The sequence below is a fragment of the Perna viridis genome, chromosome 3, assembly GCF_037379345.1.
Source record: "Perna viridis isolate PV_CMFRI_1.1 ecotype Kerala chromosome 3, ASM3737934v1, whole genome shotgun sequence".
NCBI lineage: Eukaryota > Metazoa > Mollusca > Bivalvia > Mytilida > Mytilidae > Perna > Perna viridis.
Window position 1 is genome coordinate 21,003,525 of NC_142447.1, and position 143,436 is coordinate 21,146,960.

At 32.6% G+C, this 143,436-nt stretch overlaps 3 protein-coding genes and 1 pseudogene across 19 annotated transcripts; all 4 read right to left on the reverse strand.

Annotated features, from left to right (window-relative positions):
* Positions 1-25,088: 25,088 nt before the first annotated feature.
* LOC148621401 (uncharacterized) lies at positions 25,089-48,460 on the reverse strand. Of its 2 annotated transcripts, XM_088575727.1 has the most exons (4): positions 44,665-48,460; positions 43,533-43,650; positions 39,472-40,983; positions 25,089-26,606 (listed from the first exon to the last, which is right to left on the reverse strand). In XM_088575727.1, exons 2-4 carry the CDS (start codon positions 43,569-43,571, stop codon positions 26,208-26,210), a joined length of 1,950 nt encoding a protein of 649 aa, XP_088431853.1. In that variant the 5' UTR covers positions 43,572-43,650; positions 44,665-48,460; the 3' UTR covers positions 25,089-26,207. The 2 variants fall into 2 exon arrangements, with proteins under 2 accessions (XP_088431853.1, XP_088431854.1); XM_088575728.1 differs by lacking the exons at positions 43,533-43,650; positions 44,665-48,460 and adding an exon at positions 41,871-41,983.
* A 3,275-nt stretch (positions 48,461-51,735) lies between these two features.
* LOC148621402 (uncharacterized) lies at positions 51,736-64,648 on the reverse strand. The gene is made up of 3 exons (XM_088575733.1): positions 64,522-64,648; positions 55,075-56,583; positions 51,736-53,911 (listed from the first exon to the last, which is right to left on the reverse strand). The coding sequence occupies exons 2-3, from the start codon at positions 56,581-56,583 to the stop codon at positions 53,531-53,533; spliced, it is 1,890 nt and encodes a 629-aa protein (XP_088431859.1). The 5' UTR covers positions 64,522-64,648; the 3' UTR covers positions 51,736-53,530.
* Positions 64,649-75,366: 10,718 nt separating this feature from the next.
* LOC148621403 (uncharacterized) lies at positions 75,367-81,709 on the reverse strand (annotated as a pseudogene). The gene is made up of 2 exons (XR_015921180.1): positions 81,620-81,709; positions 75,367-77,622 (listed from the first exon to the last, which is right to left on the reverse strand). The product of XR_015921180.1 is annotated as an uncharacterized LOC148621403 (transcript).
* Positions 81,710-87,725: 6,016 nt separating this feature from the next.
* On the reverse strand, positions 87,726-115,733 carry LOC148621404 (uncharacterized). Of its 15 annotated transcripts, none has more exons than XM_088575735.1 (14): positions 115,155-115,727; positions 104,719-104,770; positions 104,060-104,086; positions 101,383-101,472; positions 100,120-100,200; positions 98,169-98,249; positions 96,708-96,890; positions 96,342-96,413; positions 94,874-94,900; positions 94,111-94,200; positions 93,679-93,732; positions 92,863-92,892; positions 92,404-92,496; positions 87,726-90,832 (listed from the first exon to the last, which is right to left on the reverse strand). In XM_088575735.1, the coding sequence occupies exons 1-14, from the start codon at positions 115,401-115,403 to the stop codon at positions 90,054-90,056; spliced, it is 1,908 nt and encodes a 635-aa protein (XP_088431861.1). In that variant the 5' UTR covers positions 115,404-115,727; the 3' UTR covers positions 87,726-90,053. The 15 variants fall into 15 exon arrangements, with proteins under 15 accessions (XP_088431861.1, XP_088431865.1, XP_088431864.1 ...); XM_088575739.1 differs by lacking the exon at positions 115,155-115,727 and adding an exon at positions 112,710-112,948; XM_088575744.1 differs by lacking the exon at positions 92,404-92,496 and adding an exon at positions 91,594-91,709 and having other exon boundaries at positions 90,680-90,832; positions 93,679-93,747; positions 115,155-115,732.
* Positions 115,734-143,436: the final 27,703 nt, after the last annotated feature.

A 143,436-nucleotide genomic window follows, 5' to 3' on the forward strand; every position in this document is an offset into this window, starting at 1 on the left:
ATTTCGGGAAACAGGTCAGTCCCGAACAAAGAGGGGCACACACCCCGAGCAGTCGATATTAAGTACCAACGTACAAAGTCCATCTTCAGATAATATTATGAACAATATAAATAGTAGCATTAAGACTGAAATATGTCTTCAGGATTTGTTCGGATGAGTATAGACAAAATAAACAGCTTTCAATAATGCTTTGGCTCATACAAATTTCTTCGATTGCCATATGGGACCGACAATCTCGCCTTCATCATTCCAGTAACTTATGAACAAATTGTAAGGGCCTAACATTCAAAACCTCTCTGTGTTACCTGAAAGACGTGATTGTGTCCTCTGAGACATTCCAATCTCATATGGAAGATTAACAGGGTAAGTGTGATAGATTTTCTTCTGCCGGACTGACACATCATCCTTACAAGTGTGCTCAGAATTCATGTACGTATTTAGGTCACCGATTCTTCAAGAAAGGTATAGCGCATCCACTAGATCGTGTTAAGGCCATAGAGGACTACCCGATTCCGTCTGATGCGCAAAAACTACGCCGCACTTTTTGACTTTTCAACTGGTTTAGGAAATTTATTCCCAAGTTTAGTGTTAAGGCGGAACATCTATACAAGTTACTGAAAAAGGGCATATTTTTTCATTGGACCTCGCAGCAACATAATGCTTTCAATAAATTGAAAAATCTCCTGTTCCAATCAGAAATACTTGCATTTCTACGTTTTGAACGAACATTTACGTTATCAGTTGATATATGTTCAAGAGGAATAGGTTACATGCTGTACCAAAATCATCCAGTTACCGGCATTAGAGTAGTAAGATTTGGTTCTTATTCATTAAACAAGTGGCAACATTCATATGGCCCTACCAAAGTAGAATTAATAAGATAAGTGTCTAGCATTATTGATTGTTCGTCGTATCTGCGAATTAACCACTTTATAGAAGAATGTGACTACCAAGCACTTCGTCCTCTGTATCAAGAACAGTTTCATGGAGCAATATATGAACGGTGGCTCGCTATCTTGCAGCAGTACAATTTTGATATTCGCTACAAACATTGGAGTCAATTGGTGCGCGGTCTAGGTGTGAAGCTGGAGTTGCGGACGAAAACGATAGTCCAGATGAAAATGATTCCCATTTTCTTTACATTGTGAAGCAAAGTTGGAATATCAAGTTACCCGACGGAAAACAATTACATGAAATAATAGGTCAAAGGTCAGATCAGTCGCGTAAAAATTATGTTGAGAATTAGATACAGCATTAGAAATGTGTGATGCTGGTTATCTTGGTGATTCAGAGGATTGTTCTGATACAACCTTCGTAAATGGAGCGAAAGGTATTTCCAATAAAACGATACGTGAAAATGTGAATAAAGTTTAAACTGAAATGGAAATTGATAGAAGTTCTCAAACTACTGATCATGTTAGTTTGGTGAACCAGTTTCCGGAAAAGGGAAAAAAAAGACAATTAAGATTAGCGATCAAAATAAATGTAATCAAAATATCACCTTTCACTTTAAAACTATGATAATGTTTCAATACTACATAAATATATGTTATGTACTACTAATAAATCAAAATTAATAATGTGACGGCAAACAAATGCAAAATGTTGCAGGAAATAAATTGCGTTTTTGTCAGTTTGTACAGGACAATTTTCCTGAAGATGTCTTGAAGAAAGACACCCGATGTTTATAGTCAACGCCATTTGATATTTGCAACAGAAAAGACAGATGGGCCTTCTTGTCACACTAAAGACTTGGTATATTGATGCAACATTTAAAGTAGTTCACAGACCTTTTCCGACGCGTCGGTATAGTTTCGTGTTTAATTCTTTGCTCTTAAAGACGCTCTTCCATGAAAACGCAAGTCTCCTGTTTCCCGATTGACCAAATACTGATAACTTAATTACGTGCGAAATAAATGTATCGAAAATAAAAATTGCGTGTCATGTGTTATTTCCTGAATGAAATGTAGAGAATTATGATTAAAAGGAACAAAATTTACTGCGTCGGCTATCTTTACATTTTTAAAGATAGTACTTGTTATCAACTACTTTTTGTCATGCATTTGTTCGTTCTGGTTCGGACAGCAAGCAAATACCTTTAGTGTTTGCCGAAATGTCTTGACGCCGTGCCAAAGATTACGTTGCAACAAGTAGGTTTTATTGGTAAGAAGACAGAAAAAATGAATATATACATACTTAAAAATTAAGAATTGAAAATGAAAAAATAGCTCCTGTAATATACAGCTGTTAATCTTCCTATCTTCCTAAAGTGTTCCTGTATAACAAAGGGTGTATTGTTTATTTCTTAAAAGATAAACTATGTTTTATGTTGGCCTTGTTGGTCTATGGTTGGCATCTATGCAGATGTTTATTTCACGTGATTTGGTTCTTGCAGGTAATCCGATGCATTCTCATGTTACTACCAATGCTGCTTCAGTTAGAGCTTTGGTATTAGACTTTGAATTTGCCATATTGAAATGAGTTGGTAGGGTACTACCCACATTGACTGTCCGTGGGTCTACCTTTCACTGGATGCAGACAGTATGGAGGAAATGACAAAAGCTTGGACTACGAATATACAGAAATCTTTCCGTTTGCTTTTACAAAATATATATTCGATCAGTACAAAGATCTATATTGCACTGAATGTGGTCATTCAGCAGTTACAAGTTACGTAACTGTTTAAGAAACTTTATGGCGCATAATAATATTTTTAAATTATCCTTAACTAGTATTAAGTTGAAAACTTGTCTTTTATTTAAGATTGCCTACATGAACAGCGACAGAGTATAAATTCATCAGGCAGCTCATGGCACTGCCGTATCTCCCAAAAGAGCACATCAGGTCTGTTCCTGGTGCAGCAAGACCACTTCGTATACTTACGAGCTATGTTATGTTGATTTTTGGTTCCAAGTTCTCTGTCAATACATGTCAGTACAAGCTTACGGACCAAAAACGACGTGGAAGGATGGCATAAAAAACTCGACAAAAAGGTAAAAGAGCAGAGCATGTAGCTGTACGTGATTACCAAACTGTTGAGTGATGAAGCCAAGTTTGTAATAGATTTAATCAACAATCAAAAATATCAACAACTTGGAAATCACTAAAACGGAAAAAGACAAAGAAAAACAAAATAAAGACATGCATAAAGTTGTTTCTTGACAATAACATTATGTCAAGTTTTTAATTGAAGTATAAAAAATATACTATTTGTTTGCAGGTGTGTTCCTATGCAGCTGCAATTAGTATCTGAGCAAAAATCTTCAGGACACATCGTGCTCTTCTCAAGCAAAGGTATTTGAGTTATGGGATACCTACTGCGATGCTGTGATAGACCCATCTCCTCTTTTGAAATATGCAGGACTCATTGTTGCGCCTAAGACAGCTTAAAATCACAAACTTTGACATAGGTTTATTTTATTATCATTGACTGTTTGGTGTATTTGTTGTATTAGTGGTAGATAGATGTTGAATGAAAATATTTATTTACAGATGAATGTTGAATGACTCATAATGAGTATGGATGCTATATGAGTGTTTCTATTAAATATGTGATGAGTTGGTGTTATATTGATGTGGAATGTAATTTTTGTTTTACTCAATATACAGTAGCACGGGTGATTACAAATGAGGGAATAAAAGTCATCGAGAAAGACAAGTAATATTATTTGAGTGTGCAAGTTACACTTGCATAATTAACTGGAGTAGAAGTTGGTGTTTGTTTAGAAAAATGTAATGTACAAAATGTGAACTTCCCGTTGTAACAATAAAAAAACTTAATTTCTCATCTAGTTTTTCTAGTTTTGTACAAAACAAAAATCCCTGTGATTTCATCTTCATTATTACAGACTAAGTAAATAATTCAACTAAATATATGCAACACATCAAACATAAACACATTCAAAATTTAAAACAAAACAATCAAAAATAGCGACATGGACACAAAAAGTCAGATACATGTACTTCGACGTTACAGGGTGATATAAAAAATAAAACAGTGTACAACAAACCCTTTAACAGTAAAGGGAAACGGATAATAAAGCTTTTTAACAAAAACGGTGACCTTAAACAACACTGGGGAATCAGGACTGGTAAGGCAGGTTTTGGACTCCAACCGCGCCTTTTTAATGTTATTGAGTAACAGACAACCTGGACGGGTAACCTGGTATGGCAGTTTCCCCTTAGAACGAAAACTTTTCACTGTGGTGGGGAAGGTAGGTTTTCGTTTGAAACGTCAAATATGTTTTGCTTTGTATGCATTTTTTTTTAGGAAATAAGCTTATATATATACATGTATATATACAGCCTTTAGTTTGTGTGTGAAAAATATTTTTGATGGAGAAAATGGGCTGGTAAGTTCTACAATGTAGAAAATTTATAGAACCAAAAATAAAAATGATATTTCTTGCTTCCCTACCTACCCTATTTCTTTTGCCTAACCTAAACGTTTACAGACATTTTTGGTCAAGCACCGTTAAAGTCAAGATTAGTTCCCCATTAACTCAACATGTTCAATGTATTTTTTTTCAATAAAATACTTCCCCTTCCTACTTATCCTATTGATTTTCTTGCTTGGTCAGGATACAAGAATGTTCTTTTCCTAAAAGTATAATAAACTAGTTAGCATCTTACACAGACAATTCACATGGTTTTGGTAAAATTCTCATATTAGTAAGAGCTAAATAAACACTAGACAAAAACTTTTAGTGGAGTACTATGAATATATAGGTAGAACGGTACTATTTATTTACCATGGGAGACAAAAGTAAAACCTCTTGAAAAAATCGCCCCTTTAAAAAAATGACGCAGTTTTATCAACGGACTTTTTACACTCATATCTTCTATTTATTTCAAAACTAAAAGTGCGAAAAGCATGACCGTCTCGTTTCTTTTGTATTTTAATCAGAGGATGTTGGGGTCAAAGTACCTCCTATTTCTGCCTAAGGCACATACTTTTTTCTTAAAATCTTAACATTTACACGAAAAGCCAACTTAAAATGAGAAGTAGTACCGTTCGACCTATAAGGATAGGATCTATGAGTTGTTACAATAGAGAGTCAAATAAAACAATACTGATTAAAATATTAAAACACTATAAACTACATGTTGCTCACAAAGAATTACCACTTCTTAAAATAAAATTCAATGAGAAATGTAAAAAAAATGAGATTACATAAAGTGTAAGTTTTTGTAAGGACTAATCAGAACCATGCATGCCAAAACCTCACCGATCTGACAATAATTGCTAAATACATGATTAGACTTAGATGACATTATCATGATAAACTGACTGCTCAAAGGAAAGTGATACTGCCTGAAACAGCATCAATGTGACTGGATGAGATCGAATCTCTTAAACCTCAATCAGGATAAAACCGAGTTGATAGTTTTTGCGCCTAAACACCGAGTGAAGGATTTTGCCAACTGTAAAATTTCATTCGATGGAACTGTTGTCAGTGACGTACCATGTGTGAAAAACCTCAGCGTATTTTTCGACCAATCTCTTACAATGGAAAAAACAAGTTAGTGCTATTTCAAAATCTTGTTTTCACCAGATCAGAAACATTGGATGCATCCGCAACTATATCACCGACGATGCATGCAAAACTCTCGTCAACTCGCTAGTCACATCCTGTTTAGATTACGGAAATGCGTTGTTGTATAGACTTCCAACTATTTTAGTGGATAAGCTACAGAGAGTGCAAAATACGTCAGCCCGCTTAATATCAAGAACCAAGAAAAGGGATCATGTAACACCTACTCTCATCGATTTACATTGGCTTCCAGTGAACTACCGCTGGCAATATAAGATCTTATTGTATGTTTATAAATCACTACATGGTAGTGCTCCTGTATATTTGCAAGAACTAGTAAGTGCATACAAGCCCATCAGTTCCTTCCGATCTGAGAACAGTTGTACCATCAAACCACCACGTGTTCGAACCAAGACCTACGGCGAGAGACGTTTCGACAAGGCTGCCGCAATGTTATGGAATAGTCTACCAAATGACATGAGGAATGCTCCATCACTTTTATATTTTAAGCGGGATGTCAAAACTCATCTTTTTAGACTTGCATATGACTGTGAACTGTTTTTGATTTTACTGACTATTCATTGACAATTTGATTCTTATGTTTTAATATGATATTCAATAGATACTCTATATTTCTAAGTGTCTATTTATTTTTTAATAAATGATACTGATTCTTATATATAGATATTTTTTTTTGCGTACATTTCCTAGATTTTTTGATAAATGTTCCATACATTTTAGACAGCAATTTTATGTAATGTTAATTATTATATATTTTCCCCTTATTTTTAATTTCATATAAAATATCTTAGTACAACTAGTATATTTTCTTAAATTTTAATTTTTATTATGATTATCAATATTTTAAAATTGGTTTAGTAAAACATTTAATTTTCGACTCTATTTATTTTAACGAAACTTCACATATTAATTTACATATTTTATATGTTTATATCTTGTAATTTATTATTACTATTGTTTATACATAAGCCTATGTTAATATTATACGCAGTGTGTATGTGTGATGGTGTGTGTGTGTGTTTGCGCGCGTGTGTGTACACGCGTGCATGTTGTGTGATAGCGGTTAGTGGGTAATCGCGTGTATGTGTTTGTGAAAGAGTAATCAAGGGAACCAAGGTTATAGCGGTAATCAATGGAAAACAGACATACACAACAAAGAACATAAAGTAACTAAAATCATACATACAAAGTAACAAAAGTAAATGAGCAACTCGGACTCCACTAAAAACTGGGAGCATAGACCCGGTGCACCGGTAGGGTAAGCGTCCTCTGCTTTTCTAGAAACACCCGCCGAGTTGCTCATAAAAAGAGAATTCCGGGGTAGAAAAACGAGGAGTGTGTGAGTGTGTAATGTTAAGCGCATAGTGTAATATTTAATTGTGTTAGATAAGCGCTATATACAAACTTTGTAATAATAATAATAATTAAACATTGATAATGCCTTGTATCCAAGGCAAGAGCTTTTATCAATGTTGAAGGCAATATCAATTATGCCTACATATGTCCTAAAGGGCAGTTAATTTATCAAAAATGTCCCCTACATAAGCACTTATTGTGTTAATTTCATTGAAAATTCTGAAGATGGTATTACCATGAGATAACGCCCCAGGCATTTTTACTCGGCATAAATTATATAAAAATAAGCTTCAATATTTCTCCATTACTTAACAATGAAAGTTTTCAAAAAAGGTAATTTTCAGAAAAAAAAGTTACAATAAATGCAGTAAATATGAATCCTATACTAGAATTTTCATTTACAGTGTTATAGGGTAATCCTATTACAAGACCTCAAGTTATGCAGGCCAGTATTGTAAGGTTTTTATTTCAAAGCTCTAAATGTAAAATAACTTTTCCAAATTTTCATTCTGCTTTCCTATCCGTATCTTTAAAAATTCTTTTCAGATTTTTGTCTACTTGGCCATAACGAAATTGGAACATACATGTTATGAAAAATCACCCCAAACAAAAACTGCACTTGACCTGTTTGACAGGAAAGGGGAATCCTAGGACACTGCAGTGGCTCAAGTTAGTAGTGGCCTTACATATGGGACCCTCAATGTTGGACCTATGACCTTTCAAATCCAATTTATCATTGTCCTGGACCTTCAACCCTTTTCATTGACACCTAATTGTGGACTTATTAGCTTCCTTAAGTGGACCATTAATGAAACTTTGAAAGACTTTCCACTTTAAAAAAAATGAAATGTGTTGTCCATATCATACGTCAACACTGAAATGCTTATTAGCCATTTTAAAACCAGAATTTCAAAAAAAAAACATGACCATTAGACTTGAAATGAAATATTGGTCAGTTTAAGTGTTATATAATAGGTTTAATGACTGAGGTCACATGATTATTAGATTAAACATTAATTTATTTAGGAAATGCACTCAACCTGAACATTACAGGAAAACAAATGCACACGTATGTATTTTTCAGTCAGAGTTATTGTTTTTTACATCTGTTTAGCAGATACGAATACACATTTTTTTCATGACATAAGTGCAATACATTTTGATAACTATAAATAGTTCTTACCAGATGATGCTGAACACTTTTAACTTACTGGTCATGGATCAATAGATTTATTTTATACCCGGGTATGAGCCTTTGGAGATAAAATGATTCCCCATTATTTCAATAAATTCTTTGTAAATTATACTTTGACTCAGACGACTATACTGAAGTACTTTCTTTCTTTGTTTTAAAATTATATTGACCCACTAATGTCAGGAGGTCATTCAGAGATGCACGTGTAATGATAGTGTTTTGAAGTAATAGAATCTTTTGTGTTGAGTTGATGAGAATGTGTGGACATATACTTCTGCACAGTAGGGCTGAAGTAGTATAAATTAATTCTTCTTGCAGAAGTGCTCATCGACTATCCCAAAGTTTACATGAAAGGGTCTGTCACTGTGGGTCATGTATGCATCACATTGAAGTTTTCTGCTTTTGTTTTCAGTTTTATAGAAATTTATTTGGTCACCATGACACAATGATGTGGTCCTTGATCTGATGTGAATATACGTCTTATTTTAACGGGTAAACTGTACTTGAATTACTGTACTTCCTTCTGAGGAAATTTTCTACTTTTTCTACTTTCGTTTTCAATTCTATTTCCTGTATCACTTTATTTTCCTTAATGATACTGCAGGCAATTTCGGGGTCGTTGATATGATGGTAATAATATTTGTAATCACTTGTAAGGGATCTACTCAAGGACATAAAGTCCCTAGTCTATTTGTACTCTTTTCTACTTTCTTTTACATGGAAACGAAACTAACAGTACTCACTGTGCTGTTAAATTTAGGAATAATTGGTACTACACTTTGTTGTAAGATGTAAACACGTAAATATACCATTTAATAAATCGAATTAAACTATCATGATACTTAAGTTCTATCCAACTTTTATTTTCTCAGGATTTTGTAATATCCGGTTAAGATTCTGTGAACGCAGTTCGATGATCCCTGTATCCAAATCTCGAGGAATTAAAAAACAAAAACTAATTTAAGCCCAATTACATGCACAATTTTACGTAAGTTTGTATTTTTTACACATACGTGTAAATATATAATTGGTGTGCAACACAGGTCCTTATAAAGAGACGTATTTTTTTCGCATGAAACAAGTGCCACTGTATGTGCAAATGTATACGTGTATAAATATTCATTAACTAAGGACCAGATTTCGATAAATAAATGCCCATATGCCCGAGGGCATATAACAAATTTTGCGCATGTAAATGTAATAATAAATACTTGCGGGTTTAACTTAATTTAATCAATTCGTGCTATCGGTGCAATTAGTCCAAAAAAATCATTCGAACAAATCTACATGGATATGATTTCAAAGGTTCGAAATTAATTTCATTGTTTTTTTCTTTTGACATGTTCCCAATATCAATTTCCAATATCATGTATTGACTGGCATGAAACCAGGTAGTTTAACATACTCTTGAATGACGGACAGACAGACAGTTGTACTGTTACAGTATAGAGATACAAATAGTGGGATTGTGAACATTTACATTAAATATTTAAAACAAAATTAGTACCAAGTTAATATGAAACATGAATAACCTATGAGAATAGATATAAGTCAAATTTGTCAAATATGATTATGCTCTTTACAGTTTTAAAAGATATATAGATCATATTTTAACTTCATAATTTTATGTATAAACTTTTATTAGGATGAACACTATTTTCTAACTGCTAGTCTCCCAACTTTGCCGGCTAAATTAGTGATTGATAACCAATATAAAGTGGAAGTAATATGTCAGATTTGGTTTACTGTGACATCTTTTTAATTCGTGGATACCAACTTTCGTGGGTTAAGGAAGAAAGTTCGTGGTTTCTTGAATTCGTGATTTTATTTGGTTTTCGGTATACACATCAATTGAAATCTCCATTTCGTTGGGAACCAAATTTCATGGTTTGACCTAACCACGAAGACCACGAAAATTGGTATTACAAGAACAATTATACTTTCATGGTGTTTTAGATTTAGACCAAGTTTAGAGCCAGCTATTCTGACAGTTCTAGTCGTGTCAACTATTGAAGAGTTGTCTGAATTTCGTATAAAAGTATTTTGTCGAAATGTTTTCATATAGATGACTTTATTTATAATCGATCGAAGTCTAAATTTAGATTTGTCCATTATTATATTCCGACTTGTAAAGTGGGAAATACATAGTAATAAGGATGACCGACCGACCCATTGTACATTTTTATTTTAGAATTGAATTTGATCCGAATCGATTTGGGGTTTCATAAAGCTAACCATGTACTGTATCATTCGTTAATATGGGGGCACGGGAAATCCATCTCTTATCCGTTACTCCACTTATACCACTGAATGGAATTGAATGAAACTTTCATAGAATATTTATTACATGTTCCTTTTGTGCACCTTCTATTTCAGATTTTGATCCAAATCAAAATTGAGGCAAAATGTGCATGCTTTTAAAATGTGGGTCTGGGGTATCAAGTTAGAGGGTATTGATCATAGTTTCATTTTTAAAATTCTTGTTTGGGAATATTCAAATTATGGACTGCTTGTGGGAAATGATTTATCAGATATGATTTTATTAGAAATAAACAATTAAATTATTAATCTTTATTGTGTTTCAATACACTAAATTTGCACTAATCACAAAAAGACTGGTTAAGACTGTTTTTTTTTGTGTTCGATAATTTATGAAGAAATGCACAATTTTACACACGTATGTATTTTACACTATTCTTAAATATGGATCACCTCACCAACAGATGTAAATAAATAAATATAAATACTGTAAACGTATTAATTTTCACGGCAGCTAATTTTGGCGGTTTTTGAAAAGTCAACATGTTCGCCGTTTTCAAGGTTGAAAAAAATAAAGTTTCTTAATAGTTTCGGCAGTGTGTGATTCCAGGTTTGTTCAATATTTTTGCCGTTAATATTTCAACAAATCAAAATAAATTAATAGCGGCCATTAAAACGGCATAGACAAATAGAACAGCCCGCATGTATAGTTATTTTCTTGTCATGTTAATCTGACAGTGTATTCTTATTTTAAACTTAAAAGAACTCACTGAATTGCCCAAGCCGTAGTTTATTGTAGGAATTGATTTTTGATACTTTAATTGCATGTTTAAGTATCAACGTTTGATTGACAGTAATTACCTGTAGTGTGTGTTTGACACTTACATTTTATTTTGTAAATATAATATTTGCACAGTATTGAATTCTATTCTTTTATGTGATAGGTACTCTTTGGCCGTTGATACAAATCATTATGTAAATAAGATCATGCATTTAGAAATTATAACCCACATGCTTTTACCGTATACGTTTTTAAGATAGACTTAGTGTAAATTCATACTTAATTGCATTGAATGATACGACCCTTACACAAAACGAAGTTTATATTAAAAAAAGTGGAAACCATGATATAAAGGGCAAAAGACTTAGTAATTTGAATATATTTTCGCGGGTACTTTTTTTCGCGTTGTTGAGACAACCGTTTACATTATGCTCAAGGGTAAATAAGTTGCGCGCATGTAAATGAAAAAAAAGTTTTAATACTTTCGGGTTTGATTGAACTTTGTCGTTCTCTGAGACTTATAGATCTTTCAGTGAAATAAGTCCATCCAAAGAAGTCATTTGAACAAGCTACATGTATATATACGCTTTTAAAAAGTTTAAAATGTTCTTTAGACATGTTCCCTTTTTCCAATTTTATTGTTATGAATCATGCATTAGCCTACATGAAATCAAGTAGTTTAACAAAAGAGTGACGGGCAGACAGATACTTGTTATGTTACATTCAGAGATACATATACTGGGATAACAAACGGTTACGAAAATAATCGTGATGCAAAGGACCGAGAACTATCATGAATTATTTCCAAACCCGCACTTCGATTGGCCCAGAAATGGCAAATATATCAATTCAAATATACCATAACCATAACATAGCAAAACATAAAAATATACACAATATACACTGGCTAGCCATTCGAAGACAAACATCTAGTTCATAAAATTTAAAAAAAAGTTTGAAGCAAGTTAAATATGTGTATTTTCAAACACTGACGCAAGGTCATTTTGTATGGTATTGCCCATCAACGCAGCGTTTCCTTCATGAAACGCAATATTGTTATCATCAATTTTAGCGTACCACTGATCATCATATCGATCCGATATCATGTAATATCACACAGGCGACAATAACCATATATTCAAACTAAACATGCACATGTAGTAGTTTATGTAAGTATCTCTCTATACCTTTCCATTATTCATAATTTCCTATAACCCTGCAACCCTCTCATCTATCCAAATAAAACAGGAGGATAGAAGTATGAAAGGAAATTCTGACTTTATAGTAAGAAGTAATTGTCAAATTATAGAATTTCTTTTACCAAACCTTCATTTTTTATCTTTCTTATTAGTTGAAAATTTAAATATAAGCACCTCAAATATCAAAGGCCATAATCTTGAGAAATTGATCGATGCGTAAACTATATTTGTTAGCGCTGTAAACGGTTATATATACAAGGAGTTAGATGACTACTTTGTTGAGATAGAGATTAAACGGCTGATTTCGATTCAAACGCAAAAAATAAATTGATGTACCTTTGGAATATCATACCTATTTCACATTATGCGAAATTTAGTTTTTGTACATAAAAAGCATGCAGATTCAAAGATTAATTAACCCAAATGCACCGAGATATTATATTCAAGTTACGAAAGTGCAAACGCTTACTTAATATATGATATATAAAGTATATGATATATGAAACATAATCCAAATTAAAATGTAACTTATGTACATGTAAATAAGGTAAAACATGTTCTAATGTCTCAGTCCATTTATAACAAACAATGACAGTGGAACAAGTTTTTGTTTTGACTTTGGTATTCTTATTTGATTGTTTTGATTTTAAGTTTGTTATTGTATTCCTTGCAGACATTTATTTTCGTTAGGCTGTATAGCAGCATAGTTTTGTTTCATTGCTGGAATGAAAAAGTCTAGCAGAATAGAAATCTGTTACATGTACTGGTGTTGCTCATATTGATACCCTAATGTCGTTGAGCGAGTGGTCGATCTAAACTACTCATAAATCTACAAAACAAAAAACAAAACAAAAAACAAAAAACAAAAAAACAAAAAATCCTGAAAACAAAAACATGACAATTTATTCAATTCTGTTACTGTAGTGAGCCTTTAATGAAACAAATCAGCTGAATCAGACTTCAAACAAATTTTAAAGAATATAATTTTAAAAAAATAGACAAAATAAATACACACATGTAGAAGAACATAAATAGGCAACAAATTACGCATCTCGAAAGAATAATTAATTTATTTAAAAGTAAGCACATGGATCATGTTTACTGTTAAGGTAAGCATTATCTGTTTTTTTCTAAAAACGACAACAAATCAAAACATGTCACGCACTGAGCAACGGAGGAAAACTGACATGGATACACCATAATGATCAACTAGGGCATGCTGACGCCCATAAAACTTTTTCAACAGTGATTGTGATATTGTTGCTATATAACCTAGTTCATGTTTTAGTTGAAGTCTAGCTAGCACAGTACAAAATGTTTGCGTAATTACAATAAGCTCTGGCATTACATTTGAGTTGTGATATAAATGTATGAAAACTACAAACACAGGTGCTGAAGGGATATTATCACTGATGAAAGGAAAAATGATGGTACGAAACGAAAATTTTATACACACAAATGTTTGGCGAATACAAACTAAAGAGACAAATGAACAACCACATCGATGAAAACCAGTTCGTTTAATTAAACAATTCAAAAGACATGATATGTTGTACTCAGGATGCAATGCAGATTTTTTATTATACGAAATATATTCAAAATATTAAATTGTACGCTTAGGATTAAGGTATTTTCGTATCTGAAATCCTAGTCGTAACATTACTTTGAAAACAGTAAAAAATATATTTGTGCGTCATGTGCGAAGCTGGTAAATTATGTTTTCCTTAATTGGGTTTCCATTCTGATTTTAAAATATTCAGTTGGATTGACAATATTAGAAATAGAGGTTTTTTTTTCACAAAATAAAAAGCATGTAAGTGGTATTTGTTTCTTCAAAATTAAATCATTTTGAAACAAAAATTTTTGTTGTTGTTTTTTTTATAAATGCATATGATCAATCAAAGCCAACGACGATACTATGGCATGAAAACACTTTTCGTATTTCGATTCACTTGAATGTATTATTTAGTGGTCAGTTACATAAACTATTTAAGCTACAGTTAACCATTTGGCCATTGACATAAAACCACTGGATTCATAATCAATTCAATATGACAAATAATATAAACGTAAAACATGGATACATGTTTAAGATTTTATAATGGTTTATAATTGATTGTAAAGTTTGTCTTCAGTTGATTAAATTATTTAAGAAAATCTTTAGTATCACAATGAGTACTTCTTGTGTTCTTTTGATGACTTCTACTACATGGATTGTCGTAGTCAGAATGCTTAAAAAATGCAAAAAAAAAAAAAAAAATGGATTTTCGATTTTTTCGTAAAAAGTCGCATAAATTCGACTCTTCAAGTTATTTTCAACTAAAACGTCTAAATTTGGTATCAATCGATAAATAATTTAATTTTCTACATAATTAAAGTACGAAGAATTAATTTTTCAAGAAAGATATTTGAACAAGTTTATATAAATATTACCCCTACCCCTAGAAAACTGGTCTCAGTATCAAACACATTCCTCATTTAAGGCATACCGACACAATGAAACTCATAATGAGGCATTAATAATTAAGATATTGATGTACCCAACATATATCTAATTTATTCAAATGCTTAGATTTTCTTTTTTGGGTTACAATTCTTATTAAAACGTTAAATAATGGTTTCCAGAATTTCAGAATTTCTACTATATCACCCGTTTTTGTATTTTTTTCCCCAAAATACTATAGATTAAACAAACATTTGTGTGATACAGTATACGTACATTTATATAGTGTCTTAACTTTCAAATGAGCCCAGGTAAAAATATTTGAACTTTTTCAAGTCAAGTTAGGTGAACACTTGCAAGTCTTACGCATAAACAAAATGCCTCAACATGAACCAAAATTGAATTTGAAGCTTATAAACAGTTTATAAAATACATTATCTACACTATTGTTTAATTATCGATGTATCCAATATGTCTGCTCATTTCAGGCGCGTATTTTTCAGTTTCAATGTAATAATAATGAGTATTTTTTTTTTAAATTAGACATTTTCGGACTTTCAGATTTTCTTCCAATTCACCGGTAATTGGCAATATTCAATATATCGTACTCCAAACAAGCTTTTGAATATTCAATTACAATATATAGAGTAGTAGCTTTTTAATGAGCCCCAGTTATGAATATTTAAACTTTTCAAAGTCCAATTAGCTGAAAGAGTAATCAAGGGAACCAAGGTTATAGCAATAATCAAAAGAATGTAATCCAGAAACAAAGACCAGACATGGAATACAGACATACACAACAAAGAACATAAAGTAACTAAAATTATACATACAAAGTAATAAAAGCAAATGAGCAACTCGGACTCGGACTCCATAAAAAACTGAGAGCATGGACCAGGTACACTGGTAGGGTAAGCGTCCTCCGCTTTTCTAGAAACACCCACCGAGTTGCTCATAAAAAGTCTAGTCTGAGGTAGACGAAAGAGGAAAGGAAAACTATGACACGTAAATCAGTTTTCATGGCGGAGATGGATACACCATAACGATCCACGAATTCATGATGACGACCATAAAACTTTTGTAGTGATGACTTCAATCTTTTAGCAATATAACCCTGCTCCAGAAGCTTATTTGTTAGAATTCTAGCGCGATACAAAAAGTCTGCGTAGTCTCGGCAAGCTCTGGCATAACGTATGAGTTGTGATATGAATACTCCATACGCAGGTGCTGAAGGGATGTTGCCACAGATGAAAGGAAAGTTGACAATTCATCACATTTGTCGTAAAGTTTGTTCAATAGTTTTCCTTCACCATCGATTTCTCACCTTTATCCATGAAAATAAATACCTCAACATGGAAAGAAGTGTTGTTTTCATATAATTGATGTAAAAAAGGACATATTGGGTACAAGTGTTTTAAATATCGATGTATTCAACATACTTGCTTATTTCAGCCGCGTGTTTTTTTTTCAGTTTTAAGGTAACAAATATGAGTTTTTCACACAAAGGGGAATTTTCGGCTTTCAGCTGAGCGAAAAGAATGCATAAAAATAAAAAAGGTGAATACGAAACAAGACATAGAGAGGCCAGAAATCCAGAAATACTGTTACATTACTTTCGTGTGATCACAACCCTCCTCACTTAAAATTCGGCAACTGTGAAAAAAGGTATCACACAATTAAATACACCTGAAATGATTTAAAAATGTTTTGAGTACCTTGCTACAACGGAAATAAAGAAACTGAATATGAATTACACAAACAAAAATGTACAAACTAAGGACTACTAGCAGTTAAGTGACATACCTGTTTAAACCTAAAAAAAAGTTATGCCCCCATCGTATGAACAATCAATCCCAATTCTTCTCCTGCGGGGAGAAATATATATATATAAAAGTCTAAAGGAATCTGCCAACCAGCAAACTTAATGAGTATCGGATCGTCCAGTCATGACGATGCAGCACAAACAAAAATAATTATATAAGTCTAAAGGATTGTACAACGATACCGATAAAGATGTTAACACACTATAATAAAGTATATAATGGTAAAATTTCAGTCAACAAATGACCTTCTTCAGTGCCTTAAATAAACTGAGTGTGTATGAAAGTAAATGGTCTGTGAACACAACTCACTACCTAATCAGGTGAATACCTGTGACGTATATTGTTTTTTACCGACAGTAACAAAGATCTTGAACATTGTGCTATAGACACACGTTGTGTGTTGATCTTGAATACTGAACTATAAAAATAAAAAATATTTACAAATACTTTATAAGAAACTATACAAAATAGGAAGAACTTAATGTTTTTTGTTAATTCCGTGTGGGTGTAAAACACGGAGTTCTTTTATCCAAAATCTCCTCCCGCTTCACTCTCTGTAGATCGCTACAGATCGTGTTTTGTTCCACGATGAAGATTTTCATTTTGTTGAAATCATCGAGGCAGTGGATAGGTAATCTAAAGTGTTGACTCACTGGGAGTAAAGGCTTTTTTGTTAGGTCGCTCCTGTGTCCGTTCAAGCGCTTGTGAAAAGGCTGTTTAGATTCACCAACATATTGAAGGCCACAAATGGGACAGTGGAGCAAATATATTACATTAGCACTCTTGCAGTGCACGTTCCAAAATATTTTGTAGCGTTTCCCCGTGACTATGCTGGTGAATGATGACGAGTGGTGCATTTGGTTGCAACATTTGCACCTTTTGTCACCACAGGAGCGAATCTCGCCTGGAGTCAAGTTGGGCTTAGATATTTCAGCCCTCACAAGTAGACTACGCAAACTGTCTGGTTGTCTGAAAGCAATCATAGGTGGTTCGGGAAAGACTTTGGATAATGTTGAGTTTCTCTCGACAGAGGCACAGTGCTCATGAATGGTGTTGTGGCTGTTTTTAAGGCAGGGATGGTATGTTAGAACACAAGGGGTTCTTTTACATTTTTTCTTTGCCTTGTATTGTAGCAGACTACTTCTTGGGATATCGTGAATTTTTTGGAACCCTTCTTTGATGGTCTTGTATCTATATCCCCTTCTTCTTAAATTGTTCTTAAGATATATATATATATATATATTATATATATATAAGATATATATATATATATCAACGTCTCCGAATGTGCCGACTCTATTCACTACACTGCTCCATCGGATCAAATTAATACAGGGAAGATATGTAAACGTATAGAAAGGTCTGAAAATTACCCAACGATGTTAAAACTGTCAAATATGCGATGCAAATGTTTGGTCGTTCCCTCCGTGGGACTCGAACTCGTATCGCTGTGACATTTTCAGACCTTTCTATACGTTTACATATCTTCCCTGTATACGTTTACACTGGACATTTATACTGTTCGCAAAATATATCTAGTATGAAATCTATTCCAGATAACACCTCAGACATAAACCTGTTTCATAGTAACAATCCTTGATAAGAAAGTCTATCAATCTGAACTGGAGATCAGCCTAACAAAACAACTCGTTTCATGGGTCGGTAGTTTTATCCCATCTTAATTTTCAGAAAAATTCTATAATATTTTTCAAACGATTTGGGAAAAAATGAGAGCAGACCCATAAACAGTAACAATTGATATTCAACAAAAAAGGCTAGACACTAGTTGACACCATAATATTAAAAATGGTATCAACATTTAAGACATTAAAGTTTGGGGAGGGTGAACACAAATTTCGAGGCTGTTTTATATCTACCCTGCAGATACCCCTAGTGCTATGTACATTAAATATCTTGTTTGCGTCTGAAACTCTGACTGGACTGACCCGAAATCAATCCGATTGACATTTCAACCAGATATGTTACCATGTACATGCTGTATGACAGTAACATGGCATTGGTATCATCAGATAGAAACTGCATACAAACCATTTAGCTGTCGGACCTTAGAAAGATCAAAGTTGAAATTTCTTATGGAATGGCCTGTACAGCTGATAATATAAGGATTGCACAAAGACACTTATCATTAAAGACGTCACTGATATAGTACAGAATGAGATCACTACGATATTTGATCTATATGATATTTGTCTTCATCGCTTAGGAGAAGTCTACCTTACTGAATGGATTAGAAATTTAGTATACGCCTTAACAACAGAAGGAAATGAACTGAAAGTCTATAGTGATCCTGGCCCGAGAGGGGCTAATAGCATTGCTGTGGACAGAGGAGGTTATATTTAAAGGAAAACAAATAAGCTGATGGTGAGAAATTCAAATAGTAGTTCAATCATTTTTTTAAATCGACAATTTGTCATTTGGGTGAAAATATTACACGCACCAAAAATTAAGTAAACTGAAACATTAATTTATTTCAGACGACGTAATCATTGATGCCCAACCGTATCGTGCTCGTAAAATGTTTAAGTTAGCTCTAAGGACACGTTAATCCTGATATCAATGTATATATATATATGAATAATTGTATACTAAAACTATTTTTGGAGTGGGGGGGTAACATCTTGCGTCTATTCTATGTAGTTAATAGTATTGATATGCTTTTGATAATAAATTATCATGACAGGATGGCAGAAGGTAACTTTTGAACAGGTTGCTTCAGAACAATGCAAATCAAATGTCGGTTTGTGGTGCTACATGTGTTACAAAAACTTATAAAGCATACAACACTTAAAGGGATTAAAAGAAGGGGTCATTATTTATAACTGACCTTAAGATAAAACCGTTTTAACACAGACATTAAATGAGGTCCATTTGTCACAAATTATAGGGTTTGTTGATTAATACTTTATGCATACTGAACATGAGATCACTGCAACAACCTTCCACGCCATCTCGGTTATAAAGTTTATCCTAACAGGAAATAATCATATGATTAATGCGATTGGATACATTAAAAAAGTAAAAAAAAAAAGGTTTTAACTTTTCACAGCACACAGTTGTACTTTCTGATAACATCTGATTACCACTTTACTGGTATTCAGATTTCATTTGGAACTTGGTGAAAAAAACAAAGTTTGCATAAATGTAGCGAAAATAGGTGTAGGAGCGGTAAAAACTTGTTGATGGAGTCGTCTCTGTCTATCCTTATACAATTTGTGTGAATCAATCCAAAATTTAACTACAAAATGTAACATGATTATTTCATAAGTAAGTGAGGCCATTTTTTTCTGTGTTACTGTAAACATTGAAACATTGTTTCAAAAATGCAGCAAAATATGGATACGGGAGATTCACACAACAAAGAGAAGAAAGATGGCACAAAAATAGTAAACACTTTTATAACTTTCAAAAAGAAAAAAACTCACGAGGAAGATTATCTCAGATTGGTCAGACAATAACCATGTTATTAAAGTCCGTTGTCAAATTTTTTGATGAGATGAACAAACAAATTCTACAAACAATTCTACAGCAGTTCAAACACTGAATTGAATAATCCTCACGGGCAACTTCTTTCAATGATGACAACCCCGATGGCACAAACCAATCCCTGAAAGAATTGAAACTTGTGAAGAGGAACTCTGCCCGCAAAAATATTTGACTTAAAAAAAATATGAAAAATAAATAATTATGAGTAATTTCTTTGAAGAAGCCCGGATAGAGGTCTGGTAACAGGTAAGTTTTCAAGTGGTCAAAAACAATAATAGATACCTGCATGCGTATCAAATTATTAAAAGGCAAAACATATCATGTAAAACTGACCACCTATTACTTTATTAAGTGTTGACAACAAAATAACTTCAACATGTATAGAAAATTGGATGTAGCTAGAATTACAAAATATAATTTAACTAACACAAAAGAGGATTTTTATAAGGTAAGTATATTAGTGAATGTGTCCGAGTAGTCTCTGATATCATGGAGAAGTACAAGAGGAAGGTATACCAGGTTTGTTACTATAGATTGGTTTGAATTGGTCGATCATTATGTTATTAATGCTGAAATTACCATAACAAGGAATGGCCATATGTTTGATTTTTTTAATTCAAAAAGAGGTGTCATACAGGAAGTCCAATAATCACCCAACTTATTAACCCTTGTATTAGTGCTTTCGGGGACATCACTGAAATGACCCCGATGTCACCATGGTCACTACTGTTACATTGATCGGAACGACTGTTTCTATAAAAAAAAACATCAGTAATCCCTATCTCGTTACAAACTCTAACTGTTTCATCCAAACCACATTTTTGTTATTCTTAACGTGACTAATAACCCCTTCGTTTGAATGGTTATTAATATGCTTCGGAAGGATTGATTAAAATATCTATCGTGGCTCAAATACTGATAGACACCCTGAATCATTCTCAGTGGACAGTCTTTCTTTTCAACTCTTTTGATAACTACAACGGGGACAAGATAGTAAACCATAATAGAGAGGGTTATCTTTTGGAGATGTGTCTTGCTGAATTTTTCAGAGTAAGCAAACAACAAACATATAAAATGGAAATACGTGTATTTTATTTTAATTTATTTTGAGCCAATTCTATAAGGGACATAAGTCATGAAATCAGTGATATGTTTGCATCATACTCAATTTCACCAAAGCCTCTCAAGCTTTCATTTGAAGCAAAATAAAATGAATCCAAGTTAATTAGATGCTTACATAAGATTGTTGTGAAATGGTGAATACAAACGTTCCAATGATTTTTAAGAGTTTTGTCCCTTACCCTAGGTCTACCTCCTTAAGCTCGTGAATACGTTTGTTTCGCCCCTATACTGAAATCACATTTTAACTTTATTCATTTTCATCGATTCTTGGAGAAAAAACTAACCTAACATACTTTTTCTTGTTTCTCGAAAGAAAATATGGGTAACCGAATTATTTTTTTTCTAATATCTAAAAACAAAATGTGGTTCTACAAAACAAACTCATGTTATGAAAAATCTATTCTGTTATTGTCCAATTCATGCAACTTGCTTTTTTTAAAAGATAAATCAAAAGAAATTTTAAAGATTAAGATCTAGATCTATATGGTCTCTGAAAACAAATATACAAGATATCCCCTATAACAGGTTTGATCTACCTTGAAAAAAAAAACGGTAGATATTCAAAAGCTTTATAATCATCATGGTCGTGTAGGATCATCATAAATCCATTTTGTTTGGAACATACCTGTCGTTTGTCATTTATGTAAAACTCACGATTCATTGCAACCTGCAAAAGTACGCAATATTAAATGTATTTTTGAAGTTTTTCTTTAACATGTTTAATACAATTCACTTTAATGTCATCAACTAAATACTTAAATAATAGGAATTAAATGAAGAAAGAAAAGACTTGAATTGTTAATTAAAAAATACATATCAAACATATAAACCAACTATATATGCAGGTTTTTTTCTTTAACAGTGTAAGAAAGCAAAGAAATAATTTGAGCACATCTTCATTAACACTGAATTATACGTTAACACATTTTAATATAGTTTCCTTGATACATGTAGGAATGTTCCCAACATATTTTGCATCTGTGAAATGTAGAAAAAAACCCAATTTGTTTTAATTGGATATTAACAAAAAGAAGCTGACAAACAAAACAACAAACAACAAAAACAAATAACACAATTATAATTAAGTGGTTTATTATGAACACAATTTGTTGTTAACGTACATCACGGTCTTAATTGTTTGTTGGCTGCTATCTAGAACGGTACACAGGCATGTTTAATTAAATCTTTATTTTACCTATCTAGAGCATTGACATGTTTTAAATCCACTCGAAACACAAGGAGAATTAATTATCAATACCGTTTGCTATTGTTTATTATTCATACTTCAAAATTACTATTAACTTTGAACTTTGTGAACAATTATCAAGCGTCTGAAAGGTTTTGAGGAAAATTTTCAGAATGTTAAGAATTATGTACGTTAACGGTGTAAACAAATGCACATGCAATACGATCTAACAGTATATGCGCGTACTGAGTGACGATTTGAGCAATGAAAGGCGAGTAATTGAGGCATGCATGATAGAAAATGAAGTGATTTAGAGATGAGTACTTTAGTATGTAATTAATTTAACAGTTTTCCTAAGAGATTTTGACAGAATTTGTGAGAAGTGATCGCATCTGTACGTACCTCTTTCATGCTTTTAGGATACAAAACCCTTTCCACTTAAATTATTGACATCATGAACCAATAAACATTTATTACAATACTACATATTTTTAGCATACATAGGGTATTAACATTACTTAATAACTTCATTTCTTTAATTACTTTCTGTTCTTTGTTGCGTATGTCTGTTTTCCATGTCTGGTCTATGTCCCTGGATTACATTCTTTTGATTACCGCTATAACCTTGGTTCCCTTGATTACTCTTTCAATGTATATGGAGTTGTGTCCTTTAACATAGGAAAACTACTTACACGACCAGTTTTCAGCCTTTTTTCTGAATGCCTTCAGATATTGATTGATTGATTGTTGGGGTTTAACGCCCAAGCAGCAATATTTCACCTATATTCAGGCGATGAACATGAAAGGAAAGATAAAATGAACAAGGGATGGAACACAAGGATAATAGGATCGACAAATTTTGATTTGCGCAAGATAAACGGGAGGGATGGATAGGGTCGGGCAATTTAGCCTCCTGTGGCGGAGATTAAAGGTTCCTACTCCTATAAAATACCACAGTAGGGTTCTTTAACGTGCGAGGAACGTGGCATCTTTCCCAACACGGTGCCCCATTATGGTTTGCCTGACAACCCCAGAATGTTGCACGTCAGGGAAACCCCATTCCACCACCTGGGGCACACACCCCAGTTGCTCTGTGGGCAGAGCGCCTAGCCCCCGGTTAGGTTTCTGAGCACTATCTAGTCGCCTTTTACGACAAGCAGGCCTATTCTTTTTGACACCCGGACCTGCACGGGCTCAGATATTGAACTTATATTTGTAGGTGTACATTGTTTGTATATTGATTTGTAACAAATCAAGTGTGAGTTCTGTCCCGGTTCCTTAATTATACATGTAAATAACTGTTACGACCAGTTCTCCACTTGAGAAATTGACATTTTCATTAAGATTAATATGAGTTACAGATGGAGTATGAGTTTTGTTCCAGATATTATTTTTTGATGGACTTACAAAAATTCCTTTTTATCAAAATGCTTCAAAATATTGAACCGACGTTTGGTATACAGGTTTATATTACAGTTGGAGTTTTGTTCCGGTTCGTTGATTTGTGGTGGAGTAATGCTCTGTCAACCTAAAACAATTTACTGCAACTGGGGAAGTGTTGCATTAGTGTTGTGCCGACAACTCTAGTTTTATATAATTTTATATATTTTGTCATGTAGTATTTCTCTACAACTAAAAACTGAAAAAAGATTCGAAAATATTAAAAAATCTACATTGGTATCAAATTTCAACCGACAAATGCAATGATTTGTCCTAGAAGGTTGTATGACTAGACACTACACTCCCAGATTTCACTTACTGCACACTATCTACACATGTGAATGTTTGGTTTCCGTTCTTTACTTTTGCTCTCTACACAACTTTGTCTGCAAGATATGTAAACATGCTCGTAAAAATCGTAGATATAGACAATATCCTATGTCAGAGTAAGGAATATATTTTACTAGAGTTTGAAAAAGACTATAAATTTATAAGTCATAATGGTAGTGTATATCGTTAGCATGCAAAAGTAACACCGCTTCTGACTATATGAACAAAAATGCATAATATTCGAAAGTGTCACAAAAAATGTATGTATGGAAAAGTTATTGCGTCCAAAGCATACATACACGTACTATTACCATGTTGTACAACAGGTTAAGGAGTTTGTACTTCAAATTAAATGTAATTAAGGGTAAGGTATACCGCGTTATCAATAAAAGGAGAAGAAACAATTGGCATAACAATGGCCACAACGGTACTTATCGAGACATATATGTCTAACCAACCACAATTACTACATGTTACGACTGAAAAGGGCTGAAAAGCAATAACAGAATATAACTTTGTCTTTGGATACAATATTAATAAAAAAAAAAGCCTTATTAACTCACCCTTTCAGTTTGGCAATTAGCTTATCATGACAGAAAAGAGCATATAACGACAAACTAAAATATCCTCTGATGACGCTTTTCAGTTATGTTATCCTCTGATGACGCCTTTCAGTGATGTTACAGCAAAGTTGAATGCATACTCATTTCTAACGGCGATAAACCAACAAAAATTACAGAAAGTGTCATGACAAGAGACATAGAGAACTTTATCATCATAGATTTCACACTTATCTTTGATCATCCATTAAAAAGAATGCCAAATACATGTAATCATCAAAAACATCATCTATACATGTATTACAAGACTAATATCACAGAGGATTGAACAAATATAAACTTTAGTAAATTTATTACGTGTACTCGTTAGAGTTTTGGTCCAATATAATAATGATACAAAAATGTTAGACTACTGCAACTACGATTTTGAAATGTGTTCGTATCTTTTACAATCAGCATAATAACAGTTATTATTCGAAGCACATTGTACCTTGGAGTACATGTATTTTATTGTCAAAGTAGACATTCATTTCAAGATATCTGACAAACAATCAACAAGACTGCCATATCAATAGCAAAAGTATTTTTATACTTATTAGCATTTCTGGTCTGAGGCTGTGTAGTATTTTGATTAAAAAGCAATCAAATGTGCAAGTTTATTTATCAAATTGTATGTACAATACATGTATGACGATTAATGACATTAAGTCATTATTACTTTGAGAAATAACAGAGAAGAAACTGACCAATTCATTGTCAGATTATATACATATTTCTCATATCTTGTATAAGCAAAACTATCGTAGGTAAAAACCTTATGTCAAATACCCCAAATTTCTCCATTTGAAATACCTTTCAGCGGGTAATTTTCGCGGGTGCCAAATTTCTCGATTTACTCAAATAACAGAGTTCTTAAATGTTAGCGGTCTTCATTTTTGCTTTTTAAGAATTATTTGAATAGAAATTATATAAAAAATATCTAGACTAAACTTTGCCTTGTTTTATTTTCGCCATCCTTAACCATGCAAATACAGCAAAAATTAGAGCCTCGCAAAAGTGTCCCGCATACTGCAATCGTATTTTTTTTTTTGAGCAACCAAAATGTGTTGACTGTATATTTATTGGTCACTGACAGTTTATAACACTTATAGGGTTGCGCCTACTTTCCTATCCTTGCATAAACTACCTGCTAATAACTCATAGCGTCATCGATATACAAGTATTTCTATTTTTCGCTAATTATTCTAGAATTGATTTGTTATTTTCTATAGAGTGATAAGCTCATTGACATGTCTCAGTTGAAATTTAAAGATAAATAGAGTTACTCTCTAGTTATTTCAATGCTAATTCTACACTCACACAATCTTTGATGGCTAGGTGATTACGATATGTAGTTGACATCATTGAGGGTCACGTGGTTTATGTGATTACGATATCATTCAATCTCAATCAATTTAATCAATATGTGATTTCTTTTTTATTTTACACCACTTCGCTAAATGGCTAGACTGATTCGTAAAGGTATTAAACTTTTGCTCTCCAAGTCGTGATTTTGCTCTTTCTACTACCTCGTTGGATTCATAAATATCTTTGTCAGAATAATCATGCACAAAAACATTCTGATCAGCAAGTTCAAAGGTGAATTTTTCCTCGACCACCGTTCTTGTTCCAGTGATCCCTGGGTAGTTATAATGAATAATATCACAAGACACCGTTTCGGGGTACCCAACTTGAACTACGACTGCATCATGTGGCAACCAGCAGTACGAAAAATTGATGACGTCACCAGGTGAAATGTCCTCTACTTTCTTTATTTGTCTACACGGCAAATCCGATATTTTTTTATGACCAGTCTGAAAAAGAATAGAATGAATATTTTTTGAATCGGTCCTCAAGCTTTTTCTAATGTACAGTAAAGGAAATGTACTACATATATCATTATATTCAATATTGTTAAAGCATGCATTTTAAAGTACCAATCAATATTTCATTCAGACTCTGATAATGATAGAGGTGGTATAGTGTGCAGCATAATCCACCGTACAAATGATGCTTTAAAGGTCTACATATACAAAGTAACTACATGTATATATCGTCCTTTTTACATTTTGACGAAAACCATTCATTCATCTAAACAAAAATCAACCAAATTATGATTCACTGTGGTGTGTGGAAGAACCGGGAATTTTCTGTATCAGATATAGAAAACTCAATATTTGTTTAAAACTCTTGCAAAGGTCGTACAAGTCATATAATGTTTATGCCAAAAGTGCAATAACTGAATGATAAACCGGTATTGTGGTTTGTAACTGATACTGAATTAGAAAAAATGTAAATTTAATTTCATGGTTTTTTTACACGCATCTATCACCTCTTGAAAGACATTTCAAATGCCTACTTTAAAGAATGTTCGTATAGAAATCAGGCAGATTCTATGACATTGGCTGTTCAGAGTATTATTTACCAGTTGATTACGTTATGGATACATTCGCCTAATCATTATAAAAACATACTATGCATTATTTCCTTTGCTAACCGGTTATATTGTGTTAATTATCGGTTCTCGGACATACTATGGCTTTTCGAACCAGTCCATCATAAATTTCATAATTTTGAATTCAGGAATTTTGATAAGCGCTTCCTGCAATTGGCTCATTTAAAAAAAACCAAGAGGCTCCCACGAGCCTGAATTGCTCATCTGGTTAAAGTTTGTCTTTCAAGGGTAATAATTTTAACAAGGAGTTTTTCAACAATTTTGACTCAAGAAGACTTTGGTAGGACTTATCAGAAGGATCATTTCAGCAATTGAAAGTTTCTTTCTATCTATTATAGGTTTTAAGATATTGGCTGAGAACTGTAAAAAATAATCTTTCAAGGGCAATAACTCTTACAAGGAGTCGCCTGACAACTTTGATCCCTGAAGACCATTGAAGACCTTATAATAAGAATCATTTCAGCAATTGAAAGAGTTTGGCTAAACCTAACAGTTTTGGAGATATATGTGAAAAACTATTGTCTGACCCCTATGTTCTATTTTTAATATCACGGCCATGTTTTTCGACGAATCAAAATTCCCACATCAGTTCTATGCAGGATACCCAAAGAAACACTCATACCAAATTTGGTTTCAATTTCAAGTAGTGTCAGAGGAGAAGATCTTTGAAAGAAAAAACATTAAAAATAGCAAAAATCGTTGAAAAAGGGCAATAACTCCAATATGGCTTAACGGATTAAAACCTAAACTTGAATGAACAGAGATAGATCTCATCATGCTGAACACTTTTGCCCTATGTGAGAATTTAGCTAAACCTTACAGTTTTGGAGATATATGTAAAACACTACTGTCTGACCCCATGCTCTATTTTTAGTAACAACGGCCATGTTTTTGACGAGTAAAAAATCCCCATGTTAGTTCTATGCAGGATACCCCAAGGACCATTTATACCAAGTGTGGTTCTAATCAGTCCAGTAGTTTCAGAGGAGAAAAGTTATGTACAATTGTTAACGACGGCCATGGACGAAGACGACAGGCAACGACGGTCCCCAAGTGATGACAATAGCTCACATGGCCTTTGGCAAGGTGAGCAAAAAACATGTTTCAGTGGCGGGTGCAGGCACCCCTCCCTTTTGTTTAAGTAGCAGTCCTCCTAAGAATCATGCAATTTTCACTGTAAGTGATTTATTGAAGTCAGATATTTTATCCGAATTGACTTCAAATAAGTTGGATATATTGGAAAAACAATAAATAAAATGAGAAAATGAAAAATATTTTCACCGTTACCATAGCAACGACCACTCCTTAACAACCACCAATTTAGGGCCTAATTATCACAAACAAATCACAATTTGAATGTAATTTTATATATCTAATGGTGGAAATTTGACAAACTATATTATTATATTAATGAAGTGTTTTGTAAGGAAAACAATTTAAAATAAAGTACAAAGCAACCTGATTGGTTTAAATCTGGTTACCATAGCAACTAAAATTCTCACTATATGACATTTTGAAATATACGAAAATATGCTATGTTCAAACCCATTTTGCCAGCACTAGAAAGAAGATTTGAGCCAAATGTATGCATGGATGTGTAGCAAGACCTCTCCACTGAAACATATCGAAAATAAAAATTTGTAATCTATCTTTGTTTTTTGTTTTTTTTTGTTTTTTTTTTGCTCATCTGGACCCGACATCACTACCCATAAAGTCTTTTCTTCTTCTTAATGCTTTCATTACTAACATTGTTCAGACCATAACTTTTTTGTCTTTTGACCTAGAATTCTAATATTTGATATCTTGGTATATCCTCTCTGGGCAGAGTGTCGCGTACAAGAGTATGTGACCTTCGACCTTGACATTTAACTTCAAGGTCAAGTCACCTACAAATTTTGATATAATACGATACACAATTTTGTATGTGCCAATACATTTTGGTCTTTTTACTTTGATATCTGATCTTTGGATTTAAGTATATCACACCAAGGCAGAGAGTAATGTTTTTTGTTGAAGACCTCTGACCCCAAAGTCAAATAATAAACATTTTGGCAAAATACCATACAAAACTTTGTCTCAGTCAATAATGTTTTTTGTTCTTTTAGTCAGATTTCTGATATTTTGTATGTAAGTAAATCACATTAAGGTAGTGTGTAATGCTCTAGATAGGATGATTTTTTTTATCTTGACCTATGATTCCAAGAACAAAATTTTGGCCAAATACCATACAAAATTTTGTCTGGGTCATAACTGTTTTGTCTTTTTTACTTAGATATGACATTAGTTATGTGGCTATTTCACGCAAAGGCGGAGCGTCTTGTACCAAGGTGTGTGACTTTTGAACTTGACCATTGACCTTATGGTCAAATGACATACAAAATTTTGGCTTAAGTTAATGACTCATTTATGCAATATTTCACCTCGTAGTGTGTCATAAATGTAAAGAATCACCTTTAATGCCCTTTATCACCTGATTGTGCTTAAACCTACGTAGCAGGGTTAATAATTTATACATCATTCTGTTATTGGCAATGTATTCTCTACATTTTAAAGGAGAGAAACTCTGATGAGCTTCAGTAATTATATCCCACGCAATGAAGTTTCGCGGGGTATATGTTTTTGACCCATCAGTCCATCTTCAGTTCGCAGGACTTTTTTTGAAGCAGTTGCAGATATTGACATGAATTTTTGGTTTAAGTTTAAAGTCAAGTTTACGTTTCGCTCCACTCCGATGATTGTTACTTTAAATTAATTACAACTTAAAGAAATTAAAGTCTGGAGTTTGAAACTACCATTATGGGTACCAGAATTAATGCCTGAAAAATCATTTTCAAAAATATTGTTGACACAATCTTTTGTAATGCCAAAAAAAAAAAAATCAAAAATTTTTTTTTTAATCTTATTTTGTTGCAATCTTCTCTAATGCCTGAAAAAATCAATTATTTTGTTGCAGTATTTTCTAATCCCTGATTTAACACTCTAATTCCTTTTTTTATCTAGGTCCTTCCACATGTATTTCTCTTACGAACAAATTTACTTGAGTATCCAACATGGGGATGTGTGGGGTGTTGTGTTTTGGTGTGTAGCATTTCAGAAACTATGAATAAACCAAACATAGGAAAGATTAATCAAGGGAACCAGGATTCTAGGAGAAATCTACAATTACATATTTCATCACGTAGTGGCACATTAGAATCAATCGCAATATAGAAAATATGAACTATACAAGATAGTATACAAAGTTACATGATCCCTCTACTTATTTATTGCCCATACATCAGGTCAGAAGTAAACTTTAATAATAGTCAATGAAATGTAAAATATAGGTTGCAGATAGTTAACTAAACCAAAATATATTAACAGAGTTGCTAAAGCGGAAACTGTATGTCACAATTACAAAATTCTTTAACGGCATGTGAAATGTATGCAAAGAGAAATAAATGATCACACTAAAAGTGATTTTTGAATGCTATTAAAATTTATTTCAATATAATTAGAATACAAGTATTACCCTAAGGTCTTATATATACGAAAAGACAAGACAATATCGATTTTTCTATTGCTTATTTTCCACTCCTAGACTGTGATATTCCCAAAGCACCCTCCTACGATATCAACATTTACAACTGGTCGTATTTGTAATAAAGTGTCAGATTTTATTTAACACAACGGATTCCTCACAGAAAAGCTTTAGCACCAAGGGGTACCGATTTCAAAAACATCTATAAACGTTTAGAAGTGTTTTCACCGTTACAAAATTTCATGATTTAGTACTTCTGGTATCATACATGTACCTCAATCAATATAAAAGGCAGGATTATATAACTGAAGTTATATACATTATGCATTAAGGATTGCGAATCAGCATCCAAACGCAGGGTAGTATCTGCAACCTATATTTCACATTTCCTTGACTGTATTAAAGTTTACTTCTGATCTCATGTATGGGCAATAAGTAGAAACTTGTTCTACATTTTTTTAATTACGCAATTGATTCGTAAATGCCACAACAAGATGAAATGTCTAAGTATAGATTACCCATGTTTGGTTCGCTCTAGACAGCTATAAGTAATAGATATAGGGTAACAGGCAAGTAAACTAACATTTCGTTTTTTTTAGCTCACCTGGCCAAAAGCCAAGCAAGCTTATGTCATCACTTGGCGTCCGTCAGCGTCGACGCTTTTTCGAAATTCTTCTCCTCTAGAGAAATGTCCACAAAATGACCGTTGGTATCCGTGAAAAAACATAGCCACCGTTACTAAAAATAGAACATAGTGGTCTAAAGGCATTTTGTTGCAAATAACTCAAAAACCGTTGCTTTAGCGGTATTCTGGCTAGGGATAATATTGTTCAGCAACAAGAGAAAGACATATGCAGGAATTCTGAATTCGGTTTTGACAACCGATGTAGGAGTTATGACCCCTAAAACAGCTTTTTTGGCATTCTTTGTATGTACAACTTTGAAAATATTCTTCTAAAAACTATTGTGGTGAATTCAATTGAAGTTTGCATAAATAATTCGTAGGGTATTCCACTCAAAACGACTGTTGAGATTTTTGATCTATGATAAAAACATAACCTCTGTTTTGCAAAAAAAAGGTTGTTGCCCTTAGCAAAATTCTTGCAGAGTAATATCGTTCAGCCTCATAAAGGTGTGGGAATTTTCAAAACAATTTATCATTTGATTCAGGAGGCACAGCTACTGAAACAGTTTTTGCCAGATTTTGCATGAGCAACTTCGTTCACTCGTATAAGGCTGACTTTATAGCTGATCTGATCCAAAAGAAAGAATATCGTTTAGCTAGATCCTTTAATCTCAGTTTCCGCTGTATAGATGACGTATTATCTTTAAACAATCCTAATTTTGGGGATTTGATTCATCGCATCTACCCAAAAGAACTTGAGATAAAGAATACTACAGACATTGTAAAGTCAGCCTCATATCTTGACCTACACTCGATGGTTAAGGAAAAGAATTGACCAAACTTTACGACAAACGGGATGACTTTTCATTAAAAATTGTCAAATTCCTTTCATCTGTGGCAACATCCGTTCAGCACCTGCGTATGGAGTGTTCATATCACAACTCATACGTTATGCCACAACTTGTCGAGACTACGCAGACTTTTTGTATCGCGCTAGAATTCTAACAAGTAGGCTTCTAGAGCAGGGTTATGTTGCTACAAGATTGAAGTCATCAATACAAAAGTTTTATGGTCGTCATCATGAACTCGTGGATCGTTACGATGTATCAATCAGCGCCATGAAAACTGATTTGTTCAACGTATCATAGTTTTTCCTTTCCTCTTTCGTCTACCCGGATTTGACTTTTTATGAGCATTTCGGCGGATGATTCTAGAAAAGTGGAGGACGCTTACCCTACCGTTGACCCTGGTCCATGCTCCCGATTTTTAGTGGAGTCCGAGTTGCTCATTTGCTTTTGTTTCTGTGTATGAATGATTTTAGTTACTCTATGTTCTTTGTTGTGAATGTCTTTTTTCCATGTCTGGTCTTTGTCCCTGGATTACATTATTTTGATTACCGCTATAACTTTGGTTCCCTTAATTACTCCTTCGTTAATCTTCTTCTCTAAACCCATTGTACATAATTCAATGAAAGTTGGCGTATTTGTTCCTTAGGGTATCCCACACAACATGACAGTTTAAAAATATTTGTCATTTTCATGTGTAAAAATAACAAAAAAGGCAAATAATGTCCTAACACCCTGAGCAACACGGGCTGTCACCCCAACTTTTCATGGTGTCTGGATCAGTTCCTGTTTTAGTCCAATCAAACCCACACGTGTCCCCTATCTGAGGACATGTTTTATCATTTTTTATCCGATTTTATGATTCAGACATGTCAATTGTTTCTATTGAATTTTGAACTGAGAAAATGTACAGTTACTAAAATTCAATGTATGTGTTTAAACATGTTAATGAATGCATTAAAAAAATGCACCTGTTTTTCTTCATAATAGAACAGTAAAAATTGTCCTCGATCAGTAATAATAACTCATAAAGGCACATAATTCCATTAATCAGGAGTGCTGAATTTCCTTGTTCGTTCGACTCTGTTGGATACATACATATACAACATCTGTTTCTCATTGCATATATAACCCAAAATAACTATGCTGTCCTTATAGACTCGACTGCGTCTTTTTCCAAAGTGAGTTGTTCAATCGCAGTTTGACCGACTTCCACAGTGTATACCCCAATGAGTATTCGATCCATAACATTTGTAGCGCACGTAGTACTCCTTTAACAGTTTCTTTCGTTTATCTATGGACATTAATCTAAATCCATGTCATTCATTCAACGAGTGTTTGTGTAGTGCATAATGCAATATTCGGCTGGATCTATTTTTTGTTGTTGTCCGATTTCTGATCAGTATTTGTTTAATTCACACCTATCCTGGCGTTAGACTTGAACTAGTGTTTAGACATGTTAGATGCTGGTTTCTAATTAATCCTATGTTCGTGTCTGATGAACAAGCTAGGATCGTTCTTTAGGTCAATCATTTCGGGGATGAACTCAAAGAATTCCGAGAACGGCGAGATAGAGGCGTGGTGTTTGGCCTTATATCTTGCAACTCGTGTTACCCATTTTTCCTGTAGCTCGTATGTGAGTTTCGAGACGATAGGCCTGATTAATGACGAGAAGTCAAAATGTCCCAAAAGAGTCCAATATTCAGGAGTTTCTTTGATTTCCGATATGATATTGCATAAGTTTTATAGTCGTTTATGGTCATTATTGCAAAGTAATGGGAAAAATTCCACTTTCAACACCATATCGTTTATCCAGGCATTCCCAAAAGATTTGAAAAGCCCGCGCTGGGTTGTTTGCATTTGAAGCTTGATAGTGATTGCGTGTCGTCAGGACTCGGTGCCAGGTCATTTCATGAGATCCAATTCTCCACGTCTGACATGTTCAGCTCATTCATAACGTAGTTGAATGTCGCCTTCCGAAAATTATAGAATTATGTTGTTTGTTGTTTGTTGGGGTTTAACGTCCGAGCAGCAATATTTCAGCTACATTCAGACGATGAACATGAAATTGATGATAAAATGAACATGAAATGATGATGAAATGAAAGAGGGATGGGAGACAAGGACAATGGGGTCGACAAATTTTGATTGCCACTGGAAATTGGGAGAGATGGGTCGGGTCGGGCAATTTAGCCTCCTGTGGCGGAGCCCTATGGTTCCTACTCCGGGAGAATACCACAGTAGGGTTCTTTGACGTGCGAGGAACGTGGCATATTTCCCAACACGGTGCACCACTATGGTTTGCGGTCAGGTTTTCCGTATTATAGCCTAACAACCCCAGCATGTAACACGCCAGGGGTACCCCATTCCACCACCTGGGGCACACATCCCAGTTGCTCTGTGGGCAGAGCGCCCTAGCCACCGGCTAGGGTTCTGAGCACTATTTAGTCGCCTTTTACGACAAGCTTAGCGCTGCTGCCGGCCTATTCTTTTAACACCCGGACCTGCACGGGGGCTATAGAATTCTGCTCGATCATTTAATTTTTAGACGTGAGAACAATAAATAAATTCGAAGCAGAAAGTTTTCTATCTAAGACGTTGTATTCCCGTCGTTTGAATTGGCGTGATTTCTCATCGCTTGTGGCATAGGCTGTCGAGGGTACGAATTTTGGAGCATCACTGTTCAGCTGGTGCGAAATGCTAAGGGCATTCAAAATGTCGTTTCTACGCTGTAACGGCCGGATCCATACAGTGCCATAAGACTTTGTTAAATTGCAACTGACGCCATTCCTGGTGATACATAGCTCAATGGTGAGATGTGTGTCGTCTTAGTTGGAATGTACGAGTTGACTGTCGTGACAGGTACTGTAAATATTTTATTTATCGAGGTGCACTACTTTTCCGTAATATTGCGTTGGACAGAAAACCGCGAAAAATCGTAATTACAAAATTGGTGAATATTATCATTTTTTTAAATTGCAAAAATTCTAGCTTACGGGCTGCCACCAAGCCTTGCAACGTGATGCTTGTTGAGTTTCTATTTCCTGAATCTCCACTGTCTGATTCCTACTGAGCGAATGCTATTGTTGTTTTTGCAGTCTCGGTAGCGGCTCGTTTTGTTTCGTTGTATTCGTTGTGTCTTTAGAAGAAACATTTTTTGAGGCGCCAACTGCGATGAGAGTTTCTGTATTGGCCAACAAGTCTGTCTCTCTCAGGGATTCCATGTTCTCTTGAACTAATTCCAAAGAATTTTCAACCACAGAGTTTCAGCCGTCTGATAGCTCGATGATGGACACTTTGTTTTGTCTTTAGGAATTCTATTTTGTTTTCAGTTTGTCTGAAATACTTTTTGTGGGCACCGGAAATTCGCTCGTGAAGGGAAACGAAGGCCCAAGATTCTCTCGGAGTCTTTTCACATTCTGAAGGAATGCATTCACATTAATCCATAGGGGTAGGTATTTGTCCACTCGATGTTTTTTTTTGTGCTGTATATACGTTCATATATGTACCTTTTGACTCTATAATGTTAATTTTGACATATCGTTATGCTTGATCCTTGCGGTTCTGAGCTGTCTTCTTTGTAACTCATAACATTTTGAATGTACATATATGTTGTTGTGATTTCTATTTCTTTAAATACTCACGTCACACGTTTTTTATTTTGTTTTTTTAGTGAGGTATTTCTTTGACGTAGGCATGGTGTGAATATTATTAAGTGTGTCCTTGTATATTAAGCCACAAACCTTATCTGGTGTGTGGGCTTCAACCACGCGGTTTTGGAAATTTCAACGGTGCTTGCACCGTTTTTTTCAATCGTCAGAGGAGTGAAGGTGCAGGGAATGATAGAGTAATCAAGGGAACCAAGATGCAAGCGGGAATCAAAGCATGTAATCCAGGGACAAAGACCAGACATGGAAAACAGACACACACAACAAAGAACATAAAATAACCAAAATAATACATAAAAAGTAATAAAAGTAAATGGACAACGCCTACTCCCCTAAAAGCTGGGACCATGGACAAAGTGCACCGGTTGGGAAAACGTACTTTTTTTCTAGAAACACCCACCGAGTTGCTCATAAAAATGTCAAGTCCAGGTAAACGGAAGAGGAAAGGAAAACTGTGACACGTTGAACAAATCAATTTTCATGGTACAAATGGATGTTTCACATCGAACCACGAGTTCATGATACACTTTGTGTACGTTGCAGTTAAGATATATATAGGTTAGAAACGCTACATCACATAATATTAAGTTCAGACCAAAAAATGATCGATAATCTCACAAATGGAATTGATTATAATACATTTAAGACAGAATATTAAAATATATGACAAGACGTATTTATTCCAGCATATTAGGGAAACTTTCAACTCATTGTGGTATCAGGAAGAATTTGGATATTTCTGTATCAAAAATTAATGACTCATTTTTTGAACAAATAAACTAAATTCTGAACAGATCAAACACTTATTTCCCTTACTTTTTAAATTTCATAATACTTCCATTCATTTTTACCATTTTAAGAAATTCCAATCCAATATTTGTCGCATAAAATAGTTTGCAAATTCTAATGAATGATATTTTTTTGAAAACATAATTTAGCATGTGCGATCAACTGACTTTGTCTCCCATGGACACCCTATTAAAACGATTTTTTCATTGTAAGTAGAAACAGCAATGCACTCCAGCTAGTATTTGATGCTTTAATTCAGCGCAAAAAAATAACAAAACAAACGAAATTCATATTCTATTTCAAGATCGTTACTTTGTTGTGTTACTTTGCCGTGTTACATGTATTAAATCCATATTAAACCACATAACGAATTTTCGACAGCGTCGAAACTCTCTCTTGGTTCAATCTGCAGACAGCCTTTCAGTAAATGCAAGATTCAACTGATAAAAGAGTATGAAGCGAATAACAACACAGCGTCAAGTGTATTGATCCGATTGCCGCTTGAACTTTGATTTAAATACTATTTAAAATTGTCGTCGTAACTAGAGGAAATGGCATTAGCAATTGAAAAAATTAAAGTACATGCAGCAATGCCAAAAGTAAATATGAGGGAAGTCCATAGGCTGAACAATACCTTGAAAAAACAAAATCCAATAAATATATTGTAAATTCCGATATGCTGTACACGTGTTTCAAGGAGTAACCTCTCATCAATCTCATCAACAACATTAAAATCAAAAACGTAGGAAGATCATATGCATCAACAGGAAATTCAGATGGTCTATGCTAGATGTTTGAGTAAAAAGAGGGGCAGACATAGGCTCAGACCACCACCTACTAGTAACTAAACTACAACTAAAGCTGAAAAGACATAAGACAGAAACCACCACAAAAATATCACCTTTTAATACCACTAGTTTGAGACAGTTTTAGTATAGCAGTGAAGAACAAGTATCAGATTCTGTCAGAGCAGTTAGACAATGATCGGACGAAAGATAACTACTGGCACTTGGCAAAGAAAGCATTAGTGACATCATGCCAAGAAGTCCTCGGGCCTAGGAAATACCACCATAAAGACTGGATATCAACAGAATCAATAGAAAAGATCAAAGACAAAAAGAAGAAAATGGCAGCTGTAAACAATAGCAGAACAAGAACTGAAAAGGCAAATGCCCTAGTAGAATACTGCAAGGCAAACAAATTAAAGGTTGGATTAAACATCAAGAAGACCAAGCTCCAAACAAACATAACAAATGAAGACGCCGTCAGAACAAACGGAGAGACAATAGAAGATATAAAGTCCTTTACCTACCTTGGTAGCATAGTCGATGACAACGGTGGTACAGATGTGGATATAAAAGCAAGAATAGGCAAGGCAAGGGCAGCCTATATCCAACTGCGAAACATCTGGAACACAAAAGATATCGGGCAGAGGACAAAGAACAAGCTATTCAACAGCAATGTCAAGGCAGTTTTGTTGTATGGGGCAGAGTCATGGGGAATAACAGTTAGAACATTGGTGAATATACAGACTTTATTAACACCTGTCTAAGACGTATCTTTCTTACACACTGGCCAGAAACTATCAGCAACTCAGACCTTTGGGAGACGACAAATCACCTGCCTGCAGACCAAGAACTTATACAGAGACGCTAGAGATGGATAGGTCACATATTGTGGAAACCACCAACCAGTATAACATAGCAAGCCCTGACCTGGAATACTAAAGGAAAACGAAAAAGGGGTAGAACCAGAAACACCTGGAAAAGGGACTTAGATGCAGATATGAAAGAGATGGGGAAGAAATAAATAGGGTAGATAAAATTTGATATAATTCGCGGTCAGACAAGTCTGTTTACTGGGTTGGTAAATGCCCTCCGTATAAACCCAGTGGTTCTTAAATACAAAAAAAATACAGTTTTATGTATTGTATGTTTTAATATGCTGTACACGTGTTTCAATGAGTAACCTCTCCTCAGCAGCATTAAAATCAATTATGTAGCAAGATCATGATCAAAATGTTAGTTGTATACAAGAAGTACTCAAAGCCAAAACTATCGAAAGAGGTATCTAAATCCATCCGAGAGGTTCTACCATATGCAATGCAAGGAATGAAGCCTCAGTAATTTACGTATTTTTAAATTTGGAATACTGCCAAAAAGTATACAAAATTACGGACAGCATAGCGGAAGACATATCTAAACTGGGAAAGAATACAGGTACATGCAACGAAAAAAGTTGAGAAGTTCCAACAATATAATATTATCAAATTTGCATCCGATGAAAGCGGAAAAGTACTTGTGATAGATATGGTTCGTACCAGTTTGATATACGGAAGCTCCGTATCGATCATTTATGCTATTGTGACAACCGGAGACTTTTGTTGAGTGACTAATTACCATTGTCACAGTAGCAGTTGCATAAGCTAATGACCACTGCCCAGAAAACCAGTTTATAAGTTGCAATTTCTACTTGACAATGAAAAAATCTAAGTCAACGATTGTCATAGGGTTTAGCTTTGAGAATGTCGTCAAGATAAAAGGTCAAGAAAAAGCTTGTCTGCATGCAGTGCAAGAGCACCTTCCATGTATAGTAATCTCTTTGTTGTAGATTAGATGAAGATACGTAACTGCATTCAATAACTTTTGGATTAGATAGTCATCAAACAACATATTTTAACGAAAAAGCAAATTTGTCAATTAGCCTGTTGACGTATTTGTGCATCTCAACTAATATTTGTTAATTGCGCGTTCGTATATTTATTATCATGGACTCACCTTACATTCCCTAGCAAGATGGCTGGAACGGTTATGGATCGCACTAAAATCTTGTGAACCAATCTTATCTAGAGCTCGTTCGACAACTTCCTCAGCAGGCAGCACATTCTCGCCACTAAAATCATAGACATACACCGACGTTTTCTTCAAATTAAAATAAAGGTCTTCTTTCACTACAGTTCTAGTTCCAAACATCCCTGGGTAATTAAAGTGCACGACGGCTACCTTAACCATATCAGGGATTCCGGTTGCAGACGATGTTTTCCCAACAACGACGCCCTCGTGGTACAAACCGACATACGGGAAAGTAATGACGTCACCGATCTTAATCATATTGCTGCGTCTAGCAACTGGTTTCGGAATGTTTGAAGCTGGTTGAATGATAGGCATAATTGTATCAATCAGAAAAGAAGAAACACAAGGAATTGCTAACGCAATAGCTGTACTTATTCCAAAATACAACCAAGAAACGTGAAATGTAACTGACACGCCAATGCTTATCAAGCAAAAAATAAGAGATGACATCAATTTATTATGTTCTCGGTCAAAACATTTTAAACAAAGTATTCCCTGATCTTTCTTCCACCTCAAGCTCATAATTTGATCAACGATGGAAAGAAGACTTGCAATTACAGCCACATGAGAAAATCCTCTTATAATTGGTTTCATTTTGTCACAAAAACGAATTGCAAATTTCAAAACAACTTTCAAAATCCAAGCGATAACTGATTTGACATAGCCGGTAAATGACTGAATCTGATTTCCATATTTTATTCCTGTTGCTATTTCATTCGATTTGTCCTCACAGCTATTTGAAAGAATACTGTAAGCCTCTTCCTGTTTCCTCTTTTCAAACTTATCTGCCATTTTGTTTGCACGTTTTATAATTTCAGTACGAGGAAACGGTTGTGATAAATACCGTACAACGTCAATTTTCTCTGACTTAACATCACAACGTTTCGTCTCCCTTATAACAGTCTTTTCCCATGTTTCTGTTTTCTGGAAATGTACGAGAGTCAAGTCTCCGAAAGTAGGGTCAGATGGATTCGCTTCGACTCTAGTTACAATGGCATGGTGGTTATATAAATTGATACCAACAAAGCATCTATGAAACCTTATGTGATCACCAGCTTGAATTTGATTTATGTTGGATACCTTTTCATGCTTGACACAGTCCTCACAAGTAAACTCTAGCGTTTGAAGGAATTGTACAGTATCTTGAGCTTGGTTTCCTATGTCAATTACACTTGCAATTTCGGTTTCTTTAAGTGTTTCATCAATATCGATAGTATTGATAACATAACTTGTAATTCTATGGATTTCAGACGGAGATAGATGAATATCATTTTTTATTTCATCGTTGATCTGCAAGTGCCCTCGTTCATCTTCAAACAGTTTCTTGAATTCACCTTCATATTGATCAAAACTGGACATAAAATTTGATAAGGATTCATCCTCTTGTTCTTGTGGGAAATTGTTTCCACTGGAAATCACTTGTCGTAAGGATGCCATCTAAAAAGGTATGAAATAGATATGTTATGATACATGATGTACATGTATGTACCTGCCTTTAAAATATACATGTAGTAATATTGTAACGTAATGTTGTGTCCAATGTTTTGAATAGTTTGTACTTTCAAAATATCATTTGATACATCTACAAAAGACCGATCTTGTGTAATTGAAATCAGCGCATTTTTATCGACTGAATGAATTTAAACCTTTTCTCGAAGTTTGTGATGATTAAGGTCTCTTTACCTAGTTTTAATAGTTCATTTATCTATCAACCAAAAATTAAATAGTGTGTTTTTTTAAAGATGTTCATTTGCAAGGAAAAGTAAATATCATACTTAATAAAGTTAACATTTATGTTTCCCTTCCTGTCGGTACGTCATAAGTGTCTCTACATGCATGTCCGCATGTCTGTATTATGCCCTCTGCGTGTATACACGTGTGTACAAATTGCGTATGTGTTTATATGTCTTAAGCGTGCTACCATCACTATGGTATACAATGTACATATTACCAGAATGTAAAGGTGATTATATATGTCAAAGAGACAACAACCTGACCCGGATGAAAAATGTCAGGATTTTGGAATTTTAAGGGCGATTCAAGGAAAAAAAGAGGGATTCCAGGATATTATTTTCTAACTTTTGCATTAATTTTACAAACATTTTCCAACAACGGTTAGTGCCGACTCCCGGAACCCTCCCTTTGGGTCGGCCACTGTGTATTATTGTGCATGTAAATAAATGAATACACCGCCGTTATTCTTTCTAAAGACAGCTATTATACTGAATGAAAAAAACAGCAGTACAACTCTGCATTGGAATGTATATTTTAAATACTTTCAACTTAGCAAGTATTTTAGAAGCAATATGTTAATAAAGCTTTACCTTGAACACAGGAAACGTTTACAAATGAATGCGTCCAGTCATAAGGAAATAGCTAAAAATAATTTCCTACATTGAATACTCTTTTTAAGCATATCGTCCTATTAAATTTAAAATCCACATATACACTCTACTTTAAAGAACTATTGAACGTTGTATGGAACTTAATTATAATACTATAAAAATAAGTTTTAAACAACAATTGAATACGTAAATGTAATACGACAAAATCAAAACAAAACTAATAACTTGAATTAGATCATTCGCTTTATATAACTTAAGATTCAATTCTGTAGCTCACATTTTTAAGTCATTCTCGAAAAAAATGTATTGCATTATGCAACTATCATGTACATGCACATTGTATCTTTAAAAGACGAAATTACATAAAAAAATCTACTAAAAAGTATACATGTATCTCTAGACCTATATTTAAATTTCAAATGGTCAAATAATGCAAAAATGGCACTAGTACAACTAGAACTTTGTAATGCATGTTTTTGCCAAGTATATTTGATCAGGCATATGTTTCATGAAAATAAACAGATTGAGGTTGAACTGATATTTTGACATAAGATCAATATTAGTTCAGACTCAAAGTGCCCCTGTTAGGCCCCTAATTTAATAAATGGTTCCAGTCGCAACCCAAACTCAAAGTGCTGAGGCACTGAGTCATGGAAGACCTCAAATATATAAAAAATATACAAGTAACCCAAATTTTAGGCTAATTAAACCGATCAATCTGTAATTTTTGAACTAGTTGAAACTGTTCACTCGAACATTTTTACAATAAATTGCAACCTTTCTCTAGGAATTTAAACGAGGCTACAAAAGCTTAAAGATTTTACAACTAAAAACAACTTCGATAAATTAGTTATTAACTCTTCAATTTCCTCATAAATTTGAAGAAAGTAAGAGTTGAAAAGAGTAAAGATACTGAGATATGGTGAATACAAGAAATATAATGTCTTTATCACACATGCACTTTGAGTATAGATTAATCTTTTTTTTTTGTTTGACAACAAAAAAAAGTTACTGGTGAACCCTAACCCAATGAGTACCACTTTTTATGATGAATCAATATTACACTTCAAGTTGAGGAATTATACCTCTTTGCCTTCAAAAATGCAAGTGCATTGTTTTATTTTTTTTTAAGTTTGTTTCCCAAGTACATGTACACATGTATGTATAATGTTACAAAAGTAAGTAATTCTTTCACACACATGTATGTTAATTTAATTTTGAACAAACAACAAAGTATTATAACTAAGGCCATGAATACTGTCAAGCAGTTGACATTTTCCTCAACTTTTTTTAAGTTTAAAAAAAGATCTATGAAACAACAGATACCTACAGTATATTCAATTTTTCTTTAGTGCCTTGTCTTGTTACATGTTTGTACATTAATTATGTCTTAATGGGGAGCTTTTCAAATGCAGTTGTTTTGTATATCTAGAAAAATGCTAAAAGGCATACTAAATATTTGTCATGACATTGCGTCATTTTCTGGAATAAAATACAACCGTTTTCCCATTTCAGACGGTGTACATTTGTAATTAGGTTCTGAAAATATATGAAGTGCTAAGAAATTAGGCTTCATGTTTGTATAGTTTTTATTAAGAGATGTTGACATATAAATTTACAGCTGCCTCATACTACACATACATGTACATGTACCAGCACATGAGCATCATTGTGTTTCATGCTTGAATAGTGTCTGAGCACACAACCGTGGTCTTCACACTTTTGCTTTCTTCTCACAACATCTTCTTAGTGATAACTACTGAAAAGAAGAACCAGTGTATACATCAATGACAAAATTGTAACTGTGTCTGATAAATGCAATATGCTACAAAGACATAGCTGTACTTAAAATTCATACGAATATACATGTATTTCAACCACATGATATAGAAGTACAGAAACCCCCTTTTGTTCGGAAAATTTGTTACATGTGATGATGATGTACATATATTTCATGCAAAATAAGACAAAATAAGCAGTTCATTGCCTGGTACGGTTGGGTTGTAATAAATTGTAACCATCCCTGGTTTTACTGGTTTTTAAGCCACCCTGGTCAATTATCCCCAAGTGGTCAATACTGGTCAAATGAAATTTTGAAAACAATAGTTCTGTCATTATTCATATTTTTTTGTCTAAACCTTAAAACAGTAAATATATTAAAATTCCAACTATATTTCAATATTTTAACACATCTCTATGAGATATGATATGATAACCAAGAAGAATATACATGTACATCTATTTTAAAATAATGCAAATATATATTAAATAAAACATAACCTAATGATAATAAACTTATAAATTATTTCTAAATTCTTCTGGACACAGAAAATAGAAAGTTTGCTAAGGACATTGCTTTTGGACTCCTACCTTGCACGATTTTAGCTACTTGATGACTTTTAATGATGTTTGGAGTTTGGACCCCATTTCAAAATCTCTGAATCAATCCCTGAATGTTGATTAATAAATGGGCGAATAATATCACATTGTAAAGTAAAAAACAAATTTGATATTACTATATAACAAATATCATATTTTCAAGTATAAACCTTCAATTAATACTGTACTTCTGTCTTCATATGTCAGTAACCATAGTTACAGATTATTTGCACATGTCACGTGTATTTTTGTAGTTTTCAGTGCAACTTCCATGCAAAACGTAAACTGCACATTTTGCAAAGAAATATGACTACTGCTCCGCACTAGCAATGTTTACTGTAGACCAATCACCAGTTTTTAAAATTGTAAAAGTATATGCACAAATAATGTATACCTTCAACACTTATTTTGTATGACTGTCCCAGAAAAATCAACATTTATAAAAGGTCCACTATCATGACAATGTACTAAAAAAAGAACCATATTGATAATCAGTTACATACATTGTATGATATGGATTTAATACACAGAAATGTACATGGTATTACTATTTCTTTAAATTTCTTCTAAATTTGCTTCTACTACTCACTGCCTTACAAAACGGTTCACTATTACTTGTTTATTTGATCGAGCTTATACCATTTACAGTAGTTTGAGTTTCAGGTACACGTACAAAACTGCATTATGTACAAGTAATTAATTCATGCATTGACTGACAAATATGTATTGCATAATTTAAAGTCCAAGCCAGTGGCTCCAAAGGGGTGCCAACGTTTCATTCATCTTCGTAAATTAGTCCTTTTCATGTGTAACATTGACAAAAAAATGGTAAATAATGTCTTAGCACCCCCCTTTTTTCTCAGGACCCTCGGCTGACACCTTTGCTTTTCAAGATGTCTGGATCTGCCCCCACATGGCTTAACCAAACAACTAACTTTAAGTTTATTCAAATCACTGGTCAGCCACAATGAAAGAGAATTTGAGAATGGGCCAATTTCAAATACAATAAAAATGTTTAAAAAAAAAAAAGAAAATAAGGCAGGAATGGCATAAGCAGGTCCAAATGGGGACCCTTTATGCTCGAAAAGTTTGGTTGGCTATATAGAAATAATTTATTTCAAGATCCACCACTGAATGTGATGAAAATGCCAAGCCACATGGCATCCTTGATGTACATGCACATGTCCATGATGTACATGTATGTTTGTTTACTACTTGATTTACTTTTATACATGTAGTTAAAAACTGTTTTTTGTATTAGTGCACTATGACTGAATGGGTGCATTTTATATAAATTAAACACACATGAATTGTATACATGTACAAGTACAAAAATGTACTGTGGTTTAACCTGTTATGGTGCAACCTTTTTCAGGCATAATCACAAATTTGGATTTTTTTGGGGTTAAAAAACAAGGGCCTGATCTTGTGGATCTTAAATAATCAAGGTCAGGTCAAGAGGTCATTACTGACATATTCAAATCAGCTCAACGTTCCATATATGGTTTATTATTTTTTTATGCAAGTTCACCATTGCTTTCTACTGTGCACCCTATGAATTTCCGTGTATCCATTCAAAGTTAGATTTAAATTTTGACATTGATTTTCAACCTACAACAAAATGTACAGAACTGATTAAAGATCATTTTTATCTGGTTATAATTAAATGCATGACCAAGAATTTCACCTTTGCACCGGTATAGGTTAAACAAAAACAACAATGGCGGCGCCAATGATCCTTGTCATTCATCCATTCTTTCAGTAGGTCAGTATACACAATCATAATAATTTTTTGAGATCATTAAAAGAATATTCATGCTACGTGTATAGAAATAAAGAACGTCACTCAATTGTTGTTTTGAAATTTTTATCGGAGGCTTAGTATCTTGACCACCGGACTGGGGTTAATCCACTATACAATCTATAACTTGAGTACTCTTAACATGCATAAGAAATAATACAATGTATATCTTGAAAACTTAATATTTGTATCAAACACGTTTAAACCTACAAGACCTATCTTGCAACCGTAAACATAACCAATAAACTTAAAACTTAAAAAGTACACATTGGCTTTGCAAGTAAAACAAATCCGCTAGACACTCCCGACATCTTCAATAAGAGGGAGATATGAACAGAAACTACTCGAGTGAGTTTTTCATGTGCCTGCGAATGAGTCAATTCGAAAAATAGTCATGCTCGTCGAGTCAAAATTTAAATAGTTTAAAATAAGCGCATACTAATGGAAATATTTCAGTTCAACAAATGTTACAAAAAGCTTTAATACCATTATACTTCGATGTCGTACGAAAATCAAAACATCACATATGAAACTTGACATGGGAGTGTGGTTGATTGAATGATCGGCGTCGGAGCGATATACCTACGTTAACTATGCAAGGAAAAATTGGGGAGGATGAAGAGAATAGTCGCGGAATGATTTAATATGTTGGTGGTTCCACGTGCCAATATCTCACTTCCGGTATCCAAGATGTCGATGATCTCGCAGTCAAATTCAGACTATTGTCTTCCTTGACAAAAACCAATCCAAGCCTTCCTTTGGTGGGATGGCATTTAACGAGATAAATTCTTTTCAAGAATAGGTTATATCAAATATATTAATTAGGATAAGACGTAGTTTATTCTAATATGACGTCCTCGGTGGGCTTTGAAACCACAACTGTGGTGGTCAAATATTGACAGATATGGCGGACCTAAGGTTGAGGGTATCACCCCCCCCTTTTTTTGGACTTGGGATTTTGGTCATTTTTAGAGTGTACTTTAGACTTAAGCACACAAGTCCATAGACTTAACATTTCAAAACAGCCGTACTTTGTACTTCAAATTTCATGGAATTTGACTTTTTCTAAAAAGTAAAATTGTACTTGGGACTTCATCCATAACAAGGAGTGTACTTTGGACTTGAAGGAGGAGGGGTGTTACCCCGAAGGTTACCGTAATAGATTACGAAAATGTAAAAAAAAACTCCGTTATTGTCCTTTTAGAGTCGAAATAAATCATGGAAATTCCATTTTATCATTGTTTTACCACGGGCTGACGATTTATGCCGAAATTTTACCCCTCACTATAGAATATTTAATTTCGATTTTTGCCGGACATTAGTAAATGCTCGTTTCTGTCATCCAATTCTGTACATTGTAACGCTTCAAGAACAGTCCCCGAAATTCAATCCCAGTGTTCACTTTTGTGGTACAATTTTATGAAGATACATGTTAAACAATACTCAAATTACAGTCCACTTAATGTGTAGGGACGAATACGACCACCACCACCAAAACGACGTCGAGGACAGCGCCATCATTACCACTGAGTTAACGTATTTAGAAAGAACATGACTCGTAACTTTTAATTACAGTAAAAATGCGTTTAAGCGTTCATATGACCACCGGTTCAGAAATTTGGGGGTTTTCACTATCACATTATGTCGAATAATGTATCAAAAGATTCAACTTTTCTATTTGTGGTCCGATTTCGACAACTTTGTTGCATTAGATTCATTAAAGGCATCCCTCCCTGTGGTTGTCAAACTGATTTGTGACAAGTCTTACCGTTTGCGACTAATTAGGGATTGAAAGGGTAAAAAACGTCAATTTCAAGGGTTCGTAAATTGTTTATATTTCACAAAAATGTAAATTTTAGCTTTTATTTACTATTTTTGAGGAATACGGACCAAACGTGGGGTCCGCCTACATATATGATCTTTTTTTTATTTGTCGGCATTGAAAGAGAAGTTCTTAACGCATATGTGCCAAGGGCAATAAACTTTAAATTTGTAAAAAGATGTTTCGACAACCCATCATTCTCTGCACGCGTCAAATACAATGCAGCATCCTGATTTTCCTAAGATTTCAAACTCTTCGTCTTTTAAAACGTGTCAGCAGCAGATGTTCCACATTTGATGTTTATATACAAAACATTGCGTGCGTTTTTACGCAATAAAATAATAAAAAAAAAGGTTTAGGTGACGGAAATACGCCAAGGTTCTAGCGGAAATCAAAAGAATGTAATCTAGGGACAAAGACGAGACATGGAAAACAGCCAAACACATAAAAGAACATAAAGTAACCAAAATAATACATACAAAGTAACAAAAGTAATGGCAACTCGGACTCCACACAAATGTTCTCATTTCACAGAGGCGGTTACTTTGATTAGAAGTCATACGATTGTCTTGCTAGTTTATTCTGAATTTTCAAATAATATACAATATCATATTTCAATTTAGAATTGTATATCTATTCAACGGTGTTGGCCTTCTTACTAATATATTTTTATTCAAGAAATTTATAAATGTAACAGCATTAAATAAATCAATATATTTATATATAAACAAGTAATGCACAAGTATTACTAACGTTGTAAAATGCTATATTATTTAACACGATGCGATAACAGTAAAATTGACAATTGTTTTATTTAATTATGTTGCCAATGATTGAAAGTCTTTTAAGGTTGTTTAACTAAACCACAACAACATTGAATTAAGTGCATGTACATGAACATATGTATCTTAAAACCTAAAATAGCAGTATCTAGCAACAAAAATACAAAGATGACACTATTTAACAATGAAATTATATACGAACCTATCTATATCATATGTGGTTGATGCCGCTTCCGTCTGAAATCATATAAGAGTAATCAAGGGAACCAAGGTTATAGTGGTAATCAAAAGAATGTAATCCAGAGACAAAAACCAGACATGGAAAACAGATATACACAACAAAGAGCATAAAGTAACTAAAATCATACATACAAAGTAACAAAAGCAAATGGGCAAATCGGGCTCCACTAAAAACTGGGAGCATGGACCAGAAGCGTTTGTCAAAATATCTAGTGGCTGTTCAAATAAACCAGTAACGAGAAATGTGTTGACGACTGAACTAAACGACGAACAGACTGACGTCATGATCACTGTACACAAAGCGTTCTTTCAAGAAAATTTGAAAAAGTAAGATTTAAATTGAAAGTCAATCTGGTCCTGATATTAATTTTAACAAAACATAAGAGTAACAAAATCCTCGATTTCACATTGTAATCTATATTTGAGCATTGTTAATGTAGCGCTATACTATTAATATGATCAGCAACATCATTTATCACGCTATATTTATATGGACACGATTTATTTACAACGGTTTGACGAACAGTTTTGAATTAAAAAAAGTTTTAAACAACTAAAATAATGACTTGCATATTAACCAGCACGAAACAAATCCTTACGGTGACGTGTACTCAGGTCACAAACCGTTCAGATTTAGTTTCTTCATTCTTAAACTAGAAAAAGATAGTGTGAGCAAGGCGTCCACTTCCACCACAGATCATCGGGGGTCGCTTTTGTTAAAATTGGGACGAGAGCGCAGCTGGTGCTGGAAAAAACCACCCCCATTCATACATTTGTTCAGCAAGAAAATTCGTCCCATTCATATATATATTTTCAATGCAAACTACACACTCATTCATATATTCTACCACATCAATTTGAATTAAGAGAAGATAAAAGAAGACACTAGTTGAAGATTAGTTGGTGATATTAGGAAAGTTTGTCTAAGCAATAAATAATACATTTATAATGTACAACTATGACGTATTTATATATTACAATGCCCCGTGTCCCAGAGACAATAAAGGAGTCTCCCAAAGTTCACCAAATTGGGATTTCTAAATTTTGCGGTTGTTAGGTAGTGCACTTACGACATCAGCCCAGAGTAAATATGTCACATAATCATTTTGGCGATTTAAGGCAGACCCCTAAAATGCATCGACATAAGCAATAAGCGAAAATTACTCATTTTGCGGTAAATCATTATTCTTCATGTGGATTTCTTAATGTCAAATGACAGGAAAAAAACTAGTAAAATTGTAGGAATGTGGTGGTAATTAGTGTATACTTAGATATTTGGCTACTGTTCATACATAGTACATTTGTATATATGCACATGCTGTGATACGAAAGACGTTCATAAATAGACCAGGTGATAAAAAATATAGGATGGTTTTTTTTACTAATTTTATAGTACCAAAATTTACAGCAAGAAACACCTCGGGCCAGCTACAAACAAGCTGCATGGAAAATACAAATTGTATATTATGGTGGTTATATACTGGCATTAAAAATTCATTCGTTATCAGCCATATTAACTGCAGACAAAACTAATAATGCAACATGTGTCCATACTGACTTAAAAGCCAAGTTAAAGGCCATTTTGGCACTTTACTTACAACGTAACGAGTTCATATGTTCATATAGAATAGTAACTGTTTCTTTGCAATATTATAACTAGAGGCTCTTATGAGAATCTGAATCCCACACCTGGTCAAAAAGTATGTTCCTAAAGCTGGAGTCTTGACCTTACCATACTATTGTCACAAGAATTATTTAATCAATACAAAGGATTTAAGTTACCCTTTAGTTATCAAGAAATTTCAACCAGTCGTCAATTTTTAGTAGTAATGGCCATGTTTTCGACAAATATAAAATTGTTAAGGATATCTTAACAAACATTCATGCAATGTTTGGTTACAATCCATCCTACAAGATGCCTTAGAGGAGATTTACAAACAAAATCCATTTCAGGACCCATAACTCATTCATTTGTCAACAGATCTCTCTGAAAATTTCGACATACATGTACATGGAGGTAATCCCAACATGCTTAACAATTTTTAATTCCTGCCAGATTCTAGCTAAACCCAACTGTTTTTTCAGTTATTCGCATAATTTTGCAATCTGATCTCTTTGGTCTATTTTTAGTGACGGCGGCCATGTTTTTCGTACGATCAGAAATCCCCACACACAGATTGTTAAATATGTTATACATACTAATGGAACATTAATATTCATGCAGTTTTGTTTCAATTCATCCGGTAGTTTTAGATGAGAAGATTTTCAATTTTGGAAATGTAAAATTCGTGAAAAAAAATCCATTTCAGGACCCGTAACTCATTTATTCGTCAACGGATCTTTCAGAAAATTTCGGCATAGGTCCATCTCATTATGCTGAACAATTTTACCTCAACCAGATTCTAGCTAAACCCATCTGTTTATGAGTTATTTGCACCATTCTAGAATTTGTCCCCTATGGTTTATTTTAGAAACAGCGGTCATGTGTCAAAAATCCCCTCACAATCTTTGTTAAAAGTACACCAAGGAATTTCATGCAAAGTTTGGTTACAATCTGTAGAGTAGTTTCATAGAAGATGTTTAAAAAAGTTTACGGACGACGACGGACACACAGTGTTGGCAATATCTCACATGGCTTTTCGGCCAGGTAAGCTAATATGCTAATTTTGTTGTCAGGGTCATTGGTTAAAGCAATAACAGAGACATAAAATGTAATAACAAAGAACCACATGGCGGGATTACTTTCATTATTTACTTCGCAACTCAGAACGAGAACTGCTAAAAAATAAAGGCCCCACCCTGCGAATTACAGACTTAATAGATAATTCAACAGAAATATATTCAACACATAAACATGAACACATAAAATATTCAAAACAATACAATCAATAAATAATGACATAAGCACAAACAGATCAGATACATGACAGTGCATGTACATAGAAGTCATTTTAAGGTGATACAAAAAATAAAATATTGTACAACAGACCTGTTGTACATTTTCAAAACTCAATACCTTGCTAATACAAACATGAAGTTGCACGCAATGCTGCGCTGAGGTGCTATGCATACCCCAACTCGTATAGGAAGTTGATATTGTGGAGCAACCTTAATTGCTAACAACAACTTTGAAATCAATACATCCAATGGGTGTCGAGATAATTGCGACGAAATTTTGGACGGATAAGGTAATTCCAATACATCATCCACTGGTTGAGTAGGGGTATAATATTTTAGAAATAATCGATCATCTTAAACATCGTACATGTTGCAATGCAACGTTCAGCACCAGACCTGCTTATGCATTTTTTTTTACTTAAACAGGAATACATGTAACTGCTAAAAGGTAACAGGCAACCGGATAATAAAGGAAGCCTTTTATCTGAAACTTTAACCTGTATAGGAGAAATAAATATAGGTGATTCAATGGCATCCTTTTACTGTTAATGGGGAACAGGCAACCTGGTATGGCAGATTTTTCTCTCCCTAAAACGAAAACCGGTCACTGCTATGGGGAAGGCAGGTTTCTGCCTGAAACGTCCAGTTATATATTTTGTTGTGGACATTTTTTTAAAGTAGATACGTTTATACAGCCTTTATTCTGTGTATTAAGTATATTTTGATAGGAAAATGTACTGGGACGTTCTACAATTTATGAGAAATGTACATTGTATCTGTATGTGATATCAGTCCCATAAAAATAAATTAAGGCACTATAAAATATGTGAGCATAAAAAGCTCACTTTTTGATACCCCTCTCCCTCCCTAAAACAATTTAGAAAATCAATTTATGCATCAGGAAGTCATTCTGATAGAAACACAAATCAAAACAAATTAGAACCATGTGATAAAGAAGGTGTGATAGTTTTATCAAATTCCATTAGAGTTGTGGATTAGAAATGGGGACAGATGAACGGACGGACAGCATGATTCCTATATATTTCACGCTTTTCACGCTTGGGGTATAATGAGCATTGTATGTATGTCTCCTGCTGCCCTACCTACCCCATTTTTCGTGCCTAACCTGAACGTTTTATGGCAATTTTTGTTCAAGCACCATTTAAGATTGTTTCTCCATTAACTCAACATGTTGAATGTATTTTCTGTTCAAATTTTCATAAGAATCAGGCAAAGTGGGAAAATCGGAACCATGCATGTCAAAACCTCACCAACCTGACAATGTAATATCACTGAACCATGCTTTCTCTATTTGAAAAGACCATTACTTGATCTCTACAACACTGGCTTTACTCCAAATTGTTTTAATAGAATGTTAGAAAACTGAGGTTTTTGAGAGAGTTCTCTGCCTCTGTTAATTTTCACTACAGAGCATTTCAATGAAATTTTAACTAAGTTTCTGATGGTGCAAGTAGTCAAATTAAACTTTCAAAATAGTGTTTTCTTCATACCATGTTTCACTCACTGCCTGATTCTTACAGGGAATGTATATGGATAGACATACATGTAGTATCAGACAACCAGACTGATTGATTTTTACTTATACACACCTCAACTTTGTTTTGCAGAGGTACATGTAAAAAAAACCTTTTGATACCATAAAATTTGAATGATAATTATTTACATTTCCAGTTGGAATTAGTTTTTTCTTATTTCGTTATTTCATTTTGCACCATTTGGCTAAATGGCTAGACCTATTTGTAAAGGTATTGAACTTCTGCTCTCCAACCCTCGACTTAGCCCTCCGAACTACTTCATCTGCTTCGTAAATATCATGTCCGTTGTAGTCGTGAACATGCAAGTTTTGGTCTGATAAATTAAAAATAAATGTTTCTTCAACAACTGATCTGGTTCCCCAAATACCAGCATAGTTATAATGAACAACATCACACTTTATGGATTCGGGATATTCTACTTTGACTACAACTCCTTGGTGTGCCAGTTCACAATAGTTAAAGTCTATGATGTCACCAGGAGAAAAGTCCATAAGGCTTGTTGCTTTGTTATATGGCAGATCTGTCAAATCGGATCGTCCAGTCTGAAAGAAATTCAATTTCATATAAAGCGATAATTAGAATTACAATATCCATAATTCACAAAACGATCCTTCATTCTCCACTCTCCAACTTAGTCATACATGTATTTTTAGCATATTCATTCAAAATTTGCGTAAACTAATTTAAATTTTAAATTTAAGTATAGAAGCAATGTACAAAACATATTGGTATAAAATGTCAAAAGAAGACAAGAGCCTCCAAGCAGCCTCACTTGCGCACCTGTTTATGATGCACAGTGTATCTATTTTATCAAATTTGTCACAATTTAAGTGAACTAAAACCTGCATATTTACATGTAAAACTCAATAAAGAAGTAAGTACATCCAGATTTACTTATTTTGCTCTATGTATAACAGTAGTTAGGTGTCAGTCTCCGTAAGAATCAGACAATGGGTGAAACATGGTAATAATCTGTACAAAAAAAACATCATTTTGATAGTGTAATTGGACTACCTGCACCACCAGAATCAAGAAAAGTAGACAATATTTTCCATATCATGTAGGTGCATTGAGTTATAATTCCATTAAAATGCACTGAAAATGAACGTTTCAAGGGCAGATACCTCATTTTTCTAATATTCTATTGAAAAATTTCTGAGCAAAGCCAGTGATGCAGCAATCATATAATGTTCTTTTCAAACAGAAGAAGTATACTTGAGTTATATTATAGTATCAGATCGATGGGGTTTTGACAAGCATGTTTCTGATTTTTCCCATTTTGTCTGATTCTTACTAACACTTACACTTAAAGATATTAAGTGTAAGTTTTTGGTAAAAATCCAAAACAAGTATGACAAAAACCCACTGATCTGACAATATAATTTCACTCAAAGATTATGTTATCTCTATTTGAAAAGACCATTGTTTGATCTCTGCATCACTGAACTCGATCAGAATTTTTCAAAAGAATGTTGGAGAAATGAGGTTTTTGACAGAGTTATAAATTATCTGCCCTTGAAAGTTCATCTTCAGTGCATTTCAATAAAACTATAACTAAATTTACCAACATGATATGGAAAATGTTCTATTTCCTTGAATCCGATGTTGCAAATATGTGTAGTCAAATTACACTCTCAAAGTGGTGGGTTTTTCATACTATGTTTCATTCCATGCCTGATTCTTACACATACTGACATTTACTTACCTTACACAGTCTACACATGTGACTAGATCTATTCCAAAATGTGTTAAACTTCTGCTCTCCAACTTTCTCCCTTGCCTTTTGTACAACTTCATCTGCAGGATATGTCTGCTGGTTTCTAAAATCGTAGATGTAGACAGTATCGTTTTGTAGGTTAAAAAACATGTCTTCTTTTACCACGGTCCGAGTTCCGAAGAAACCAGGATAGTTGTAATGTACGACAGTTAACTTAGCCGTATGACTCAGCTCCTCACTGTATGGGTGAGCACGAGTAACAACACCTTCATGAGGAAGGCCTATATAAGGAAAAGTAATGACGTCACCAGCGCGTACTTTGTTACCACGCCGCACGAGAGGCTGGGGGATTTTGGCAGCAGGATGAATAAGAGTCATCACATTGTCAATAAAAAATGAAGACAAAAACGGTAAGGCTAATGCCACAATGGTACTTATCGAGAAATATAACCAACCAACGTGACACATGACTGAAATTCCAACGCTGATGAGACAGAAGACCAAAGACACCATTAGTTTATTGCGTTGCCTTTCGTAACAGCTTAGACAAATGAGGCCTTTCTTGAGCTTTTCTTTCAAACTGGCAAGTTGGTCAACCATAGAAAAAAGAGCACTTATAACCGCAATGTGGGCAACTCCTCTAATGAAAGATTTCATTGAGGTAAATATCTTGATTCCGATTTTCAAAAGAAACTTCAATAGCCAGGATATTGTTGATTTCACATAATTCAGACCTTTTGAAACCTGGTTACTACACCTGTTACCACCAGCTATTTCATTTGCTCGATGTTCACAGTTGTTCCGAACCAGATCGTACTCTTCAGGATTTCTTGCATATTTCTCGGCCATCTCATTCGCTCTGGTAATGATCTGATCGGTTGTAAATGGTCTGTTTGGGTACTGTATTATATCAATATCCTCAGTTTGCACATTTACAGTGATAATTTCCTTTATTACTTTTCTCGTTCCATCTTCAGTAGGTGTAAAATGAACAACATTCAATTCCCCAACATAAGGATTCATGACATTCAAATGAACCTCGGTAACAACTGCGTGATGATTATATGGAATGAACCCTTTTTTCTTCCTGTGAAATCTTATGTGATCTCCTCTTTGTATCTGCGAAAATTGCAAGACCTTTTCATGCTTAACGCAGCCTTCACAAACAGTATCGATAGCCTCTATATACTCTGCAAACGGGTCTGAACTATCAGCAATATCTTCGATTTCAGACGAACTTATTATGTCAAACGTGGAGTCAAATTCTGCACTATTGATAACCTCATCCGTGAGTTCAGAAATCTCTTCTGGTGTAAAATGAATTTGATTTCTTACATTTTCATCAACAGACAAGTTGTTCTTTTCTGTTTCTATTAATTCCTCTAAATCTGGTTTTGCGTCATTTTGGAATTGGGTGATCAATTCAAGAAGGGCTCTGTTATCTTCATTGTCTTCAGAAAGTGAAAAACCTTCTGGTAAAAGCTGTTTTAATGCCATCTGAAAAAAGAAAATGAGCGACTGTCTTGAGAATGACGGTATTTGGGTCGTTTTTTTCAATAATTCATTATTTATTATTTATCATTATATATAATATTATTATATATACATGTAATAATAAAAAAAGAAACATGTGAGCAAACTCCACTAGTGATGCCAGACCTTCAATTTGTGAAAATACAATACATGTATGTTATCAAACTGTTAATATAAAAAGTATCATTTTTTTGTTATATATATATATTTAAACTCCCATATAATGTTTCATGGATACTGCTTGACTAGTACTGCAAGGACTATGAAAAAGTCAATTTTTGACAAAAACTGACAAGTTTGACAGTTATGACAGAAATAAAACACTTTCATAAGGGTTAGTTAGGTTCTATCAATTCAATGTACAACATGGTGTTTATGTTCTTCAAACAACAGTCTTCACATATAACTTTTCAACTTACAGGCTCATCTAGTACAGCCTTTTGTAGAAGCTTTTGTTAAAAAAGCTTTTTGTATTGGAGTCCAAGCTGCACATTTGCTTTTGTTACTTTGAATGTATGATTTTAGTTACTTTATGTTCTTTGTTGTGTATGTCTGTTTTCCACGTCTGGTCTTTGTCCCTGGATTACATTCTTTTGATTACCGCTATAACCTTGGTTCCCTTGACTACTCTTGCACATTTCATTTCTGCAAAGTTGGTTAAAATTTGAAAAAGGGTTTTCATGCAGTTGAGAAAAATGTGGTGGCATAAGCTCACTGGGCCTTCTTCTCTAGGTGAGCTAAAAAGAAGGCACACAATGGCACCATGTGGTAAAGAATGTGTGCCTTCATCAAATTCCATTAAGCTGATTTAGTGAATTCATGGATATGAAGATGGCATGTCCATTTGGTCAACCAATGACAAAGTCCATTTTCTGCATTAGGAAACTCAAAAAGTTATTCATTACGATAAACAAACAAGACTCTAAATTACTCACCTGGTTAAAGTTTATCTTTCAAGGGCAATCAAGTTAACAGGACTTGTCCAACAATTTTGACTAAAGAGACTTTGGTAGGACTTATCATAAGGATCATTTCAGCAACTGAAAGTTTCTTTCTATCTATTACAGTTTTCATGATATTGGCTGAAAACTATAAAAAAAAAAATAATTTTTCACCTTTCATGGCAATAACTCTTACAAGGAGTCGCATGATAACTTTGATCCCTGAAGACTTTTGAAGGCCTTATAATAAGGATCATTTTAGCAACTGAAAGTTTGGCTAAACCTAATGGTTTTGGAGATGCATTTGTATATGTGAAAAACTACTGTCTGACCCCTATGTTCTATTTTTAGTAATGATGGCCACGTCTTTCCACAGATCAACAATCCCCAAATCAGTTCCATGCAGGATACCCCAAGAAACATTCATACAAAATTTGGTTCTAATTGGTCAAGTAGTGTCAGAGGAAAAGAGTTTTTAAAAATTGATAACGAAGACGACAACAGGTGCCAAGTGAAGGTAATAGCTCACAAAGCCTATGGCTAGGTGAGCTAAAAAGGAAGAGCTCAATGGCATCACATAAAACAAGAGGCTTCCAGGAGCCTGAATCACTCACCTTCTTGAATTTTGCCTTTCAAAGGCAACAAATTAAACAAGAAGTTGTCCAACAATTTTGACTAAAGAAGTCTTTGGTACGACTATCACAAGATCTTTTCAACAATTGAAAGCTTCTTTTAATGTTCATAGTTTTCAAGATATTGACTGAAAACTATTAAAAAATGTCATTTTTTCCCCTTTCAAGGGCAATAACTCTCACAAGGAGTCTGAAGACTTTTGTAGTCCTAGTAATATGGATTATTTCAGCTACTGAAAGAATTTGGATAAGCCTAACGGTTTAGGAGATATATGTGAAAAACTACTTTTTAGTAACGGCGGCCATGTTTTTCGACGAATCAAAAATCCCCACATCAGTTCTATGCAGTATACCCCAAGGAACATTCATATCAAGTTTGGTTTAAATTGATCAAGTAGTGTCAGAGGAAAAGATTTTGGAAAGAAATAATATTAAAAATAGCAAAAATCGTAGAAAAAGGGCAATAACTCCAACATGGCTTAACGGATTAAAACCAAAATTTGACCAGAGACAGATCTCATCATGCTGAACACTTTTACCATAATGTCAGAATTCAGCTAAACTAACGGTTCAGGAGATAAATGTGAAAAACTACTGTCTGACCCCTATGTTCTATGTTCTAAATCCCCACATCAGTCTTATGCAGTATACCCCAAGGAACATTCATGCTAAGTTTGGTTCTAATTAGTCAAGTAGTTTCAGAGGAGAAGAGTTTTGTATAATTGTTAACGACGACGACGACAGACGACGATGACGACGATGGATGCCAAGTGATGGCAATAGTTCACATGGCCATTGGCCAGGTGAGCTAAAAAGGGTATTAAAGTTTCATTTAGTTCTATTCAGCAGTTTTAGAGGAGTTGCAGATTAGAATGTACGATTGCACAAACAGATGGACAGACAGACTGATCAGTCTGCACCTCAAGCAAAGTTACATGCATAATAATCTATTTCTTAAAAATACACATGACTTCAAAACTCTTACACTCACTAAATTAAAAAGTTGGTTACTTTACTCCTAAATGGTAAATTTGTACAAGTTTCATGAAAATGCACAAACGATTTTGAAAAGTTATGCCCAAAAGTTTAATATATAAACTTGTGTTTGTAAGAATCCGACAAAATGGGAAAAATCAGAAACATGCATTTCAAAACCCAGACCAACCTGACAATATTATTTCACTCAAGGTTGCTTTCTCTGTTTGAAAAGACAATTATTTTATCAACGTATCAATGGCTTTGCTCAGAAATTTTTCAATAGAATGTTAGAAAAATGAGGTTTTTGACAGAGTTATGTGCCCCTGAAATGTTCATTTTCAGTGCATTTCAATGAAATTATAACTCAATGGTCCAGCATGATATGGAAAATCTTGTCTGTTTTCCTTGAATCTGATGGTGCTTTACACTATCAAAATGATGTTTTTTTTTCCATACCATGTTTCACCTAATGCATGATTCTTACAAGGACTGACACTTATATAAAAATGTGTAAAGATCCATCTTAAGTTTAGATGGTATGTGACTTACACTTTGATACACAAAACTTAAAATCATTAGGTGTATGTTTTACCTTTATTACATTAACTGATATAATTTTTCAAGAAAATGCATGTAATACATAGGCTTTGCCCAGAAAAGCAATGTTTACTTAAAAAATTGTAATTCTTAAAATGCATGTGACCCAGAATTTTGTCCTACTAACCCTACAATCATTAGGTGTCTACACTACATTGTACTTGTGAAAGTTCTAAGAAAATTATCAGGTTAGTTTGAAGGTTATGCTCTAAACACAATGTCTGATCTGGGGCCAGCTTAAAATAAAACAATACCACTGCTTTAAATGGACTTAAATTTTGTCAAATCCTGGTTTGGTAATCTCCCCTAGCAGAGACTTGGCATTATCTTTCTTTGTGCATACCTACTTCTGATGCATAACCTCACTATAAGTGGTTAAGGAGGCATTGGATTACCAGATTTCAACCTGTTATACACAAAATTTCTTAAGTGAACGCCTGTCATGTTTGTTAAAGTATAAAAAAAGATGGAACAAAATTCAAATTTGATCTGTAACTGATACATGTATTCTCAAGCATGAAAAAGTGTATAAATCAAGTATTTTCAAATCCAATGACCATAACTTTAAAAAAAAAAAAAAAAAAAAGTCATTAGCCAAAAACAGAATTTGAACTTTACCTGCAACTTTTAATAATTTTTAATACCGTGAAAATATATAGATTACCATATGCTATTTCCATATCTCTATTCATGATGAAATAAAAGCTGTGCTTTGAGGGCTTTATATGCCCATCGGCTGATCATAAAAAATGGAAAAAACACCTCCCTTTTTTTATGAAAAAGTGCCAAATATAAAAAAAGTGAAATCAAAATTTTATCAAAAACAAAACAGAGCATGTACCCATGAATACAAGGAATATCTCAAAGTTTGGAGTGCAAAAACAGTAAAACCACCCCACTTTTTTTCTAAAAAAAAAAGTCCAAAATTGAAAACTTTAAATTGAAATTTTATAGAAAACAAAAAAAAAAAAAAAAGATTCAGAAGAATGTCTCAAAGATTCCTGGCATTTTCTGAAAGAGTTTTTTAGTTAGAGTGCAAAATCGGAAAAAAAAAACCACCCAGTTTTTTTATGAAAAAGTGCAAATAAGCAAAAACGCGAAATCAAAATTAATAGATATTTAACACAAACCAAAAGGGAGCCTGTGATCATAGTCACAAATAAAATCCTCATGGCATTTTTAGTTAAGCACCCTCCTTCTTTTAAATGCAAAATTTTGTCCTATAACTCAAAAACTAAATGTTAAAAATTAATGAACAATCACTATGAACAATCGGTCAAAATTATTATCTAAATGGCCACAAACATTTTGGAATTAAAGTATGAAGTGTTGACAATGGATGGAGGGAATTTTCATAAGGTGAAAAATGTCAAATCCTGATGAAATTTTTCTCCATCATTCCATAGAGTGAAAAATTACAAGTCCCAAAACATAAAATTGTTATAGGGTAACAAAAAAGATTGCTTACAACATATGCCCTATCTGTATAAACCACATACCAAGTTTGAAATTGAACCATAATCTATAAGGGGTCTAGATAATTACAACATAATTCAGACAGACCATATGACAGACAGACATGGTGATTCAAACATACCACATATTCATCAAGTTGAGGTATAAAAATATCCTTGATTTAGCTTATCAAAGAACCTAAGCAGTTCAATTTTTGCTGTAGTGAAAAAAAGTAAAATTATTGACCTTTGATTTAATTAACTTTGGAATATTTATGTAAATTATACAGCACTGTCATAATAGTAAGGGGATCTATATACTTTCCTAGCAATCCATACTGTACAATAGTTGCATACTTACAAGATTAGACTTATATGGCATTATCATGATAAACTGACTGCTCAAGGGAAAGTGGTACTGCCTCAAACAATGATAATACCTTGTACCCCAGGCAATAGCTTTTAACATCAATGTTGAAAGCAATATCACTTCCTATATTTGTCCTAAGGACAGTTAACTTATGAATAATGCCCTCTACATAACCTCTTATTGTGTTTATTTCAGTGAAGATTCTGAAGAGGACATTACCATGTGATAATGGCCAAACATTTTTTACTCAGCATAGACAGAAATAAATAGGATTCATTATTTCCCCATTACTTAACAATGAAAGTTTTCAAATAAAAATTTTAACTCTGGCTGCTGCTAAAAATAATGAAATATGTTCATGTTTGCATCAAAAATCTTTTTCACACTATTCAATAACACATTCCAGCCTTCCTCCTTTCAAGCGGAAAACGGTACGACTGTCTGTGCCTTCAGAAAAGGATTAACTAACAATAAATGCAACATATATATATTCAATATTTGTATTTTCATTTATGAATTATAACTATTATCTTTACCACTGGCAGTTTGAAGTGTTATGTGGTAACTGTATCACAAGACCTGTTGTTAATTATGCAGGCATAGATTGTACATGAAATTGGCACCCTTCAAGAGTTATCGTTCTTGATTTGGTTTCATTTGGTTGGTTTTAGTGGGAAGTGAATAACGTATTTTTTCCATTTCAAAGCACCAATTGTAGATTAACTTTTTCACAATTTCAATCTGCTTTCCTAGCTTAAAAATTTCAGAATTTTTTCTACCAGCTTATAAAGAAAGTGGAAAATACTTCTTATGAAAAACATTTTCCCATACAAAAATTTCACTTGCCATAGCCATGTGTGACAGGATATTGGAATCCTAGAACACTGCATGGGTTTAAGTTAGTGGTGGTGTTACATGTGGGACCCTCAATTTCTGACCTATGACATTTGAATTTCCATTTACCATAGTCATGGACCTCCAATCTTTTTCACACCTAATTGTGAGTTTCCCTAAGTGGACCACTAATGAAACTTTGAAAGTCTACTACAAGACTTTCCACTCTTGAAGACAAATTTGAACTTTATTGGTCCATATTATACTTCTACACTGAAGTGCTCATTAGCCATTTTATAATGCCCGTCAAAGACGGGACATATTATGGTATACCCTTGTCTGTCTGTCTGTCTGTCTGTCTGTCCGCCTCCACACTTCGGGCAATAACTCAAAAATGCTTTTACCAACTTCAATGAAACTTTGGTGAATTGTTCACATCTACTGACGTAAGCTCCCTTCCAATTTGTATAAATGTCAATTAAACATTGTCGTGCTATGTTTTACTCTTTAAAAAAGGCTGGAAACAGGCAAGGAAATCGTATTCCTTGACAAATCGTTTAAAACAGACCATTTGTTATGATGACCGACTAATAAATATAAAAGGTACTTGGTTACCTTGTCAGAAAAGTGTGTTTTAAACAAGATAGAAATGTATGGGTGAAAAATCAAGACAACAAACTTAGTTAAAATTGAGGTAGCCTTGATAGTGCCAAATTTTTTGTGCATTTTTTATTTGGTGGAAGGGAGGGGATTCACAGTATTTCTAGTTGATTATATAAATTCATTAATTAAAAGCATAAGGACAAGTTAAAAGGGGAACTAGCGTATCATGTGCTTAAAGCGCAGCTGTTTATTAAACCAGAATTTCAGAAGAAAAACATGACCAATATACTTGATATGAGATATTGTACAGTTTAAGTTATTTATAACAGGTTTAATGACTGAGGTTACATGCTCATTAGATTAAACCTTGTTTTATTTAGGGAGTGTACTCAAACTGAACTTTACAGGAAAACAAATGCACATGTATGTATTTTCCAGTCAGAGTTACTGTTTTTACACCTGTACTACATAAAAGAATACATATTTTTTTATAACATATGTGCAATACAGTTTGAAAACTAAATGATTCTTAACAGAAGATTGTGAACACTTTTTAAGTTACTAGTCATTGATCAATTGATTTATTTTATACCTATGTCAACTGAACCTTTGCAGAAAAAAGATACCCCATTATTCCAATTAGTTCTTTGTTAATTATACTTTAACCTAGACAAATTTACCTAAAAGTTTGTGTTTTTATAGTTTTTAAAAAGTTACATTTATGTACTAATGTCAGGAGGTCATTCAGAGAAGCAAGTGTATTGCTGGTGTTTTGAAGCAATAAATCCTTTTGTGTTAGTTGATAAGAATGTGTGGACATATACTTCTGCACGGTAGCCATGAGTAGGACTTCAGTAGAACAAAAGAATTTTCCTTGCAGAAGTGCTCATCGTCAATCCCGAATTTTGCATGCGAGGGTCTGTCACTGTGGGGTCAGTATAGATATGATAACGTATGCCCCCTACACTACACTCCATGAGGAGCGTAGTGTACGAGTGTTACATTATTGTATCAATATGGTCTGTATGCCACACATCAATGGTTTTTTACTTCTGTTTTCAGTTTTATCGGAATTAATTTGGTCACCATGATACTTTATGCAATAGTGTGGTCCTTGATATGATGTGAATGAAATATTTAACTGCTTGTTTTCACTGGTAAACTGTACTGGATTACTGTACTTCCATTAGAGGAAATTTTCTACTTTCGTTTTCAATTTTATTTTTTGTATCCCCTTATTTTCCTCAATGATACTTCAGACAACTCTGGGGCCGTTAATGTGACGAGAATTATATTTTTAATTGCTTGTAATGGGTCTACTCGGTGACATTAAGTCCCTAGTCTACTTGGACTCTCCTACTTTCGTTTGTAAACAAGGAAAGTAGTAAAGTATTTGATCAAATTTAGGAATAATTGGCCCTATACAGTGTTGTAGGATGTAAACACGAAGCTATACAATTTAATAAATCGAATTAAACTATCGCGACACTTACATTTGCATATACAGTGAAGTTGTTGTTAAAGTCCTTTAAAAAAATCTTCTGTTCGATAGATACTTCAGGTGATAACCTTCCGAATTGACGAACGTAGTAAAAGGGTAGATAACACAACGGTAAAGTTCGACTAAATCTGCTGATTCCGCGGGGTCGTGCTTCACCGTGGATACATAAATTGTTATTTATTTGTTATACGCACTAGACAAGGTAAGTTAGTTGTTTCTATTTTATTTTATTTATAGTTTATAAGTATTACTCATAATTGTAAACGGTTGACAATCTTTAAATATTTTAAAATTATGATTTTGTGGTAAAAGTGTTTGCCGCATTCATCATGCTTCTTAGCAAATGAAAAATGAAGTAGTGAACGGCACCCATTGGCACTTTTTCTGAAGCGATGAAATTGAGTTTTATAGTTAATAATGATTTAGTTTAAGTGTTATTTTATTGCAATTTACATAAATTTGTCATTTTTACAATTATTCATGATATCAGTTGTCTCCCTTTGATAAAGTCTTGTTCATATAATACACATAACTCAGCTTATTTTAAATTGCAATATAAGATATATATATATATTTGTACTGAATATTCAATACAAACATTTTACTATTTGTGTGTTAGTATTTTATGCAGATTTTCAAACTCATCATTAAAGAAGGGGGTGGTAACCAAAGCTAAGTTTTAATTATCTGTCCATCCTATAGCATATGAAAGTTTGTGGATAATGCAAAACACCATTACAATAAATGCCAATTACAGTGTGACCAAGCTTAGGAAGATAATTTTTCAATAATCGGACAGTCCGATTTTTCTTTTCTCAAGATATTGTTATCCGGTTAGGCTTCGGTGAACGCGGTTCGAAGATCCGTGTATCCAAATTTCGAGAAATAACCCATTTATTAAAAAAAAAAATTAAGCCTTACTACATGCACAATTGTACATTCGTATGTATTTTTACACATTCGTGTAAATATATGATGGGTGTGCAATAAAGACATTTGTAGAGAGAAGGAGAGGGGTATATTTTTCGGTGAGGTCTAAAATGTGTAACCCGTATCAGTACCAACTTTTTCCCCGTACCCAAATACTACTTTGCCAATTTCTTCATTATTGCTTGATATTTTCAGCTAAAAGTTGGTACACATATACAAAATGTCATGATGGTTAGATTATAATTAATGATTTTTTAAATATTTGTCGAAAAAATAGATTTTATTCGATTTTCTCTTTTCATGAGGTCTAAAATGTGTAACCCGAAATTCACGTACCCAAAATCAAAGTCCGGTATTTGTTGCCATCTGTACTAATTTATGGCATATTTGACTTTAAAAAGTCATAATATTATCAAAATTTTCATTGACAATAAATTAAAATCGCACCAGACTCTGTTTATGAGATTTTGTTTTTCATTCTGGATAAGATCGTACACATTCTTTGCTGGTACGGGGATTGACGCTAGGCACATGTACGCTACGGAATTCAAACTTAATCACTTCTTTTTTAAAACAATATCAAATCTTTCAATATTTTATCTTAAGTCATAGGCAGGCGCGTAGCTGCCGTTAGGCAACAGAGCTTTTGCCTGCACTTAATTTTGCTAATTTTTTTGGAGATAAAATGCATCCAGGAGAGGCATAAATGATGCTCTAAAACGCTATCTCCGCGGAGCATGGACCCCCTACCAGGGCTCCGCCCTGGACCTGCTCGGGGCCTTAAGCGGCCCCAGACCCCCTGCCGTAATTTTGCCTACACTTCAATTTGGCTTCAGCTACGCGCCTGAAAGGATGAAGTTTTAAACTCTTAATAATTTTAGAAAAATGTAAAATTCTGACAAGAAGGTAGGAATAGGCAATAAATAGTTAGGTAGCTTTCGGCCATCAGTCATTTCGCCCATCAACCAGTTCGGTCTTGGTCGTTTCGGCCATACGAAATATATTCAATATACCAGGTAACCATGGTCATGACGATGTCAGGTAATTAACTAGACCTAATGAACTTAATACATTCACCAAAGAGACTTGTAACGTGAATAATTGTCATTTTTCCGTTGAGCTATTAACAAAATACCAATCACATTTTAGCAAGATAGCAGTTTACTTAGGCTCAATATTTGAGTTTTTATCATGTACGTACGTTCATCAAAGGACGTCTGTTTATGGCAGTTGGTTGTGGTTATCAAATTTTACTTTATTTTTTTTTTTTAGCATTTAGAGATAAACATGAATAGTAACAAAGTGAACATCATAAGCACATGAGTATAAAAATATATATGAATACAAAGCATTCAGTTCATTTCAGCACTAGACATAATAGATGTTGAGTATGTAGTACAACTAAAGGTCTTTAGTCGGAGTCGGAGTCGGAGTCAGAGTAATCGGACTCTGGAAGGTCACTATCTTCATGAACAGCTGGAGCATACAGATAACCGACCTGCTTCAAGAAGTCTGAAGTCTTCAGTGTGTTGTTGTGAAGGTTGTCCCAAAGTTGTACAAGTCGACCCTGCATCTTTTTGTACTGTTCCCTTTGGCATCGTGTCACCTGCTGATCACCAACAAGACGGTGGGTCATGTTTACGGACTTGGCTTCGTTGCGGAATGCTGGCCTTTCTTTAAATAAAAATGTAGTTATAAATATCAGTTGAGACATATCATATCTTTGATAAAACAAGTTGTTATCAAATTAAATAAAGAAGAAAAACTATGGCCGAAACGACTTTTATTATATGGCCGAACTGGTACATTGCCGAAACAACCAAGGCCGAACTTGCACCATGGCCGAAACGTCTTGTTTCCGTTAGGTACGGTAACTTCCGGTTACACATTTTAGACCTTCTGACCTCTGATTACCGACGGAACAAGATCTAGAAATATCAGAAAAATATACATCATTTTCTTGATTAGAAATGAATTGAAATGGACTTTCTCACACCTCAAGCAATTTTCAGTTCTTAAACATACCGTAAGAATGAATATTTTAGCAAAACCATATTTGGGTGCGGGGAAAAGTTGGTACGGGTACGGGTTACACACATTAGACTATACCATATTTTTCGCATGAAACAAGTGCCACCGTAGATGTAAATACATTCGTGTGTAAATATGCATCAACTGAGGACAAAATGTTAATAAAATAAATGTCCATATGTACAAAAGCATGAAATAAATTTTGGGCATATAAATTCAATAATAAATATACTAGTGTGTTCGATTTAACTTAAATAATCAATGCTATCGGTGAAATGAGTATGTCCTTATGCGGTAATTTGATCAAACCTACATGTACATAGTATATGGTTTTTAAGGGTTCGAAATTTATTTAATTGTTTCGTCATTAGACATGTTATCTATTTCCAATACCACGCATCAACTGGCATGAAACCAGGTAGTTTAACATGATCTTAAGTGACGGACAGACAGACTATATGATTGATATGCAGGGGCGGATCCAGGATTTGAGGGGGGGGGCGATAATTGAATAAATGCCATGCAAAGCAAGGGAAAAATATTATGGGGTGAAACTTGTGGTGATTTTTTTTCTTACCGATTTAGAGGAGCGTACGCCCGGCACGCCAGTCCGTGCCAGGCATGTCACAGTAGAGAGATACAAATACAGCTGGGATAGTGAACATTTACATTGGATATTGACAAAAACTTAGAAATTTTAGTATGAAGTTAATATGAAGCATACATAACCTGTGAGATGATATATAAGTCACATTTATCAAATATGATTTTGCTTTTCACAGTCTTAAAGGGTATATAGATCATATTTAATTTCATAATTTTATGAATAAATTTTTATCAGGATGAACAGTATTTTCTACATTTTGGTAACTGCTAGACCCCCAACCTGGCCCGATACATTAGTGAGTGAAAACAAATATAAAGTGTAAGTAATATGTGAGAGGAATTGTCGTATTTTAGATTTAGAACAATTTTAGAGTCAGCTACTCTGACAGTTCTAGCTGTGTCAGCAACTGAAGGGCTGGCTCGATCTTGGAGAACAGTTTTCGAAGAGCAGCTACTATTGTTTTTGTAGAACTGCACTCGTGTAGATGGCTTAATTTCTAATCGATTAAAGTCAAAATTAAGATTTCTCCCTCACTGTACACCGACTTGCAATGTGGGGCGTGTATAGTGATAGGGGTGTCCGACCGTCCGTCCTTCCGGAATCCGTCAGTCCTTCCGTTACACAGAATAGGGACCTAGCTATCTTTTATCCATAACTCCTCCCAAACCACTGAATGGAATCGAATATAACTTTCACAAAATCTTTATGACTGGTTCCCATTGTACACATCCTTTTTAGAATTTGATCCGAATCAATTTGGGGTTTCACTAGGGTAACCATGGACTGTGTCATTTTTTATATTGGCAAGTGGGGGGACCTATCTCTTATCTATTACTCCTCTTATATCACTGAATGGAATTGAATGAAACTTGCAAATAATCTTTATTACAGGTTCAAATTGTGCATCTCTTATTAATTTGATCGAATCAACTTAGGTTTTCACAAACGAAAACATGGACTTGGTCATTTTTTAATATATGGACATGGTAAATCATTTTTTATCCGTTATTCCTCCTATACCACTGCAATGAATTGAATGAAACTTGCATAGAATCTTTATTACATGTCCTCTTAGTGCACCTCTTATTTCAAATTTTGATCTAAATCAAAATGGAGGTTAAAAGGTGCATGCTATCAAATGCAGGAGTGGGGTATCAAGTTAGTGAGCACTGCCCACAATTTTATTTTCCAAATTTTCTTTGGAAATACTTGAATTGCGGACTGCGGAACGTTACGATCGACTTTAACACTTTGACTGCCAGAGTTTTCTCTAAGAGTGTCAGACGTATTTTCAAATTTTTTTTCCGAGCTGTTGTTCTGTGACGTTTCGTCGTGCAACGCTGTATGACGTTACAATGCTGCGTCCGATAAGAGGCATCAAGAGGGTGGAATGAATACCACGCACTTGTTTCCCAATTACCATTTTTAAAAAATTGCTTTTCCTTGATTGAAAGTCTGAAAATATTGACAGGGTAGCTAAGCTAAACATTAACCTTAAAAAAAAACCTTACAAATTGTGAACGTAAATGAACAAAAAGCAAATGACACTGTCGACAGGGAATGACCTTTTGAAGGAAATAAAATAAATGCAAAAAAAATGCTTCCTCACTTTACCTACATTTTTTGTAGGCTTTTATCTTAAATTGTACATATAAAAAAAATTTCCCGGAAAAAATATCATAAGAAGGGCAGTGAGTACTATCAGACAAAAATGATTTCATTTAAAATGCTATTCAGACGATACATGTAAAAATAATAGTTTGTTTAGTTTGCATCCAATTGTGTTTCCAATCAATGAAAAGTTTAAGAGGAGTTTCACCTTTGAGCCTCAAAATACATGAACACTTTTATCGAAAGATCTCCCTTTCACAGCCGTACGTGGTCATAATTTTACTGCATCGTACATATATTCAAACAAAACGCGAACAAAACATTTGAAGACAGACATGATACATGCATGGCGAGTTCTACCCATCACTCCTTATTTTTTTTTTATTTTATTTTTTTTTGGGGGGGGGGAATAGCTAACAAATTAAGAAAGCTTTTGACAGATTTAAAATTCACACTATTTTACAATTGATTAAATTTCCAATCCATTTGATATACGGACAAAGGCAATACCGATTGTGATTTTTTTTTTTCGGGGAACACTTCACTTTTTTGTTTTCGCCAAAAGTGTCTTTGTTGGAATAGAGGCGGTTAAGTTGGGCAAAAATGAATGTACAATGTTTAAAAAACTTATCATTTCTATTGCTATCACTTTATTTGTGTCATTTTTTAGAATATAGAATTTACCTAGGTTGTTAATTTTATCGACTTATGTGAAGTAAATTATGATCTGCGTATGAAAAAACGTCCAGTGTGCGAAGCACCAATGAAGATCGATTTAACATAAAATGTCTGTGGAAAGGTAAACAATAATACAAGGTAATGGACGATCCGATATAGTAACTGAAAGTTGTATGATGTCACAAATAATGCAGTATGAGCAAAAAAGGATAACTGTAGATTCTGTTTAGAGTCTTTACTGAAAAAAATGACGTTGTGTGTAGCAATTTTGTAAGTTATATCGAAGAGTTTCTATTACGAGTGATTTGATTGGATTTTGGATCCGTTTAAATTTAAGTAACTCACTAGATGGGGCTGGACGATACCCGCTAAATATGAATGAGTGATGTCCGGGGTTTGAGGGAGCGAGGGTGGACTCAAAACCCTGACTTGGGAGGATGGAAAAAATAGAACAAAAATAAAAAATGAATTTTTTTTTCTAGCTACTGATATAAATCAAATAACGGTTCAATTGCCATCTTAAAAGACAAACAATTAATTAGGGAAATGAGGTTCATGTTAGCAAAGGCTTATATATTTAAATGAATGCATGTACACTGTTTATTGAATTCGTGTAACATCTTGTCTAGCACTAAATTGAATATAAGCATTTCATTAAGATAATATCTTACCGTAAATGTTTTAATTCTTATGATAACCAGTACATGTAACAGCATAAGAGAAAAACTTGTTGACGTTAACAATCAAAACAAACCATTATTAACTAACAGCTTGATAAAACATTTTGAAAATACATACCATACAAAAACTCATACAAATGCTTAGCAAATTTGATTTTACAAATATGCACATATGCTAGTTTGCACACATTCCTTCAGATTCGACTCATTAAAGCCCTCGCAGTTTGACACCGTCGACCACATGTCACCAATATCGACACACTTAACATGTATTGGGCATCAAACCATCTACACAACGAAATAACATATTTACTGCAAAGTTTTAGTTGAACTTCTGATGTTTTTTACCATCAAAGGCTCCACAGGAATGATGAAAATTAATCTATTGAGAAACTAGTCCGCTTACTTTCTTCATTCGTCAAGTGTAGTCGGTGACGAGATAAACTCGTCTTTGTGCTCTTCACATATAATAGATCGACTTATCGTATACCAGGTTATCTTCGTGGATGGCAAATTTCAAATTTCGCGATTTGGTCAGAATAGGGTTCTTGAATTTTTACGGTCTTTATTTTTTGCGTTTATAGATCCGGTCTAGCGGGGATACTGTGAAATATCGAGACGTAAATTTGGCGACCTTTCATTTTCGAATTTCCTCCGAGCCTCGCAAGAATTTCCCGCCATACAGTACTTCTTGTGCAAGCAGACAAATCGGACTTGTGTATTGTCGAATATTTGTCACTAGATACAAAGTACCTTAATTACGTAATGGCTTTTTTGAGCCGGGATTCTAGCGGTGCTCTGAAATTTTGGTTTTTCTTCTTTACTGATCGTAGTAATCCCATCTCGCTGAAGACCGAACACAATTATAGAATGATGGATCATTGTCCAGTAGTATAGTCTGCTCATCAGCTGAACCCCTATCTTCGAAATGTATTTTTTTTCTCTCTGAAAACCAGGGCTTTGCCAAACTGACATTATAGTACCAATTAATATATGCTTCAACATCTGTGTTAATAGCACTTGCAATGTAGCTATATTTTATTACATGCAGCTTGACGAGAGTTACCTGATCCACGGGTCTTCAGGAAAAGCAAATTTTTAAAAACGGGTTCGAGTTTTTTTCCCTTCAAATTTTTTTAAAAAATTTTATTGGCTCTAGTCCCAACTCGCTGAAGATTGAACATAATTATAAAAGGATGATTAGTCCTCCAGTAGTAGTTGGGTCATATAAAACTATATGAAATGCCACAAAGCAAAATTTAGAGGTATCTAAGTTTCTATTGAATACCAGTTAATGAAGCATTTGTTTTAATTCAACATAAAAAGAATTGGTATCATTCGAAACATACCATAAATAGAATCGGAGTACTTTTGTTGTGCATATATTTGTTGTGTTCTTTGGGTGTTCGTTATCAGAAAGTTCGTGTACACGTTTAGCATTCATTTCTTTTTTGTAAAGAACATGGATGACTTGTAGTAAAATTGTTCGAATGAAAGGTTATTTTTCTTCTTCGTGGTTTGACTTTTTGAAGTACATTTGTAAGCCATCCCTTTACAAATCACGATAGAAGTAACTACATGTTTTTTATGTTAATTATTTTTATTTGAATAGCCGGAAGTAACCACAGAAAAAATCATTTACTTGATTTTGGTCTTATGGAGATTTTTTGTGATAGTATTAAAGATAACAAGTTATACCAAAATCTCGTTTTTTTAACAAAACTGAAAAAAAAACCATAATTTTCATATAAATGAAACTTGCATGTACTTAGCCTATGTGAGATTGGGGGCAGAAATAGACTATCCAGCTCTTAGATACATTGTAACTTCTAATAAACCTTGTCCAATTCTGATACTTTAAGTAACGGTTGATTGAAAGGTGAATTTTCCATTTTGTTTTCAATTCCGCAATTCTTTATAGTGTTAGAGGGCCATTATTCACACTCTAATAAATAAAATCACTTGGTACTGATGATTTGATAAAAAAAATATTCATTTATTATTATCTCAACTGTCATACTTTACGGCAATGTAAAAAAAACAAGGTAAAGCACAAAGACTTAACACATGTTGATTTTACTTTCGTAACCTTCTCTTGGTGGAGGAAGCTAGCTGCGAAACGTAGCTCTAACTCGCAAAATAAAAAAAAATAAATCAAGAGCTACAATTTCGCAGCTAGGAGGAAGCAAGACTTAGTCATTGTATAAATCCAACACGATGGCTTGAATTATAATCGAACGGCAATGTCAAAGATGATTGAAACTGGAGTTCAAACCTAAGAAGGCCAACACCTGAAAAAGAGGGATCAACACACAATATTATCAATGAGCTTCACTTACCCCTCCCCCTTTTCTACAACCCCTGAAGAATACAAAGGACAATTTTGAAAACTGTCATAATGATTAAATAAACAATAAATGTTTGATCAATAACAAACAAAAATTACTTTAAAAATCAGTCACAGACCAGGCAGTTACAGTCTAGACAATACAAATTAGGAAAATCAGTATCGAGACGGAGTCGGTTTCGGGATTTTATTTGTGAACTACTATTCAAAGACTAAATATATAGAATTCATGACTACTTGAAATCTCTGACGGATATTCTTTGTCATAATAATTGTTCTTCTGGCGAGGAAAGTTGGGAAAGGCAAACAATGCGATTTATTGGAAACATAAATTTCGGTAATTGGATAAAGAAAAGTCCACTTTGGGATATGTTTGGGTTTCGACAAGTCATTACCTGTCAAAAGGATGTTAAATTGACTTACTGGACATATTTCATGACGGACACTCACGCCTTCTCAGGACCAATCTTGTTTACATCGATTGATTGAGGCAATGTCTTATTCAATAACATTGACCAGCTGATGAAAATAGATTACAATGTAAACTTGTTATGTCGTCAGCAAGTACTTTCGTCGTCTAGCATATCAAAATTGGACATCTATAAGTTTGTCCTAGTAATTAAATATACGAAATTTTCTGATATGTATTTTATTGTCTGAACTATTCTACCAACAGTATGAAAACAATTTAGGTATAAAATAATATATGATGCTGTTAGAAAATTGAGATTTTACTGTTGAATTACTTTGCGCATGGGAGCATGATTACACCAGCGGATTTATCATTTCTCTGTTAAAGGGTAGTAATGAACAGTATAGTTGCCTTTTTATTTTATATGTAAAACGCCCATTTATAAAATTAACGACACACGAAATAAATGTTAATCTGTCTTAATAGAGAAGGTAGACAAACCTGACCTTTCCAGGAGTTCACGATCGTGGCCATTGTCCGTTTTGAAGCAACGAATTAAATTTCGATATAAAATGACAGCGTGGACGGAACGTATTCGGAAGTTGGACTTTATTACAATTGCCTTGTTTAAATCATATCCTTCATATACATTGCATACTTAAGTTTCGCTTTTTGTTTTGTTTTATACCCCACTCAACGAAATCACCCTGTCCGTCCGTCTGAATATCATCCAAATTATCTCGGTCCCCAAATGAGCACGTGCAATTTTGATTTTGATTTCGATTTTGTTTGTTTATTTGCGCCTTAAAAAAGTTTCCTTAAAATCTTAAGAATATTCGTTCACTGGCTACATAGTAAAATGTCATGGTATTTAAAGGTAATCCTTTCTCTTCTTTTATTTTTGTTTTTGTTTTTTGTTTGTTTTTTTGTTTGTTTGTGTTTGTTATTTCATTTTCCATATAATAATCACAGAGCGGGAGGTTCTAGAAAAAAGGAGTGTTTACTTTGCCAGCCTAATCTATAAAATGTTTTAAGTACACACCCTAGCTAGGCAACTGTAGGTTTGCACCCTGTCCATTCATTTGTTCATTCGTGTATTTTAATGAGTTACTGTCACAGATCTAGTTTACATTTTAGTCTGCTTCAGTAAATTTTGACAAAATTACGGATTGTGATGGAGTTAGTTGGCAAATCAAGTAAAAGCTTGATTTTGCTTCAATGAGTATTGAAGAAATTATTTGTCTTGATTTAGTAGTTTTACTAAGAAAAAAAATTTTTTTTGGATTATTTTGCGAAAACGCTTTTTGATATTCAGTAGGTACACGTGTTTAGTACTTGAGTGCGTGCTGATTTGTAACGGGTCAATGTAATGTTGGGTCCTGCATTTTTTTATGAACTGATTGCCATGTTGTGCAATAATTTGGAATGATTTTCAGGAGTTCGAAAGTTTGTTCTTCTTGAGTTCAAATAAATTCAATTGTTCCACATCTTAATTGTCAGCCATGCAATTTTCAATATAATAGTTTATAATAAAAATAAAAATAGATTATCTCTTTTTATATGAAAAAAAATGGTCAGAACTGAAATGAACTTTTTGCTTAAACGGTGCAAGTTGATGCATTTATAATTAATGCTATCAGCTGCAGTATTTTGCCATACGTCACTCACGGAAGTATCTCAATCACTAAGTAAACACTAAGTCTTCATATTTCAGGCAATCAGTATACATGTACTTTAAATACACTTCAGGCTTTAGATTTGAAACAATTCTACAGTCAATGCTCATAACTTAATTACATACTATATATAACCAAATATCACGAGAATAATTTTCGAAAATTAAGTCAATGTCAGAGATGATGCGGGAAAATGTACAATAAGGAAAAGTGTTCCTTTGGAAATTAAATGATATGCACACAAAATATAAAACCGAGAAACGACCCCGTTATACAACCCATCTGCTGTTTCCTACTCAACGACTGCAAAGAAAATTTAACGAATGAACAACAAACAAACTAACGAACAAACGATTGCTGTGCAATCCCGACCCCTCTAGCGGGAGTACAAAATTGAATGACTGTTTCAAAATGTTCAACCACAATATGACAATTCAATTTCGTTATTCTGCACTCAACTTGCATCTTTTCTTTCAAACATTTTTAACTTATTTTAAAAATCATAATGGATCTGTTCTCCTCATTTATAACCATCAGTTCATTCGTTTCGTTGCTGTAAGCAAGTCCCGTTGGTTGTTTTATCCCGTCACTGCTCGTCAAAATAATTTCATGGTTTTGGCCATCAGCTGAAATTCGATGTATGTTGCTGGATACTTTGCCAGCAATATATATATCACCATTTTTGTCTGACGTTATTCCCAAAGCATGATTTAAGTCCGGACTTTTGAAGAACTCATTCTCTCTTCCATCTAGTGTTACTGTGTATATAGTATCACTGTTACGATCCGAGCAATACAGATCTCTGGACTGATGAATAATAAGATCCTCTGGTTCAAAGGTCGTCGTTATCTTGTTCAATAGATTCCCATTGATGTTGATAACAGAAAGTTGATTTTGCCCACTTTTGACCCATATTATCTCGTCTCTACTACTGATTCCAAAGCACCTCTTTCCAACCAGTAGCTCATTGACTATGCTCATATCTTGTAGGTCAATAAACTGAATACCATTGGATGATGTTACTAGTACTCGATTTTCGTCGTACAACGTCATATGGCATGGTTTCTTATCAAGGATGACGGACTTTGATATCATCCCGTTCCATGCACAACTGTAAATACGTTTGCCCCTGGACTCAGACAACAGTAGTTTTCTGTTTGGAATGAAGCAACCTCGAAATATTTTAAAACCCTCATATAGTTTAGATGCAGAAAAGTGTACAACAAGTAAAGGTCTATTTACACGAACGGAAGTTTGGCAGCGCCATTCTCTTTCTAAAGGAGGATGCGGGGTACCCCATCTGCTACATTTGATTATGCCAATAGTGGGGATGGTGTTTTTGATATTCTCGGCATCGTCAGAAGGAGTAAACTCTGGCTTTGTCATGTTTGGTACTTTTTTTGAACGTATGGTTGTTTCCTTTGAAAATAACTCTTTATCCAAAAATTTTACAGCCCTAAACAAATGTGTTTCAGACGAATTATCTTTTAACAATTTGAAATCTCTCATCCATGTAGTCAACAAAGTTATATCTGTCTTCATGTTTTTTCCTCTTTTATTGGTAGGACATCATTCCTGGTAAAGATTTCCTCTACTTGCTTCAGTAGGGCATCTTCAAGTTGTTCAAGGTGATCAATAATCTTCTGTTTCGTCTCTCGAATTTTTCGCTTGATGTCGGTCTTATTTTCTTCTATTTTTGTTTTCGATGCTTGGTTGATGATTGAACTCATTACATCAATGATGTTTTGTATTCGATTTTCAATTTCAGTTATAGCGGTTCCATTTTTTATACCAACTGAGGCCTTTTCAAGTGAGATAATCGTTTCGCATTTTTTATGCATTTCTTGAACGCACATTGCACAGATAGGAAGGTCGTGTTGGCGGCAAAATAGAACAATCGTCTCTGTCTGATGTCTTGCACAATGTTTAGGCATGTTTAGTAAAACAGAAGCACCATCTTTGACCTGTTTTATCCCAATAATTTTGTGAGGTGGTGATAATCTTCTGTGAACCTTAGCACAAATTTGACATACTGGCTCCGTGCACTCGATACACCATAACTCTGCGATGTTTCTTTCGTCATCTCTTAGGCATCCAGCGCAACACTTACTATCTGACATTCTGTGTGAAAAAAAGATATAATTAGTAGAATCCGTGAAATTTTGTTGTTTATTTATATTCATGATTTTAACATTTAAAATGATTTCTACGTAAATCAATCAATATAAAATCCGCACACTGTCAGTGATTCATGGTACGTGTAGAAAAAATCACTGATCCAGTCTACATATGCTATATTTTTACCTACCGATAGTCCTTTTTTTGTATTTTTAAATCCGATTTTTTTTCGAGAATACCAAATATTTAGCTCTACTAAAATTACAAAGTCAAGAAAGATAACTCCTTCAAAGTACTAATTTTAAGCACAAGATGCGTTTTTTTTAAATCTAGATATTGTAACAACAGAGTGACCAACTAAACATTCACACGGTAATGTGGTCTATAACAAACTAAACATTCACGTGGTAATGTTGTCTATAACAAACTAATTATTCACATGGTAATGTGTAATATTCATTTTAATGTGGTCTATAACTGTTTCTGAATCAGGGGCAATGTCAACGAATCTCTCTTGGGAATAAGGCCTGTCGTGGGATGGTCTTAGTACAGCTGTCCTTTTCACAAAAAATCGTAAGTGTAAAATTAGTTCTAAATTGTGACGTCACAATAATTTGATTTACTATGACGTCATAACTTAGGACTAATTTTTACACTTACGATTTTTGGTGAAAAGGACCACTGGTCTTTTTCCTAAATCATGTCAACAAAACTTGAATTAAGAAACGTCCTAAAATTTGTCCTAAAGATAGGATACCGTGATAGGTGTCCTAAGATGATATTACTACCATACTCCTAAAACTTAAGATGAACTTAAAATGCCAGAAATTAAAAGAATATTTTAACACCAAACATGACCGCTGTATATAGTCATCTGAGATAACGAGGGAGACGAAATAAAGTATTAGAGACAGAGCCACTGTTTATGGCATTCACTTTATTTAAAGCAAATATTCTCCTACACCAACTTTTTCGCAATTAGATATTCTGTTTAATATTGTTTCCTTATTCTTCTTAACTTCAGACAGTATAATTTGAATTACACTTTCCAAAAAAAATTGGGTTACTTTTTTCAGTACTCACGACTCGTGCAATACGTGAAACAACTTTGGAAATTAAAGGATTTATACAGAAATACCCATTTTATGACACCTTTATCAACTAATGTGTTTAAATACTGGATACATTGCTAAAAAAATTGATACCATTGATACGTCTGCAATTTTTGGCGTTAATATATTATTTATGCAATAGTTGCTTATATAGAAGGCAGTACCATGATAAATTGACAGCCCATTGAACAGCGATGTTACCTTCTACCATGATAATACTCTGGACTGTGTCTCGAGCATTATTGTGGTCTCAGACACTATTACTGTCCCCGAGCAGTCAATTTATCATGGTAATGACCTCTCTATAAGCTACTATTGTATAAATATTATATAATAACGGCAAAAATTGCATGAGTATCACTTGTATTAATTTTTGTAGCGATGTATCCATGCTCTATTTATCTTATGAATTTGATATTTACCCCCTTTTCACCATTCATTTTTTAATAGTTATCCGATATTACGTCATAATTTAGCATAACATTATCTTTGGACCATAGTAAATATCATCCTGAGATTGCTTCGGATTACACCGTACGACGTGTCTAAGACATGTTATAAGAATATCCTAATTTTATTCCTAAGACATGACTTAAGACATACATGGATTTTCCTTGACATTGCCCCAGAACTATATAAGTAAATTCAACAGGCTTTTTACATTCTTGAATCCTCCTGTCTGATTTTTATAAAGATTGCTATTTACGTGTACTTGTAAAAGGTTTGTGAAATCTGAAGAGAACTGTTAAAACATTTCACTGATGGAATCATTTAAAATGTGAACGTTTTATGAAAAATAGTCGGAAAATAGCTTAAAGAATTTTAAAGTAGCAGTCTTTGTAAGAATCATGCAAATTCTGTAATATATGATAAACCCTAAAAATGGCTATACATTTTTATTTTTGTTATTAATTTGCTTTATAAGTCTATATGAAGATGTATAATTTTCCATTCTAAGCTGTCTGCTCTGAAGAGATAAGCCATATTGAAAATCCAACAGTTTCTATTGTATTTCAGTGTCATTTACAGAGTTGTCTCCCTTAATTTTGAATTCTGTAGTGCACTCCTTATAATCTATATCTCTATGGACGGGGGTTTTATCAAAAGCCACTTGTTAATTTCCCTTTACTATTACGTCTTAAACAAATCATCAAAAATAAAAATATGTCTTTCCAACAATCAATCACATTTTGCATGATTCTTATCTGGAATTCTACAAAACAAAACTATAGTGGTTCGTAAAAAGAGACGACGAATGTTCATTTGTACATGTAAAGCCTCTGCATGCTATACCTGCTATCCAAAAATACCGTGTAGAATGTTAATTACTTTTAATTTGTACATTGTATCAATGTTAGTTAACCTGCTTGCAATGTACACACTAGGCTCATTGTGTACATGTAAATTTGCAAAAATACATAAAATTTTAGTTTTCTTTCTTGTTCTTTCTTATTTGTTTGTTTTGTGTGAAGAATCAAAGGATAACCTAAGGCGTTATAAACGATAAAAAAATGTATAGATAACACAGAAGTGAGCCCACATTTAATGATGAATTTACCTATACGTAAAATTGGCAACTAGAAATGCTGTATCCAGAATTCGGAAATCAGCTTCAATTTTATTGTTTTTTTAAATATAACTGGAAGTATTTCGGAAAGAAATTGTCAAAGTGTCAACTACATGATATGTCCACATGTTTTTTTTATTATCGCTTATTGGGTTAATTGTTTAAATTAAACCTTAATACGACAAGCAATATTCAGTGGCGGATTAAGGAGGTAGACATAGGATAAGGGATATAACTCTTGAAATCAGTGATATGTTTGTATCCTATTCAATTTTACCAAAGCCTATCAAGCTTTCTTTTGAAACAGAATGAAATCAGACCAAGTTAGTTGATGCTGATATGAGATTGATGTAAAGTGCTAAATACAAACGTTCCAATGATTAGTAAGAGTTGTGTCCCTTACCGCAGATCTACCTCCTTAAGAGAGAAATTTAGGGTTGTCCCAAATGAATGTCAATTGGCTTGATTAAAATAAAATTTAAAAATATTCATCCCGAGTCAATGCAAAATTTGAGTTCTCACTTATTGTATGTTTATTATCAACGTACCGAGTTCATTTCTATATATGACGTCGTAAAGTGTGTGTGTCTTTTACTTTGGTTGTTTTTTTTCCTGTGTTGTGTTATTGGTAGTGGGTATTATATCATCTTCACCTACACGAATCTTTCTTACGAATTCTTAAAAATCTTAAAAATTTATAAGATTCGTAAAATGCGAATTAAACCACTTTTACGAAAAATTGCGAGTGCCAAAATGCGATTTGGTACGAGTATGATTAACTACATGTAAGAATGAATGCGATGCGATCACAACAACAGTTCACGATTCCTTGCGATGAAATTTACGAATGCATTCACTATTTTAAGAATAATTGCGAGTGCAATGCGAATTGTAAGATTACGATTTGATTCAAGCTTGACGGATATTTACGAATGGTATAACCTAACGAGATTTTACGAATACTTGCGACTTATTTACGAATGTTTTACAAACGGTAATGTTGAATTTCGTCACATAAATTCAAGCCATATATACAGCCTTATGCATTCTTCAATTAAACATTCAAAATGTTTTACGAGATAAATAAGTCAATATTATACCAAAGTTCTTTTGACTTCTTCGCACACTTGCGCGAAAACCTTACCCTCTTCGTCCAAAAATCGTATATGTTCAAAAAGTGATCGCCTACGGCACGGGCAACATCAGTTTTCTTAATCCATATCACTAATCTTGGACAGTCAACATTTTGTGAGATTGCTTTCACAACCATTAATAATTCTGTAAATTTGAAATATAATTATCATAATAGTAAAGAAATTACCTTAACATTTAAGACTGCTGCGTGTCATTTTTCAAATCTTGATTAATTAAGTCGCAATTTAAAATGAACCTTTGTTACAGCATGTGATAGTACTATCGAGATTTTATTACCTGATTATGGTTTGATAACAAACAATATCTACTATATATAGGTAAATGCAATGCTTGAGTAAAATGTTAAATCTGAAAAAATTGCAGGTAATAATATAGAAATATCAAAATATTACATTAAGTACTTATATATATTATGTAGGATAGAGGATCAAATTAGTGATGCATGTCACAACAAATCAATATTATACAACGTCTCAGAATGTGACGACTCTATTCGCTACACTGCTCCATCGGATCAAATTGATACAGGGAAGATATGTAAACGTATAGAAAGGTCTGAAAAATTCCCAACGATGTTAGAACTGTCAAATTTGCGATGCAAATTTTTGGTCGTTCCCTCCACGGGACTCGAATTCGTACCGCTGTGCGAAAGCTATATTTATATAGCCTAGCTGACCGAGTGGTCTAGGGCGCTGAACTTTGTGCAGGCGGTGTTGCCATAGATATCACAGCGGTACGAGTTCGAGTCCCGCGGAGGGAACGACCAAAAATTTGCATCGCAAATTTGACAATTCTAACATCGACATCGTTGGGAATTTTTCAGACCTTTCTATATATATATATATATATTTATCTTTATTTTTATCTTTATTACAAGTTAACTCAGTTTTCAAACTGTTATCAGAATGGCCTCGTGTGTATTAAGGTAAATTATGTTTTTTATCATTTATGTGGAAAGGAGGATCAAATTACGACCACCTGCGACAAAGAGAACGATTTTATTAATAGTTCCTCATTTAATCATTGCTAAAAGAACCGAAAGCTTAGGTGTATGTTTCAAGATTTAGTTTGTAAAAAAAATAGATGTTTTACTTTTCGGCCAATTCATATGAAAGTTTGTTTCTGTATGAACCGTCCTCTTTCTTTGGTAAACATAGTGAAAAAGTCACATTTACTATGCAATATATGTTTGAATTATAAATATTAACATACCTTAAATACACAATAAACATATGTTGCATTACACACACACATAAAAAAGGAAAACAAAAAAAAAAAAAGAAGAAAAAGGTTATCGTCATTTTGGATTGAAAGAATGAGTTATGATACTAGTGTTTCAAATGAAGGGAAATACGTACAAATCATGTCCTTCGACGAACGTGTTAAAGCTGTTATGGTAGTTAAATGTTGCCCGTCCGTCCATTTCTTTATCTATTTATATATTTTATACTTAAAAAAATTACACTGTATCCTAATTAAGACTTAGTGTTAATTGATATTTTTTTAATACAATTTTTTTCTTCATGGAAGACAGCTTTATTCATTTCTAATTGTTTAGCTGTTTTCTTTTACAAGCTGACTCTTATGATTTTGTAGAAGCTTACCATTGAAAAGCGTCGTAAAAGGTATTCAAGAGTAATCAAGTGAACCAAGGTTATAGCGGTAATCAAAAGAATGTAATCCAGGGACAAAGACCAGACATAGAAATAGACATACACAACAAAGAACATAAAGTAACTAAAATCATACATACAAAGTAACAAAAGCAAATGAGCAACTCGGACTCCACTAAAAACTGGGAGCATGGACCAGGTGCACTGGTAGGGTAAGCGTCCTCTGCTTTTCTAGAAACACCCGCCGAGTTGCTCATAAAAAGTCAAGTCCGGGGTAGACGAGGAAAATCATTATATTGCATATCATAATCGTAGAAATTAAAAAAAAAATTAAAACGAGAAATCATAACATTGACGCATTTTTCCTGATATTCAACATGAAGGCAAGATACTTTAATACGTAAACAATATCGACAACCATTTGCACCAATGGAAAACACGGCTTTTTTAGGAAAAATCCCAGTTAAAAATACTTTATGACAAAAACGTCGTCATACCACCTCCTAGGAAAATCGTGTTTAAGTGCTAAAACACTACGAGCGAATTAAATGAATGTTTGTACAAAACATACTTTAATTTTCAAACAGTCTTACTTAATTTTAATTCATGATGATCTTAATGTAAACATGCGTACCTTCTTATAAAGATAACATACAACTTTAATATTGAATTTTACTCTTGGCAGTTGTAATACTTTTGAAATGCATGTGCGTGTTATTTATGCATTCATATTATCATATAGCCTAGCTGGCCGAGTGATCTAGTGCGCTGAATTTGCGCAGGGGGTGTTGCATATATGTTACAGCGGTACGAGTTCGAGTTCCGAGAAGGGAACGACCAAATATTTGCTTCGGAATTTGAGTTCCAACAGTTGAGAAATTTTCAGACCCTTCTATGCTTATGTTATATTTCCTGTATCAGTTGGATCCAATGGAGCAGTGTAGAGAATAGACTCGTCACATTCTGAGACGTATATATCTATATATATTTATATATATTCATTATTGTGACTGCCTCAATTTTACTTAACTCCTTTGAATATGATATTTAGATTTCTCCTTTAAAAATGGTTACTCTTGATCTCGTTTTAATAGAGTGACTTGTTTTGTTTGTATTTAAACGGGTGCAAGTGTATCAAATGATATTTATTTAGAAGCAACGTACTCGGTATTCTATTTGGGCCCGTTTTTAGGGATTTAATGAAAATCTCAATTTTAGAATTTTTTTTATTAAACCAGACCCTGTTTATTGAGTTATTTTCAAAATTCAAGTAAAAAACAGTTTAAAGATTCCATATCTCTGCTTTGTTGACTGCTTGTATTATTATACGTGAACGATGTATAAGTGTTGCTTCTAAATATTTAAATACGCGATAAAATGTTTTACTTTAGGACTCATTCGACATCACTTTCATATAACATTTATCAAATCTCAAAGAAAACCTCTAACGAAAAGCAAACTTTAATACTTCTTAATTGAAACACAGCGACAGAACCCATTTCACTACCCCCAAGCAAATGAGTTCATATCTTTTACAGCTTCAGAAAGATCAATGTCTTCAAACTCATTGCTTTATCTACTTTCCGCACCAGTTTATTACAATTCATTTGTTTTAAAAAGCCATTGCCTTAATCAATTGCCTCACAGAGCTTTTATCTGAAATCTCAAACCACTTTAATTCCATCAGTATCTAAACTAAAATCTGATTTCCCGACGGAACAAAGTCATTTGATTTCAATTCAGCCAATTGATACGGATATATAAGTGTAGTCATGTCTGGCCACAGTGTTATCCAATGATGTGGTGCGTTATGAGGTTACTTTTGATAAATAACATGTGACGGATCTGTTCTGTCTGTAAACCTCATTATGTATATGACTTTTTAAAATAGTTTTTATGTAGATAATAGTGCTTAAGTTATGAAATTAATGGTCGCTTTCATAAAAATGTAATTAAAATTTGGCGTAAATCACAACGTCACAGTGATATTTTATGTCATATAATAAACCGCATTGGACTTGTAAGTCAATAAAGGTATAATGCTATAATAACAGCATATTTATGGACGCGAAAGTAAAAACGAAAAGTTGTCCATATACGAAATATCTGAATTTAATGCAATTGGATATCATCATAATGGATCTTCATATATTTTAGTCTATCATGATTATATTGATATGTTGGAATAAAACAATTTTAAATTTAGACCGATAAGTCAGAATACGATTTACGAAAATCTAAAGACTGAAATCCAACAGTGTTCTTTATACTACATGTATTTTTTAATTGAGTAAGAAATGCTTTACTTCTTTCGGTAAGACCAAACATAATAAAACATGGTCATTAAGTTAATTATACTCGGCGTCACATAAACAACATACTGTTAAAATTTGAATAAAAATATTTTCTACGACTTTATTGACACCTACCGTCGTTTAATTTGTCTTAAATGATTTGCTCATTCGTTTATCCCAACGGCTTCTCCCTAAACAAGTCGCTTATTAGCTTAAATCATGCGTAACAAATCCTTACGGGAAATCCCATACTAATATCCGCCATGTTGGTTTCAACCGGACGATTTGTTTACAAACGAAGTTCGTAAGTTCCCGTCGAACTCCGGTGACAATCGTCTGCTTGATCAACTTCTCGGTATTGTACATTGTAAAATAAATCCGAGATATCCGAAATAATGCCGAAATGCATTCTGGGTACTTCGGTTTTTGGACAAACCATTTAAATGTAAACAACATCTCCTAGCAACCCGATCACTGTAAACATGGCCGTCTTTTTACAATGTAAATATTGGCACCGAGAATTAAAATCTGACCGGAATTTAACGATTCAATGTTTAGGGAGAAGCCGTTTGGCTAAACGAATGAGCAAATCATTTAAGACAATTTAAACGACGGTAGGTGTCAATAAAGTCGTAGAAAATATTTTTATTCAAATTTTAACAGTATGTTATTTATGTGACGCCGAGTATAGATGTAAAATACATTCCTGTACATGGATATAGACTACAGGAACTTTGCAAAAACAAACAAACACACACAAAACAAAAACGACAAAATAAAAAAAAAAAAAAACAACCCAAATCTAAAAAAAAACAAAACAAAACAAAACAAACTATACAGAACAGAACAAAAACACAACAAACTTTTCACACCAGAAAAAGACCACTCCCAAAAAAACCAAAAACAAAAACAAAATCAAAATCAAAAACAAAAACAAAAACAAAACAAATAAAAGCAAAAAAAAAAAAACAAAACAAAAATTGAAAAGAAAATGTATTATTCATGGTATTGAGCAGTACGTCTACACGTCTTTTGACAACTTAAAGGTGTTTTGTAAAATGATATAATTTTTGGTAAATTGTTTGCCCTCACGAAAGACAGATTTCTACCGTTTTTTAACTACTTTACCATTATTTAGATGGGCTAATAATAATATCTATACCTAAATTCTTTTATGTAAAAGGCAACCACAAAGACGATGAAACTATATATACGAAGTACTGCATCATAATAGGTTTCATACATTGTATGGTTATTTACATTTGATAAAAAAGAATCTTTGCAACTCGAGTTTTGTTTACCACAAAGAAGTGTATAATTTGTTATAAATAAAAACACATAAACACTTTTAAACAGTTTTTTTTATGTTTTAAAAGCATCACAAGAAACCCAATGCACTTGAATATAAATGAAGTCGAGTAATTGCTTTTAGATACCTTTTGGGTAAAGTCAGATTGATCAGCTTCAAGTTGATGCTTAGTCCATTACCTCACTTTGTAAAAAAGCAATAAACTGATTATTTAAAACCAATTAAGAAGCTATTATTCTGTAAAAGGCGTATCGGCGGTGTTAACGAAGCGCTTTTTCTTCACGTTTAACGTCATTTTGGAGGCTAATAGTCCCTGGTTCTTTTATTTCTACTACCAATAAAAACCATCATTACTTTGTACTGTGAAAACTCAAAGGATTTACCTTTATGGTGTTTTTTTCTTATTTCCTACAGGCATTTTACTATACTTTTCAGGTAAGGGTTAAACCAATTACCAACATGTTAATAGACAGTGTAATGAATTAATTTGAAGGACATCTGATCAAAGTTTGTTTAGTTTTGATGTTTGACTAAACAAAGATGTGGACTTAAATACAACAAATTGTATACACGAGTCAAGTCTAATGACAAGAAAACTTTTCTCCTTCAAAAATGTATGCGATAGCTTTCAGACATCAATTGTATTATGACGCATATCAAATATGATGATGAAGTTGAACTTCTACATCCAGCGGGACTAAGGAATACTGTCAATTACTTTTAAGAGGCAATACACAAATTGGTCAAGGAAAAAATATACGCGTATCAATTTCAGGATCAATGACATGTGCTGTAACTTTCTGGATATAAAATTACAAAGGTGTCAAATGTATTATATCTCTCAGTTACAATCTTGTTATTTGGTCACATAAATTCCTATGAGCCTTATTTACCAACCCCGTCATCAATATAACTATATTCACTGGATCTATGATGGTATGACTATGTGTATATCAAAAGAAATATTCAACGCAAATCTAAGTGCGAACTACACATATATGATGAAAATTGCTGAAAACTAATTAAAAAAAAACATCCTTAATTCATTTACTTTTATTTGGTCTATAAAATCATACTTTTGAATATAATTTTAATACTTTTTCAAACTATATTCACGTGACTTTGCTTTATTTCACACATAAGGACCTGATCCTCATTCCACATTGCACACGCTCATACTTCACTAGTGTATATGAAATACACATATACTCTTTTCTTTCTTTTCATTTGATATTAGTTATCAGTAATCCCTTTTCCACACAATGAAGTAATTACATTTGTACACATCTCAAAAGATGAAAGAAATCATAACTAAAATGAATGATATATCAACCATATTTTATATACAGAATCGTTCTCATACGGTACCACCCAACTCGTCATCAAAGTCCGACGATTTTCATACAATTATTTCATTCTAAATTTGTGCATCGCTTATTTACAATAGAAGATTCTATGTAAAACAAATGTTAAAATACATACAATTAATTTCAATTTTGAAACAAAATGCACACGGCGTTATTTTGTCTTTTTACATGTAGTCGGGTCGGTTCGTGTTATACGGTCTGTATTTAGTAGCTTAATATTGAATTTGATTAAGTTCCAATAAAGTACAATATGACATTTTATCGATTGATTAGAATTTTATCGTAAATATCTTTCATTTCTTTTAATATCAACATATAATTAAATACTACATATACACTCCTTATTACTAACACTGTTTTTTGTTTCTTTCAAATTTAAATATCATCAACTTTTCACCAATCAATATCGTAATTACTTTTGTACATTTTATTGACAAACAGATTTTTTTTTACAGAATTCGAGCATGTAGGTTGCAAATTTATCCAAATTGTTTTGACCATATCAGTTGGCTGGTCAATCCATTTTCAGCAAGTAAAAGCATTTCCACAAAAGTAGCAAAAAGTCTCTCTTGAAAAGTATTCAAAAATACTAGAGTTAACCTATTTATATTTCTTCTACTTTTCAAAAATCTTCAAATGTATGGTGTTGACTATAGCAAACTTGTCATATCAATGAAATTCAGAGCTTAATTTACCAGAGCTATTTGTAGTAAGTATATTACAAAACAATTGTATACCATTTACAGACCACGAATATGTTGTTATGGAATAATATGGCGAATAAATTTATCTGAACCACAACCCCTTACAAAACAAAACGCATGTCGTTATCTTTATGCATTGTTTCTTTTTAGATCCAGGAATACGATTTCAACCTTTCATTTATTACATGTTTTATATGTACATGGTTTTGTTTCCGATCGAATCTAATGAATGCTTTAAGAGTCACATTCTTATTGGTTGATTAATGTAAACCGATTTTCAGTTTGCAATATTACCATTATTAATTTCATGCAGAATGAAAAAAAAAATAAATGAAAATAAAAATTTAAAAAATGCAATTTTTAGTAAGTAGTTTGAAGCATTCTATTTAACGCAAACAAATATATGGTCAACATTTTTATTGAAGAGTTTTTGGTGAAACGTTGACTACGCATGCAAAAGTATTTGTTAGGACAAACTTGGGTAAACTAAACACGTCGTGTACATTAAGCATTAAAAGTAGTACCTGACACCTTGTCTAAAATTTATTTAGCTTGTTTAAATTTCTTGAAATTTTGTTAGTGTTTTATTTGATAAAAAAGCAAAATATATAAATTTCAAGAAATTTTAACCCCATGTATTATGGAAACAAGTTCGATGAAAATATGAACATACAGTTGTTTTATCAACAAAACTTTTGATCACGTAGATGCTTTGAGTTTGATTTCAGAATGTCACAAAATAAAACTTTTTGCTATATTTAACATAGTTAGGGGTTGTGTATCCCTCTTAACATCACTACCAATGATTGAATGACTTTTGCTTTTTTTGGTTTCTTTCTTTTTTTTTCTGGGGGGGGGGGGTTGTTAAAGGCAGGCAAATAAAAGTTAAACATGTCTAAACGGAACCCCTTTTAGATTTACCATTTGTTTATTTTAGTTTAAAAAAATACTTGTATTGAATTTACAGATTAAAATGTAATTGAACTGATATAAAAGGAATTTAGATGATGCCAAATTTAAACAGTGTTTTGTTTATTCAAAGTTTTAAAAATACGATGAAAACAGTTTCGAGAAAGAAAGGTATTAAATATCATATAACATTAATGTGACATATTGAACACTGAACTTAAAGCGACATAAGTTGGTACTTTGACATTACTTGAAATACCATTTTAAGATACAGAAGAATGTTTTATATATATATATATATATACAATTATTTAATAAATACACAAAACCAAGGTTATTATACAGAATTAAGTAGAAATCAAACAACTAAAGATTTTTTTGAAACATAATAGCCATTTCCACATTTATATAATCCTACCAAAACGTAAAGCATACTCCAATTGTACACCATTGTCCCAGGACAACAATTTACTGTTTCTTTCATTAGACTGAGGAAAATAGTTAATTGCTGTGTTAAAATTGTAGGGATTTTTGAATGTTGGGTATTGGAGCTTGAATTCCTTTCCGGTATATAAATCGTAAGCAAAGTCAATACTTGACACTGTTTTTGTGATATCTTTTATCAAATACAAAATTCCATTTGCAATAAAGCCATTCCCGATTTCCGTTGGATTCACCTTTATTCTCCATGTTTTAATAAGTTGCAAATCCGTTGGATCAACTTTTGCGACAAAAATATACTTTTCGCTCCGTCTCCTGTAGATTATCCACAATCCATTCTCATCAGCCTCGATATCAAAGTATATATGACTTTTAACATATAAATAATTACTGTCGTTGTATGATGCTCCTTGTATAGCAATATGTGTAGTAATCGCACCAACAGAGAGTTCAAATTTCAGAATGTTGTTTTCCCCAGAACGTTGATAATAGAAAGAACCGTTATATACCAGGTGACTGTTTCCATAGAAATGATACATCCGCAGGTCATGTGTCCGGTCAACGTGTGTCCCAGCGTTACTTTCAAAATTTTGCGAAGATATGAACTGATACACATAATGTCCGTAGTACCCATGCGTTACATAATAATTATTTGGAGCAATAGCATCTCTCATCCACCACCCTGTCGACGGACCAGCTTCCCTCAAATATACTGGTATGCCTATCATCTGAATTTGTCTATCTGTTTTAAGAGTAGAAATTTAATTTTGAAAATTACCTTAACTTCTTCTTGTTAAATTCATTTTTAATATAAGGCTAATGAAAAAAATCAAGTGAAAAAAAAACTGTATGTTAAGCTGCAAATGTTTATATATTAAATCGTTTTTTTATGGATATTGAAAAATCCTTTGCAAACATTGATTTTTTAACTTTTGTTTCAGTATTTGGTTGAGTTCTGTATTTTAAACACACCTATGAACAAAAAGCTGCTGATTTCTGCCTTCAATTTTGTTTTAAAAATAAAATGCACAATACGCACAAACAGACTAAATTGAAACACGCATTGACACAATGCACGACGAATTTAATTAGAAATATTGTAGAAACAATACAGTCATTGAATCGTGTTTACTTACTCTTTACACGCTATCAAAGAATTTCCCCATATTTGATCACTTAAAACGCCATTATATTAATTCTGCAAACATTTCAAGCTATTTAACTTGTAGGTATAATAATAAGATTGGCATTCACGGAAAAGGAACCCTTTCTATGATCCAAAATGACTGAGTGGTTCTCAAAAAAAAAATCAATTAAAATGTTTTGATAAATAAATGCTGCAAAAAACACACACAACCGCTTACTCCATAACCCAATTATCATTGCATATTCTCATCTTCAATCCCCCACCCCAGTATTTCATTCTCTGATTTGGAGCCGTCGTATCTCTAGAAATAAACCACATTCAATGACTGTAAAAGAGTTACGTGTAGTAGTACATACTCTATATGTTAAATTTATAACTGTTACTAGCAGATATAAGGACATTCCCTTGGCACATGCATCATTGCGCTGGCTTTTTTGTTTGACAACTTCTATAGCACGTGATTCTTCGACTTCTATGCAAGCGTTAAAACAAACAGTCTAATTATGATACATGATTAATATAATGCAATATGCCATATATATTATAACTTGTGTAATTATATACAAAATACAACATATAACATGACTTTGAAATATGATCAACAAGATTCATTTTTTAACAATCATCATTCCTGGTATTTCTTTTTATTTAAAAAATACTAATTTTGCTATAAGCTTAAACATGGTTAAAAGGAACATAACGAAAATAATTATAATTAAAAGAAAAAAAATAAATCATTAAAATGCTAATAACATTTTTATGACCTATACATTGCTAACATTTTACATTTTCTATTTCTTCTATTTAGCTGAAAGAGAAAATAAACATGCAAACATGCAAAGTATAACTAGAGATATATTTATGTTCAAATCATGCAACTTCAATAAGCAAAAGCAATGTTCCGTTGTGTAAGTACGTAAAATGATGCGCAGACAAAATGAGTTTCAAGGTTCATGCAGGATTGCACTCATCGTCTTCGTTAAAAGCCCCGACTTAAGTTTGAATTTGTCAAAAGTTATTCAATGTTTCAGTCGGATTTGTTTTTCAAACAATTAGATGACAAATGTCTTCTTCAGCCCTCCAGATAAAAGACAATGTGTGTAGCTTAAAGGGGGATGACCAAATTTATTATCAACATGCTTTCATTCCGATTCTTTTTCCATGACCTCTCTTCCTGGTTAATAGAGAAGACGTAGTAGTGGGTAAAGTGGTCGTAATTGTTGTTTGTTCTGTAATCGATGAATTCGCCTTTGTTGTATCTTGATCGAAACATTAAAAAACAAAAATCAGAATTTGTTTTCTTGCAGACATTGAACTCAGACATAAGGACTATTTTTGAAGGTAGCAGAAGAATTAAACCTGTTTAAATTGCAACAATATAAGTTAACCTCGTTCATGCAAGTTTAAGACGGTAACATTATTGACAACGGTCCATGTTTGCCCGGAATCCAGATACGAATAGAGAAAAAAAAAACTTAAGGGGACATTTCAAAGGTTTAATTTGTTAATTGTAAATTTAACTCCTCGAAGCAAGCAGTCACTATCATACTTTTTTTTATTTACCACAAAATGTTTATCATCATGTCAACTGTAAAAATATTAACAATACTAATGTGGCTCATTACCTGTAGTATCAGGTACATTGGATGTTATCTCTAAAATAAAATAAGACAAATGAAAGACTATTTTAAAATTTTAAACGCTTATCATTATTTATGCATATATGCACATACTTGTATTTTGTTTTAAAATGTCACCAGCAAGGAACATCGCTTTTGCTAAACAAAATAAGACGTTACATAAATAATACAACAGATAATATTCTGATAGGTAAAAAAAATAATGGAAACAAAACTAAAATGCGAACTACAAACTGTTGGAAATACGTTTTTCCGTTATCGATCTCTGAATTTTTTTTTTCATCTTCAACAACATGAAAGGCAAGGATTGCATTTCTATGAAACAATAAGCATTTTGTTTCACATTCTTTAATTCTAAACTTTTAGGTGAATTATCATAAACACCAAACTCCTTTGATTTTCAAAAACTTCAAAACGTTATTTTATTATTCCCATTTTCAAGCCAGAGTTCTGTGCATTTGATTTTATTTCGAATTAAATTCATAAAAAAAATACTTTAATTGCATTTTCATGAATCGTGCACTTCGGAATACGTTTGAACTACAGAAAGGGTTATTAGTAATAACATTGTCTTTTGACTTAAATTCTTTAAGTCCTGTTTTTGCAATTAAATGGCGAAAACATCATGTATGCAACGATGAAACGTGACCCTATTTTTATCTTTGACATATTTGAACATGTAGCTGTATTTTGCTGTATGAATATGGATAAATAAAAAGAAAACAAAACACTTTACCGGTCAAAAGGGTTGTTTAGTAAGCTACAATATATACAGTAAGACGTGTAACAACACCAGGTTACCTGATTCTACTGGTATAGATGGAGAATCACTATTGATCCTCCAACTTTCCATTGCTAAGGGGGAAGAAACTGCAAAATGTAGCATTTCGCAAAATAAGATCGAAAAAAAAACTATTTTATCTAGTTAACCACTTTTGAACGTCATTTTAGATCTTATATAAGAATGATATTATTCAAAACTTAGAGTATCTTATGTCCGAAGAAGGAACCAACTAAGTCTATTTCGTTATTTAACATTTCTGGCTCCATAATTGACACGCACATAGAAAACATGATTTATATTTTTCCAAACAATTTTAACATTTTATAAATACAGATAATATTTTGGTTACAAACCGTGCATATGGTTTATCATAATGGAACAACATGTTAAAAGTGTACAGAGAAACATTATAGAAACATTTGAAGAACATTAGACGAAATCAATATTACCAATGCAGTCCCCTTTTGGACCTTTTGCACCTGGTTCCCCTTTTAAACCAGGCTTTCCTGGACTTCCTGGAACACCTCGTAGTCCGAATCCTTCGTTTGCAATAATAATTAAATCAATAAGATACAACTTTTATTTAAGTATATTCTATAGCTTTATTAAGATGAGATATCCGGTAGACGATATTTAACAACTGTCAACTAGAGAATTTTCGCTTTACTTTCAGTCACGGAAAATCAGTGAAAATAATCCGTATCTTAGTTTTAAGTTTGTTAAAAAAAACAGGACCGAGCCACACAAAATGTTTGGTACTACATATCTCGAACAGTATACCCCACAATGTCTTCACGTTTTCAGTTTACTTAGATCGAGATATGTAACCTTCGAGTTATTTATCATTTACTTTACTATTGTTTTTATGCAGTGCTGTTTCATTACGCAGTTTGGAAATCTAAAGTTTTCATTTGATTTTTAGAAATGTTATTAATCACACAACAGCATTATAGACAATCTAGGAGAGGAATTATACCATAACGTCTCAGGAAGATACGGTATGGCGGGTAATTTTGGCAGATGCCAAATTTTGCAAATTTACTCTTTAAATGGCGTTATCACATGATCGCAGTCTATATTATGCGTTTTTTGACGTTATGGATTGAAAATTATACGAAAAATATCTTGACTAATGTTTTGCGAGCCTTTATGTTTGTGATACTGCAAACCTCGCGAAAAATATCCCGATATACGGTAAAACATAGAACTTACCTGTATTACCTTTTTCTCCGTTGACACCTATAAAATACAAAAGCGAAAGATTCAGACAAATAATCAGGAACCTGACTCTATCTTAGTTTAGAAAATTTAGAATTACTTTCATAAATATTAACTATAATTTTATTTTCTATCAAGACAGTTTTCGTAGTGGGCTATCAGTTTTTGAATTAAATTTTTGAACAGAAATGTAAAACATAAAATTTACGTACAAAACCCCCCAAAAATCACAGTTTTAATTTGATTTGATTCGTTTCAAAGGTAAATATTTCCAAATTTATTTATTTATTTTTTTTTGTGTGTGCGCAAGTTAAATCTTTTGACGTACTCGTAAAGTTATGAAATCTACTAGTTTAGACCATGTATCTGTTGTAATCGAAATGGATGACCCTGAAAAGTTGTACAAAAAGTATGTATCAGACATTTTACCCGAAATTTTAAAACTATTGTTTGGTCCAAAATAACACCTTTTTGAAAGAAGGAACTGTTTTATCTTGGATACACACAAAAAATAAATATAAATAAATATAAATGATATAAATACATGTACAACAAAAACGAATTTGTTTTTTTAAGGTTGATGCATTATAAAAACATAGCTATATAATACAATAGACCGGCATTGAGAAATACCAAGCAATTAAGTTCTTGTTAGACAACGGGTAAGTGTGTCAAGTGAGGGAAGGAGATTTAAATACTGGTTATTAAACCCATATATTCTTTATTATTGATGAAACTTTTTTTTTAAAATTCTTTCTTAATAACATTCAAAACCCCGATAATTAAATCTGAACCAATCTGATGCATAGCAATTCAAGCCAGTCTCAATAGCTATATAGTTGCTACCAATATCCCTTTTCTAACTAAAACATCAATTATACCATAAGAAAATAGCAAAAGTTATCGATGCCGATGGCGATTATTCTTCGTAGGTTTACAGCAATCACACGGGTTTCAGATATTATCCTTGTAACATGTGACAGTGATCGGTTTTATTTTATAGCAATGATATCGATTAACCCAATCAGTCCTACTTGTGCCTTCTACGTCACTTTTTAATATTTACGGAATGCAAGCCGTTTTAGCAAGTTTTTCAAAGGGACGTAACCCACCAACACACGACAAACTGTTGGAAGACTCATAGAGAAAAGAAGAACAATAAACATTTCCTTTGAAATTAACTATTTAGCACCCAAATGGTTGGAAATTAGTAATTTAAAAGTGTCAAATCTCTTACCCATCCTCTACTAATCAAACACTTGAATATGAAGTCTACTGCTGTCTATTGCTATAATCGGACAGTAAAATAGTCTGTCGGGTTAAGAGTTACTTCTCTATGCTTAAAATTTAAAATAACAACGAAGATGGGTTATTGAATAGTCATTGTAACCGGTTTCACCCTTTCGCTCTTAAAGAAATAGGTCTTTTCTTGCCATGTAACCGCAAAACTAAACAGTCCTACCTTTATCGCCTTTATAACCGGTAAACCCTATCAGTCCTCTTTGACCTTTGTCTCCTTTATCACCTTTGGGACCTTTGATTGCAAAGTAAGGTACGCATGCAAAGATATTTTGGTAGTAAGTAGTACAGAAGTGCATATAATTGGCAGTGGAACGTACTAAAAGTCTGCATTTTCAAAAATTAACAAAAATTAACAAAACGTACCAATTATCAATGAACTATAAATTCAATGATATGAATCTTATATTTATTTCAATGAAAATAGAGAGATGCTTATTAAAATTGAATAAATTTATGAATAAATCATAAATTAATCATTAATTAATCTGTAGATCTGTAATTAATTTTCCCTGCATGTAACACTTACAGTTGCAATGAATACCATATCCAGTTTCGCCTTTTTCTCCAATTTCTCCTTTATCTCCTTTTGGGCCAATTGGACCTTTTGGTCCGTCTAATCCTCTTTCACCCATCTCACCCTTTGGCCCGTCCTGACCACGTCTCCCCCGTTTACCTGGGATTCCATTTATTCCCGGTTCACCTTTGTCCCCTGAAGTAATTTTTAACGTTTGTATAAATGTCAATTTTTACCCTCTATCATTTACCGTATAAGGCATGTTCATATGATTATGAACTATTCTTTCAACAATTTGTGAAAGATAGTGAATGCAAATTAACCATTACTACTTAACATGATATCGTAAGACACAATTTATCTAGAGACATAAATTGATCTTCCCCTTCATTGATATAAGATGGGTATGTGTAAATAACAAATCGAACATACAAGATATGTCATCTAACCAATATAGTTATTCTATATTTTTTCAATGTAGATTTTATATTTTCAGCTTTACGGTGTTACCAAGAACCTTAATGATTATTTTTTATTTTCCTTCTCAATTAATAACGGTTATACCAATTATTATCGAAAATAAGTAATGATTAAAGCACCTCTTGAATAAAGACAATATCAAGTCTGTTATCATACATTTGGCTGATTATTGATTAACCTGCTTTAAGGGGGTTTCGAGATCGTTTCGATATGTCGATTCTTAATTAAAACCCTTCCCAAACTCAACAATAATACCAACTGAGTTAAGTGAACATAATGAAAAGTCTTAATAACATCGTGTCATTCTGACATTGATTTCCGAACTTCGTTATAAGAAATTTCTCATCCATCCATTATTCACTGTTTGACAAATCAGTTTGAGCTGAGACAACCATAATTTACGGTACCGTAGTTCAAACTCAACTTTAGAAAAGGATAATTCAAAAGCATAAAACTATCTATGAAAAATTTATTGGAAAACTTGTTTTGTTTTTAAAACAAGGAAGTATTTGATAATTCGATTGCTAGTTGACCTTATAAATATGTGACAATATACTTATCATTTCCTTCTAAAACAACCTCCTCTCACATAAATAATAATAGCTTCTGTTCCAAATATCAAATGCATTTGACGAGTTCATAACCGAAAACCATAGGGAAAATGACTATGTCCTAGCTCCACGCAGCGGTAGACGTTCATTTTCTCTCTTATAACCGCTTCAGACTTCAAAATTCTCGAGCGTTATTCAAATCATATTCGTTTGACGTTCGGATAACGTCGCGTAAAATCATCCACTTTTTCCCGACTTTGCAAGATTCTGGCAGTTTTTTAGAGCGGTGGCTGCAGCGTCTGGAGTGAATTTCGAACGTCAGATGCTCTTCGGAGCTTGGACAGTTAAAGTTGTGTTTCATGAACATTTTTACACATATATATTGAAAGTCAAATAGTGATATACATTATTTGGTTATAAATGTTATTTTACTATATCGTACCTTCAAGTCCAGTGTCACCTTTCAAACCCATTGGACCAATGATACCCCTGTCACCTTTATGACCTTTTTCACCAGGAGGACCTGTAATTTGATACAAATGAATAATCAAAAAGACTAGCATGCGTGATAAAATTTGTTATCGCCTGACACAAGGAACTTGAAAGATCTGCCTGGAAAAGAACATGACACTACTTTACAGATATGCTTTGTTTTAGTTGTATATCTCCATAAAATCAAAGTATTTCAGATAGACGCTACATATGGTGTGTATTTAACTCAATATTTCTAATGTTTTTGCCCTTGCATTCATTAACCATCGATCCCGTTGACTTTGGATTAATAAGCATAACTTTACAGCTTTGTTTCTTGATATTTATGAGAACATATCACATTATGTACAAAATCAACACATTTATCAATTTTGGTCGTTCATCAAAGATATTAAATCGTCTAACTTATATCATTATTGTTCGTACATCAATATTGTTATACCTCCTAACTGGAAATGTAAAAGGAAACCACATTTGTTATTTCAGATAAAGACGAGTGTATTTAAGTAACCTATCATGTAGAAAGTTTCTTAGAATCACTCAATCATAAAAACAATTTGTAATTCCAAACTTATAAATACACTGACTTCTTATCGAATGCTCCTTGAATCATAACTTTTCATTTCCGACAAAAATATACAGTAAAACATATTATAATCGAACCGTTACAAATCGACAACTTGTCTACACAGAATTGTTGTTTAGTTTCTCCATGCGTTTAACTTTATTTTAAACCCTGATAAATCAAACACCTGTTCAAACCAACTCAAAGGGATTAAAATTGGTCAACTTGTTCATAGACACGTACTAAGAAGTAAATGATATAATTAGGCATTAAAATACGTCAGGAATCGATGATGCATTGGGTTAAATGGGAACATCTGGAAAATAGGTATAACAACATGAACTTTTTAAAAATACGAACTTTCTTTTAATAAAATATGACTAATCGATTATCGAAAGTAAGAAATGGCATTTCAATAATAAAATTTTTAACACAAAATAAAATACAAAATATTAAATATATTCCCGGGTCAGGTTCGAACCAACAATCTTTGCATTTAAACTAATGCAGAATACGACTGTCAAATCAGTTTGGCTACCTGATAATTAAGGTCGTAAAAATTACTGTTTCAATGTTCCATATTTTTAACAAAAATGTTACTTTTCCACCTAAAAGCACATTACCAACTATCTTGTGGTCATAGAAAATTTGCTTTTTTTTAATCACAAGACAAGAAAATAATACACTGTGATGGTGGCAGATATGCAATCTATTGGTTTTCCCCGATTCAAAGCTAATAGACCACAAATGTCGAAAATGCATTTTCAACGATTTTTGTTGCAAATTTTTGTACTTTCATCTTCCGAAATTTTCACAAATTTCCATGCATTTTTGGGACCAATAAGAGTTTTTTTTCTAAAGGCTCCAATGACAATTCTGGACATGTGGACACTTTTTGTTAATTGGCCCTACTTATGTTCAGAATCCTTGATAAAATGAACCAATCCTTTTGACAGGTTCACTTCATCCATTTTCTACTATTATACATATTAAAATCTCCATCAATAACTGTACAACAAATGCTTATAAAACATCATGATTACAACACCGAACACTACATTCATTATTTGAAGAAGATAATTTCATATATAAGCCACTTTTATGAATAGCTCACTTTTTAAATTAAGGGATTATTACTTGTTCAAGTTGCATATAGAAACGACCCTAAGATTATGAGTTTAAATGTAAGTAAGAGAGAAAACTAAACGGCTGTTTTCTTTTTCAAAATAAATTAATGAGTTAGGCATGTGCTAACATTTGTGTAAATTTGTTTTCACTGTAACATAAGGAACAGACCATCCCAAAAATACAACATTCATCACAACACAAAAATAACCTGGTTTTCCTTTATAACCAGGAAAACCTAATAAACCTGGATGTCCAGTATTTCCTTTGTCACCTTTCAGGCCATCTCGTCCTGAAAACATTTATTAGATATCACAAACTGTGATTCGGCATGTAATGAGTTTAGGAATGGCAATTTCATTTTTATGAGCTAGGGAAAAAAATCAGTTAACAAATATACTTCAGCGGTAGATTGATTTCGAAACCTAAAATACATTTATGTTGTGAAGAGTTACTCATTTGAAGCCGAGTAATACAATAAGTCCGAAATTCAGTATATCTTAATCCTTAAAAATATTAGCACAACACTCACACTTGTGACTAAAGAACGCTTTCTTTACACGTACTCATGCGTCTTGTACTAGTACTGTATCTTAGGAAGCGGATTAGTTATTTAAATTCTCATTTACCCTTCACATTTGTTCCTAATGATCCTTGCGTATATTTTTGTGCAGTGTTTGTAAGAATCAGGCAAAATGGGAAAAATCAGAAACATGCATGTCAAAACACTACCAATATGATTATAATATCACTCAAGGATACTTTATCTATTTGAAAAAGACCATTATTTGATCTCTGCATCACTGACTTTGTGCAAAAATTTTCCAATAGTGTCTTAGAAAATGGTTTTTGACAGAGTAATCTCTCCTTGAAATGTTTATTTTAGTGCATTTCAATAAAATTGTTACTCAATGGTCCAGCATCATATGGACAATCTGGCCTGTTTTCTTGATTCTGATAGTGCAAATAGTCAAATTACACTATCAAAATGATGTTTTTTTTCACACGTGTTTTACCGACTGTCTGATTTTTACAGGGACTAATACTTAAATACTTATTTTCCTCTCAGCTGATATAAGTATAAATTTATATCAGTTTCTCTACGTGTGCTTATTTTTATTACGCAGACGTCAAAATTTATTTTCATATTTAGAAATTTGTCGATGAAAGTTATTACGATAACATGTTGTATTCTTACAACATGTTTAACAAATTGCTGTTATACAAAGGGGACGACCTTTCTAGCCAGGTATATCATAACTAACATCGACTTTATAGCTTTGGAAAAGATTTTCTTGGGCATTAACAAATCCATGGAAAAGATATCCTAAAACACAGCTCCAGTAAATTAGGGCATCATACTATCATCAAGCTTTAATGTAAAAAACCAAGATCTTCCTAAGTATAACTTAATAAAACTTGTCTGTAATACCAGCACATAAATTTAAAATCTAATATGAAGATAAATAAATACCGGGTGAGCCTGGTGGACCAGGGGGGCCAGTTGGTCCTCGCATCCCTGAAACTCCATATTCCCCTTTCTCTCCATCTCTACCTGCTTCACCTAAAATAAAGAAAACGTAAAGGAGTGAGAAGATTGAGTACAACCTTACTTGATACAATGCATGGTACTAACAGGTCAATAATAGGATATCGTCCGGAAAATACTACAGAATCAAATTAGATAAACCAACGTCAGACAGCACAAACACAAAATACAGAATATGTAATACTTTTACAGACTATTAAGAGGTCTTCAACAAGTGTAAACACACCTATAAGTAAACTCTGAAATGCCCCACATAAAAAAGCAAAAATCCACGGTAACAGAATGGGTAATTTCTCTAAATTACACTTAGGTTGGAATAGGTCAAAGTACGGGCAAAGACTTGAAAAGCATATAATTGGATATTGTTTGATAGCATGTGCTTTAAAACAAAGCAAAAAAAAAAAAGAGAGAGAAAAAATCGTTATTAAGAACCTCTTACATTGGTGTCAAAATTTTTAATAGTAACACTAAAAAAATAATAAACATTTTTGATAGATTTGTTATAAGGTTTAAAGCCTGTATATACACATTCAAAGTAATACCCTTTAAAGCCTATACTAAGCATTCATATCAAAACTTTTATGTAATAAAGCTACTATGATGATTAACAATAACTATATTAAAATTGCAATGAAACAGGTTACTTTATGGATGATGTAGGTATATTTCAATCAATCGGACAAGGAAAATATGCAATTTTGAAATTCTGTAAAGGTAAGAACTCTTCTAGGAACACGCAATGTAACGTAAGGATAAAGGGGAAAGGTAAAAAATGAGAAACCAAAATGGCATAAAGATATATCAGAAGCAAGACACAAAATAAATATCATTCCTATTGTCCTCACAAAATTGGCTAATTTATCTAAGGTGTCCGTAGGGAATTCATTTTGTGTCATATAATATTTCAAGATTACCGAATCAATAAGAATCTGTCAACAAAGGTGTGAATTTATGGGACAGTGGAACATACACCAATTATATACAATAATCTGAACAATATTCGGAAAATAATATCGAAAAAACAACTATTGATAACTTAGATATGTATGGGTTCATATTTTTCATATATTATCCACATATTTTTAATATTTGTGGTTTTATTGATATTATATTTGTATTTAGTTCCTTTTTACCTTTTTGGACGTGGCTATTGTTCACTAATTTATTATTCATAGACATATATGTCCAGGTAAGCGCAATGCAATTTATTGGTTTTAAACATAGAGAGTTGTAGATACCTACAGTAGGTTTAATCGGAAGAGGGAGTAAAGATACTAAGCAGAGATTTCATAAAGTCTAAGATTGTGAAATACGCAAAGGAGGAACCAAACAAAGCAAACAAACAAACAAATAAATGAAAATATTCAAGTGGCTTTAAGAGTTAGCACTTTTCCACTAAAGATCTAAGTTTATTCAACGTGTCATAGTTTTCCTTTCCTCTTTCGTCTACAGCGGACTTGACTTTTTATGAACAACTCGGTGGGTGTTTCTAGAAAAGCAGAGGACGCTTACCCTACCGGTGCACCTGGCCCATGCTCCCAGTTTTCAGTGGAGTCCGAGTTGCTCATTTGGTTTTATCACTTTGTATGTATGACTTTAGTTACATTATGTTCTCTCTTGTGTATGTCTGTATTCCATGACTGGTCTTTGTCCCTGGATTGCATTCTTTTGACTACCGTTATAATCTTGGTTCCCTTGACTACCCTTATAGCTTATTTCAATACCTATTTGGCAATTGTTTGTATCAATAAAACAAAAACCAAAAAATATGTCAATCCTATTACTTGTTTAAAAAGGGGTTTTGTACATTGTATAATGATCATACTTAAAATTACATTATCATTCGCGGTTACTACATTAAACGAAAAATTCAAAATAAGACATTATAAGAAGGATCAAGGTACGAAAAAGGCTATATTTGGTTCTTTATCTACCCAAATAAAATAAAGTAGATGAAAAAAATATGATGTGCACTGTTGAAATAAAAAAAAAAGAAATAATAAAAAAAAGAAAAAACAAATTTTGGAAAATGCCAATATTCAATGCTAATTTTGTTATAGTCAGAGGTCTCCGTCAACGTTATACGTATATTTGGACTCTATTCATAAACAGTAATTTAACGTCAAGTTTGCGGGGGCCCTCACAAATTGCATAACTGTTCAAAAACTGTTAAAAAAAGTTTCCTATTTCTACATTTTTGATAGAAATTCGCATTTGCCAAAAGTAACAGCAAATATTTAATCATTAAAGATGATGTGTTTATACATGTAATGTGGTTGAACATGCTAAATCACTCATTTAATATTCTTTCAGGAAAAAAAAAACCTTCATATCAAATTCTTATTTTCCAGCAGGGGCGAAATATGGCCCTTTTCGTGCCTTATCCTTTGTTTAAAACATATATTTTACATTAACAATAAATTTGGAGCTTCACTCAAGAATTTTTTTTGCGTTGAAATCTAAATAAACAATGCTCTAAAAAACCAACATAGGTATAATGCAAAAAATATGTTAAATCTACATTAGATTGCATGTACATTATAGTATCATACTGATCATCATTGATTAAACATACAAACTGATATTTTTTCTTGTTAATTACCTTTTTCGCCTTTTAGTCCTCGCATACCTACAATGCAACAAATCTAAGCACATTGAAAACAAAACAAAAAATCGTCACGTTATATTAAAACATATTTGACCAGGTATTTGTGATAACATATATAAAAACAAGCTTTTTGACGACAATGAAAATCATATTTGCGGTTTCATATAAAATAATTGACAAAAAATGGACATTTTCGTCGGAATATCAGATTGAGATATTTCTTTAAAATTGAAACAAAATTCGACAGAGGACAATAAATATGTTCAACACACGACCAGAATGCGCCTTTACCTAAATTTGAAAAAAAGAATTCAAGGTTTACTTCATTTTTTTTCGGAGAGTTACCAAATAAAGGTTCTGTATGCACCATTGCATGATTATTCTCCCAAAACTGACTTTTTTCAAATTCATATTTCTTCAGAATTTAGTGTAAAATGCAAAATATTTGTAATTCATACTAAGCATGCGTGCAATATACAAAACATATGAAGAAGACTCCATGAAAAGGGGATAAGCTTGCTAGACATTTACGACAAGCTAATAATAACAATATTAAAATAAACATTGACGATAAATATATAAAAAGTGTCCTTACAACTAACTGTTAGTGAAATTAACTGTATTTTGATTTAAATCAAGTAAACAAAACTTACCAGAAAGTTGAGCTTGACAAATATTAGTCAATCTTGTGCATTCTTCTACCGTCTAAAAAGAGGATGAGCATAACATTTTGGTAAACTGAGACACAATTTCATTGAAATGCACTAAAAAGATATTTCAAGGGCTAACTCTGTCAAAAACCTCATGTTTCTTACATTCTATTGACAAAAAAATCGGAGGAAATCCAGTGATGCAGAGAAAAAAATATTAGTCTTTTCAAATACAGAAAACAGATAAGACGTCAGGTTGGTGGGTTCTTAACATGTATGTTTCTTATTTGCTTATTTTGCTGGATTCTTACAAAAACCTATCACTTAAAGTGAATACTGGTTTGTTATTATAACATTAAAGTTTGTATGTATCTCTAATTATTACTTTAAAAGAAATAAGACGATTTGATTTTTCCTAACGAAACTTGAAATAACTATATGATTGGTATTTGTTTTACTGCTGTTTGACCGAAGTTCTCCGAGGGTATTCAACAAATCCAGTATCCAGACTTGTCTGAGCATGAACTTTATCTCATATATTATTTATCGAAATTGTCTCCGGCATAAAATTGAAACTCTTCTTAAAAACACGAAGAATATATCAGTGCTGAATTTGGTTCTTATTTCGGGTTTGAGTACTTCTTTGATACAGCTTTTTTTTAAATCTTGAACTTCATAAATATTTGGTTTTATACTCTGGGGGAGAGTTTACTACTTTAAACACGTGTATGGTATACCAAAATTGACAATGACTATATGGTTGTATTTTGTATTAAGTACAACCCTCTCGCTAGACCGCATATTTTTTCCAATTTACTTTGTATTATTTCCTTTGTTACAATATCTGCTTTCATAGATTGAAACAATTCACAACAAAGGCACTTGTTTACCAGAACGAATTGCTGGCCTTTTTTCAGATGTACAGCACGTATTGCTTTAGAGGTATGATTTCAGATACAGCTGGGCAGATATCCAAAAGCTATGAAACAGCAAATATCCTTGCTCAGATATTAATTAATGTCACAGTACTTAATTCTTTTCAAACTGAAAAGGATGTGTTTGAAAGAGTAATCAAGGAAACCTAGATTCCAGCAGAAATCAAAAGAATTTAATCTAAGGGCAAAGACCAGACATGGAAAACAGACAAACACAACAAAGAACATAAAGTAGCTAAAATAATACATTAAAGTAACAAAAGTAAATGGACAACTTGGACTCCACTAAAAACTGGGATCATGGACCAGGTGCACCGGTAGGGTAAAACATGACATCAATTAGAATATCCAAAGAATGCCATTGGATTACTCTGAAATAAACAATCAAATCACAATTGCATGTTCAACAACATGTTGTATGTTAAGATTTTGACAGTCAGTAATAAATTATTTATAACAAAGTGATTGTTTTTCATCAAACCTTTTTTTTGCTGATGACATCATTAATAATAATGATGGAATATTCTTAATTATTAACACGATTGTTTTTTGCATGAAGAAAAGGGGATTCCATGAATGTCTTGACATGAGATTTCTGATAAACGTTTAAATTAAATGTCAAGCGATTCTTAGAACGAATATGAATGAATACTTATTGGCGTGATGGAACAAAAATGTGTAATGTTATATCTCAAAGATTGTCCCAGAAATAACATGTAATGAATCTCGATTAGCTAATTAAAACATTTAAATACACAAATATTCAACTCCTTTACTTCATAGTACATAAAGGTCAACTTTGTTTTATAAAGTATTATGGCATACAAGTATACATTTAAAAGACTATCCATTTGAAAGCCAGGCAGTTCCTATCATATTGATAGTAAATGTTATGCCAGAGAATGATTTGTTGTAATGTTTATATCATATATATGTCCAATAGTACAATATTTTGTTTACATCGAAAATTAATGGCTCAGAAAATGATTTTACACTCCCTAAGAAAGCACAAAAGTTTGCACAGAATAAAACAGTTATAAAATGAATTTGAATACTTTCTATGTAATTCATGCTTCTTTAATCGCTGCAGTTAATAAAAAAATATAACATTCAACTTTGAGAAAGGATGTATTTACGATATTAAATAGGTGAAAATATTTTGAAAACAAAATTTGGCATGTGTCTCCCTTCGTGGTTTTTGCGTGAACTCCCTCTAAACTATCGTAATGTCTTACTAATTGAGAAATAAAAAGATTTTTTACCATTATAAGTACTTGCACGAAATATTTAATTATAATGAAAACAAATTAAAGGAAACCAAATAGGCAGTTTGTAGTGGCTCTGTTATGAATATGTTAGTTCATACTAATATCAGTAAAGTATTTTTGTATATTTTTTATAGTTCTAGACACATTTACAGGCTGCTATAAAAAAGGACAAGTCCATGTTTCTGTCTCATTGATATTTAATTTCAATGTTAAAGTAACTTATGTTTACTTTTCATATCAATGAATACGATAATGTCATTGAATAATACGCTGCAATCATGATGCTTCGCTATAGAGAGTGGTAGATTTAATGGTATATCCAGGGATAATAGAATTTGTACATTTTGTAATTCAAGTGATATAGAAGACTAGATGTATTTTATCCTCAAATGCCCAGTTTAGCAAGGATTTAAAAATTAAAAACTTTTATTGAGCTTTACTATTGGAGAGGACCGTCTATGTTTAAATATATTCAGTTATTGAGTTTCAATGATGTAAAATAATTATGTAACCTGGGACAATTTATATTCAGAGCAATGAAACTGGGAACAGATTTGATGTGATTCATATATTATATAATTGTTAGACAAGCTTCTGCTGTATGTAATATTGTATTTGTGCCTATAGTTATGTTACTTTGGTAAACAAACTATATATACATAAGTCGATAAAACGCATATTCAATAAACACGACGCCACCAATTAATGGACTACTTTTTTATCATTGTGTATTGCCTATTTTGTATGTAAAATGTGTATTTAAACATGAAATAGAAACGAAAACAAATCTTCAGTACTGTTTTGACTACTGATTTTACAGATTTTGATACCGGAAATAATGGAAATTAATGAAAGTGGGATTTTTAACGCACCATAAATCCTGGTTTTACCAACTTTTCATTTTCAGATTTTCAGATTTTACCCTGGTATTGCGATTTATTATACGGACTTTCCTGGTGACTATTCCTTTTGATTACTGTCTAGATTTTATCAGTTCAGTAATTTTGTTTTTACCCTTCGTAACAAAAATATATGATATGTAATCATAATAATTGAATTTAAAAGGCACGTTTTTTTTTTTTATAATTTCGCAACAACCCTTCTGTTGGTTGTCTTTAATATATCTACCAGAGCTCGAGATAAAGGAGACTACAGAAATACCTTGTTCTGCATCTTTATTGGACCTATATCTCAAAATTGACAGCAGTGGTCGTCTCAGCACAAAGATATATGTAAAAAGAGACGACTTTAATTTTGATATTATAAATTTCCCTTGCCTGTGTAGCAAAATAGCTTCATCTTCTGCATATGGTGTTTATATTTCACATTTGATTCGCTACGCTAGAGAAAGTACTAATTAATATTACTCTGATTTCTTTGCACGCCATAAATATCTGCGTAACAGACTCCAGGGGTATTAGGAAATACGTCTCAAAAGATCTCTTACCAGTTTTTTTTTAATGTCAGTCCTTGGTCGAAAAATACTCAGTTTCTTTTCAAATAATGAGTGATGATTGTTTTTTTTTTTTTTTTTTTGTAAATTGTTCTGATATGACACCTGATTCATCGATTATGACGCAATAGCATGCAAATGCTATTTAATTACTAATGATATATTCACGCCGCGATGAAAGAGGGAGGTTTAGCGCGCTGTAAAACCTAGATTTAACCCATTATTTCGTTTGAAATGCCTGTACCAAGCCAGGGCCATTTCGGTACCAGCTGCTCCGATGGTTTAATACTTATTTTGCCAATTTATTTTGGACTTAACGGATTAATGTTAGGTAATTTTGTTGTTACCCTTAAGAATACAGTAAAACCTGTCACATTAGACCTGTGGTATATTTGACATTTATTACCCTGCTTTGGGTTATTTAAATTTTTTGACAATGAAAATTATCCTCTTACGAGTGGTTTTACTGTACACGGTTTCTGATTATATAAACATGTAAGAATTCAGCTAATTTAATTGCTTATTTCATATTTGTTCCGTCGCCTGAATATAGCTGAAATATTGTTGCTCGGGCGTTAAACAACAACAACCAATCAATCAATCAATCAATCATATTTGTTCCGTCATCTATTAATATTATCTTATAGTAAACACTGGTCATGAGTTGTAGTTACTTTATGTACTATGAATTATGTTGATTTATTTCGTTTGCAGGAATAATATCATCTTTTTTTGGATTATCGTTAAAAGGTTTGCGCACACCCTTTCTTTTTTATTCGTTTTTGCGTTATGGAATTTTTACTTAAAATTTAGCATATATATCATATTCATAAATACGAATCCGTAATTTATCGAATGCATCAAAATGTATCAAAAATGAATTTGAATAGTTCTCTTATATTACAAATTTATGTCGATACTAAAACCATATTACTGATGAAAATATCATCTGTTGTAACTTTTTATGACGTGTTGTCAATTAATATTTGTCAAACAGAATATTTCTTTGTAGATTTCATCAGTAACAAATGCCAATGAATCTAAATTGCCTCATTGACAGTAATCGGATGTCAGACCTTCGGTATTATTTGTTTTCAAATTGATACGATTGATTTGATATCATTACTGTGGTTTGAGCAGATTTTTGTGTCTTTTTTGCTACATGGAAATATTGGAGATACTATTAAGAGAGATATGTTCGTTCATTTATGAAAAAAAAAAAAAAAACAAAACAAAACAAAAACAATACATACTATCTGTTTCAGTGTTCTGGAAAGTATAGAATGTTCTTCCATATTAGAACAAAACACAATATACTTTTCTTGATGTTTTTTTTTATCGTGTTTTGCTGCGTTTATTTAATCCGTCTTTCCTTTTAAATCTAAGTTTCCGTTATATAGATGACGTATGATGTATTTTTAAACAATCCTTATTTTGGGGATTTGATACATCGCATCTACCCTAAAGAACTTGTGCTAAAGGATACTATAGACATGTGAAGTTAGCCTCATATCTTGACCTTCACTTAGAAATCGATGGTAAAGGAAAACTTTACGACAAACGCATTGACTTTTCATTCAGAACTGTCAACTTTCCTTTCATCGGTGGCAGTACCTGGGTATGGATGTCCATATCACATCTCATACGTTATGCCAGAGCTTGCCGATATTACGCAGACTTTTTGTATCGCGCTAGAATTCTAACAAATAGGCTTCTGGAACAGGGTTATATTGCTACAAGATTGAAGTCGTCACTACAGAAATTTTATTGTCGTCATCATGAACTCGTGAATCGTTATGGCGTATGCATCTCAGCCATGGAAACTGATTTGTTTAACAATTCAGTTTGCCTTTCCTCTTTCGTCTACCCCGGACTTGACTTTTTATGAGGAACTCGGCGGGTGCTTCTAGAAAAGCAGAGGACGCTTACCCTACCGGTCTATGCTTCCAGTTTTAGTGGAGTCCGAGTTGCATATTTACTTTTGTGACTTAGTATGTATGACTTTAGTTACTTTATGTTCTTTGTTGTGTGTGTCTGTTTTCCATGTCGGGTCTTTGTCCCTGGATTACATTCTTTTGATTACCGCTATAACCTTGGTTCCCTTTATTACTCTTAAAGTCTTTCATCTATATGTATTTTTTGATAGATTATCAAGCACTCAAATGTGTAAACTGAATCAAACCAGTTTATTTTGTACAACCTAAAAATAAATTCGAAACAATTCTTAAATTATTGTAATGAACGAGCAAATAAGCTGGCTTAATAGTTTGGTAAATGTAATTTGAGACAATCATAAATAAAACAAAAATGAAATTATAATTTCAACAAAAATAAGGCAGTGTAATTACTATCGCTAAATTTACATATATAACAAATACAGTAAAACCGGTCTTAACGGAACCCGGAATAAACCGAAATGTTGTCTAAACCAGACACTTTTTTAAGTCTTTATATCAGAGTTAAGATTTATTTTGAACCTGTGTGAACCGAACAACTTTATAAATAGAAAGAAAACATACAGTCCAAAAGGGATTCGGTTTAGAAAGGTTTCACTGTATCTAAAAAATAAAAGACACCCTTTAAGATAGTTCCGACATATCACAAATAATTAGTCTCGAACTGAAAATGGACTGCAAACTACGATAACTAGTCTACTAAACCATTGTCAATGTTGTTGATCATTGATATTACTGCTGTGCTTACGATGTTAGTGGACTGAAGCAAGTAATTGACAGATCAACGACTCTATAAAGCACGCACTGTCGCCTCTGAACCTTGTAATTTGTGTTTACAGCTACTGGCTTCCCGTGTACCATTTTAATTAGATCATTGCAGCACGACTTGCTTACATAGCATGAATATTGAAATAGAATTCATAAAAATATTATAACTTTCAAACATCATTCTAGAATAATGCTTTAGTCTATAAATATGTACTGGTGTTATAAAATGGTTCATTTTGGAACTAATGTTAGTTTGAAGTATTCTTGCCAATAATACATTCAATTCTTAAAAGTGCATCGTATACATTTGCAAGTAAGACGCCAGCAATTAAAGATATGCGTGTGTGAATTGGAAATGTCATGGCATTCGTAAATTTGTCTGATACAATTGAAACGCTATTACTTTTACTATTCATTATTTTAAATCTGTGATATGATCCTAATGGATTAGCTTTTGAGTTTCCTATCACATTTCTATATGAGTATAAGCCATATATTATAACTAGTTCTTTTATATATTCTTTTATTTTTGTCAATTCTGTTTAATACTTGAAACATCTTACCTGCATATACTAGTAAATCACTTTTAAAAAGAATGATTAAAGAAACTACTAATAATACATTTGTAAATCTGTTTGACATTGACTTCTAGTTACATTTTAACCTATCAATACAAGGCACATATTAAAGATAAGTTGACTTGAAAGATAGTGCACAACAAATATCTATGATAGCACTGACACTTTAAGAAACAATGGAATTAATTGACCCCGTTTCTTTGAAACCTTCCTCGAATCCATGGATTTTTAATTCAAATTTTCAATTTCAAACGATCTGATTGGTAAAAGAGTAATCAAGGGAACCAAGGTTATAGCGGTAATCAAAAGAATGTAATCCAGGGACAAAGACAAGACATGAAAAACAGACATACACAACAAAGAACATAGAGTAAATAAAACCATACATAAAAAGTAACAAAAGCAAATGAGCAACTCGGACTCCACTGAAAACTGGGAGCATGGACCAGGTGCACCAGTAGGGTAAGCGCCCTCTGCTTGTCTAGAAACACCCGCCGAGTTGCTAAAAAAGTCAAGTCCAGGGTAGAGGAAAGAGGAAAGAAAAACTATGGCACTTTGAACAAATCAGTTTTCATGGCGCAGATGGATACACCGTAAAAGTTGAGAAGAGGAAGGTATGGCAGGAAACTTCAATTTAAAAATCATTTTGAAACATTCCCTTGTTCATTATTACATGCACCATGACCCTAAAGAAATTCCCCACAATTACCTCAATAACAAGACATAAACATATAAATCCGATAAATAATGATATTTTCTTGAAGATATATTTTCTTCTATTTTACTGTATGGCATATTTATATTCCACAGGAAAATGTAAAAAATTCTGCTGGGCCGAATTATTTTTTTTCTGACATTGTCATCGGTCAGACACATTAAATTATGATTGCGATGATAAAGTACCAATACAACTCGAAGCGTGACAAATGCATCGATAATTGTAATGATCTTGTTCAAAACAAGATAATAGTATTGACTATTTTTTATCATTATTGCAATTACAGTGAATTTATCAACCTTGTATCATATAGACTTACCGCCCTGTATGAACGACTACGTTTTTTACGTTGGGTTTGTACTAAGGCAATATTCGTTTTACTATCCTCATTGTTAGCTTTTCCATTTCCACAACAACCATCAATAATGTCAATAGACTCAAGGCTTTGAACTTTCCACCAAATTGCAAAGTTGCAATACATCAAGGCAAACAACCCAAAATACAGTCCAAAAACAAAAATATACAAAACTCGAATATGAGTGAAAAATTTAACCTCCATTTCCTGTCAAAATTATTCTCCAAAAGATCAAGGTATCTATCGACCCCTTATCAAAACTATTATTGACTAATCTTAATTTGTGAACAATATGCATAATTTAACCAATTATGAGCTTTTACCCTAATTGAACACACCTAACACTTGTTTCTTATCTGTGCCTCATTCACATAATGTTAGAGATAAACACCAAATCGAATTACCGTCATTTTCGTAATAAAGGTAATCATCGGTCATTGTTTTGATCCTGTGCTGTCAATACTTTCGATACAGATGTGAGGACGTCCATTATCTAATCGCTGCTTTTGGTTCTAAAGCTCAGTAACCTATTTTTGTTGTTCCTACAATATTTGTAACCTTAATATCCGTTTTTGAAATGTTTCATCAGCGATGTTTTCACGTGACATATATCCTTAATTGTGCATAAAAATGATTTGCATTTCATCATGCAAGTTTAATGGGTTAGGTTTTTGACTCTGTGTCACCTGCGTTAAAATATGGCTGAGATATGACGCCATCAGATTCGACATTCAATGCATCAAAGACATCACTACTGATTGAATATTAAACATCGAACCATAAAGTACGTATACCTTAAATGATTGTCAGTAAAATTATAATTTATTAAAACTAATTTCACATATATTTGAATGGTTATGAATACAATTGAAACATCAACGGTATTTATTGACGTAAGGTGACATATAATAAAATTAGTTATTCATTAAAATATTGTATTCGTAGCATTTAAAACAGCATAAAATAAAATATCGATAATAAGTAAAGGTAACACATTTTAAAAAATCATCACATTTGCGCATATTAATCGTTTTTCGACGTTAAAATTGATTGTCATGCAAAATTATGTTTGAATGATTCGTCGCTTGTAATCTGACACCGCTTAACGAAAGGAACTACCATTAAGTGCAGGCATCGGATACATATTTTTTTATTTTTATTTTTACGTTGCATTTCATTATATTTTCGATTTAAACGACAGCTTAAGCTCTCGTTTGAATATTTTATAACGAGAGAACATTTTCCCCATATAAGAACATCCAATCCGCTATAACAATATCAATGAAAAAAATCGTTCGATTAACAATTGCATGTATTTCAAAAGAAACTTCAAGACTATAATAATTTTTTTTTGTAAAATGACTCTAAGATATAAAGAATTGAGAAAAATGATAACATAAAACAATTCTTTCAAATATTGTTTTTGCTCAGATTTAATGTATTCAAATTTTAAAATTTTCGCATCACAATTGTGTCCAACGAGTTAGAACCTATGCATTTTACAATTTTTTTATGTAAGAATATTTTACCATACACTAGTTATTTAAATATCAAAATAAAGGTTGAAGGAAGTAGACCTAGGGGACACAGCTGTTACAATTTATTCGAATGTTTGTGATTAACACTTTTACATCAATTTCATGTAAGCATCATAGTAACTGGATTGATTTCATTCTGTTTCAAAGGAAAGCTTGATAGGCTTTGGTATAATTGAATACTATAATTGCTCTAGGTATACCTTCTTAACATTTTTTTTTTCTTTCTAATCAATTACCCTTTGTAGCACAGCTTAAACTCAGAGACCATACTTTCACTGATACTACAACTCCAAAACAACAGTGGTCCTTTTCACACAAAAATCGTAAATGTAAAATTAGTCGTAAGTTATGACGTCACAATATTTTGATTTACTATGACGTCATAACTTACGACTAATTTTACACTTACGATTTTTTGTGAAAAGGACCACAGAAAACAATTTTCACACAACAACAGAAGAATACGTTGTTGCTCTGTTGAACCATAAACAGCTAAGTTTAGGAGAAGCAGTGCATCAAAAAGTGTGTAGATTCAGTCAAATACAGTCTAAGTCGATTTTTTGCTCCCAAAACTTGCATGAAGTCAGTATCTGAGTAAATATTTTTTTCCTTCCAAATCTAAACGACAAAGGGCTACATATGAGAAGCAAATTTGTAACTTCATGAACAATTTATCGACACCATTTATTGACAGATTGTTTATAATCGACGTTGCTTTACTTTGATATTAGTATAAGTATACTGATATATGTGAGTAATATATCATCAACAGTAATATATTATAACTATGACATGGAAGAAATTAAAGAAAAATGTTTGTTTAAATAGAAATGTCCTTCAAATACTTAACATAAAAAACTATACTGCTTACCTCCATGAAAGATGAAAATCGCTTTGCCCTTTGTTTAGGCGATTGTGAGTTAGAATCTCCAATTGTTGAAAGATTTATGTTACTTGACATGACATCAAATGAACCACACGTATTTCGCATTATCCATATAAGATATAAACATAAAAAACACAACACTGCATTTAAACTTATAGAAAAGTAAATTATTCTTAAATGGAAGCCTATATTCCATGCATGTTGTTTTCTTTGAATTTTGTCGGTACAGCACATTTTCTTTTGAATCTCATTATTCCCAAAATCTCATGAAGTAAAAAAAGATTGTATCGTGATACTCTATCTTGTACTATAATAGCAGGTATTTGTTCGAAAATTTAAATTTTTGGTTAATAGCACATTACATTTTTTTTCGATATTTAAGCATGTATATATATATATATATGCATATATATCACAATATTTTTTTTAATCCAGATTTTTTTCTTTTCTTTTCTTACTCTTGCTCTAGACCAGACAATATTGTTACAGTTATGACTATACTGACAAGAATGATACTCCAAAGTATAATATCGATCTAGTCAAGTACCGTTTCAAGTGCGAGGATAACGTGAGAAAGTAATGTTTCTTTTATATGTTATTTCAATGGATCAATAGCAGTCTATGTGATTAAAGATTAAAATGTTAGTACTAATTAGACACAAGGAGATAATCAAACACAGTGGGAAAAGTCTAAAAAAATAAAATAGAACGCAGTGTAAGCATATTCCAAAAGTACAAGTATATAGTGTAACGGAGCTAAACTTACTTAAATGTTATAAGTTAAGTCAAACACAAAGTAATGTTAAGCCAGTAAATTCGAACAATAGTAACAAATATACCTCTATTGTAAATGTCATCGTGTTTGCAATTACCTAGTGCCTGGTGTTTGACATAAGCTGCTAGAATTTTACATTTTTTTTCACCTTGCTTAAACAACAAAGATTTTATGTTACCTTCAGTTATGCTCATTTTAGTTTCATTTTTATTCTGCAAAGTGTTGGTTACCGAATGAAAGAAATATTATACATAGACTTGTATTGTGTTTTAATTTAAATTTTCGAGAAGCATGTGGCATGTGACTTGAAGCATTAACATTCATAGTGAGTAAAATAGAAAAGATAAAGGAGTCATAATTTTTTTATAATGTTCATTCCTGTGTTTTTGTGTTGCTCTTTTGCATTACTCCATAACTAATTAACGGGTTTCTCCTTGGTTACTGCCTTTAACTGTTCTTTTAGTGCTTAAATAATTAATCAACGTAAATTGCATGCTAAATGAAAAACAGGATTACGAGATTGAAACTACTTATAATGATGTTTTAATGATAACATGTATAAATCTATGAATATATATCTAAAAAAGAAACGGTTTGATTCACTCAGTATATCAGACATAGTATATATGACGGGAAAGCAACATATGATTGTTTCAAATGGTTGTGGTGTAAAGGCTCTAAGCATTCAATTCATATTCATTAGTAATTTGCGAATGTTCACAACCACTCACCACCCAAATATTCTTAGAATGCTCACAAATAAGTTGTTTAATTCTGAATTTGAAAGCAAACCTGAAATTCACGAATGAAATTATTTACCTATTCAACATACTTTTTTTAAGATACTCTTAGATTGATTGGTGCCTATGATCTTAATTGATTATTGCTGATTGTACTTCAAAAATAGTTTTACAAATCTGTACACTGAGTCTTATCCGAGGCTATTTGTAGCAAGTTGTTTACTTATTAACTTGTAACTTAAATTGAATACAAGTGCAAAATGTCAGGGTTTTCAGTGTCATTTAAAATATTTTACCTCATATTCTGAGAGTATAGAGAAGGAAAGATTTAATGAAGTTATCCATGTAACAAAACAATTCCAGGATTGTAATGCATTGGCACACAATGAAGATTAACCGTTATTATATTGTTTGAATCGCTTAAATGATACAACGAAATTGTCCGCCGAACAATTCTTGTGTACACAATTTATCAAATGTGTATGTATTCTTTAATCTTTTTAGTGTTAATGTATTTTTTTTTAATGTTTAGTCGGCATCATGGATCTAACTGACACAATATCTATGGCAGGTGATTTGAAAATAAGTATGACTTCACAGTCTTACTGGTATTGGTTTTTATTGTGTTTTCAGCCTTATGTCATACTTGTGATCTTTATCGTTAATCTAGTTGCTATAGATACATGTATATAGAAATGAATACCAAAATGTAGACAATGACACAATATTATAATCGAATTTCTTACTTCACAAATTTCCTAAATCTCTAGGTTTGCCTGAATGCTCACTTCTCACTTTCCTTGATAGATTTTGCCGTAACCGTACTTTTAATTACCGCCTGACAGTATCAATTTCCTTTACTAATTACAATATGACAATATAGTATTATAGTTTTTTCAACAGTTCAATCAAAGTATTATGACTGCCAAAGGGAATATACTGCTACTATTCTGTGCTTCACAAGAAGATCTGTTGTCACGAAGGTGAATTTTAAGATTGTGGATATAAGATTACTGATCAACTGAAGGTGTTGTGTCAAACTGAAAGCAAAAGCGACTAATAACAGTGTCAGTTTTTGTATTTTCTTAATGGAGTTTTATTTAATTAGAAAATAATCTTATATGAAAAATCAAACATTGTTTTTGTACTATATATATGTACACATTCATCACAGTCACTCTCAAACTATAGTTCATCTCTGCACATGACTTTATAAGGTAGAGCATGACTACGATATATCTGTAAAAAATCTTTTTAATGACTCACCAACTAGGGCTTATTCTATAACTTTTATTTTTTAACATACAAAAATGAAGTCTGTGGTGCATAATTTAATTTAATCAATATAGAAAACGGCTTTAAATGGACAGCTGCGAAGTACTTAAATTTGTAATACCTATAGTTATCGTGAACGCATACAATGGAGTGCTGTATAAATAAAATTACATATATTTCTTTATTGCAAACGAACAAATCAACTGAAACATCTACCAGCAACAGCAGGAAAGCTTCATTTTTTATATTCAATAACCGAAATTTTGTCTGAAACTAACATATGAAAAGGGCTTTAAAGTATTAGTATATTATTTTATACAGTTTTAAATCTGTATTTATTTCAGTGTACACAAATTTTGTGTATTTTCACTTTTCCCTACTACAATAAAATTTCGAGGAATAATGACGGAAATACCGTTAAATAATGAATAATGTTTCCGATATTGTTAATTTAAACTTTCTTAAAACAAACAAACTAACAAATAATCAATAATAAAGACCTAAATACGACAATCGTAGATCTACATTAAAATCTAAGTTATTTTATCTCAGTTATATCTACTTCCTGTGCTCTAAAAAAAATCCCAATATACTAAATATACTTTAGTATTTGCTTTTGTCATTCTTTGTGATTATAATGGTTTTAAAGAACCCGAGGTGAAGTCACTTTTTTGCGAAGAACATAAAATTGGGTAGCGTATCACCATCGTGTTACACGCACTGGAAGTACATATGAAGAGTTAAGGCTTTTTGGGTGCATATCACAAGCGTTTACGGTCGTACAAGTAATGCATTTTGTTTCGGCACATTACTGGAGCGAATTTTCCCAAGCAGTTGTTATATGCGGTTATTACTAAGTGTGATTACCAATGAGTTGTAAAATAAGCACACAAATAAGTCAAGTTTTACGAGCATGGAAAAAGATTTTTTCTAGCTAGTATACAACGTATTTTAATGACTTAATAAAACAGAATTGTTGTCATGGTTCTGCTTAAGCATCACAATGACTTAATCGGTTGCACTTATTCCTGGTTAGTAACAGCTGCTTAGCTCTTTAACCTGTACTGTCATTTGTACTTGGATTTACTACCTGCTGATTGTAATTAAGGTGTCAGTTGTACTACCTTTTCTATCCAATAATTGTCTTAATCATGTCTCACTAATGGGCACAGCATATTACGGTCGATTGATTTTCATCAATAATGTTTTATTAGTTCTATTTGTTGATGACAATGCATATGTTTCAAAATTATACTTTTAAACACATGCAAAATTTACTAAATAATTTTCTGGAAGTATCAGATGAAATTGAAGTTGATTGAACACTTGCCTGTTTAAATACGTTTGATGTTGTTTTTAACACTTATTGAAAAACAATTAAGGGCACAAATTTAAAAAAATAAATAAAAAATTATAACAGTAGATTTGACATAATGAAAGGAGCTCGGCGTGGGTTGCCAGAAAAGAATAGGACGCTTACCCAACTGGTCTATACGCATATTTTTTCAGTGGAGTACAGGTTGCCAATGCAACCTTTTGGTTTCACTCACACTGCAATTTAATATGTATTAGTATTTAATTAAAACTGTTATTAGGTAAACATTTGACAATTAATTTATATATGATCTCCAAAAACGCATGAAATATTTCTAAAAATGAGTTGATAATACGAAGGGTATCATTAATGATACATTTTTAAACTTGTTGTAAATGATATGATATTGATAAAATGTGTAAATGAAATTATGATTTCATAAAGGGGAGGTTCATTTATACCAGTTTCCTGCCCTGTAATTTCCTGAAAATTTTACCATATACACTAAAACAACGAATTAGCATTCTATGTGTTAAAAAGATTTCTCTAATTTTGCTTCAGTTTTCATACCGCTTGACCGGTGTGGAAAAAAATTTCTCATCAGTAGTGACGTTTTTGTTCTCAGAGTTCGATTGGCTTAAAACTCGATTGTCTTGGACTCCATATTGAATCGCCTCGATTGCCATTGTAGTTATATTTTTTTCAGTTAAATGAGATAATTTTGGTGTTTTCTTACCTTAAAGAAGAATTATGAACGGACTCGGGAATATTTGAAGTGAAAAAAAGCCTTTGAAATCGTCTGGTTTCTTTTGTTTGGAATATTTGCGTTTGTGTGACGTCAATATGTTTCCTGCGAATCGGTTTAGCGCATTCGAGAAACAAAGTCTACCGTCAAAGCTTGTTGATTATGAATATCTCACATCTCGTGAAATAAATTTTATAGTTTGAATAGATCGGCAAGCCTGGTGATCAAAACTATAAAATACATTTTACTCGATGTGAAAAATTCCATAATCAACTCGTTATCATTGTAGATTCTATATATCTAAATCAAGACAAAAAAGATCTACAAGCTGTTACAGAATTATTTCTATTCAACTTGTGACACTAGGCAGTATTATTTCTATTCAACTTGCGACATTGGGCAGTATTATTTCTATTCAAATTATGACATTGGGCAGTAATATTTCTATGCAACTTTCATCAATTTTTAGCACATTTAGGAGATTTATTCGTTATTTAAGGTTGTAGACCTAGTGTAAGGAACACAACTCTTAAAAATCATTGGAACGTTTGTATTCAGCATTTTACATCAATGTCATGCAAGTAACTTAGATAAATTTTATTCTGTGTTAAATGAAAGTTTGATAGCCTTTGGTGAAATTGAATATGATACAAACATATCACTGACTTCATAAGTTATGTCCCTTACCATAGGTCTACCTCCTTAACTATCCGGATATTTGAAGTATATGCTTTAAAAAAATAAATATTTGGTAAAAAGTTGTCATTATTATCCTAATAGAACATAATATACACTTGTTGGCTCCATTTTACGCTAGGGTATCCATGTAATGCAGAGATAATCGAAGAAAAAAATGTTTATCATAAGGGCTAAATTTACCCAATTTATAAACCAAACATATTATTTGGTTTGATTCCGTTTCATATGCAATCGTAAAAGATGAATATTACTTGTAGTTAATTCAGATATAAATTGTCAACAACACAGACTCCAACAGTTGCATGATTTTGTAATCATTTTAGTTCTGCATTGTACAATATATCGCATTATGATTGCAGAGAAATTGTCGGTAACAATCAGATTTGTTACCTCAATGTTATAAAAGCACAACAGACCAATAGCAATTAATAACTAAATGCATTGTCTGTACATATTCATTCAAAATTACTCTCAAAAGAGACGTCACGGCGATAAAAATTGCATTTGCATCAACTATTAAACTACTGATACAAAGAATTTATGGATTGATACCTGGCTGCTAAATATTTTTTTTAATTTCTGTATTCAATATATCTAAACTTATTGATACTGTGAAACTATCATTTAATACCCAAACCCGTTTGCATTTGCATATTAAATTACAATACATGTTACATGTTTTTTTTTTTTTTTTTTTTTTTTTTTTTTTTGTTTTTTTTTTTTTTTTGGACATTAATGACTTTCCATGAAAAGTTCAAAGACTTTCAAATTGTTTTGTTTCTAATTAGTTTCGCTATTTAGGTGATCGAATCTCTATTAAGAAGATATGTTGCGGACATGCAAAATAATTGTCATCAACAGGAGCTATTTTTCGAAGCAATACAACATTAACAATAGCTTTGGACCATGTGCAGACAATTGTTTCTACATCCCGAGATAGTTTATCGTTGATTTATAACATACCGATTATATTCAACCATGAAGGTAATCGAAAGCAGCAAAATGATTTATTTTAACATAACAAAAACAGTGTATATACCGGTGTATTATTGTAAAAACTTGGAAAACCCAATGTGACGACGTGGAAAGTAGCGAGTCTTCTTAAACTCCAATCTAATTGCTTTTAAAATTATTCAATTCTTGTCTTTAGTTAACTGTAATGTATAGTTACAAGTGCATTCATGTATAGAATGTGCAATAAGTCAAAACATTTCCGGAACTCATATTATACACACTAGTATCAATAATTCAATTATTTCACGCAGAAGAACGATTCACAGGGGTAACTTATTTTTTACAAAATAAATGTATTTATTCATGCCAACGGTAAAACATATGCAGATCAATATATATGTGTTTCAAAACAATTTAAAGTCTTTAATGTCACATCTACCTATATTGAAAGACGTAGGCCCCGTACTTTAACTGATTTTCTCAGATACTGTCTAATATTTTATAAAGAAATTCTCAAGTATAAGTATTCATGTAACACTTGTTTGAGCATGGAATGAATTTGGAGAAAATGCTATATACGTATTTCAATTTAATCAATAAAATAATTGATATATGACTTTCGTTAGATCTCTTAATGTTTCATAGATATTATATCAACATAATTGCGCATACAAATTCCATTTCCACCGTCTCTGGTAGAACATTTTTATTCTTTTCCCAGACTATGCCAATTTCAAAGATTTATTGTGATATATATGAATATTTTTTTTTTGTTGTTTGTTTTTTTCTCTAGGAGAAATCGTTAAATTTATATACTTTTCTTAGCATCACAATGATACATCTATAAAATGATATAGTAATGGATATTTTTCAGTGTAATAAAAGGAAAATGGTAGCTAGATATTCCACTCATAAAATAGTAAATAAGACAAGATTTAATACACTATGACCTTTGACAATTTAAAACATTGGTAAAAAGTCTATTTTTGCTAAATAGAATTATATCTTTTTATTAAAGGCCATGTTGTTTTCAAAAAAAAAAAAAAAAAAAAACTAGACACAATAAAACCCTCTAGTATCAAAAACCATTTAATTGATACACCCAATACTTGTACCAAACGAGTGTACTTTGATTGGTTCATAACGAATGGAATTAATACCGTTGTACTTAAATTTTAATTGACGTGTTTTTTATGTACAGTATGTGCAAAATTGGTTGTAAATTTTAAGTTATAACCTTACACCAAAACAACTGTCAAACAATGAACCACACAGTTGAATTGCAAATACAATTAAATGTATATTTAAAAATATTTAGTTGGTGACTGTATTTCACTATTACCGGAAGTTGACACTTTATGACCATAGGATTATATTTCTCTGAACAAACATAGTTAATGAAAACTTACAACTTACATAACGTATATTTCTGTCGGGAACAAGTCTACCTAAAGCATTGCTATTTGGAATTACCTTGACCTAAGTTGAATGTAGTTCAAAAAAGGATACTGAATTCTGAAGATTCGTTACTTATCAAAAATCATACACTTTCTTTCAATAATTCACTTTCAGGAACACGAGTACACTGTGAGTTGATTATTTTGATTTTTTTTTTAAATCTGAAAAAAAAATTCATGGAAAAAACAGTTTTTAAAAATAATTTAAAAGAGTAATCAAGGGAACCAAGGTTATAGCGGTAATCAAAAGAATGTAATCCAGGGACAAAGACCAGACGTGGAAAACAGACACACACAACAAAGAACATAAAGTAACTAAAATCATACATACAAAGTAACAAAAGTAAATGAGCAACTCGGACTCCACTACAAAACTGGGAGCATGGACCAGGTGCACCGATAGGGTAAGCGTCCTCTGCTTTTCTTGAAACACCCGCCGAGTTGCTCATAAAAAGTCAAGTCCGGGGTAGACAAACGAGGAAAGGCAAACTATGACCCGTTGAATAAATCAGTTTTCATGGTGCTGATGGATACATCATAACGATCCATGAGTTCATGATGACGACCATAAAACTTCTGTAGTGATGACTTCAATCTTGTAGCAACATAACCCTGTTCCAGAAGCCTGTTTGTTAGACTTCTAGCGCGATACAAAAAGTCTTCGCAGTTTCGGCAAGCTCTGGCATAACGTATGAGTTGTGATATGAACACACCATACGCAGGAACCGAAGGGATGTTGCCACAGATGAAAGGAAAGTTGACAATTCTGAATGAAAAGTCATCACGTTTGTCGTAAAGTTTGGTCAATAGTTTTCCTTTACCAAAAAAAAAAAATAAATAAAAAATAAAAAAAATAAAAAAAATTACCGTACTAAAAACATTTTATTCACAGTGTCTGTAATATATTGATTCACAGACATTAAATTGTATAATCAACAAAACAGCTCTTGTTTATTATATGTTAATAAATATGTAATTTCATATTGGCCCTGTAATAGGTTTGAGGTCTGTCATCATTGGTCGAGGCGGTCGTATTGGTCCCGAGGAATCGCCGAGGGCCAATACGGCTGTCGAGGCTAATATGATTGACCGAAACCTATAACAGGGCCAATATGAAATTACATATTTATTGACAATTTTCTTAACCAACTCAACTAGATTATTTGTAGAACATTTGTTTTCGTGTTTTACCAAGAACATGTAGTTTATTTGCATTTATAAGTCTTATATATCTTTTTGTATAAAATGGAAAAATTTTTTGTGCTTCTGCAGCTTAGTTCTGGTGATCAAAGTTCATGAAATCATATTCTAACTCAAAATAGCGGTGTCAAACGACCGGTAGTTATGATGTCGTATTGGCCCAGGTTGGATCCATATTGGCCCTCTTTTTTTTCCTATTGGCCCCGTATAGATGCCCGGTTTGAATGTATATCAATTGGACAGTTTTTGACATATTTTAATGTATTTTGGGTAGTTGGTTAATAAAATATCATATTTTCCCTGAAGTACTATTCTATTACAAGCGAGGTATAAGTGTTACTTGAGGAGATGACGCATAATATATTTATTAAGTTAAATAACTTTAATTGTAACCCTTAAGCCAGTACAAACATTAAAACGTTAGGTTTTCCCATTCACTCCTGAGTTGAAATATACTTTATACATCTATCTAAAACTAAATCATTTCTGATAAGTGCTTTACTTATTACATATTTAAAGACGTAAATATATGACTATTTATGGATTGTCTGTATTTTTTCTCTTTCCTCTAGTTGATAGATATTTCTATATCTCTAGTATATGAAAATATTTTTGAATATATCCGTCAAAACATTGGCATATTGTGATGTCGTCTTCTTTAGAGTTTAAATGAAAATGACGTCTCGTACCAACACTGTGTAGTCGCACTGTTAGAATTTTTGCGCGAAAAATATACACTAAAATGATTTAACATACAATAATGAGATTGTGAATAAATAGAATAATAGGTACTTTTGATTTTGTTACTTACAATATCATGTAAAATGAAAAATCAAACTATTATTCTTTATTTTGATATTTTGGCATTAGAAGGGAAATAGGCTATGAAACAAAACAGCAAGTCATGGCAACTCGGACTCTTGAGTCTTGGAGATTTTTTTTATTAAATTTTATTTTATTAATTATTCAATCTTACTCATGTAAAAATGTTTTGTATGATTTCGGTCTTTATAAGTGTCAACACGATGCATTTTCATGACGATATATTTCAAAATAAGCACTAATTTGTCAACAAAACTGCTAGACATCAAATTCAATCAAGTCGGATTCAATAACATTCTAAAGCTATATCGGTTAAATTGCACTAAGTTTTACTACCTGCTGATAGTAATTAAGGTATCGACACTGACATCAATTCCATGAAATTACTGTCATATTCGTTTCGCTGACAAGCGTAATTAAAACAGTATAAAAAAATTATGACACTTGATTGACGACGAAGAAGCTTTTTGTCAATGATCCTAGTTTTTATTGTGTGCCTGAAATTTTTGCTATGAAAGCATATGCATTAGACAAATTTAAAACAGATAGTCTTTTGATGCAAATTTCAAACACTGTTTATGTTGTTTGTATACTAAATCCAGTAATCTCTTACAAAAGTTTGATATTGTGACCTTTGACCACTAAAAGTGTAGCTCACATAATAGGTGATTCATGATTACTTTTAACATAGTAATTTAGGGCCGGGTACGGATTTACTGTGGTTAGTAGGTTTAAAACATACTGGCCAGGGTATTTCCGTACCCGGTAACTAAGTTACAATGTAACGGATTTACCGCATAGATGACCTACACATGCATACTTGAAATATTCTACTTTCAGACAAAGTCTGCTATCAGTGCAGCAAATCATTTTGTCGCCATATTGGTTTGCGTGAAAACATGAGAGAATGACCAATATTGACTAGATATTGCTAAAATGGGGACAAGGTATAAACGCCGATCGTTTGTAAGAAATACGTGGTTTTCATGCGGTTTCAATAGGGAGGATAGATAGGCTGATTATTTTTTTTCAGAATTGGGCAAATGGCCTTCCTCGTCAAATATAAACATGATTGAAAGGCATTTTGTGTGAAAATCAAAATATGAAATCTGTTCTCACCAAAAGTGAACAAGGGTGCATGTCTAACAGAATGCACAGAATGAGTGTCCATACGGTGTAATGAATACTTGATTCACTGAAGCTGTGCAATAATGTCTTAAAAATCAAAGTATTTCACGCAAAAGGCAATGTCATGCATTGCAATTTCATTCGTCAAATGTACAGAAACAGGTTATAGTTATGGCGTATTTTGATAGGAAACCGAATTAGCTTTGATCAGCTAAAGTTAACAAAAGGTCAGAAGAAGGTCATACTACTGATAAAGACATATAAATATTCAAATGATACATTCGAGATAAAAATTCAAATCACTGCTGAAGTTAAGGATTGAACTATAGCGTTTATTTAAGTAATTGAATAGTTGGTGTTATTTTTTTTAATTTACGCATGAAACTTATCAAGAGTGAGTTGACAGTGTATGACATAAACGCATCGGAATAAGATCTCGTTGGTCATTATAAGGTTGGCTTTTTTTGAATATGTATTATAAACGTTTCATAATTTCTTTTTCCAAAGTATAAATCAATAGTCTCCGATCAATAAGGGAGAACATAATATCATAAAGCAGTGTAAATCTTGATGAATTGATCATTGACTCGTTTGTTACATAACTCGAGCAAAACAATAATAAATTTTAATAAATAAACTTCATATTTCCTTTTCCCTTCTTCATTATAGTACATCCCTTCACAAAATTAACATGAAGAGACTTTCATTGTGCCGGTAATATTTAAAGCTTGGTAAATCTTTGCGTTTATTGGAAGTTTGTTCTGTAGACATTTAGAGAAAACTTCTTTTACTAAATTCAAGTTTGTATTTTGAAAATTCATATTCTTTTAAAATGCGATGAATAGAATTTAAAACTAATGACATAAGTACCACAATGTTTCCTTAATTTCTAGCATGAAAGAGTTCTAAGTTTTTGATATGTATCAGATAGGACTGTTTTTCCCGTTAGTTGTCATTTTGTTGTTATATTGGTGTTGCAAGTAATTTCTGTATATCGACGCAATTAATATCATATATATTTGACTCAATCGTGAAAGCAATTTTCGCACATTAAAGATCAAACTATGAAAAGCAAAGTTAATTGATTTAAAAAGGACTTTTGAATATCTCTTTATATACCTTACCTTCAGATGAAATATCTGTCATTAAATTATATGAAGTAGTTTTGTTACATTTAGTTTTATTTTACTTCGTTTATCATTTACGATTTTGCATTTTGCTTTGATTGAAAATATCAAAAAGTGAATAAAATTTGTTTGATCTCTCATGTTAATATCTATCGAACCTGCTTTAATGTCCATTAAGGATTCCAGAATAGCAATGATCAGAGTTTATCACGATGATTTGCAGTTAAATGTTTACTTAAAAGACAATTTTAACTAGTAAAGTGTTATATAAAATTTGTGTGAACTGATTATCAGTTTTTAAGGTTAAGAATTGTAAGAAAAATATAATGAAAACTATTTCTTGAAGCCGAAAGAAAAATCATGTACATTCGCATCAAACATAAATAAATCACCAACATGAATGATATACTGTTGGTAAATCTATCGTCCCGAATACAATCCGCAATTGCAATTTCCTATAGCTTAAAGAGATGTGTAGGAGTATATGAGATCCACAGCTCATTACATGTGAAATAGACTGCAATCCATGTTAATAAAGATAATGTATTCATTTTTAAAGAGGACAAAGTCCTCATAATGGTATTAAGGCGATATAGAGAAATAGCTTGGAAGCACTGGTTTCCGTCTGACTGAAAATCACGTCTTTCGGAGCTTCCCATATAAAGTTCGCTTCTTTCGTATCTTCTTCGCTAAAACGCGTTTTTTATATGGTCCTCAACATTGTTTTTATTCAAATCATTTTATTCGTCTCCTACTTGCCATGAGAGTAAGTCTTTCTAGCTTAGCTAGAAAGTAAAAAGTACGAACATCTAGTTTCAGCAGTCTCACTAATTAGAGACAAGAAGTGTCAAGAAACTTCAATAAGTGACAACAGAAATCAAGATGTCTAGAAAAAGCGACAAGAGGAAAAATAGATACAAGAAGATTTTAAAAAAATATCTATAATTATATTTAACTTCGTCCGCTTACAGGTTTCACCTGGCTCATATTATGTATATTTGGGAACCAGTCCTTCTATTTGGATCTGATATTTGAAGACCTTAATCAATGACGTTCAATCCAGGTTAACTGACTTCAGTTGCTAATTTTCCCCACTTACAACAATCGATTAAAGCTTCAGTTTTCAAATGAATGTTACGAAATAGGTTTGCTAACAAACCTCATGAATATCAAATTTAAAATTCAGAATCATACTAATTGAGACATCATTCTGATTAACAAATGTGTTTGTACCAACTAGACAATGATACAAAAACGAGCTATCTATTTCACAAATTAAGGAAAAGACTTTTTTACAAGTTCAGTTACTAAAAAGTCAATAATTCTAATATATACCCGATCTCTATATTCATGCATATTTTATGATTCGCAACAATTTGTTTGTTGACTATGTAACAATGTACAAAGCGCCAGGATTTATAGCCAGCCAAATCTTTATCTGTGAACGTATTTGTTTCATTTTAATTTCTCTTTAAACGCTTTGTCTGTGAAGGAATATCGAGGGAGTCAGGATTCGAATGGTAATTAAAAAAATAACTTAATCCAAGGATAGCGACTAGACTAGAAACATACACATGAAGAGCATAAAATAAACACAATAACAAGTATATAGAAGAAATGTGAAAAAGCAGCAACCCGGGCTTCATTAAAAACTAGGATGATTGCATGTTTTAAATCTTATGTATTTCTCCATATCTTCCGTTTTGATACTTGAATAATGTAAAACCTAGAATTAAGCCACTATTTCGTTTGAAATGCCTGTACCAAGTCATGAACATTGCCTACCCATTTGTTTTATTTTAAATCCACTTTAAATGCATCGTTTATAAAGGAATATCAAGGGAACCAGGATTCGAATTGTAATTATAAAGATAACATAATCCAAGGATAACGACTTGATAAGGAGAATAGACATTTACAGCAAAGAACAGGAAATAACCATAATAATACGTACAAAGAACAAGGTTGATATGCAGCTCCACTTAAAACTAGAAAGACTGCATGTTCCAAATTTTAATGTATTTCGCTATAGCCTCAGATTCAACATTTGACTCATTTCAATCAGTTCCCATCATTGGTAAGTTGACCAAAGTAACATCACATTAACTAATTATTAGGTATATTGTTATGACATTTTAATTTAATTTTCACCCAGTGAAGAACGTCGAGAAGTTAAAACAAGTAAAGACATTCGTATGCATTTTATTCCTCTTCTTCTTTTGCTATGCCAAACAATATTTAAGCTGTGTTTTTCAACATCTCATTTTCTTTTATATAGCACTGAACCATTATTGAAGATAAGCCATTATAAAACGTTTTAGTCTTTGTGTTCAAACATGAATATATATACACACAAATTAATTGATATATGTTTACGTCATAAAGAATATATAATAGCATTGGATACGAAACTATTGTTATCTTTATAAGTATCAACTTTCTCTTAACATGTAACAAGAACAGTCAATCAACATCAAGAATTACATCTTATACATGCATAATAACTTATTCAATATCAAGTACCACTTTTATGTAAATAGACTTAAAACATTTTTTCTAAGCTAAACAGCCAAACACACATTTTTTTTAAATAGTCTTAACACAACGTATTACTCAAATACATGGGATTACCTTTATTCTGGATATAAAACAAACAATATGAACTATGACAATTTAAAATATTTAAAACTGTTCTCAACACGAATGATTTCAAAAACATTTTAACAAATAAATGAAAAAACTAATGGGAAAAATACTTTAATAAGAAGTAATAAACACAATTATTTATCGATAATTTGATTATATGTAAAATTGAAACAACCAATCATGGGTGTACATTTTATATGTTCTTAATTGAATGTGCAAACGTAAACAAAACAAAAACCGAATAAGCAACCGAGCTGCTACATTCGAGGGTTAAGACCCATGTATGTTGAAAAGGTCATATAAAAAAGATAAAAACACATTGAATATGTAACTGGTAATTTGGAAAAAAAGTAAATTCTAAAATTATGTCCTTGGAGGTAAGAACGCCAATGATGTTTATTTCGTCCTGTATCTAACAAGTTGATTGGTTTAGCCATATAGGTCTTAATAACAATATGCTGAATGCTTTTGTATTTAGTGTTCAGCATCCCAAGTAACAAGTTTCGAACTAACTTTAGCTGATCTGATCTAAAAGAAGGACAACATTAAGCTAGATCCTTCAATCTGAGTTTCCGCTATATAGATGACGTATTATCGTTTAACAGTCCTGGTTTCGGGGATTTCATACATTGCATCTAGTCCAAAGAACTTGAGATAAAGGATATTACAGGCACTGTGAAGTCAGCTTCATATCTTGAACTACACTTAGAGATCGGTGGTTGAGGAAAATTATAAACCAAACTATATGACATATGCGATGACTTTTCATTTCGTATTGTCCACTTTCTTTCTTCGGTCACAACATCCCTTTAGCATCTGGATATAGAGTTTTCATATCACAACGCATACGTTATGCCAGAGCTTGCCGTAACTTCGCAGAGTTTTTGTATTGCGCTAGACTTCTTACAATTAGGCGTCTGGAACAGAATTATTTTATGTTCTTTGCTGGTCTGTATTCCGTGTCTGGTATATGTCCCTGGATTACATTCTGTTGAGTCCCGCGAGAATCTTGGTTCCCTCGAATACCCTTGCAGAAAGCATATTTTGGTGTTCTTTTGTGATGGCTGTCCATCTTTGTTTATACCTTTATTATATGAGTTGATTATTCATCATTTTATATTAAGTTTTTTCGTCATTTATCATTTTTGTAGCCACTCCTGTTGCTGAGGCTGAGGAAATGTAATGTCTAAGATTGTGACCTAAGGCAGTCACTTTGAAAATGGCGGCATCTCCACAGAATATTTGTTTGGATTCCGAGATCTGACTGAGACACATTATATTATCAAGTTTCATAAAAATTGTTCAAAAAAATAAAAAAAAACCTTAATGGCCGTGGGTAAAAATTGAATCTTAGTATCTGTGATTTGTTTTTGTTTTTGCGTTGCAATGGCAACAGACAACATATCGATTAATTCTTTTTGTTTAATGTTGAAAGGCTCTTTAAACTGTATCACCATACCAAATTTCAATTAGTTTCTAGCCACATAGGTTTTCAAGATATTGCAATATCCTAGTTTATGACCTTTTTTTCGCTTAAAGTTCTGAACCCCCCCTTTCTCAGTATGATCAACCTACTTACCAAATTTTAGTGACGTTTCTAAAAACTCCGGAAGAAAAACAACAATAATAATAATAATAATATTAATAATAATAATAATAATAAGTTTACGTTTTGCGAAACGTGTACCAAGTTAATCCCCTCCTCCCAGTACACTTTCAGATGAAGTACACCGTAAAAACTAAATTAAACCGAAATCTGATCGACTGAGAACGTGGTCTTGAAATCCCAGAATTTAGATTCAGAATGTTACCTTTAGAAATCAAATTTCTTCCACTTATAAATTCTGGCGGGAAAAATGGAGTTGCCATGGTAACAGCAACTTTCAAATCTTCTAGAAATGTCAAAATTTAAACTCATCCTGTCATTATCGCCCTAAATACCAAATTTCATCAAAATCGGAGCTCTTCGAAATTTTGGTGGGAAAATTGGTTGCAATAGACAATACATTGTTTCAGTTTTTATGTATAATCTTGTTTGGCATATGAAAATGCGCTACTGTACAAAGTTTCAAGTACCTAGGCACCTAGGTTTCTGAAAGTTTTCCATGCCTTACATTTTGACCTTTTTCCTTTTTTGCAGCCATTTTAAATGGTCGCCTTTTTTTTGTGATTTGATAGCTTAAGGTACAATTTCAGATGGTGCCTGATATGTTCGCGACATTTCGAAAAAGTTGGCCATACAGTTTCTTCGAATTTCTCCAAAAAAGTTGTTTGATGTGTAGACGGAATATGACGGGAAAATAATAATAATAATAATAAGAAGAAGAAGAAGAAGAAGAAGAAGAAGAAGAAGAAAAAGAAGAAGAAGAAGAAGAAGAAGAAACAGAACAATAGCAATATGTCGCCCGACATTCGTCAAGAACGACATAATTCATGAAATACAAAAAAAAAAAAAACAAAATAGATAAACAAAACCCTACATATTGAAAAACAAGCGGCAGTGGTGGCAGACCCCAGTATAAAATGTGGGGATTTCAATGATCAAAACTAATCAAGGACTGCCTATGGCAGCGTATTACAATATTGTTGTCTGCGCTTCTTTTTCTACCATTGGAAATAAAACTTCATTAATGCATGATATAAATGAAGTGAGTGTTTTTCATAAAAAAAAAACAAAATAAAAATAAATATAAAAAAAAACACAATAACAAGTACATAATTTGTCTTGTTTATTGCACTTTCTAGAAACGTCTTTTAGACCAATTTTATCAAGAGTGTCGATGTTTACACTTAACTATCTTCCTTACATTACAGAAATGTTTCGTTCTTCATAGACGTCCATTTTAGGTTTCTTTCATGTGTTATTACATTATCATATGTAAAGTGTAAAATTCTAAAAATTTCACAATTCAACTTAATTAGAAACGACTACGTTTTGCTCAGTAGTTACTTATAGTGTTCATAAAAATCTTTATGCCCTTTTATTTTAAAGTATTTGTATTGCATGCAATGTTGATATTATGATGAATAACAATTTAGTACAACAAGGTTTGTATATGATGTAGACTTTATTGGTCGAATTTCTCTAATAGCGCTTTCAGAGACGATTTAACGTTCTATAATAAAACCAAGCTGTGAGGCATTTTACTTTGAGAACCGTTTTAATAGCTTTAGTAAATGTCAGAATAGCTATACATACATATGTTTTTAGAAAGGGTTATGTTTGCAAACACCATTTGTTCATGACTAATACCCATTAGGTGTACCTGTGACCATACAAACAATACTCAAATTCAAAACATTTCGCAATTTTATTATGTAATTATGAATATTATGGTAGTTTTTATAGACTGCTTTGACATTAACTAACATTTTCGATTTATCCGCAATACGGAAAATTTATTTTCGCAATTAATCGTTTTAAAGTAGTTAAACTTAGTTTACATACCTCCAGGGGACAATGGGAAATGTCGTGGAGTGTATATCAGTCGACGATCATTCTGAATGCGTCCGATTTTCTACTCTATTTTTTACGTAACTATTTTATTAGACATGCAATTTTTTTTCAATCTAAGGCATTTCATAAAATGTGCCGAGGAAAACGGTGAAGACAAAACTTGTGAAATAATTTAACAACATGCCATGAGAAACTACATTTTACTTTTGAAATAGGGCAAAGAGTTTCAAATGCCAGCTTCAATGTTTTTGGGTCAATATGTTTGAAGTATGGTACTCGAACCTAACGATCAATGAAGACTTTAGCCTATTCAGACTTACACATACTAAAACTAAACCACACAGTGCGTGAACTTTATTAAAACTTTACCCAAAATAACAAGAAGCAGCTTAATATATCATTGACTTACGTTCTGTTATTTAAGAAAATAACAACATATTCCTATGCGACCGGTGTGAATTTGTTCTTTTCAAATATCGTGGAACACATCTTAATGTCGTGTTGTGGTGGAAAGAGGAACGTCATCATCTATGAAAGGACATTATTAACATTAATCTAGTTTAGCATATACTAAGGGAGTCTATCACTAATTATCCTTACTGCAATTCATTTTCTTTCTAACAATAGCTACTTTATTTTTTAATTCAAATACGTATATATACCTTGAATGTAATCCAATGGCTAAAATACAATTACCAACAATATCTGTATTCAGTTGTTTTCATTCATAATCATTATCCTTAGCATAGATGATTTAAATGGTGGCCCTAACCATATAGGAAACTGATATAATAAATTTTAAAAATGCATTATTTTTCAGGTGTTTTGTAAAGATATACAAAAACATATATTGCATTTTTCCTATAGGTGGTTTAATGAAAGAAAAATTACATTTTATATTTTATACTTAACGCTTTGTGTTTTAAAAACCACAATTTAATTGCGACAAAAACAAAAAACTTTAAAATGATAGCTAAGCTCCTGCATGGCAAAACTGTACTTCATTGTATATTAATTCATTACATTATTATGCATTTTGGTTTTCAGCCAAATAATGTAACGCTCTACTAACCTATTACAGAGGTTTTATTACTCTGGCTAAAACGTTACATGATTTTGAAGTTTAACAAAACTAAGAGGAATCCCTTCGCTCGTATAATCTTGAACAATCAATTACCTTCATGTACATTATCATACTTTATAGCAGAAGTTTTATTACCTTCATGATTCATAACAGCAGTAAAAATATAAATATTAATAACTTTTAACAAAGAGCTGAAAGGAATTACAAAACTTATGAAATATATTTAATTTTTTTATGGATAGATTTTGATTAAATCATTGTTAATCGGATAATTCGAATAAGTGGGTTTCCAAAGTAAATTTACATGTACTTTTAATCGTATAGTATATCTTACTTTTTGTGAAAAATACTATGCAATACGCACGTACTATATGTTTATTTTATAACATTGTTTTCCTATTAAAATCAGTATATGTTTTTTTAAGTGGGTTCCACTGCACTACAAATAAAATTTTAAAAAATTGGTAAATATCTACCCTTGGGATATTGGTTATTATAGTTTATTTAATTATCAAAAGTATTTTTAGAACCTATTTATGACAACTTTAATTTTCACAACTAAACTATCAAAATCTGCGACAATGAGTTTCTTGGTTATCCATTCAGTGTCGTAAAATAATGCATTTTACTCTTTTGCTATAATCATCTTATAAATGAAAATTTCCACTTAAAACACAAGATATCCAACGTTGAAAACGACATTCATTTTTTTCTGCAACATGAAGCTGGAAACAAATATTCCCACTGAAACCCAATTTATGACTTCCTGTGACTCAAGGTATCCATTTCCTACATCTGAACACTGAAACGGCTATGAATATTTAGAACAGAGATAACAATGTATCAGAAAATAACTGTAGAATTGACTAATAACTGTATTTATGGTTGACTGTAAATAAAAACCGCAAACAACGCAGCTGCTTTATATAATAAATAATCTAATACAAATGAAGTTCTGAAACCCCATTACAAATCTTTTATTTTCGTCTTCTGTGTCTAAAACATAACATTAATGTATTGACTTTAAACCGAAAGAGTAAAATGATATTCCCTTCAGCACCTAGAAAATGAAAAATGTCTGGGGCTCCCTTTGTTTGATATTAAACGAAAACTGAAACTCATTAAGTGGCTCTCGAAACGTTCACATTTCAATTCCATTAAAACTTTCTGTATTGGTTTTCGAGAAGTGAGGTTATTTACAAGGAGAAGAAATATGGACAGAGTATGTTAATCTCTAATGTAACTAATTAACACCTTTGCTATAATCATTCTTTAGTTGTTAATATGACTTATATACAGTATTGTTTTGGATGCTGAAAAGGATGCAAGGAATATAACAAAACATTAAATAATTATTTTTTAAAAAGCAAAACGAAAGCAATACATATCTCATAAAGCAGTTTTGTATCAATCAAAACATTTGGTATTATTTTCGTCTGAGCTATACACTTTTGCATGTAGCTGCATTTTTTCCATCATTACATGATTTCATATGGTTTAGAGCATATATCAAAACTTGCAATATATATAATTGGTATTTTTGTATTGTTGAAGTTAAAATACGAAAGTATAGTCAATAATTTTGACTGGTTGACTATTTTTAAGACTTTTTATTGCATGCAATCAAGCGTACATAGGTACACACGAAACTGTGCATGAAATCATTATTTTAATGGTTATTTTTTCCTACAATTTCGACGCCCATAGTTTGAATTAGCCAGATATTGTTCCCAAGGCTCAAGGTCATAGTGTCAACGATCGAATGGTGAAAGGTCATTACATAAGGTCTTTTCAATTTGAATCACCCCTTTCTATGTGATAATAGTTTGTTTCCTCCTAAATGAAAACAAATCGTAGTGGTATTCTAATGCTGCTATAACCTTAAAGTAACTAACACGTTTTGTTCTATTAGTTTCAACATGGACGAGGCCGCTGTTACCTCATTTATCAAACTGAACGTTATATACTCTTTAGTATATCTGACGATTGCTTTTCATAAGCTTTTGAGGCACATTCGTCCTGTTGCACGGATATCCTTTCCATAACATCAATCATCTAAACTATTAAACATGTTTAAATATAAATAGAATGTTCAAAATGGTGCTGACATAAAAGCAATGTAAAAAATGTGTATGAAGGTATGTACTGTATGTATGAATGCTAAGACATAAAAATTGATATGAAATCACATTTTATGTCAATATAAAAGATGAAAGTATGAGATGAAATATATGCAATTTAGAAAGTTGTAAAGGGTGCTTCATTCCTTAGTGGTGATGTTTGTAAGAAAAAAAGTCACAGAATTACTTGTTAAATAAGACAAAATATGAACTAGCTAAGTGCCTCATATACGGTAGGACAATATCGACCACATAGATTCTACAAGTCAACTTAAATGGGATTAGAACATGCGAGTCATGTTTTATTCCAAGACAAATAGTCGCTTACTCCCTGAAGGCAATATAAAATGTAATAACTAAAAGGCCTGAAACATGAAAACTGTGACACACTGATATTTTAAAATCTACAAAATGTCTCTGTATAGCCTAGACGTTGATTCATTTTTCGACGAGACAAGTTTAAGTTTCTAACAGTTATAGACAAGTACTGTGAAAGTTCTATTTTTCGTGGGGTACCAATTTTTGTGGTTTTCTTGGGTAGGACGAACCACGAAATTTGGTTCCCAACGATAAGGAGATTTCCATTGATATTTATACAGAAAAAATCAAAACCACGAATTTAAAAATCCACGAACTTGTGTTTCTTCCCTAATCCACGAAAATTGGTATTCATGAATTAAAGTACTTTACTTTTACAGTATGCAAATTTGAAACATTATGATTGATATTTTTAAAATACAATAACAATTAACATTTGAAATTATTGAATTGTATGGACAGTCCACTCATAAAGAACATTGTATTTCCAGAGATGCGGGTTCTTTAAAATATTTTTGTTATCGCGCTTTTCAAAAATGTACATTGCAAGTATTTTTGTAACATCGGTAATTTCCGAACCGCGTCGCTAGATTTCAAAGTCAGTTGGTTGGTTGGTTGGTAAAAACTACTGTTAGTTTTTTATTACAGGTATATGATACTACTTGAATATCATCCCCGACAAAGGTTATATACAATTCACTTAAAACATCTACTTTGGAAATTGCCTTGAGTATGAAAGGGTAATCAAGGGAATCAATGTTATAGCGGTAATCCAGCGAATGTAATCCAGGGACAAAGACCAGACATGGAAAACAGACATACACAACAAAGAACATAAAGTAATTAAAATCATACATACAAAGTAACAAAAGCAAATGAGCAACTCGGACTCCGCTAAAAACTGGGAGCATGGACCAGGTGCACCGGTAGGGTAAGCGTCCTCTGCTTTTCGTATATTCATTATTATTGCTCACATGAGTTTCACAATTAACATATTATAGTGTAAATGAAATTGGTTTCGTGTATAATTACTAAATTATTAAAAGTACATATTGTCAACATATTATAGTGTAAATGAAATTGTTTTCGTCTATAATTACTAAATTATTAAAAGTACATATTGTCAAAATAGAAATAAAACAGGAAACAAGAACAATAAAGTTATCTATGTTATACTATACGGTTCATCAGGAAGATTAATTATTGGGAAATAAAATTGATTCCGTCCTATCGTCTGAGATTAACGTGAGAAAAGTAATATTCCTTTCATATATTATTCCAGTCAATCAATACAGTACTCCCTTAGTATGACTAAAAAACTTCTAATTTAACAAATGAAGGGAATTATCTTCAAGGTAACAATTAGACAGTCAGATATCGGGATGCTCTTATAGTCGTTGGATTTCAAAATCTTCATCTAAAAAACCGTATTCAATAACAAGACTTATATGCACAAATGACAAGAAATAAACATTATAATAAATTTTGATTGATGTTTATCAAACTATTTTTCTGATAAATGTTTACCTTTTGTACATTCCTGTTTTTTTTTGTCTTTTCATTCAGACTTAATGTTTTTTTCTTTCCCACTTTCCCATCGAACACGAAGGAAAAGGTATTCACTTGACATTAAGTAAAAAACAATTCCAAGACTTACACATTATATTCTTCATTTATTTATGTATTGTGCCACGTCAAAAATACATAGGGATTATACATATCAATTTTAGGAGGGAGTGTAAGAGTTGGCACAATTTAATTTATATTTAAGGAGGTAGACCTAGGGTAAGGGACACAACTCTTACAAATCATTGGCACGTTTGTATTCAGCATTTAATTTGACATCAATATTATGTAGGCATCAAAGTATCTCGAATTGATTTCATTCTGTTCCAAAACGAAGGCTTGAAAGACTTTAGAAAATGAATATGATACAAAATATCACTGATTTCAAGAGTTATTTCCCTTACCCGAGGTCTACTTTCTTAATATCATTCTCTGTTCTTGGGTTGGGGGTGAAGGTCGAAAATCGGAGTTTATGCCTTCGTTTCCTACTTTAAGTATTCTGTTCATATCACAACATCTTATGGTGGCTTTCATTTTCGATGTCCGGTTTATCTTGAATATTATTACATCGATTGGACAAAAATCTTTCTTAAACAAAAACCGAAGAATAACATATTTAGATAAAAAAGACTTAATCTCCCCATAGAATAATATTTGAACAATGGAGACTGTCTGTGTACAAACCAGGAAGATCACTTAATATGGATGGAACAAAAAATAACTAAGTGTAAGTTTTATTAAGAATTAGGCAAAATGGGAAAAATCTGAAACATGCATGTAAAAACCCCAATGATCTGAATATATAATTTCACTTAAGGATGCTTTCTGTATGTGATATTACCATTATTTGATCCCTGCATTACTGAATTTGCTCAGAACTTTTCAATAGAATGTTGGCAAAATGAGTTTTTGACAGAGTTATCTGCTCTTGAAATGTTAATTTTCAATACATTTCAATGAAATTATAACTCAGTTTTCCAACGTGATGAGGATTTTTTTTTCTTTTTTCCTTGATAATGATAGTGCAAACAGTTAAATTACACTTTCAAAATGGTAGTTTTGTTCATACCATGTTTCAACCACTGCCTGATTCTTACAGAGACTGACACTAAAACCCTACAAAAGTTTTTTGTGATTTCTCTATAATTAGTCATGGGCCAGTCACTGCCTTGTTCCGCAACGGATACTCTCTTTGAAAATCTTTTTTTATATATAAATTAAATCATTTGACTATTTAAGTATGACAAAAATGAAGTTAAAATAAATGCATGCTTCTTCCATTGGTACCTTCATCAACAAGTGTGTATTGTGTTTAATTCCGATTCACAACATTCGGCATCACTAACACAGGCATTGTGCCTTTAATTAAAGGTAAAACAAAACCAAAAGCTTGTATTAAGTTACGTTTGTCGTGTTCTATACTGTTAAACGTTGTAACATTAGCGTGATGTAAAATATGTAATGAAAACAAATATTGAACAATGACATCAAAAAGCCCCGGATCACTTGGAGAGCATTGAATGTTTATATACGTCCATAACGAAATGAGATATCTAAATTACATCATTGACACTAATCGGAAGTCTGCACTCAACCTTTATTTGTTGAACAGCAATGAGATTGTGAGCTGTCTTATGTGATGAATTACATGGAATGTGTTATAAAGCCAATATAATATAATAAAAGAATTGTATATTGGAAACTTTCTTTCCTTTAATTGTGGTAAAGGAAAATAGCAAAATGGCTTTACAATATATTTGTCCATTTAGTATCTTGAATTGATTTATGGGTAAGATTTATTAGAATTTGGGTGAAAACTATAACGAGTGTAATACTAATGCTAGAAACGTATAGATTGTAAATCTCAGGCAACGATTGGGATGGGTGAACCCAGGATAAGACTCCATGAAAGGGAGTTTTGCAGTTTTTGAAAAGAACAATGTATCATTGGTTTGTCCCTTATCATTAATCGTTGACCATACCCTGAATAAAAATACCTCTTTTTTTTTCGTAACATTCGTAACTTATTTATGTCAATTCAATGGAAGACGCAAAGCCATATTATGTGATTGATTGATAATGTTTTAACATCTTGTTAGAAAATTCATTAATTACAAGACGAAAACAATTGACCTATTGACCTTGCTTTAGTCTTACACACTGAAGCGGATTTTTAATACTTTGCATTATTACAGAAACCATTCGAGAAGCAACCGCCCACAGGAGGCATGTTATATATACTACTGTTGGTCGATAGGATTTAAATTCATCTGAATATGAAGAATAAAATCATATGAGTAAATAAAAAATCATTTGAGAAAATCGAAATTGAGAAAAAAAAATATCCAACAATGGTACAATTAGTTCTATTTGAACATTTTTTTAAATCAACTTTAAATAAGAGTAAGAAGAAGTAGATACACATACTGTATGTATGTTCGTGAAGGAGATGAAATATCATATAAGATTAAATTATAAATCAAAATGTCATCAAATATTCGTTTTACACTTTTGATAAATTCACCTTGTCCACAGGGACATACGACCCATTGTAATAACACGGTCTTTTTCGTTGTAGTCTGTAAATGCTTCGTACTTCTTCACTGAACCTACCTGACGGCTTTCGATCAGATATGACATACATGTTTCGTTAGTTATCATGCATATTAAGTGCGTTTAGATTTGCAATTCGTTAAAACAAATATATGGCCGCCATGTCTATGTTGAACATAGAGGTAACGATATATCCCAAGAATATAAAAAAAGAAGAACCCATGGTGTCAATGTTGTATGATGACTTGTTATTATGGTTTTTGATTTCGGAAGGGCGAAAATGGCGTATTTTGCAGTTTTTACTAACTCACGCTTTTAATTTCATTGTTCTCATACACATGTAGTATTCTTCAAATAAGGGTTTATTCCAATTGAAACTTGAATGTCTTCCGGTATAAATAAAGTATAAACCCATGTCTGGTGGGACTTATTTTAAAATGTAATCGGAGTATATCATGACAAAGAGCAATAAAAGTTTTATTCAAAGGAGATAAAACTTATTGAAGTGTAAAATTCCACTGATGGGAATTAAAGTATCGTGCCAACGACGGCAAAACGTTACGTGCACTTTCCCAAAAGAATTTTAAGCATACAAACATGTGACAACTGAAAATCACTATAAGCACACTTGCTGTAACACATGTACAATATGTATGTTATTTCTTCTTATTCAATAGTTAGAAAGGGGAAAGCGAGACAAAAAGTAAACATAAATAAACATTTGGTTGGTGTTAACTTTTATATATACTTGTTTAAATATCAGAAATAATGTCAGTTATGATTATTTAATACATTATAAACTTTTTGTAAAATCTGTTGAAGAAAGACGACTAGAATCATGTTAATATTTTCAGTCCATTTTTTCAATAAACCATGTCATACTAGCATATTCCGACTAGAAAGCACTGATGTATGCTAATTCAACAAATGTCTTTTACAACAATTGTCTGTTTGGCAAAGCTATCATGAATAATGCATTATCACAATACGCGGTCGGTTAAATGGATATGTTCTTGTCATATGTTCAGTCACCCGTTATAAACATTTTTAATGTTTACTATTGATAAAAATGTGCAAACTGAGAATGTGTCAGAACAACAACAACTTCACAAAATTGTGACAATAACAACCAAATTGTCCCAGTTTTTAGTGGAGTCCGGGTTGCTCATTTGCTTTTGTTACTTACTTCGTATGTATGATTTCAGTTACTTTATGTTCTTTGTTTTGTATGTCTGTTTTCCATGTCTGGTCTACTTTTTTTTCTAGAATTCCAATCAAGCAAAACGTTAAAATTGAATTGTAACTTATTTAAAAAAAAATAGATAGCAGGATGTATACCTACACATAATACACAATTATGATTATTATCAATGTAGGCGTTTCTTATTGTCTAAGAGCGTATAAATGCAATGTATACTTTTCCAATTTGTAGATTTGACAATAAATTGTACTACAAAGGAGACATGCAGTTCAGTACAAAAGATTTTAGGGTAACTGTCAAAAATTGAACATTCCTAAAAAATCATTCATCTCATAAAATGCATGTACATTTACAACTCGTGAATAATATAGGCGTCTTATTTACACCATATATCATCTCCACTCCTCTTTCCCAATTGTACCCATCCCTATATGCCATATCAAACCCATTCCTCATATAATATTCATCCGTTTTTCATTGCTTTATCAAAACATTATCACATAAAGTTTCATATTTTAATACAAAAACAATATTAGTCAAATAAAACTTGTATAAAAACAACTGTTGTAATATAATTTCCCCATCCTTCCTTTTCGAAATTCCCAATTCCCATTCCCCACATCCCATTTACTATAGAATGGAAAGTTTACTCCATACAAATACTGTACAAGAAATCACATATTATCACGTATGGGTCAATAATATTTTCTTAGATCATATTGGACACTGTAAGCATAAAGCTTAAATATAAATACTTTTAAATGTCAATACCAACCCTTATCAAAGGTCATTTTAAAACTGCAATGCTATCAAAAGGCATGTGAATCATGAAAAGTAATAAAATAAACATATTGTTAAAATGAACAATTCTCTCGATGGAGACATCAAAATAGCAAAACACATTTCAAAAGCAATTAAATAGCAAATACAATGAATATTTAGCCAATTTCCTGATTACTTCCTTAAATGTGTTCTAAAAACTGACGACTATTAGTCACAATTTATTCTATTAGAATTGGTTAAAATTTTAAAAATTTGACTTATTTATTTTCTATTTTTCTAGATTGTCAGTGGGTAGTATCAGG

Bases quoted from the DNA above. Each gene is read 5' to 3' on its own strand.
- LOC148621401 (XM_088575727.1), bottom strand. From the start codon at position 43,571: ATGAAACACAATGATGCTCATGTGCTGGTACATGTACAT. The intron at 40,984-43,532 runs GTATGTGTAGTA...ATACCTTTTTAG, and splicing joins ATGTGCTGGTACATGTACAT to ATGGCATCCTTACGACAAGT. The intron at 26,607-39,471 runs GTGAGTCCATGA...ATTCTTTTTCAG, and splicing joins ATCTTGCTAGGGAATGTAAG to ACTGGTCATAAAAAAATATC.
- LOC148621402 (XM_088575733.1), bottom strand. From the start codon at position 56,583: ATGGCATTAAAACAGCTTTTACCAGAAGGTTTTTCACTTTCTGAAGAC. The intron at 53,912-55,074 runs GTAAGTAAATGT...AATTTCTTTCAG, and splicing joins ACATGTGTAGACTGTGTAAG to ACTGGACGATCCGATTTGAC.
- LOC148621404 (XM_088575735.1), bottom strand. From the start codon at position 115,403: ATGTGCTGTACCGACAAAATTCAAAGAAAACAACATGCATGGAATATA. The intron at 101,473-104,059 runs GTAATTAACAAG...TCTTTATTTTAG, and splicing joins AGGACTAAAAGGCGAAAAAG to GTGAAGCAGGTAGAGATGGA. The intron at 92,497-92,862 runs GTAATGAGCCAC...GTTTCGATCAAG, and splicing joins CAATGTACCTGATACTACAG to ATACAACAAAGGCGAATTCA.